Raw genomic sequence first — 144,179 nt, forward strand, 5'->3', positions numbered from 1 at the left:
TAAAAATATTTTTCATTTTTAACCATTTGCTTTGGGCTACAAATTTGTAGCAGAGTAAAGAGCTACGCGTTCCAATGTTCTTTAAAGTATGTTAGCGGGAGTAATTACAACTCCAAGTACTCCAATTACTCCAAGTAGGAGCACCCACACTAGATAAATCGATGAGCACAAGCATCGCAAAACGCAGGCCACGCCTGTCACGTAAAAATCCCTACTGCAGGAATTATGCCAATCCAATAAAAATCTCCTTCCTGAAAACATGGAGCAGAATGAGTTCCGGAAACTAAGTAACCGATTTTTATATTGCAAATTCTATTTTAGGCAGCAAGGACGAAAAGACCATCTATTTCTAAATCATAAAAAACTCTTGCAGATAATTATCACCATTATCTAAAAGAAAATATGACCAAGAAGATGAGGAATAAGGTAACAACGGATGATAGCGTATGGAATATTGGGACAATAATGAGGGCAGGTAAGCCAGAAAAAACCGAAGAAGAAATGGAAAGTGAGAGAATAGATATGTTGATGACAGCTAGGTTAGATAGAAATAGAGAAAACTTAAGTTTCTCTTTGCCTAGTCTTTTTATGGCTGATAAAATTTGATATAAACCACCCATAACTCCTAAATATTGGGAAGATATTTGGAATCATATAAAAATAATCCATGAACTTAACGGATACATTATTTGTCGCATTGCATTCAAATTCTAACCTATGCTAATTTACTTCACTTTCTATACGGTACGGGTCTATAGAATAATGAAAAAACATCCAAATTATGAAACTGTTTTCTATATTTTAGCATAGCATCGTTTGTGTTTATTTTAGCCCCTATTATAGTAAACCCACGCAATTAAAATCTGTAGGATATCAATTTTTATTGAATAAACCAATATTTCAAAAATATAAAAATAATGTTTGACGGGTCTAAAGTAGCCGAATTTAATTCATTGCGACGATAATTAAGCCTTTGCATAAAAAATGACAAAGAAAATGTACGAACTTGCTGTACATATTAACACTGGGAATGACACCGAAAGCCTAGTAAAAGTGTAGATAGAGGAAAAAATGCTGAATGATTCTGGTTGATAATGCTCTGGAGTTGAAAATGACCAAAGTCAGCGCTCCAAGAAGTCATTCATCAAAATTGACGAGGTGCTTGCGGTGAAAAGGTCGACCCAAGTCTGCTCTTGATACTGGGTCGCCGACGGGCATGGCTCTGATGTTTGCACGAAATCATGACAGCATGAAAATTATATGGACTATTGGAAAGCGCTTCAAACGTGATCCAAAATACTCCACCTTTCGTATCTTCGTCTGGTACACTTTGAACTCAGCGCCGCTCTCCAAAGTAAGAAAGAACCATTTCTGTAAACTCATTTATTGAAAGCTCGTAACATTTATTGTTCTATTTGCTAATTGCGCAGAAAATTCAAAGAATCGAAGGCATTATCTGTTTTTTAGTGCAACATTGAAAGTCAGAATTGAAAGACTCATTGGAGGCCGTCAATGGAATATATTTTATCGGTACAGAGAGGGTGCGTTTTGTACTTGTTATGAATTTCTGGGGGGTTCATGGTTGGAGTTTATAGTTTAATGTTGGGGGGAGGGCAGCAATCCAGTAAAGGGTTTAGGGAATAAGAAATGCCCCTTAGTGGAATGGGGGCCTCCCCGGGGCCCTGGAAAATTTGTTCAAATTCGCTTGTTAAAACTGCATTTTAAGTACTTTGTATGACTAACTTAAATGCGTTGGCATTTTTACGGGTTTCGTACTATTTTTCGGACAAATTAACATGTTGGAGGGTCCAGACTCACCCTGATTCCCCCAAAATTTCGTCCATGGCGTGGTTCACTCGGAGGGTTTTCATCTAAGATAGTATCTCCTAAACATTTAGAATTGGTTTGTACTCCTTGATTTCCTCCCCCTCTCGCTCCGGTCTCACAGTTGGCAATAAATAGAAAATTTAATTTAAATTCTCAAATGTACCTACTGAAAGATTTATGCACGATTTATTTGCAAAAAATTCATAGTTATTTCATGCACGTTATAAAAAAGGTGAGTGAGTACGCGTTATGAATAAGAATTACTTTGTGGGTATTTTATGAAAAATATCTTAAGCGTTCATCTATCAAATAAGTTAAATGGTATGTTGCTTGCGAATCTCAATGGCTCGAAGGTATTAATTTCGTTAGTCAATGTTCTATGGGTATCCAGTGTGAAATATATAAGTGAGTGGCATACTTGAAATTTTGGAGACATTTAGTTAACAGCCTAAGGTTGACCTGCGATTGTTATGCATGGATGCGCGTCATACTTAGGAGTCTAGGCTTGTCAGTTTTCAGCATTTGCGATATTCATATCGTTTCTCTAACGAAGGCAACAACTGCTTGATTTGATGGTAAAACTAATTTTGATTACATAATATGTAATCCGATCTCCGAATTCTCTCCGATCTTTATTAGCATTATTTTACTCTGAAGAGTCAAATAAACGCAGGAACGATATTCATAGAATTGCTATCGCTTCATTGCACAGGAGTTGTTCAAGTTCACTTGCCTTTATCTCAGAGTAATATATCCTAGAACTCTCATTTTGGCTGAACAGTGGCCAAAAGCTGAACCCTTCATAGAAAGCCGAAATTTAATCTTATGATAGAAAATGGAAAAATGATCGCAATATTTCCCGGCGTAGAGAATTGTGGAAGATTACTCGGGAATTCCTCCGGGTCAGATTCGCCAACTCCATTTCGGCAGACGTGACTCGTACATTAACACGTCGGCCGAGATGGAGTTGGAAAACCTGACCCGGTGGAATTCCCGAGACAATTAGCTGATGAAATAGTCAGAAAAAATATTAAAATCCCAATAACCCTTCTATTTCAGTATTAAAGTCAATGGGAATATAGTTAATTACCGAAATAAACTACATAATTGACGGAATCAGGTATAATCAAAAAATGTTTTCACTTACCCACAGTTTCAATTGCATACTCACGCGACGGGTTACAATACTGATAGATCTTAATCTGGTACGGGAGAAAAACATTCAGTAGAAATGAAATTTCCCATGTGATTCCACCCGTACTTGATGCATTGGCATTGAAACGCAGTAAGCATAATACAACTGCGGTAAAATACAAAATGCTTTTCTTACAGAGACGACCTTACTGAGAACATCTAAGAGGGTGTTGGCCAACCCTTGGGTAAGATAGGCCATCTAAATGATGCCGAAACTTAAGCCGTCACCATTAATTTGCAACTAGAGGCCGCCAACAATTATGCCTCACATCACCGGCGGAGAGGGCAGGAGATATTCCTCATGTGAGTGAAGGTGGAAACCATATTGGTCGGCACAGCTGCACACATTCCATTACGGGCTTGGTGACATTTACTTTTACGGATGTGGTATTGCGATGTCGAAGACCACCACATTATTATCCTAATGAGTCAAAATTACTCCTCTAATTTTTATGTCAAAACATAATGAATTCTCCCGAGGAAAATATCCCGCAGGTAAAATAGTCCCCCATTCGAATCTCTGGGCGGGGACTACTCAAGAGGATACGTCGGTCAGTTGTGATAGAATTATAAGGATAGGGATACCGAACGTTAGATTTCTTCGTATTTGCGATAGGCTAGGTGACTGGAGGGTGAAAATGCGAAGAATGAACCTTGTAGTATTAGAATCATCGAAATATAGTGGCCTGCAGAAGAACACTTTTGGAGTGGAAGCTTCAGAATGATACACGGATGATCGCTGAATGGTAATTCTGAGGTGGGAATGACGATTAGAAAGAGCACTGCAATGCGTGTGTAAAGCTACCTACAGCTTTATCAGAGGATTCTTATGGCGAAGATAGAAACCAAACCCTTAGCTTAGTGGTGTTGGTATACGAGTCTACATCACATTATAAAGATAAAGGAGTAGAGGTTGTCTAACAATATATCACGGTTGTAATCAAGCAGGTAAAAGGAGAGGAAAATCATATTATCTCGGTTAAATGGAATGCCGTCATCGGCGAAGGTCAATGCGGAAGAATAACTGGTAAATATGGATTAGGAGACCGGAGCGTGAGACTAGAAAGGTTACTTGAATTCTGCACAGAACACAGGCTAGTGGTTGCCAGAACATTATTCAAAAATCCTACGCAAATAAGATAAGCGTGTAAAATGCCTGGGGATGTAAGAAGATTCCAAATTTATTACATTCTAGTCAAAATGAATTTCAGGAACCAGGTGAAGATTTGCAAAAGCTACCCCGGGACGGATATTATTTATTTATTTCCATTTCCCCGTAAACAGTAAACTTACGAACTGTACAATAAGGATTTAACGATTAGCAATAAAGGGCATTCACACACGCTCATGCCCTGGGTAAGGGTAACTTACCCAGGCGGGACTCGAATCCGCGAACTTCGGTTTGGCAGGCGAGGACTTTACCCCGCCGCCACCGAGGCCGGCAAAGATATTGACAGTAAACATAATCTATTTACGACAAAATGCTATGCTACCTAAATTAAAAAAAGTAAATCAGTGAAAATATCTATTGAAATTTCAAGAAGCCTTGCAGGAAATATAGTGTACAACGAAACCAATGTGGAAGAGAGTCGGATAAATATTAGAAATACATTATAGGCAGCATCTGAAAAAGTTTGTGATAGAAGTGTCCTCGAGAATAAACCATAGATCACCCAGGAAAACTTAGATATCATTGAGCAAACTGAGTAAGGGCACAGCACTTACCAGAAAATAAGAAAAGGGATTTGTCGTAAAGCGAGGAATAATAGAGAAATGTGGGTGAAGAAGTACGAAAAGAAAATGAACAAAATCTTGTTCATGGAAAAGTAGAAGCCACCAATTAGATAGTTGGGAGTCATCAAGGAAAAAGCCTGAGATGTATTATCCCAAGGGGTGAAAATGGAGTACTGATGGTTGAAAACGAAAACAAAGCAAAGACATGAAAAAAATATATCTAGAAAACTTTAACAGCGGAAACGGTATAGGAGCAAAATCTATCGAAAACGAAGGTGAACTTGATACAAATGACATATGAGACCTAACGTTATGCTTTCGCAAAGATTACGATGGTAGATGATAGGCGGTAGATTATGACGTACTGGAACTTTGGCGAAATATTTTCCACTAAAATGGATTAACGCGGAAGGACACACGGAAGAATCGCTGTCCAAATAATAAATATAATAATTGTTCTGCTGCCCAAATAATAAATAAAATAAATCGCTGCAAAATAGATAAACCAAAGGCACAAGAAAAGCAGCATTATCCCTTAGGTTGCTCAAAGAGAAGAGAATGGAAAAGAGAAAGCTTATTTTCGTAGCCTTTGTGAATTTATTGAAGGCGTTCATAATGTGAATTTCAACCCAGGGCTTAGAAATCTAAAATGAGACCTAATTTTGAGATCAGAATTTGATGTGCCAGTAAGAGACCTGCAAACGAATAAATAATATGGTATAGACAATTTGCCAGAAGAGCTAATAAAAATGCAGAAGAAAAGACCTCAAAGCAGCTGTATAAAATTATATGTGAGCTGTATGCAACTGATGCAATACCTAGGGAATTAGTGAAGGACACCAAAATCCTTATTCCCAAGAGAAAGAGAGCGGAGAAATGTGAAACGCTTAGCACCATATGCCTGAAAATACATGCGTTGGATATACTGACAAGGATTATCAACAGAAAAATAGAACAAAGAGCAGAAGAGTACCTGGATTAGGACCAATTAGGATTTAGATAAACCAAAAGCACAAGAGAAGCAGCACTATCCCTTAGGTTACTCAAAGAGAAGAGAATGGTAAAGAGCAAGCCTATGTTCGTAGCCTTTGTAATTCATTGAAGGCGTTTATAATGATAATTTCAACTCAATGCTTAGAAATTTAAAATAAATTGGAATTCTTTACAAGGATAAGATATTAGTCCACAGTTTATACAAAAGGAACATCGCAGCGATAAAATCGAGGCCCAGCTGTGAGGAATCAAGAAAGAAGTGAGACAAAGCTGTGTTTTGTCAATGGTAATTTTCTACGTTTGCATCGAGAGAAGAACTAATGAAATCCAAGGAAAGGTGTCAGAGTACAATGGAGAAAAAATTAGCATGCCACGATTTGCTGATGGCATAACTGTCGTTGGAAAGTCATAAAAGGATTTTAAGAAAATCTTAGTAAATATGAGTAGAGTACTGGGTAGGTATAAGCTGAAAATAAGCGCAAAGAAAACTAAGATATATAAGCTATAAGAAGTGAATAAGACAAAAGTTTAGCAAACAATAGGGAGACATTAGCTGGAATATGTGAATGTATTCTGTTATTTTGGAAGCGGGATAGTAAGCGATAGGAGAATCCATAAGGTAATTATCAGCAGAAAAGCCCAGCAGTAGGAAGCATTCCACCAAAAGAAAGGTCTTCTTACAGCGTGAAATGTAAGAAGAGAAGTAAGGAAAAAATTCCTTACAGCTAAATTTGGAATATGCTTCTCTACGGAAATGAGGGATGGACAACGACAGCAGCGGATCAATAGGATTTCGATATGTGGTGCTGCAGAAGAGTAATGAGGATCAAATGCATTGGCGGAGTAAGTACTGAGGAAGCCCAGAGATGAGAAGGAGGGAATGGAAAAAAAACCTTCATTTGCGAACGAAACTGGCCATATATTAATATCATCAAGTCTCATGATATGGGCAGATATGATCTTGAGACATGCTGGCCTGATGAAGAAAATCGTTGAGGGTGAAGTAGATCGCAAAAAAATGTAAATGGATGCGAACACTATGAAAGCGAAGAGTTGGATAGGAAAAGGTGGATGTGAAAGAGAAGAATTACTTAGGTGTGAAAGGATAAACTGACGGAAACCAATTTTAGGATTATTGACCGGTAATGATGGTGATTTATCAATTAAAAAAAAAATTATTCACGCTTTTCCTCGTGAAGAAATAGCGAGAAATAACTGAAATTAAATTGATTGCCCTTTACTCATCCCTGTACTGTATAGATTTTTGAAAAGCAATTAACATGCTTCTTAACACATTGTGGTCCGTTCACGTAAAATTACGTGTTTCCTCATCCAGCGGTAGTGGTCCGGTTACGCATTTTTGCGTGTTTTTGTCTTATGATTTGTCACTTCCCTCAACGGAATTATTTTGGACCCAGTAATTCTTCTTGCGAAGAATAAATAAAAACATAAGCATTAAAAATATATGTTCATCATAAAAACGCGTACATGCTCATACAACAAACATGCATTAGTTCTCGAGTTGTGTGAGTTTAATGGTATACTTGTAGCTTCTGTATACAAATTTAAAAAATGGCCGGCCTCCGCGGCTAGTCAAATGCAAAGTGCATCGGACCAAGAAGTGTTAAGTGGCAACATGAACCAAGGTTCTGTGGGACAGATTAGGGCTTCTCCGATGTAGTTCCATTGTCCATGTCCGCGATCCACGATCGCAGTCTACGGCATCAGCGGTTTAAACGCTAACGGCACGCCGCTCACTCGGCCACGGTCGCAGCAAGGGGTCTATTTTTCGGCCGTGGAATCGCGACGGTTGAATAGGATTCCTCGGACATCACCTTCGGCGCCGCGCGAGGTTCCCACTGATTTGGCTCAGCTATCGGGCTGAGTCAGGTGGACTGATTTTGGCTCGAGCCATGGCCGTGAGGCAGCAAAAAGTGTCATGCCGAATTAGTCAGTGCGAAATAAAATTACGAAATGATATAAGATACTATAGACATGGATAGGATATCATCTCTCGCGTTTCATAATTTTTGTTCCAGGTTTGAAAATTTTCTGGAGCAGTAATCTTTAACCACATCTTTAATAATTTATGAATTGATTTTAAAATACATGAGATTATCCCATTAAGCAGGAAAAGTAAAGGATGAAATTGCTGACGATAAGAACAGGTAATTCTTCAAATGAAGGCTTATTAAAGTAGTTTAAGGTAGGAAAAATATCCTAGTATATAGTAAAATAAATTAATTCCAGATTTCATCACTTGCTATATGATTCTACGGTTGATACATAAATCTATCACTTATGTTTATTCATCAAATTATTCTTTGGAATTAGGTGCCTCTATGGGACGAACTCCCGCTGTGAGGTCACCCAATCAAACATTTACAATGGTATACTTACTGAGAAATAAATTAGCACAAAAGAAATCCTGCTATTACGACACAAAATGAGATTGCAATGAGGCCCGATGGATGAAATGCACAGGGCTAAAAACGAAATATATAATGCATACTATATTAGACAACACCAGACATTCATTGCAGCAAGCTGAAAAATTTTAGTTACTCAATGTTAGAAACTAACTCCAACATATTATATAACACAGCTCCAAACATTCTTTACGTAACACCAGGAAATTAATTAAATTTTATTGTTTTTCTCGTCAGATATTGTATATTCGTCACAGAAAACAGCCACCTTTTCAAACAATCAAATCTGTTCTGTTCATCTCAAACATTTTGAATGGACTGCTACGTTTTCAGAGAACTGCATTGAGAAATAACCCGATTTTAGACGGATAATTTTAGACGGGAGACAGTTCGGTTAAATAATACATTTTACGCTGGAATGTATACATTTGGAATCATGCTTATATAAATAAGGAATTTGGAAGGCTAGGAAGGAATTAGTATCACCTTTACGCCTGACATACAATTAAACTTGCTTTTGATCAATAATGAAACTATATAATGAAATAAGCATGATTAAGCAAAATGGTATGGGGTTGGGATGGTGTGATCTAATGTATGAGGTAGCACCACTGATTATTAGGAAAAATATCGATAATGATGGAAAATATATAACATTGCTCAATTATTCCACGAATGTTGAACTAATTTACTAACATGATGAGTAGGAGGTTGAAGTAATGCAAAACCCACGTAACCATGTGTATTAATAGCCATCAAAGCTGGAATTGCTCTCTTGAGGTGATATCTGAACGCTGTCTAAAACATTGTTGTGAGAATATAAAAGAACTTTATAACTGTCATCCCTACTTTCATCAAGAAAGAAGTTCCAATCTTACTTACACCAAAAACTGATGGATACTTGATGGTTAAATGTCTTTTATATTAATTTTAAATGATTGCTAAATGGATGACAGGTGGAAAGAAAAGCGCCACTTTGTCACTGTTCTTCATTTTATGAAATCCCATACAGACTGAGCAAAACGACCAAACGCACTAGTGAAAGGGAGGCCAGCTGCAATACGAGTAATCCCAATGCCTTGTTCGCAGTCAGTACAGAAGCACGGATTGTGGTCAGTCTGCCTCTTATCGTCTGCATCAGCCTTTAATGCATGAAGGTGCTTCCAAGAATGTAATTCTTTTGATACCTCTGAAACGAAATCAAAAGACACTTGAGTGGCAGTTTGGAACCAGTTAAGTGACGGGAAAGCAAACGGAGTACCTCCAATGATAAACGTCCGATAATGATTAAATGCCATCGCTGCGCACACGGAAAGTGCACGATGACATTTCAATAATCTTCGCGCGAATACGAGAATACCACGGAGAGATATGAGGGAAAGGGTAGGCTACTGGGGCCTTTGGAGGCCAACAGGCAGCGGAAAATTAAAATAATAATAAAGACAGAGCCGAGCTCAGATATTCGCGGTGGGTGAACTTGTGGTCGAAGGTGGAAAAAAAACAGTTGAAAGTTGCCACCTCGCATGAGACAGGCAGGTTTTACTTCCCCAGTCCTGCATCTCTGGCTTCTTAATGGAAAAACATAGACTTGATGGAGAGCGCAACCGTCTCGTGTGGTGGGTTCAAGTGAAGGTGCATCTTTCCCACGCTGGTGACCACACCAGAAGTGACCCCCGAAGCCTCACAATGCTGCTGACGTTGGGCTGGATGGACAACTCATCCTCTAAAGCGAAACTACATTTACCAGAGGGTCATCGGTAAATGACATGAACTGAAAACTGTTCAGAAGACGCATCAATCTTGCTCTACCAACCTAGTTTCATGACTAATTGTATTTTCTATTACGCTGAAATATTCAGCGTACATAGAGTAAAACCCTTGTCAGTATTTTTCTGTCTCTAATATGAACATTTTATCTCGAAATATTTTCAGTTGTAAAATTTTCATTTTTGAGATTTAGGTGTATGTTGATAAAGATATACCCAATATCCTTGAAAATCCAATATCATTGATTAAGTTTTAAACGAGCACTTCGGAAATGATGAAGTATGACTGGTTTAGCGGCAATGATGCATTGTTATAAGTGATTACCGACTGGAAAGTCATTGCCGTCTAAACGAATGCGCTTCACAGTCTACGGTGAGGGCCTACTGACGCCTGATTTTGAAGATAATATGTTGCTTGTAAGAATACAATTTTGAAAAAAAATTAGGAAAAGGTCAATAGTGATCATTCACTTCAATTTGTAGAACTGAAAAGTTGAATACTACGTATAACGCCTAGTAAGTGGGGAAGATAGTTCAAAGCCAATGAGAAGTGATGGATAAAACAAAATAGAAAACCGAAAATAATGCGGCGTTAAAGGAGTGGAATGCTTAAAGAGTAATAGATTTCTAAGTAAAGATTTCAAAGATATGTTTTAGCTTCTATCAGCTCAGAGGTATAATTTAGGTGTCTGAGATTTATCCTCTGTGACTCTCCTATTGCGTTCCCATTATATGCTTTAAAATAAATTTTATCAATGTTTTATTTTTTTATTGAATTTTATGTACTATTAGACGATAGAAAGCTCCCTCGTACTCATTTGAGTTTCCCAACGTACATCAGTATCCTTGCCCTATTTGTTGAAGGTGTTTCATTGTGATGCTTAAAGAATTTGAAGTTCATGGGAGTATGTAGCATGGGTAGCAAAGTGCCTGAAGGAAGTGTTGAGAGAACGGAAAAACGATTGAAAATATATTAGAGGCAAAATATGCACAAAAGGGAGGTAAAAGTGGTTTCTCATTATAATTGGTATACTGAGTTATTAAAAAAATTAAGTGTGCATATGAGATTACATCTTAAACGGAAAGGACGTGAATGCATAAAGCAGTGATACAACATCGAATAATATACAACTAGATGCATTTCAATTGGTGTAAAATCCATCATCTTCATCTTCAATTAGATTGATTTTAAGGAATATCATAAGAAATTGAATTACATTTTATCTGGAAATTATCAGAAGGATATGATAAAATGATGTCCTTTTTTCTCGGCGAATAAGTGCGGTGATTTTGGTACGGAATAGTCTCTTGGCATGACCGTTATCTCTTCTGCGCCGATGTTACCATTTACGAATGATTAAACGTCCTTAGTGCTACATGATTTATATTTGCAAACACGGATAGCTCTCCCATTGAAACATCGATCGTGGTCGAGACCCTAATCCGGTCGAAGGTCTCATAAAAATTTTAATTGATATTCAAACTTGTATGAAAAACGAGTGGTATGCCTCCGCAGATGTTTCCATGAAATAGATATACAACTTCTCCTTGCTGCCTGGGGATGTGTGCTTGACACTGATTGGGATTTTCCATTCGCCTTTCATGACGAGCTCTTCATTCCGAATGGTTAGCAATACGATCGGAATATGTTTTGTTCGCAATTTTTCATTCCGACGATGATTCCCTCTGATTTAGTTGGAATGAAAATTTTCAAGGAATAAGCACTTTCGACCTCGAAGAAATTCCTCAGAATTAACTTCTCGTAATGGAACTTAAAACGGGTAACTCATCAATCAAACAGCCGCCGATTACGAGGCCGTAACTAAGTGACGAGCCCAAAGAAAACTTATTGTAAACGTTGAAACCCCATAAAAGTGGTAGTCTCAGGCGTTAACACATGAGCATGGTGACCATTGTGATTGAAAGGAAATGACTTCGTAATTACTCATAATTTACTAAATCAATCATGGTTTCAACTTGGAATGTCATCATTTGGGACGAGTACAGCGCCAGGAACACATACGTAGGTACACAATATTAATGTTGAATAAAAAATTCTCGCTTTTTATTCACGATTGGGCCATCCAAAATAGTCATTAGTTAAAAGATATTGGTAGATACGTTACGATGGAAAATAACACTTTCAATTCAACCATTAGAAATCGCGAATATTGCTGCACCATATTCAGGAGTTGTGACATCATTGAAGTTTTGGCTTAATCACTCCATTGGGGTAAAGGTTTCCCTGAGGGGAGGAATTGCACACACGAGGGTAAACAACAACGAACCACGTGAGGCCCATGCGTAAGGCCTATGAGCAACTGAGAACCGGTGAGCCGATCGGCATGAGTTTTTTACGTCATCAACTAATCTGCGTACGGGTTAAGGTCGTCAATTTGACACAAAACGCAAGATAAGAAAACGTCTAGCGTCTCGAAAACAAGCGTTGATGCGAAAAGCACGAGAAATTGACGAAAGATCAAGGAACGGAAAAAATGTCTACGAGTAAATATTTATTTTTAAAACTCCATTACAATCGAAATTTAAAAAATAATTCGTCCAGATACGATACTCCATGCTGAACTTATTTCAGCATTTGTCAGCTCAGCACTCCTGGTCTCTTCAGATATCGATTCGCTTCGGATGCTCTTCGACGAGGGACTTATTCCTTTTAGCGCCTCTGATCTTGAGGCCGCTGATCCTTCTTTGGAACCACTGTTTTCTTCTGTCTCGAAGGAATATTTTTCCTTTCCGGTCTCGTCGCATGGGAATCGGTATATGCCCCATGGCCGCACTTGGGAGTCGGCAATCCTTCGTAGTTTTAGATGTTGTGACTCTGTAAATTTTTCCAAAATATCTCCGTCGAATGGTGTGCCCATTAAAACTCCATGAATAAGCCGGATATTGTACCATGAAGCACACCACTAGGCAGACTACGGTATGCGGGCATAGTATATTCTCGGCGTAGGATATGCAGGAATAGTTCTCGAGTTACCCACCGGGAATTGTTTTCGGTACATGGTGCCAACGTTTCAACGGTTAAGTCTGCCATTGTCTTCAGGGGTAGAGTCCCAGGGGCAGACATGAAATACTAAGTTCAGCACGAAGTATCTCGTCTGACCCGTTTTTTAATTTTAAAATGTGATGGAGTTTTAAAAATAAATTTTACAGACAGGAGTGGAATATTTCCCGGTTTCCCTCTGGATATTTTTTTGGGTTCATGGTAAAAACTTTTCAACGGCTAAGTCTGCTATCGTCTTTAGTGGCAGAATCACAGGGATAGATTATCCCTGAAGACGATGGCAGACTTAGACTTTGAAACGTTGACATGTGCCCAAAACAATGGAAGTGGGTTACCCGATAACTATCTCTCTAAACCACTGGGATAAATCTACAAACAGGCGTTCTAGAGTGAGGACAACGAGAAAGACGTTCACAAAGGAAGAGAGAAGTTGACGAACATAGTCGTATCTCGAGGTGATTCGCCGATTCCCTAGACAGCAGGCCTTCATTGGCACTCTCGGAAACGTGCCATTAGGAGAGGGTATAACCATGACTCCTTGGTCCTGGAGCCCTAGGCTCCCCCGTCCTCGGTCTCCGCGGAACTGGTTTCGCCAGATGCGTCCATTCAGGCCCGCCCCCTCCATCGCTCGACACAGCCGCGCACACCTCGGACATTCGGTCCGATAAATCCCCACTCCAGTTCGCTCATCCGCGACCCAATCGCCCCCGTAGGGTTGGACACGGACCTCGCGTGGGCTGACCCGCGGGAGATACGCCAGACGCCTGCCTGGCGTGGTTTTCTACCGCGGGTAATTTACGCGGCAATTGTCTGTTATCATCTCCTCCGGACGGACCATTAATCTAAGCCGTGCCAGCCGAGGTATTGGGGTTCTTCGGAGACCTGGTTGGGGCGTGCCACGAGCTGTAGCCGCGAAAGACCCGCGCTCGGATCGGCGGCTTGGGAGCCGGCATGGTGATGATCTATTAATTCCGTGCCTTCCACGCGATTTGCAGGCGCGTCGTCTTGAACGACTCCATTGAACCCGGGGCTATCTTGTGCTCGGTTCCTTGCCATCGGTGGGGGACTACAAAAGCATCCTCTCCCTACATATTTATTCGAAAACTCACTATCATTCCGGGGAGATTACAGACCGGTCTTCGAATGTCTTGGACGTTAGCCATCACGGGGATAGCTTGTCTCCATGTTCACGCTATTTTATGCTAACTTCAGGGATGTAAGGTCGCGTGCCAGATTTAAACTTCGAGCAAGGCTGGCTCCTTCCTTTTAAGATGCTTGAGGGGCACACCTATTATTTCGCTGCCGTCGCTTCGGTGTAGTCAAGTTTGGTGCTAAACTGTCCATTGGAAATGCGATGGAATTCAGGTTATTGCAGAGTAAGGGTATGTATTTCCTTGCCCAGATCTTTGGTTCATATCAGGGCAGTAGGGATGCATACTGAGAATCATGCGTCCATCACATTCCTCTCAGAGTGAGCTTGATAGCTACGGAAGCCTGGTATTGAAGTGTACGTGCAAGATTTGGTCCCTTATGAAATTAATATTTCAGCGAAAAAAGTCACAAAATATGAATCGCATGCATTTTGAACTACAAATAGAGAATTTATACCCGAAAGGATTCTCAGATCTTACATTGTAGATTTACATCAATGCTTATTTATTATACAGCAACAGGGCTAGAACATATATATAATTACCATAGATTTACCTCAATTATTTCTCTGTATGAAGTGTAGTAAATTCTGTAATACGATTGCCGAAGATTGGTAACTGCCGCTTGGGTTAGCATTTAACTTTGAAAACTAACTTTCCATTCTCTTTCTAGCATTTTAATACGTCATATTTATAGGGATTTGTGTGAAAGAGATGTTTTTACATTAAATTCGATAATTAAAAAAATTATTAGGCAAATATTTAATTTAGTTTCATGATGAGTATGGTTAGTTTCATTATATTGCTTAATTCTTTTAAAAGCCATTTGCTTGACACAAGGAAGGAAATTAGTATCACTTACTCAATCAGTGACTCAAGCATCAGGTCAGTATGGATAGGAGAGGGTAGAGTTCACCTTCATTAAGCGGAAGGTATATCAGCAGATCGAGAGCAGCTGCAAACAGATCAACAGATTGCGAGGCTAATGCAAACTCTGAAGACAGTGATGTTTGGTAAAGACATGCTGCAATGATAAAACGCGCACTAACCAGAGGTAAACCTTAACGGAGTCACCGTAAGTGCAAATCAAATGGGAAATTAAAAAATGTGAGAAATCATTTGACTACCCTTGAAATGGAAAAGGGGTCCCCCAAATTAATGCCAAGTATTAATTTTTTAAGTATTGTAATAGTTCAATAAATATTATGTATCGTTAATTCAATAAATATGCATTTTTTTGTCATTCCAAGTTAGTTTAACGTAAATGTTATCTTTGGTGAAATCTTGATGGCTGCGAACCTTTTTTAAAAAAATAATATTTTTAGTCTACATATGGCGGAAGTAATACAAATATATGGATGACGGGCTGGATAATTTCTTCGCAAAATTAAAAAAAATAGTAGAAAATGATGCAGTTCTTAACAGCCGTTATGATGGGGATATACAACGACCCAAACCGGTGAAAATTCCGAGAGGACTTCACGCAAATTAAGCAAGACTGTTATTGTAAAAGTGCGTGTTCACAGTGCTAATGAACTCTGTGTGAAGAATCGCCAGTATTTTTATTAGCCATCAGTTCGCTTTTTAGAAGAGAAGTAGTTTCTGAACAGCAATTCTATCTCAACTTTTTCAATCGCTCTTTGCTAAGTTTAACTCGGGTTTCATATTTTTTGCCACAGTCTATCCGTTGCTCATAACCTTTCTGTTGCGCCTTTAATTAAAGAATTAAAACAGTAAATCACTTGATTGTCAGGTGAGTGCAAATTGATTTCTCGGTGCAGTGGTTATCGAGAGGTATCGAAAGGATCACTCAGATAATAGTTAACGTTAATTATTCTATTTTAGCTCACCAGGGATTCCATCACTTAATCAATCTCAGTAATCACTGTAACGAGAACGTATCAAAACCAGCTGGCATTTCTTCAATTTATTATTTCTCCACCCGCATTCCTGGAGTAAAGGAGCACTACTTAACCGCCAGCATTCTTTTGGAATGCTCGAACATTATTCGCGGACTTGCGAGTACTTTTTCTATTCAACCAGGAATTAAGGAAATAGTTAAGATATTTAAGACGAGGTGAGTGACTTCTAGTGGGAAGGATATTGATTATAGTCGCAGATGGTCTCGCTAGCTCTGCTTCCTGCGTAGCCTTGTCGTTATGAGCTACGCAATATCCCGGGCACTCCTTCGCAAGACGCATAAAGTTACTTCTCAAGCACGGCTCCTCTTACCTATAAGTTCTCACGAGGACGTGCATTTCAGCGCTGGCTTGCGTGCCCCTTCCTCGCTATCTCCCGAGCTCAATCTAGCAGTCCCGCCGGGAAAACATTAACCCCTTTGAAAATGGGATGAGAGCACCTAGTTATTCTGTCTCCCTCCATCTTTTCCCCCGGAAACTGCGACGAAATGTGTGAAGTCCTAGAGGAGATGGCAATGGAAAGGCCTCCCAGATAATTCCATCCTTGACGGAGCCGTACCCATCCCGTCACGTCCATTTCATTTCAGTTTTTTTACACGCTCCAATTCCTCCGAATGCAAATTAGCTTATTTACTCCCGCGAACACTCTCCTGGACACCTGTGTCGCCTACTCCCCTTGGGAATGCATTGCCGACGTAGAAGAGGAAACGGACTATCACGTTTGACGATCAAATGAAATACTTTAGAGGAATGAAATATACTTTTTCTCGCTTAACATGATTTTGTTGATTCTTTGATTTTGACGGGTAAAACATCTTTCACCCCATCACTGCATTGGTGGTTGGGTAAGAAATTATATTTATTATATTATGGCGATATATTAAAGTTGTTTGTATCTTAAATTGGACTGACATACTCTTTGGAGGTGTAGATCTTGCGGACTATTCCATAAACGCGAGACTTCATCAACCTCCCTATTTGATCTCCATGCCTACATGTGTGATACACATAAGGTAAATGGACTACTTAGAGAGTGGCTTTCAACTTCATGCGTTCCAGTTCAAATTCAAGAGTTTTTAGAGAAAAATTCTTCGATTCTTGCTTGAGTGTTTTGTGGAGAGCAATTAAAGTAGTCATACCACTCAATCAATGATGGAAAATGCCAGTCTGAATAGATTTTTCAAGCAATCGATTTGTAATCGAACTGGAAAGGCCGACTTTTCAACCAAAATTGAAATTTAAACCAAAGGATCGATAGGTCGAAAAAATCGACCCAATCTAAAAATGTTGTTCGCACAAACATGATTAAATATTTATTCGAAAAAAATTGAAATACACATTTGAGTGGTGGAAAAAAATTCCTAAAAATCTACTCAGAAAACAAGATTGAAATATAATCATTTAAAATTACTAATGCACGCATATTAAGATTTTGGGATCACCGCTTGGAACCAATCCGCTCCACTAAAATTTTTAAGATAGATTAATTGATTTATTTTTATTGCTTTCCTCATGATCGAGAGCGTGCCTTTCCAATTTTTCCAGCCTTGAATTGAAAGTCATTTAGATGGGACGGATGATGTTATAATAGGCCTGTAGTGACGCTGCTGAGATGAAACCAAATTGTCAAGGTCGAATTTGAAAAATCGAGTCTGGATTAAAAGTCGAAGATCATGGTTCGATCTCGATTTCCTCAATCTTAAGCTATTAAAACTCGATTTCCGCTTTAATCCGTACCTATTGTTTCCATCATTACAATCGGGAGGTTAGGGCCTTGAACACATGCAGCATTTCGGTTCAAGAAGACTAATTCCTACCATTCCCTATGGCGCAGACGAACTAGGCTGTCAGTCGTCGCCTCCAAATATCTACCCGCCATTGATGGAGTAACGGTGCAATGTTGTTCACCACAATATTGATAAGTACGCAGTAAAAAAATTGTGGAAAAGTGCTACGAATTTTTATTTATTTAAATATGTCTAACTAAAATCTGTTGAACTTAGACTTGTCACTGTGCGCAATTTTGATATCAGGGCAAATTTGCTCACAACAATATTTTCAACTTCAAAATTATCAGTTCATATAAAATAAAAATAAAAGTTTTCACTGCTGGGCGTGATTAGTTTATGTTTCAGCATGGCGGAATGAATTTTCCTTCACTTGGCTCCCGCGATACTGTGTCAACCCCCGTCGATTGACTTCTTAGAAATACACTTCTCGTGTAATGAATTGCCGCGCTTAGCTGAGTGCATGTTGAGGCAAGCGGAAATGATATGAACCGATGCAATTCATACGGAGAACCCGAAAGAAAGATCGAAAGTGGGTTAATATTTTCCGAGAGTTCGAGGCTTATCGGTTGCGAACACATTCAACACTGTCCAAAAAAGTTAGAAGAAAAGCCTCCGAGGTAATTAATGAATCCGTTGCTCTGTCCTGAAATTTTTTTTAAATTCAACTGTTTCGTACTTTAAAGTCATAATTAACACAGCCACATTTTGAGTTTGACGTGGTAATGATGCCAAATTGTTAAACCCTAACAAATTATAAGAAATAAGAACAATTCAGCGGTTTTATTTCATAAAAATCTTTCTTAATGGCTGATATTTATGAATTTATGATATCAGGTAATCCATCACATCAAAAATATCCTGGATGTGGTAGCTAAATGAAAGAATTTGATGGATAAAGTCCACCGCCATTAATCTAACCGAGCAAAAATCATATCATTAGCGGTATTCTTAAACAACACCTACCTATTATAAGTGATGCGATGTGAGCTTAGATTTTAGTTCTGAAATTCTTCTATTGGGGAGTATTTAGCTATTTTAAGGCATTAGGAAATATTTCTCGCTTGGGATTTTCTCGCAAACGGAAATTATAAGCATGAATGACATGATAATCAAAATTAATACGACGTGGTTGGTAGCCACCGCCTGAGGGCGTTAAAGTCATCTTTAAGTTTATTTAAGTAATGAATAACTTTTAATGGGATTTCATGCCACGAATTAGCAATTTTAAATTTATTATGGCCACAAAAAGGATCACTATACTTATTTCTCTCGACGCAGCTTCCGTAAGACCAATCGAGCTTGAAATCTGATGCAGAATACGGGATAACCAAAATAACAGTATATGAACTGCGTTTTTCATTTGGCGTGATTAAGCCTTCCGAATGAGGCTATTATATTGCTTCCGGATGAATCAGAGCCTGTCCGAAAATCGAAACCGTTACCCAAAGCATCTAGTGTGGAGCAGTGTAGTTTAAGCACACAGTACTGCTGTTATATTGTAGCAGATATCAGAGCTGAAATATTACTTGAGCGCTTGGATTGGGCAACACTTCGGATTATGTTCTATAAACAAGGTTAATATGGATCATGAATATGATCTAATTAATTCATATTCTGGCATTGAAGTAATTTTACAAATGTGAGATAGCATAACCATATGTGACTCTATGTGAATACTTGACCTCATGAAATATCAAATGCATTAGACCCAAATTAATAAAACGTTTAGACGGAAATCACTCAACTGCTGGAAAAAATTGGTTTCAAAACACTCCTGCAGTCCAATAAATTCTTCGCAAACCCTGTATATTACTGAGAATGGCAAAATATACAATTATAAAGCAAATAGCTATTTACTTTTCTGTGTAGATGAGGTATTGAAATGAAGGCGTCTGAATATTCTTTCAATGAAGCTGCCCAAGTACTTTTCAAGAATGCTCCCAGCTACGCCATAATTATGTCCCACCCAAGGATGCCAGCGACCACCATACTTATCATAAACGTATCCGAATGACTCGGGCATGGCTATAGTTTCAAGAAATAATTTACTATCATCCTGTAGTAACACCTGCGTAATCCTCCATCACTCCCTTTGATTAGAAAAGAAATAAGACAATTAATCCATTGATCCTGGCAAGACATGGGTCCCATGGTTGAACAACTCAGGCTATAGCAATCTCAGTTCTCAACCAAGATTCATGCAATATAAAGTTTATGACAGAAACAAAAACTGCTCTCTTTTTCTACCTGTAGTTTTACGTTCACAGTGGATTGCATTGGATTTGTGTGATTATCTCAAAATAATATCAGTAATTATTTATTAAAACTATCACGGTCAGTTGTCATGGTGATTTTTAATCAAAAATTTAAAAATCAAAGTAGCGTGTTTCTTTAAATAGTTTTAAAATTTTAAAAACCTTTTGGGCTGTTTCGCCGTGCCAATCCTTGGGTAGGGAACGTTGGGTTCACCTAAAAGTTGACACTGCGAAATAGCCCAAATCGCTTTTAATCACAAAAGATATAGGTACATAATTGGATAAATTGATGTACGTGCTGCGAATTTTCAACTTCATAAAAGATAATATGAATCGTCATCATTTATACGTATGGAAGTAAAATACACTAAAACATTGAAAGTATCAATTGCTAAATAAAAAACAAAGCATATTTGCTCATACAATACTACTTCTATTGCTAAGTAAGTATTTGCATTCTAGAAATTTGATTCGTCAATTTCCATATTATCATAACTCTTGAACCAAGTAGGCGGAAGATTCTGTTTATCGTGTGCGGAACAAAAAATAATAAAAACGCTGTTTTATGATCATGTTACCTTAAAAAATCTTGATTCAACGCGACTATGAGGGGAAATACATGCAAAGTCGTGATAGTCTATCAATAGCCGAGATAGGTTGAAGTGGTACCACCACAGAATGAAATGCTGGACTCGAAGAGGACGTAGTGCAGCCTTAAATTAGCATGTGACCGAGGCTGTTGGAGGCAAAGAGAAGCGTGTTCCTCAGGCGGTGACATATGGGCCGGGCAACGTGGAAGAGGAAAGCTTCAACCCTCGCCTCGACAAGATAAGGCTCGTGGGCGGAGCGGCCGCGATCTCTGCTGACGGCGTCGCCGATCACCCGTCTCCTGTGCGAACTTAATGCGCCGAAGAGGCTCTTCTTTCCAGCCCTTCAACCTATCCCGTTCCCCTTCCTCCCTTTACCATCGCAAGTGAGCCTCACGCTCTGCCTTCTCTTCTCAGACTTCTAATTGCCATCTTTAGGGCGCCAACGATCGCCAAATGAAGGGAATAGAGGATTTTTATTTATTTATTTATTTATTCCGATAAAACCGAAAAAAACTCCATTGTCTTTTGCTCTTTCCCGGCGTCTGGTACTTGTGTAATTTTATTGGTTTTTTAAATTTATTTATAAATAGTTATTTAAATCGGTAACACCGAAAACAGCAGCGTTGGCTTTTGTTCTTTTCCAGCGTCTGGTACTCGTGAAAGTTTCTTGGGTTTACCATCGGGTGACTTGCTTGGGGGGTGTCGAGTCGATGGTAAAGGGAGTGATGATGACGGAGGCAGCCATTAAAACGTCAACCTACAACTCGTCGTCAACTCGAGGCAGCCATTGAAACGTCGGCAACTCACCCGCTGGAAAACCCGAGGAGATTTCACCAGCTAAATTGGCCTTTTAGGTTAGAGTTTTTAATTTAACAATCAAAGGTACACGAACATCCATGCTCTGGGCTACCTATCCTGGCAGGACTCGTACCCGGAAGGACTCGTAGCGGGCAGGAGTGAATAAAGATGAATTATTACTCAAATCAAAATTGTTGGTTTTCTTCGTCAATTTTGTCGAGTAAAACATCTTCCACCCAATCACTGTATCTGTGGTCGAGTAAAAACTTTTGCTAATTGTTATAGTAATAAATTGCAGTTATTTAAACCTTAATTTCATTTTTGAAAGGAGTTAAAATACTTTTTGGAGGCATAGACCTGGCGGAATATTCCTTCAGTGGCACAATAGTACTACGCAATGTTGAATTACAACATGGTGCTAGTTATTAGCTCTATTTAAATTTTCTATAATTTCAAGAAATGAAGCCTTTTGTATAAATAATGTGATTTAATAAGTTTTGTGGAAAATTTCCATCTCTCTTTTTCATTAAACCGGTATGTAATTTTCACTAAATCTTGCCTGACTCAGTAACTGTTAAAAAGAAGCTAAAAGGTTTTATGGGGCTCTAGAAATAAATAAAAAATTGCTGATTTAATTTTATTTGAAGTGAATTCATGGAGCGAAATCAGCTAGTTTTGAACCCCAACGCCATGGAAAAATTTCATACCGAAAATTTTCCGTAGATAGAATCACTCCAGACATGCTTCAGACAGCACAAGAACTCCTAAGTAATAGAGTCACCCCTGATTTTAGTTAAAATATAACTATGGCCAGGACATCGAACGAAATTCGCGTTCAAATATTCATTTCGTCAACTCAATATTAACGTGTAGAATGTAGGTGACCGACGACCAGCAGATAACCCTCACATTTATATCTAATTTCAATCTTTTGTCCTATCGCATATCCCTTTATTTTATGCTCTTTTTTTCGAAATTTATCAATATCCTCAATTCCAAACTTCCGAACGCAAACTTGAATGTTTGGCAATTGTTGGGCATAATGAATGTTGATTTCCAAGATTTTAGTTACAATTCAAAGATATTTTAAGGCTTAAATTGCCTGTTTACATTTGGAAAGGAACTTAGGAAGCAAGGAATACTGCGCGATGAGTGAGGAGATGGATTTCACCGCAGTTCCACGAATATGAAATGCAGGGATCAAAGGAAATGGAGTGAGAACCTACAAATCAAAAATACGAAAGATGGTGCCAATAGATTAGCGCCGATTACTGAACTTAAGTAAAAATATGTAATCTAATTGAACATTTTCAAGATAAATTTATTTTAATCTTTACATTCATTTCAATTTTGCAAATAAAACAATTCCATTGTGGCACGTATTGAGGCTTCCAATTTGTGAGCGAAATGCCAAAATGTGAATGGTTTCTAAGAACGATCATCGGTACTTTTGTTTAATCCTGTGAGTTTACTCTCCATATGCGTAAGAATATCATGGCATTGGTGATGAATATTTAATATAACTTTATTTGATGTAAATAAATGGAATTCAGATGTGAATTTAGCATATATGATGTACAGATTCAGTAAATGAATTAGGCGCAGTGATCAAATAGTTCCAATTTGAGGGTCAGTGGTATTATTATCCGAGAATGCCCAGAGATTTGGCAAAGAAAATCCTTGGCACTGCCATTTTGATCTAGAGACTTTAATGAGCACATTTTTCAACCATATCGACATTACTGATTAAAATCTCATGGGAAATTATTTTATACTCTCTATATTATAAAAGGCTGCCCTCGTTTGTAGTTAAAAACTAAATGAATGAACCAGTCATTTAATATAGAATTTTTCATTCTTGCTGGGAAGATATGACCATTTATCTCCCTGACAACTTCATCTTGTATGAGCAACTACTCCCATTAAACTACGAGGTTTGCTCATCCAGTGCCGGGTTACCTGAGACTTATATAATATTTTAAACTAACATATGGGTAGTTTGGCTAGTTTATTTTTCACGGAAGGCGGCATCCTGATGATTAATGCGTAAAATATAATTCAATTTTTTTTTGTTATTAACTCAGAGACATAAATGCTTTTATTATGCATCGTATATTAATTGATTTTAATAAGAATATATCAAAACTGCTGGAAAAAAGAGGCCCTACTCTAACTCGAAACTGGTTCACCGTGGAGCAGCTTCCAATAGTTGGTCACAAAAAATGTTGAGCGTGAAATAGTAGCCAAATTAATCTCATTAGTCCATCGCCATATTTTTTGCTGGTCAATTACATCTTCAACTGTCTCAGCCTCTTCTTAAAGTTTCGTTAACCTCATTTTTTATACACACGGCCATCCGTAAATTTTCATCGCATATACCTTACCCACTCTCTTTTGCAGTTAAGGCAACGACCAGTTGACCGTAATGGGTAGCTGTGTATTTCGCAATGAGGTTTTTTGAAATGATAGATGTAGGCATGATAAAATGGTTTTGAAGCAACAGATGATTCTCTCACATTTTGATTGCTGATTTAGAAATAATATAGTGGAGAAAAATCCATGACTAACTTATGATTCTACAATAATTACATTTCTTAATGTGTGAGTGAAGGAAATAGGAGTTTTCGTGTTGCTGTGAGCCACGCTGTCATCCATTTGTTATTATTTGGATTACTTATGTTTTTTTCTGTTTATTTGGGGAATAAATCTCAAAATAGTTCTTCCATTGATCAGACCGTTCCCAATGTAGGACGATGGACGACTGACTCAGCATGAAAACTGAATTAAGCACTGAATTAGGCATGAAAAGTAATTATATATCGGTAGTTTACATTTAAAAATCGAGTTTCATACTTAGATATCATATTTATGGATACGTTTTGTAGCAAAAAACTGGTTTTCTTTTTCACATCTCGATTTATAAATGTATATCTCAGTCTCTTGTTGGGTATATAATTACGAACGATTTGTTTCAGTGCATTTTTTTCCAGACATAGGTCATTTAATACCTGAAAATCATCTTCTTCAAGCCAAGCGTTCAATTTTCTGATACGGCGAAGAGAATAACGCTGCATCAAATGCCTAAAATTTTTTTTGGAGATACGTGAATGAAAATCTAGAAAGTAATACAACACCTCAAATAAAAAGTCATCGTTTAATTAAAACGTGCTAAGGCATTTTTTGCACAGTAATAATCCCAGAAACGCAGTGAATAGCGAGTTGATATGGGTTCAAAGTCAACAAGACTATGAAAACATCAGAATTGTTCAAAATTTGCAAAATTCAGGAATTATATCACTTTAATGTACACATATATTAAAGCAAAGCATTAGCCTATGAAATTCTTAAGTCCGGAATAAATTTCAGATATTGATAGATATTTCTGTAGAAAAACATCATCCTACCTTGTTATTCATATATTTTGTCATTTAAATCATTCTGGAATAGAGTTCAACGGGCTATTCCTCACTTTTTGCACGAAATACATGTGCTTTTACGGCCATTTTATTCTGCAGCTAATAATTCATCATGCTAAAATGCTAAAAAAACTTATTTTATTAATGAAAACTTTGCTAATAGTAGTGGAAGTTTCGACAATAATTATGGCGTATTTCAGGAAACGTAATCTGGCCTCACGAGAGACCACGGTTTTCACCAAAGTGAAATTACTTAGCTCATTCAATATGTCTCTCTTGAGATCTGGTATGTTGGCGCATCGCCAGTAAAGAAAACTAATAAAATACGAATTTTAATTAACAAAATGAACCTTTACTGAAGCATTTAATCCCGGAGAAAAAAGGTTCAGCAAATTGGTCCATTTGCTGTGACTTGTACCTCGTTATTTACTCCATTGCTTAAATTTTCACACGTAAGTTTCGCCATTTATAGTGTCTACTGGTCTGCAAACAAGTAGTCACCGGATCACAACGCTGATTAAACTATCGTGTATAATATGAAGCGATGCGGGCGGAATATCGAGAAATGAGGTATCCATCCTTGTAATAGAACTTCAGAACGAATGCCTGAGTTGTATGCATCAATGTACACCGATGAAGTAAAATTGATTAAACGTGTGAGTAATGCTTAAATTGTAAGAAAAGTAGGGAAAAAGAGAAGTATTCTGACAGAGTTAGGAACAAGTTGGAGCAACTTCGCCTGATCATGAGACATGACAATATGATGAAGGCAAGTAGAAATGACCAAAGGTATAGTTGCGCCTATTATGAAATATATATCAGGTAAAGGAATCAGATGAAAAATTATGTAAAGGAGAAGATTTGTGCATGCATGTGTTAAAAGGTAAGCTGAATGCGGAATCGTGGGGTTGTCTTCAAGTTTTTCCTATCTACTCGGATATGGAAAAGCACGGTGATATTTTCTGAGCCAAGCTTCGATCACCTTCCGGGTGTCCCATCGCGTCGGTTGACTCTGAGGGATATTCATTTCGTACCACATTGGAGAGTTCATAAGGACTAGTGCAAGAGAGTCATCACCATAGGGCAAGGAAATGATTAACGTTATATTCATTATAGGGGAATTTTTATGATAAACTATGATCTCCTAGAACCAATGTTCTACCAGTTGCACGTACAAACTTAATGTAGAAGTAATGCGAAGTCTTTTTTTAAATGACATAGCAAAAACAATAAGATTAAATATATTATATACTATTAGATGTCAAATAATAAAGATTTATTGTTGTTATGATTATTTTACCTATATTAGGCTTAACTATTTATATTAATACAAATAGGTTGTTTACATATGATAATTAGCCTAAATTGAAATATGATTTAAAAGAGTAATTAATAGCTAATTATTATGAATACATATAAGTACATACCACTAAATAATTGACTTTAACCAGATAACGTTAAGTAAAACTAGTTTTCCGCTGATCTAGGATTTCTCTTAATGTATAATTTTGCTACTGAGCTTATAAGCTCTCGAACACGAGTCACTTTAATTTGAAACGGGCAGTATATTCGTGGGCGTCTGCCTCCGAGGGCAGCCCCTCCCCTCCGCCCCCGCCAGGGATGCTCCTCCTCCCCTACCCGCTCCCTCCGCCCCCCCGCCCCCAAACGCCCCCGACTCACCCACACACGCGGCATTCCTTTCCCGGTGCTCTTAAGAGTATTTGAAAGGTACAAGACCATTGAGGTGATTTATGTCCCCGGCGCATGCAATACTCCAATAATGCTACGCAGAATTCCATTCGACCGGGGGAGAGTGGGTGGGGGGAAGCAGGTTTCCTCGACGGAGCCCGGCCGCGCCGCGCGAAACACAACGGTGAAAGTTAGAACTTTAATAGGAGAGTTTCCATTATCGATTCCGGTTGCTCGGCCGTGTTTCGGCGCGGCGAAAAAAAGCGCGCGCCTCCGCTTTTCTTTGGCGGGACGTCGATGCCATGGCATGGGTTGATCGGTGCCGGCGGCTGCAAGTGAATTAGTTCGTAAGGGGGGGTTAAGCGCAGCGGACGAGGAAATCGGCGATTTGTCATGGCGTGACGCGGGTTGTGATTTCAGCGAGAAACAATGAAAAGCAATGCGTGGGACATGCGGGGCCCTTCCCGGCGGATGTCTCTGTCAATAACGATAGGAATGAATCATAAGAGATTTCCAAAATCAATCTTCCTTAGAATCTATCTCCCCCTCATTGGTCAAAGGGGAATTTGAAATGCATGTAATTATGCATTATAAATCAACGTATGCCCAAACTGAAATTACCTATTCAATTATCTCTTAGTAAAGATTAAGTGAACTATTAATTAATTACACTCAATTAATAAATTTCGATTCTTAGCAATGAAATAATTTCAATATTTTATCCACGGAAGCGTAGTTGATAATAATGCCGAACTAGGTGTTTGCCTTAGAATTATGGAAGCATAGCTATCGTCGCTATCTCTGCTTAGGTAAGACTTATGATTCCCAGACTTATAAATAATGATAATAGTATTTTCAAACTGTACTTAGTGACTCGTGCGGTGAGTAAATGCGAAAAAGACATGGCTCAAGAAATCAGAGCTACCTTTAGCATTAATATATGTGACAAAATGAACATAAGTGATGGGGATGATAATAAAACGGCCACTCATCCTTTCACTATTATCATTCATTGACATGCGTGAGCAAATATATCATACATTGACCTTTACTACTTGAATATTTCCAAATTCTTGATTCCAATGTGAGGCTCGCTGATAAGTATCTACGAGATAAGTATCTACCAGTCCGTAAAGTAAGTCTACGGCTTCAACACAACAGCTTGAATCCATCTAGCCCAATACCTTCAGATAAGAATAATTCCATTGGACTGCTTACTTATTGTAACTGAAATGTTACTATCGAGGATGATCGCGAGGATTCAACCAAAAACATGAATGCAGGACAGAATATCTGAAATAGCCATGTAAGTGACGACATGAGTACAGTTATTGGTGTGTAGTATGTATGATTCTCTATATAACTTATATTTGGTTATAAAAGTAGAATCGTTTGTACCAGGTATTTTGAGAAAATTGCGTATAGGAAATCCTTTAACACTTTGCGTGACATGGACGTAATATTACGTTTATCTATTTTATTGAATTTGTTTGCGTGAAGCTGTTATGTTTCGCCCGTGGTACTTTTCAAGTTTACTGCTAAGTGGTTCTGTTAATTCAAAAATCAACTGATTGATGGAAAAAGAGTTCTTTTGATGTCTTGAGGACGATAAGTCCTCTGCATCTACCGGTACCTTTATCTCAGCCTATTTTGTGTGAAAATTCTTTGAAGTAAAGAACCGTTCGTTGATGGCTTATTGCGATCATTTGTTGATAATTTGTTGCAAATTTTTTATTTTTCAAAAACAGCAGGTTTTCATTATTAAAAAATATAATTAAAGGTTAGCTCTAAATGTTACTCAACTCATTCAATAAAAAGAAAAAAGTCCATTTTTATTGAAATACACGTCCATGTAAATATATTTTTGATGCTAATGTTTTAAAAAAATTTGCGAATTTAGTAAAAATGGCTGGATTTTTCAGTAGGGCTTTAAAGTTAGCGGCCGGCACTCAAAGTGTTAAGGAGGATATCGAGAAAGGGAAATGTCACTCCAAGAAAACGGAGCAATGCAATATTTATCGCCATTAGCTATGTTATTAATCGCTTTATCATATAAATAAGCTCGCAACATACACCAGAATTTTACAAATTGAAAGGCGAATAAAGAAAAGTTAGAATTGATAAAATGAATGTCATGGGAAATATTGCTTTAAAAATTTACATTCAATCAACAAGTCTGAAAAAAAAACCATTTTCGCGTCTATGACGATCATAACTTAACTGTGAATCTTTACACCGCATTTTACTATTCTATTATAAAGAGAAAGGTGTCAGCGCGGGAATAATTGGATTTTTAAATCAGAACAGCAATTATATGATCACTTCGCCGTTTTATATCTTAATACCATCAGTAAAACGGATAGCCTCCTGGTAGAAACAAGTATTTTTATGAAAAACTTCAAAAATGTTTTGCAAAATTCAAAAGAGTAATTAATTTAAATGTGTTAGAGACCAATATGATATCATGGTTAATAAATAGAATATCAAATGGTAGAAAAAATTTTAACGCCGTAATATTAATATTGGGGTGAGATGGAAGATAGGACTTTCTAGTCCCAATCTCGCCCAATAAGGACGTTTTATTATTATTATTATATCGTTTACCGTAATAAAAAGATAGAAACAGTCGTAGTAATTTTCTACTCTTATTTATTATATCAACCGATTTAAACTTTTATTCGACATTTTCAAAAGCTGTCTGTATTGGAGATAAAATCAGAGAATGAGAAATGCTTACTGCATTTAAACGTGATCAATGACAGCTCTTGGAAAGAACGTGTATGCGTTGAAACCAGAGGAGATAATAAATAAGTGTGAAAAAAATTACTACGACTCTTTCTATATTGTAACTATAAATTTCCACGAGGTAAACTCGTCGGCAATTGATCTGAATCTTGTGCTCTTATTAATTAAAAAAAATATTCAAATAATCAAAAAGAGCTAAAACACATCCATTCAAACGCTAGAAATGATAGTATTCTCAAGAGAAAAATTGTTAAAGATAATGGGCCTGAATGAAACGTAAAACAAATCAAACTCTACTGTGAATAAAAAATGAAGGTGAGGAACTATAAAATATATAAAAATGTAGGAGAAATTGAGAGAATGATCACGGAATAAGTTTGGATGCATGGCTTTTTAAAGTTACTAGCATTTAAGATAATTTTTCTGAATGTGGCGCTACATAACACTTTGAAATAGCTAGGTAGAACGTAAAAATTGATTTGAAGACAACTTAAAAATTACAATTAGCAGTCACTTTCGTTCCAGATTTTCCATTTGGGCAACCAAGCTCCCTTGTTTTTGCGGTGCAATAATTCATTCATAGTTTTGCTGCTGACTAGCAATTAATTAACATTAACTTTTAATGGAATTTTTGCTCAAAACTCAATATTATTTTACTTACGCTTTGTTTTACCATAAAAAAATGAATTTCATATTTCTTGGCATAATGGGGATCTATTAATAAAATTCTTTGAACAATTATGAGTCTAAGAGAAAAACACAAGTGTACCCAAAATTTACCAGTGGATGACGATGTTAGTAAAAAGAGGATGCGAAGGCACCGATTTGAATAATTGTAAATTTTCGGGTAAATATAAAACAACTTAGGTAGTTTTACTTAGCATCCACCATGAAAATCCTCCATTATATGTTGCTAAAGTTTATTTACTTGGCCATTATAAATATTGTCAGGGATTCGGACTAGTAATTTGAGAAAATATTCGAAGCAGTTTTTTTATTTTTTTATAAAATGATATCACTCGGCATAAATGTAAATAATGAAGCTATTGAGAGGAAAAATGAAATGTGTGTATTAATGATATTAAGAAAATATAATTCTGGAAAGCAATTGTAATATTTCTAAACCTGCCGCGTGATTCGGCTGTATGAAGTTAATGGAAATCTTTGCCAATCCAATATTCAGGCGGACGGCTATACAACCGATGAGATATCACCTAGATGGTTTCTCACTCATTTGAGCTGAATCTTGCAAATTTTTCACGAGAAAACGTACGTATTATTATGAACTAACAGCATGGACACACTAGTTGTCGCCAAAAGGTATGGGAATTTTAGGTAACCTAAAGGCCAAAAAGGTCCTTTCCACGTTCACGATGGGTGATATGGTTGCATCAACTTCCCTTTTGACAGTAAAAAGATTAGGACTTCAGTTATGACAATTCTCATGTGTGTTCATCTAAAAATTACACCATTATTAAATAGAGTGATACTTTGTCACCATGGATGACAAAGTTTCACTCCATTAAATGTCACTGCTTACCGAAGGAGATATGACTCTACACTGTAAAACTAAATACTTATTGAAAGTATAATTTTAAGGAAACGTTTTTACCTACATGAATTGAAAATGAGCAGATAATGCCATAATTATGAGCAAAAACAGCAACAATGGGTATAAATTTAAATAATTTGACACGAAAAACTTAATTTTTCCGAATGGATTTCTGTATATTTCAATAAGTCAGCCAATGTAACTCATTCTGGTTACATTTTCCTAGATAAAATGTATCGTAAAAACATTTAAATTGCTTATCAAGATTGTTTGTTAATCCACTGGTTTCTTAGAAACAACCACATATGGCTTTTTTCTAAAATTTTATATTCCAAAGAGAAAAATAATTCTGAATTCAGCGATATTGGAAGATTGTTCTCATTAAATGCTGGCTCGTTTCTTGACTGTCAGTCTCCTACCTTATCTCAATTAGCTGCAAAATGCCCTCAATTGAGTTAATTTGACGCGTGGTATTCAACATGTGTTGCAAGTCGACTAGGAATATGTCGATGTAGGTTCTTATGCCTCAGTACGGTTCTTCCGGAAAGTTCTCAGGCCACTCACTAATTACTTTTAATACGGCTATTCATATTCATCAAAGTATGAGAACTATTATTCTTATCTCTATCCAGTTTGCAACCTAACGCGACTAAATTACTCTACTAAAGTTTTTGCTAACCTGCCTAGGAACCCTTTGGCACCTTCAGCAAAATTACCACAGTGGGAACCAGTGGATTATATCTTTGACAATAGATTGAGATAATTTCTCATACAGTGTGTATTTTGAGTTTGACCTATATGCTGCCGAAAGTATTTTCCTATTCCAAGCAAAAATATTCTTCGTTGTGGTTTTAAAAGCACTGTGGACATGTTGTTACCACTCAAGGCATTTAATTAAAATTCTTTACATAATGTTACGTTATAAATAATTTTTAGCCATAACATCGATTATTCGCAAATTTTTGCAAAGTAATGTGCAAAATCCATCAAATTAAATCATCTTTAGACATCCATGGCTTCAATTTTTCCATGATTTTATCCTTTCCAAAATCAATTGAGTTGCGTTCACCTAGGATACAATACATAAACCAGAACCAGGATACAATACGTAAACTCTACTGGAATAAACTCATGAGTCACAATTGGAGTATAGTTGAGATTGAGAAAGCTACAAATATAGCTTCTTGTGAGTAGGTGAAGATTTTTTTAAAGAGTAGCGGTTAAATTGAACGCATTATGGAGATGTGAAGAGTTAGCTTAGTCCTGTTTTAAATCTTGTCAGAGGACATTCATTTCAACTCGGGTGTTACTCCTGACCTACTGCCTCAACTCTCTTTCACCTGTAATCGGGGCTAGATACGTAAACGTTATAAACCCATAGATACACTCTTGGGTATTAATTACGGCTAAAATGGGACTGAAAAACTAAAAATGTAGCCCTCTGTAAGTATGTGAAGATTTTTTAAAGATTGGCGGTCAAATTAAATGTATTTTGAGGATGTGAAGAGTTAGTGAACGCATTATAGGACATACAATTATAAGTTTAAATGCATATCTTGTGATGCGTTCCACCCATGAAGGAATTATAGGACATACAATTATAAGTTTAAATGCACATCCTGTGATACTTTCCGCCCATGAAGACCTTTAACGGCTATATTCCGTAGCTCTAATATCTTGTATATGCTTTGGCAATTTTTCCTGATCTTTTGCCTCAACTTACTGGTTCAATTTAGCTGAAAATTTTCCCGTATTAATTTCATTGTAAAAAATCTGAAGGCATCTAGATATATTTTTATGGTGGCCAAAAAGAATCCGGGGACGTATATTGTTAAATATAATGACACTTCTTTGACCACCAAGGAAACGGGCACGGAAAAACAACGCAGTCGAGCGCCAATTTATGGTATGGAATTTATCTTGTCTCAAGGTTACCGTTCTGATAAATTTACTAATATTTTATAAAAGCATTTAACTTTTTCATACTTAATATTAAGTTTTCATGTAAAAAGATACCATAAAATCGGCCGAAACAAGTCTAATAACCGAAAATGGCCTGTAAATAGGTACATCCAGCTATCGTAAACGTACCTCAGACGTAATTAAATAAGCCTTCAATCATTTTCACTTTATATAGCTGATGTATGAGTACGTGTTGTTTTACCAGGCCTCAGGTAATTTTACCGTTTCACCCACGTTTACCAGATCTAGGTGCGGGCATTCAGCCAGCGTTATTATTCCAAATGAAAAACGTTGAAACAAAAAAAACTGAATCGGATTTATCTGGTCATGAATCAAATATCACAAAACAATCACACAAAACGTCTGCATTGGGGATACACGCATTCCTAAACCTGTTGATATCTGCTTTCACAAAATGGGGCATAAAAAAGGAAATGATGGAAGTTTTGATGGATTCGCGGGGGTGGCTGAAATGATATCGCTTCGCAGGTGGAGAAGGGAAAGGACAAGGGGAGGGGTCGCTGGGATATAAGGGGGGAATCCAAGGAAGTTGGAATATGAGGAGGTGGTGTATACCAGTTTTAAGCGTTGAAATTCAGCCATCGCTCTTAATGGAATTGAGAAAATAAAAAAAAACAGATAAAAGTTACATTAAGAAAAACTAGAAAATTTGAAAACGACAAAAATATAAATCAGTTAAAAACTAAAAATTAAAACCTGAAAAATGTAAGATAATGGGAAAATATTACAAAATTCAACATAAAAATAATTCCTCCTGAGTGCTGGTGCCCATCGCCGAACAAGGGCCTTCAATTTCCCAAGAAAATTTCATCCATGACGACTGTATATGTTTTCATGATTTTATCCTTTCCAAAGTCAACTGGTCGCTTTCACATATAATCAGGCTACAATACGTAAACGTTACTGGAATACACCCATAGGTACACTCTTGGGTCATCATAACACCTAAGATGGGACTGAAAAAACTTCAATGTAGCCTTTGGTAAGTAGGTGAAGATTTTTACTTGGAAGACTGGCGGATATCAAATGTATTTTGAAGATATTAAGAGTTAGTGAACGCATTACAGGACATGCAAAGTTTAACTGTATATCCTGTAATGCGTTTCGCCCATGAGAAACATTAAAGGCTCCATTCCGCAGCGCAGTTCTAAAATCTTCCTAAATGTATTGTGCATTCTGCGCCATCACTAGCTGCCAGTCTCCAATTTCTTCTTCCCTTACACTGAGAAAGTAACACTGGTCTATCACACTTCAATCGCAATGTCCCCTTTGGTGTTCATTATCATTTCACTATCACATGAATGGTAGATTATTCTCACAGTAACAGCGAACAGATACGGCTATAATATCCGAAGAAAGGATTGTGAACATGAATATTCGATTACCTTTGGCTGCCAATCGAATTAAATACTTGAAGAGATTCAGGGAAACCGTAAATTTTGGCTGGTAAAAGTTACATAAATCTTGCAATCTGTTCTTTTTTGAGTTAATCGAATTACGTAGTGAACTTTTGCCGTCACTTTGTAGGAGTCCATTGCTTTTGAAAAACTAGATATTTTACTGTTTCACAATTAATTTGCTGCCCAACCGGTTTCAGTCCAAATTCGGTGGCGGTGGGGTAACGTCCACGTCATCCAAACAAGAGGTCTCTGATTCGAGTCCCGCTTGGGAAGGATGCCTCTATTCAAGGAATGGTTGTTTTTGCACGTTTAATTATTAACCTGATAAAATAAACTCTGGCGTAAAAGGCCAATATTTGCTGTTTTCGTTGGTATGGTGAAAATGGTATTTTGCGGTGCAAAATAACTATGGAATGGTAAAAAATATTTTTCAATTTTTTTTGAAAAAAAAAATGACGCGAAAAATGAAAAGATTATTATGTACAACAATAGAAAAAATAATACTATTTTCTATATTCCAATGCATAGCAATCCCTGAGCTTTTTAATTATTTTCCCAAGGAGAATATGCATGTGATACTATTTCGCTAAGCCAACTGTAATTCAATAAAAATAATTAAATTCGTGAACGCAATAATCAGTGTGGGTTAGCAAAAGTATTATAATTTATTTGCCGTCTTAAGGCCAAATATTTCTCTGAAACTTACTTATTGACCTTAGGCAAATTGGCAGTATTATGGTAAAAGTAGGCATAGCATATACTACTCAAGGTCTCCAGTACCTGCCAAATTTTAAAACATACTCCTGACGAATGGGTACACCTAAAGTGTATAACAACCTCCTTGGTGGATTTGGACGTCGGGGCCAGGAGCTTTCCGAAAAATGGAAGACGAAAGAGAAGTCTTTTGAAAACCTTAAGGAGAAGGCAGGACAACTTAGTTGGGCACACTGTGAAGCACGATGGCCTGGAGAAAACAATCGCAGAAGGACAGGTGGAAGGGAGAGAGGGCAAGGGACGGCACTGAATGAGTTACACATAACAGGTTATAAAGGAAGCAAAATAGAAGAAATATGTCACTATTTAAAGGCTAGCGATTACAAGATAGGAATGGAGGGCTGCGTAAAAAAATCCTGGGATTGTTGTGTTGCGATGATGATGATGGAGGAAAATTTAGCAGGATATGCTCGGAAGTAGGAAATAATGTTTGGGTTAGCAAAGGTGGCGTTTATGAATTGGAAGAGCTAATGAGATGGTAGTTTTGCTAGAGTGTTAACAATAGTTTCTGATCTGGGGTGTTATTGCGCACATGAAAAGGCCCCGTTCGAGGAGCTATTGGGTCTTCAAATGAATCATTCAATGAGTTATTCATTCCTCTAAGCAAAAAGGATAATATGGTCGAAATGAATCGTTCTTCCGCAAAGTGACCCGGCCCTCTAAGTGACCCGTCACTGAAGCGCCGTATTTGGTCACTAACGAACTTCAAAAAAATCGCCCATATTTTCCTGAAATTTAGAGGTCTTCTGAATGTTAGCCGAAATTCGGAAATATAGAAGGTGGTTGATAGAATTTGAGCATGATGATGGTTTTTTGAGGGAGATCACCTCATCATCCTCATTAGTCAACAATTCTAAGATTGGTTTGACGCAGCTCTCAATTTCTCTCTCTTATCTGTTAGCCTTTTCATAGCGACGTATTTCTTCTCTTTTATATCCCTTATAGCCTGTTCTATGTAATTTATTTAGGGCTGTCCCTTACCCTTTTTCCCTTCTACCTGCACTTCTACAATTGTTTTCATTTGGCCATAATTTCTCATAATGTGGCCAACTATGTTATACCATCTTCTGCTTAAGGTTTTTAGAAGACTACTCTATCCTCTCTTTCTTCTTAGCACTTCCTAGTAGCTTGCACAGTCGATCCATTTCATCTCCATCATTCTTCGGTGGCACCGCATTTCCAATGATTCCGCCTATAGAGATTACCTATAAAAAAACAAAGGGGATGAAAAAGTTATTGAAGATTCTGATGTGGGGTGAAGTGTTTTACGGTGGACGTGAACGTTTAGGGAAGAGAACGAGAAAATATTGTTCGAAAGGCGTTCGAGATGTGGGTGTGGAGGAGAATGGAGCGGCAAAAATTGACGGAGGGTGGAATAGACGGGGTAGTGCTAAACTTGGTGAGCGAGAAGAGTGTTAGAGTGGAGGACAGTGTTTTATTAGTTTTCGGTACCAATCGAAGAATGCCATGAGGAATTTGTCCTTAAGATCACTACCAATTTTAGAAATTAACAATATTAGTAATTTAATACTAAATAGTCAACAAAGAAATGTGGCTCCACTTTTGATTTCCCTAGCTTTCTCGTGAGTATCGTTAGACGATCACGCACAAAAATACTCATTAAAGTGAAGCAATTTATTTAAAGGCAAAATGTTATCTTGATTGCTATTCCATAAAAAAATTAGCTTACGGTACTTTTCATCCGTCGTTCAAGCGTAGAAAAAAATTAGTATATTTTTTCTAAAAAATCTATTTGTTTTACCTCAACTGAAAATTGCTTGTTGGATCGAATTCTTAGCTGTCTTTATTTTTCTAGATAAATATTATAATGATGAAGAGGAGATGCAAAGGAGACAGGGGGTTTGGAAGTAGCGAATACTAAGTGGGAAAGGGATGCTAAAAGCAGCGTGAAAGAGGTGACTACTAATCAAGCGGGGAAGTTAAAGGAAGAGGAGAAGATTTATAGATATCACGAAAGAGAATGGGCCTCATTGTGATTACCGCAAAGGCTTCCGTCGTGTGGCGACGATGTATTCCACTTCTTCAGGGTATTCACCGCGTTGATATTTCTGGCGACTTCCGTTTCACCTGCATTCCCGTAGGCGATTTCAGGTCGGAGCGTTTTTCGGTGGGACTGTATGGTCTTGCATCGATGAAAGATGTTCCCTGAACGCCCCGTTCAAATCCAATCCCTTTAGGCACTGTTCCCGAATTGGTTCGTTATTTACCGAAGGTGAAACTTCCAGAGGAGGTACGTAGGAGACAGAAGGTAAGGGAGGAGCGAGTTCCAGGCGGGAAGGGGATTTTCATAGCATGTGCAAGGGGTGACTGTTAAGTAAGCGGTGGAGGGAAAGGAAGAGAAGAAGATTTATGGGGAGGCTGAAAGGGAATTGGCCTTATTGTGATTGTAGCGAAAGCTTCCACGGTGTGGTTACGTCAACAGCAACATCAACGCGGTGAATACCCGAAAGAAAGGAGCAGAATTCAGTTCATGATGGGAATTGAAGATTGAAGTTCATTTTCCGGGGGTACAAGGGTTTCTTCGCAAAGTACCCTATGCTAACCTAGTTTCAACTGCCGAATACTTGATGGAGTTTAAAGCGTTACGTTCGGATGGAGATGATTATCGCCATTTTGGTGAGTCAACTTAAGCAATTTTAAAGTATACTATAAGTATATTTGGTAATACGTTTTCAGTTGTTGTTAATTACTTATTATGACGGACGTATCGTTATTTTTGATTAGGTGGTAATATTTCAAACATGATCTTTTCAATCATGTTTAAATGAAATGCAGTTCGCCTAAATTGGCACATATTTTCAACGTCAACACTTATACACGGGTGCGTCGTTCCTTTACCCTTAAATACCACGGTACGCAATGTGTAAAGATATGGGTGTGGAGAATATTTTCTTTGTTTTTCGGTATCATTATTCAAGAACACCATAACGGTTTCGTCCTTAATAACACTAATTATTCGCATAAAAATAAAAATCGCAATTCACTGTAAAAAAATGGCTTATGAGGTATGAGGAAGTAGAGTTTCTACTAAGAAAGGAGATGTAAAAAGTTTACAATTAAAGGTAAATTGTATATTCTATGTATGTAATCATGCGTTTATATAAGAAAGATAGTTATCCTTGTGTAAATAATTGAAATATCATATTATAATAATGAATGCAATCGGTAAGATAACAAATAACTGAATGCTAAGAAATAAATTTACTTCTCATGTGTGTTAGCACCAGACCTGTGCAAAAAGTGTAAGATGGTAGCCCCATAACTATTCAATAAAGGGTACCTATATATTCCATAATTATTTAAGTTTTTTCTAATGTAATATATTTGAAAATAAATGGAATAAAGTTATATTATTATATTATTATTACTTACAAATCATCAACGAAAAGTTTGGACTTCAGTTTTCATCAGCCTAGCTTTAATGTGAGCATCGTGAAATAGACTGCGAATTAACACCACCGTGTCAAATTGTGGACTCGGTCTCGTAGCATTCATTTACTCGACCAAAAAGTACCCACCGTCCGACTAACAGCTCCGTCTTCCGCTGCGAAATGAACACACTCCCAGAAAACATCAATTGCTCGCGCTCGGAGCATCGACCCCTTTACGGCTCCTAGTCGCGATTAATTGCACTGCACTAGCGGCCTCCTCATTTTTCACGTTAGAAGAACCGTTCCTTTTCATCCAATCGACTACCCTCCCGAAAAAAATATCGTCGCCCACCCACTTTCGTACGGACGACTAGCGCGTAGATGGAAAGAGAAATACTGCGTGAGAGGGTTGAACCCACGCCCCGGCGCTTTCTCTCTCATGTCTCTCAATGGAGCCGACCCCACTCTTCAGGGTTCCCGCCACCTCGTGTTCGCTCCGTGGACCCAACTCCTCCCAAGCGAATCAATCCAACACTTTCACTTACGGCCATGTCATCCCTCATTCTTCACCACACCTGTCTTCCTCCTCACATATTCTATCGGACATTTATTTTAAAGGAGAGAGGTGGCCCATAGCGGTGAAGGAGGATTTTTGTGCGAGATTTGCCGACAGAGCGTACAATGTCCTGGGAAGCTGCACTCAAAGGCGGGCGATGGTCGTTTGTTCTGGTAGGTCGTTTCATCACTTTCCATAGCAACTCGGTGGTAAGCAACACATCGCCGGGTTAATGAGTCTGAGGTCTGATATTTGTAGACTTTTAGATACTCAAGAATTATTTTGAAACATTGCTTGTAAAGTTGCTGAAATAAAAACATTCATGGGAGAGCCACCTTAATTGTCATCAAAAGATAGTATCCTTATAAATTTTCCAGAAATTTCGGGAGAAGACGACCCCCGTAAGCCACCACTGGCTGCCACTATCTATCAAAAATACATGTGCCATTCACAACAACAGGTTAGCATTCTTTCTAATACATTCAAGTACTGCAAGAATCATGCTAGAGTTTATACATCGTTATTTACAGAATTTTGGAAAATGGGCATTTTTTGACGAGTTCAGCACTCTTTATCACTCTTACCATGCCGTGTGTTGCACTTTTGTAAGGTAAATACTGAAGGTTGAGGTATCATTTGAATCTCATTTCCAGCTTCTGTCTGTAGGCAAGTACCCTTAGGGAGTTAAATGTTTTTGAATACTCATATTGGAGGTAAATTGATTGGCCAGTTTACAACAATTTTACAATTTTTATTCAAATTTCATATTTTTAACTTCATCTACGTCAAATTGTTGATTTGATAATATTTTAATGCCTTTTCCATTATTATGTATTTATAGCTGGATAGCAACGGAGGGATACGATGTTAAGCAATAAGATTCACTAGAGCACAGATCTTTAAAAGAATTATAACGTGATTCGTGTAATGTAAAGTGATAATGGAAGTCAAAAGGAAGGACTATAGTTAATTTTATTTTCCCTTTTTACTGATGATAGGGAAAGCAGGAATCAGCGCCTATCCATCAAAAAGACATGACCCGCTCATAAATCCTACGAAAGAATACTCTTTCTGTTATTTTCAAAGTACTGCGAGAACCATGCAAAATTGTTTGCATAGTTATTGACAAACTTTCGGAAAGTGGGCATTATGGTAATGGCTATTTTTTTAGCGCAGAAGTCTGAGAAATAGTCCGGGCAGGAGACTTGATCAAATTGTCTATTTTTTCTCCCAAAGTGCGTCTACATATCATGCTATACTCCCAACATCATCATTGGTCGAAAATCCTAAGATTGGTTAGATGCAGCTCTCCATCCCTCCCTATTTTCCCCTAGCCTTTTTGCAAAATGCGAAACTGGGGGTTGAGCTTCTACGGCCACAAAACTGTAAAAAAGGAAGATACTCAAATCTCCCACGGCTCGTCCTCCTTGTAAGAAAAAATTGTCACTGTGTCGGTGTGCGGGAAGGGGGAGAAATTCACCGCAGAGACCAAACCCCAGCTTCTCCACCGGAATAGCCCAAAATCACACACACATTCACTCACAGCAAACAAACAAAACAAGATCCTTTGTGAGGGCTGTAGGGACCTCCTCTAAGGATTCTTGTTCCACGAAAAATCGGGAATTTTCACAGGATAGGCCTGCTAAGGATAACCAGTGATTTTTACGCTAGGCTTTTCATAGCGACGTACAGCATGCCCCCTCTTCACATTCTCCTCTATCCCTATCACGCTCATCCCGTCACAGCTCGAATCGTCCATAATCTTTACAATTTTTAATTGTAGTTTCAATTTTCTTCAAAGTTTTTAACCCTTCCCAGAGTCCTTTGCAATTGTGTACTCATCGCCGAAGTTGCTTTCCTTGACTCGGAACGAAGCTTCATAGGAATGGAAACATCATCTCTTAGCCAATAAAAATGATCTTGAAAACTCAAGGGATTCTATGTCCGTTAGTTATCATGCGCACTATACATAAAAAAGTCCTAAACATTCCACTACTTCAGTGCAACTCCTTCTTACAGTTGGCATCGGGGGAATTTTCTTTCTTTTATATTAATATTCACAACATTAGACAACAATCATAAGATAGGTTTGACACAGCTCTCCATTCCTCTCTCCTAGCCGCTAGCCTTTTAAGAGCTAATTATTACTTCTCTTTTACATCCTTTATAACCTGTCCTATGTAACTCATTCGGTGTCGTCCTTTGCCCTTCTTCCCTTCCACTTGCCCTCCTACGATTTTTTTCATCCGGTCATTATGCTTCATAATGTGGCCGGCTTACTCGTCCCGTCTTCTCCTTGAGGTTTTTAATTTTTCTCCCATTCTTCTTAGTACTTCCTCATTACTTACTCGGTCGATGCATTTCCCTTCATCATTCTATGCTCCCACAAAATAAGAAATAATTGCCTTTGATAAGTCTCCGAGATGCTTGCAAGTGGGAGCATGTAAAGGGACGCCGTGGAGTGACAAAAGGCAGCACATGCCCTCGTTAGCTGCGCAGAGGTTAACCGCCCACGCGATCGCTCATTCGTCTGCTTGAGGACTTTTAGAAAGTGACTATCGCACTGCGGGATCAAAGAGAGCCGGTCTGCTGCTCCACTTGAATATACTCTCGGATTTACCTTTTTATACGCCGGATCATGCTGGAAATAATTGTTTTGCCCGCTATTTCAATCTATACTGTACGAAACCGAGAGAACGTGAGTCGTTTTCGCTGTAGGCTTTGGATTTTCAATTTTTTAATGATGCGGAAGTTTGTGAAACAAAAAATCATTTTTATGAACGCTGCATGCATTTTTTTTGCTTGTGCTGAAATCCGTTCGATATTGAGTAGTCGTCGTAACACGCAAGCGATCAGGTTTCGCAAGACGCGGCTGCCATGGGAGAAAGAACAACGTGTTCAGCTTAGTGATACCAACAAACGGATTGAATCCCTTCTGAATAGGGCATACGTGTCTTTGATATTTCAGCTTCACCTCTAGGAAAGTGATGATAGCGGACGATACTTTGTGGATCTCCATTATGGCAGGATCTAAGATAACTTCGCAAAGTCAACTTGAAAAAATAAAACTTTGTTTTAGTATACATGCTTCTCTACGCTGAAGCATCCTAATCTTGATGTCTACTAGTCATGCAGCATACTGATGATGCTAGAGTGCTGTGAAAAACGTCGATTACTATAAAATTTTATCATTTCAAGTGGAATTTACGAAGTTTTCTTTCTTCTTGTTTTCATCTTTGGACCATATAAACTGTTATTGTCATTCTGCTATCCGGTGCTACCTTCAGAGCATTCAACTACGTCGTTATAACTAGTTAATTTTTAAGCTAAATAATGAAGTGAACCTGGTATTACCGACCTTTGAGGAACAGTCAGCATAAAAGATCAGGAAGTTGCTTTGGTGGAGTTGCATTTGAGAGTTATGAATATTGACGCGGTGCATCTTCTTCAATGATTAAAAATTTCCTTGCCCTGGAATAACACCGACAGTATAAATTCATTTTGCTTTAACTGCCTGAAAAGAGCTGTATTTTAAAGGGATGTTTGATGCTTCGATATGATGTAACCAAAAAAATATTTCTGGAATGTTCATAAAGGACACCGGCACGGCTAAAATTTTAAAAGTTAGATGGCCTTAAATCAATTTTTCTGATTATTGAAATGCGCCCTTGAATAAAATGGTTTACCTAACAAGCAAGGCAAAAGTGTTTTAATGATGGAACGAGGGTAAAAATGGAGAAGGAGAGCATTTATTCACCTTAAATAAACTAATTTCTTTCGCCCATGTAATCCACGTTTGGCCGATTCACAGTGTCACTTCTACGTAAAGAAGCAAGGTGAAGTGCTTTGTGAAAGGTACTTTCATTTGTAGGCCATCATATATATTTTTACAGATAAATCTTTTTCTGTCATTCTGTATGCGCTCCATTAATACTGCATCCCCAGTGATACAGGAGGTATCATTTTAAAAGCTGAATCACCGACCTCTGACGCAAAATACAATGTTAATCTCAAATTTTACTATTAACTGATTGAATATTCTTTCCAACGTTTTATTTCCGTGGACAGTTATATGTATCTTTTTATAGAGTTCACACTTTCCGTGATATTTGTGTTCTTTAATCGTAATTACATCGTAATAAACATCGTAATTAAGTTACATCGTTGCTTCTAATATTTTCCTTTAAGAAGTTTTGTCAATGCGTGCCATTATTCAGTAACAGAAGTCGTGATCGTACCTTATGGTGCCAAACTCTCTTGCCTGTATTGTGTTCATAAGTTTTGTATATTTTTTACAAGAAAACACGCATGAAAAAAGTACTTTATGATACATACACCTTCTTTTTTATTTGTAACCCAATTAGTACACCGTTTCCTTTACACACTTATTTCGTGATAGCGTGAAAATGCGAAATTTTCGCACGGGTTACCTAGTCATACACTAATTTCAAGTCCTCTCTGTGGATGCTTACGTACCTTAATATTCAACTCACTGTCGCAAAGCCCTGACGAACGAAGGGAGGGAATTCAATGCCTCCCAAAATATTTGGAAGATGCGTTCTTAAGCGTACAACAATCTACATGAAGCCCCTAAAATAAACCCTTCCGACAAAATTTCCCGGAATTTCTGCTGACCATAATCGTTCTTTGCCATCGTTACAATAGATGATGTAGAGACAACGTTGTTTTTATATTAGTCCGATAGTTAGGATTAAATTATACTCCTTAACTGAACAGCCTTTGCCTGCTAGATTGCAATTATTTATGCCACGAAATCACGGATGTTTCGAGACTGACTGGTATCGTGCTTTAAGAAATACTTTTGATGCAGTATGTACGTCATTTGCATAGCAACCCTTTGAAAGTGAGCTATTGTATGAGAGGAATTCATTGGTTTAGTTTGAAGAAAGAGAGAAAAAGCTCTTAAAAACGCCTATAAAGCTAATGGAATTTCCCATGGAATGAGATAACCGCAATGAATGTAGTACCATCACCTTGAATATTAATGAATAAGATCTCCATGCAAGATGTTTCTTCTACTAGTGCTTAGAAGTATAAAAAGTACGCTCCGTTGAAACAGCATTAGAGTATAAACCGTAGCTAAGTAAAAAAACCATGAAAATTACACCGATTCAGAGGATGGATGACAAAAACGTTTTTCGAGATATTATAATTGAAATCAGCCGGCAAGAACCAGTATCATCTTTATAGTTTTCAAGAATCTTAGACTCTAAGTAACATTTAGCTCATTGTCGCAGTGAAAATCTAACGATAAATCTGATAGATGGGAAACTTCAATTGTGACGATTTTACATTTATAATATACATATATTGACCTGGAAGATATGATGGTTTTGGACCGGGATTTAAAAAATAGATCATGATTAGTGGAAATGTAGCAGAATGAGAGAGGTGGGGTAAACGAAGTCTCTCATGGTTTAATTTTAGTTACATAAAAGACTCACTATGCCTTATTGGAAATTCGTATGCGTTTCTTAGCCAATTTATAAAGAAAAGGGAAAAGTTACATCGCATCATACAAGAGATACAAAACTTCGTAGGAATGACTAATATTCAACTGTTTAGATCCTCAGTGGGGAAATATTCAAAAGACGTCCGCACTTAAGATATGTTCACAAATATTAATATTACTAGTAACTCTAAACATACAGGCATGACCAGGCAAATGCTGGTATCTAATAGAGACCAGAGTTGAGACAGTTGAAATATAGAGACATTTGAAAATCTATCCGCGTCACAAAGACATGGAGACGTGCTCTCAAAAATGTTCTCATATCTGTTGAGATATGTGAAAAAAAACCATCCTCATTTCATAACTTTTGAAAAGTTTTGCTCCATTTCCACAAAAATATATGCAAAAAAGACGGAAAATAGAGGGTTAAAACTGGTAAATGTGAGCTGCATACCATCAGATGGTAGAACTGACATGCCTTGACAAGATCTCAAAGATGGAAATGATAGAGATAAAAGTTGACTTCGTAAAGGTGGGGTTGATTTTGACGAAGCATAAATTTCGGGTCAGATGTGATGCGGTGATAAGAGTGCAAACTTGATATAAGGTAAAAGAAAAGAGAAAGAGCTCATATTTTGCAAGGAGAAAGACCCTAAGGCCATCCGGTTCATAGTTTGATTCGACATGATTTTGGAGTGAACGCCAAAGCATGTCTGACTTCCTTAATGCCTACTCTATTTTACATTAATTCATATGATTTTTTTCCTTAATGCATCTATGCATAAGAAAAGGTATGTAACACTTTTTACCTATTATAACCTAATGTTGCTTTTAAGTAACATCAAAAACGTGTACATTTTCAGCTCCATTCAGGATAGATTTCCTCTACGTCTTCTTTTATGCTGTTAAATTTAATGGCGAAATATGTAGCTGCCACTATAATTATGATAAATACATATTTTTAACATTTAAAAAATTAGAAGTCTTATATGGACAAGCACTCGTGAAAATTTTAAGACAACTTTAGGTAATCTTCGAATTACCTTCAAATAAAAGCGTCTTTCTTTGGAGGTATAAAATACCTAAAATACTTAAGCATGTTATTTAAAATTAGCGTGAGCTTCAAGGAATAGGTCTATAATCTCAGATGCCTCAAACCGGTAGAGTTTGAGCGTGTGTTGATAAAAATTAAATATTATTGTAGTATACATAAGCATCATATTATAAAAAAATACACACAAAGCCTTGGGTAGTTCTTGCCGACCATTAACATTCAAGGTTGTTGGTACTAGATCCGTAGCTATTTATCTCAACGTTCCATATATTTATAAAATGGGAAAGAAGATGTCATTAATTGATATAAAAGGAGATCTAGAGGAGCTGGATGATTTCCGCAGGTAGCAAACTGGATATACCTACGTCAAACTAACCCTAGCGAGAATATGTTGCACAAATTTGGTAATTGAACAATGCAGTGATACTAGTCCTGCAGGAAATTCCTGGTGAAAAATTAGAGGCTATGCATACAATAGCTTGATAAACAATAACGATCTCATACTTAAATAAAAAATATATTATTATAAGCAATGAGGCCAGAAAATCACGTTGATAATTAATATGAGAAATATTGTAAGATAATTAAACCTAGCGCTAACTGGTTGATCGAATATTATAGTCCCCTTTAAAATTCTACATCTACATAATACCCCGCAAGCCGTCTTAAAGGCGTGTGGCCAGGTGATAGCTATCTTACACGTTATTCTGCATTCATGAAGCCATCTCTGGCCTTATAGTTGTCAATAGATGAACATATGTATGAGTTGTCGAATTTTTATAAATATACCTCAATGAATATGCGAATTCTGGATTTCTTGGGACAGAGCGTTGGTGGTGCCTTCTCTTGCTTGAAAGGTGAGGTCCTCGGTTTTTGGGATTATGTCTGCGAAATTAACTTTAGCAGCTGGGTATTGGTATTAATTGGTCTCCGTCGGTTTCTTTTAAAAAAATCTGTTTTAATTTGTTTAAGTTTGTTGGTTCGAACCCCCACAATCAGAAATAGAGGAGCTACAATCCTAGTGCAAGGGTTAAAATACGAAAAATCGGCGATATATCGCAAGTTCATTAATTTTATATTTCTCTCCATTGCGTAAATATTCAATTCAAAACGTTCCATCAACGCTTATATCATCGTGGTAACTAAGACGACCTTAAGTATTGTTGAGGGCGAATGAGCGTGTTGTTCGTCCATTCCGCCCGTTTCAACGACATTTTGAGTGTTTTTTTTTTCGCTTTTTAAGCAACTTCTGGATCCAATACTTGAACACACGTGACAAAAATATGTTCCCACTCCCCTCCAAAACCCGCTTGATGAATTCAAGCGCCCATCGACTCGTCTACATAATACCCCGCAAGCCGTCTTAAAGGCGTGTGGCAGGGGGTGTTAGGACACCAGCAGTTTACAGATAAAAAAAGAAGTGCTCTAACGAAGTTGGGACTAGCGTTACTTAAGTCCTTTATTGATCGGGGAAAAATGATTTCCTATATCTATCCGTTCGGCAAAACATCTCTCTTAATTTATCGCTTCTATCGGACCTGGAAATATAGTGTTTCTCCAATATTATGTTCTCTGTGTCGCTCCTAAACATATCCATTCTCAATTGTTCAAGCAATCTAAGCCTACCGCGCCGACCCCGAGTCTCTAGCGGCTCCCAGCGTAATTCGCTTAACATCCGGGTAACGCTGTCTACACGCCCGTAGCAGTTTTTGACGAAACGCGCAGCCTTCCTTTGTATTTAATTCAGTTCGCGGATTAAGTATTTTTGCACCGGATCCTATGCGATAAAGGAAGTTCAGATAAAAATTGAGGAATAGAATGTAATTTTAAGATTACAACTATCCTCTTCCAATTAGTTTACTCAACTCCTAGAATTTTGTGTAGTTGATCAAGCAATATTAATGTAGTATTCTGCTCGGATTGAAAAACTGAATTCTTGTATAAGACGTCTCGTCCCAAACGTTGTAATGATCGTAAAATACGAACGAAAATTGCAAGTAATTCATTTTACTGTCTACATTTATGGACCTGGTATTAGAAAACATGCCAAACATTGGATATGTGTGCCAAATTTCAGCTTTCCAGCCCTTCTGGAAGTGGTCGGGAATTTATATACGTGTGTGTATCATACACCCCGTTATTAGGAGGGACGAGGATGATATGCATTGAACAGCAAGTATGGAAAAGGAAATATTATTTTCTCGCGATTCGATTCTTCACGACGTTTTGACCATATCCCTAGGATTTCAGGATCACAATCACGTCATGGGCCAGTTCATATAGAGTGATTTGATTTTCGAGTGCGCAGTTGCACAGAATGTGCAGTTTAAATTATCGCAAATACTTTTTTAAAGGTAATATGCCTATAAGATAAGTATCAGGAAAACTCAACTCCAACTCAATGTTTTCAAGTTTATATTCTCTAGTTAATAGCAAAACAACCTATAAATCTAATTGATATTATTGACAAAAAATTATTGACAGTGATAATTAATCAGTCAGAAAATATATTTCTTAATAAAAACTTTGGAAAAACTCAGGAATGTGAAAATTTAAGGGTTTTTATTTTTCCGTTAAATATGTTCTCAAATTTATATTCTCTAGTTAATAGCAAAAGAAAATTTACATGACATTATTAGATTAGAATGGTGGAGAATTAGGGTTACAGAATGCTATGGATATGTAAAATAATGGATTATATTTCCAAAGAGGGAGCCTTCGGTAGGTTCTGATTATTAGTTACGTATAATACGAGTCAGTGGCGTAGCGAAGGGGGTTTTGGGGGATAAATACCCCCCCCCACAGCTCAGAAATATTTTTGAGTTTAATCCATTTTACTTAACTTGATTTATGTTGCTTATAAAAGAGCGTAAGGATTAATAAAATACTCCTCAGAAAGCCGTGAAACTCACCATTTTGAAGCAGTTATCTGAAACATTTTCTGCGGTTGGGCCCACGCACGTCTCGCTTACCCTGGAGGGTGTACCACATCCCCCAGCATTAGTTGCGCCTAAAACCCCCCTTAAGCCTTAATTCGTAGCTGCGCCCCTGATACGTGTTGTTGATGATAGGATATAATTCATTGAAAAATGATATCTAGCATTAATTATGATAGAAATCCATTGTTTCGGCAAAATAACAAAAAAAAGAAAGTGTGTTCTTTATTTTTGATTCCTAATTCTTTAAAATGAAACTTCATACCGCAGTAAAGTATCTGTTCGGATACAGAGGGTATTTTTAGATGGGGAAGATAATGGCTTTCAAATACAGTGTGTCCTCTATCAAAGAAAGTGGATCAGTGTAATGTATGGTTAATATTTATATTTCTGAACCAAGCCATTGCGAGAGATTCGATATTCAAATAATGAGGTAATTTTCAGAAACTATTGAGGATACATAAAATAAGCGTCGCGGCTCAACTCACGGCCCAGGTTCGAGAAAAAAGCGTAATTAAATATTCGACGGTCCAACATATTTTTAAATATTCGACGGTCCAACATATTTTTGTGCCTTCTTCCAAAAGTCAATTTATGTCAACCATGATATCGTATTTGGTGGGATTTTAAAATTACGAAATTTTGGTTAATTTTTACCTTAAATCCCAAATGTTATGTTTAAACTCTGAATAAAAAGAATATTGATAGAAAAACATTAATTTATTCCTTTTATATGCCTACTTCTCATGAAAATGCCGCATTTGGTTTTTGATCATACATTGGAAACTTTTTTGGGTTTGCATATTGCAAATTGCAAACACTAATGGTGAAAAAGTAGTTATTTTATAAGTGCGAATTTATATAACCAACAGATTCCTGATTATTCGACGAGTGAAAGATCAGAGCTCTCTAGAAAATCACGGTGAGGACCTTTAATTATCACCATATGAACATTTTCATCAGGCAGGTTCATCGCGCTTGTTGACTATCCATGGAACGGCTGGCTTATCATCTTTCCCCTCAACGGCTGAGTAGTTGTAATGCACCCCCTACGCTTATCTTCTTTTCCGTGAGCACTATGCCATCCAATGGCAAACAAAGCATTGGGAAGCAGGTTGAGAAGTCGTCCACGAACAGCAACTGCTCTAGTCAACTTGGGCAATGTACAAGAATACCTTCTTATATGCCATCCTCGCCGTGTTTTAAATTTAACAATAATTTCACAGAAATTCATATGGTACATATGAGAGGAAAAATAAATTTCCGAGAACCATAAGTAACCAACTTATTTTCACAAGTTCATACGCCAAGAATTTAGGTAATAAATATATCCTTATATAGCTAATATAATAATAGCTCTGTGATTAATTTTGAGTTCAAAATTACAAAATTCAAAATTATTCCGCAGATAAACTTCACATCTAGAATGACATTCTAACAATAGGGTGGTTTCCTATTATTTTTTATTGCCTAAATCAAAAGATTATTATTCCTGGAGTACGTATTTCACGCATTTAGATTTTTAAATGACAATATCTATTTTTCGCGATTAAATGAAAAGTAAAAATTTTCAAGCGCGCGAAAACGCGACGGGTAGGTATGAATGCCGGGAAATCTCTCCGTGTGACGCATTTCTCGTTCCCGCTGCCGCCCTGTGAGGTGACCTTGAGGGAGGCTTGAGCGCTGATACGACGCAGGCTGCTAGCGGGTAGGTGAGTACCCTGCTAGCTGGTAGCGCTTGGCTTAAATAAGGATTATTAATACCTTATCAAACGAAGAAAACTTTCCAACCTTAGCCAGTTTTAATAAGTGATTATTAAGACATGTTTCCCTGAGCTCTGCGCCTCATGCATGCATTGGTAATCTCAGACGATGCAAAACTCACATCTACTCGTATAGAAACTAGGTCCCTGTGACGTCACGTGGAGTGGCATCGCGTGGGCGCCAATCTGGCCGTTTTCAAATGAGGATAAAAATGGACCATTGCCATTCGTCTAAACCGGTATTTCTAAAACGAAATAATTTGTACGTTATGAATACACTAATGGTGGGTAACGAATCGCAATCAATGCCTTTCGTTTTCTTTGATGAAGGAAACTACCCTATTTTATGCTTACTGCATATCGTCCTTTATATCGTCACTTTATATAGTCTAATTATAACACGTTTCAGGTTTCTAACACCGAAAGTGATTACTATGTATTGAAATTTGGGTTATGTTATTATAAAAAGTCATGAAGTAAATTTCGCAAGAATTATACATCTACACCATAAATAATATCACACAATAACCCTTAAAATTGTTCGATTTATTCTATAACTAGCTGGGCACCCGGCGTTGCTCGTGAAGAATAGTACCCAGAGAAGAGGAAACTTTGAATTTGGGATTCATGGTCATATTGACCTCTCAATGGGAAAACATGAAAGAACGTAAGAAAAAAACACGATTTTTCGGAATGCACTGCTAAAAGGACAGCAAGGTCATTCTTGGACCAGTTATCTGTGAACGGTAAAGTTGCGAGTGAAGGCAGTGATGGAACTCGATATCGTCAAATCGGTCTTCGCCTTGCACACAGTGCGCACAGATATACAAGCATGGCAGACTGAATGGGGGTGCTATCAGACGGTGGGAGAGTAAGCAGAGGGTAGGGAATGGGTGCTAGGTGGCGCTGAGTGCACTTGCAGGGTTCGGTAACGAGAAAACGATGCAAAAGACACATCGGACGCAACCGAAAGTAACACGACTGGTTTTGGGAGAATGAGTTGTGCCTATTTACTAATTTTGGCCGCAATTTGTGCTGTCGCATGAAAACGTATAGCAGATAGACAGTGGATTCGGGGGTCCCAGGGCCGAGACTTATACGCCCGTGCCACCTCGAGAGGGGGAAGACATAGGAAGGATAAGGATGGGAGGCATCGCCGCGATGAGAGCCCGACGACACCTCCAGTAGAAGGATAGGAAAGGAAGGGAGGGAACGAGGAATCCCGTACCGTCACAAAGGCGGGCGGGTCCTACTACTAACGAAACCAAGCTTAAGCAATTAATGTGCCCGCGATTTTAGTGGGTTTTCCTATGAGGAAGAAAAATCCATCGAACAAATCGCTATATATATACCCTCCCTTTCCCCCCCTCTCCCCTTCCCCTTCTTCCACCCCCACTACCTCACCAAGGAGGGCGACTGGAGGAACTTACCCGGCCTGCAGCTGTTCACCTTCAGCACTGAGGATAGCGGATCAATCCGCTGAAACGTCTGAACGTTTATTTGTGAGTGTCCCTTTTTTACGTGTGTCTATGTTTTTAGTAGTACAATTTTTGTTCGTTCGCCTCGATCGGTCACATTTATATATATATATATATATATATATAAATAATGTAAAGGAACTTCTTCTTGCCCTAGGGTGGGCACACAAAAAAACTTAGAAATTGACAGAAAAACGAAAAATAAAATAAAAGTGAGGAACTTACGGGGAAAGGTTGTTTTTACAAATTTTCGATGGGACGCAGCCCATCTTTCTCAAGTGAGAAGAGGAGGGAAAGTGAGGAAAGGGCATAAGGAAGGGTGCAAGGGAGAGGGCTAAGATGGAGGGAGGAAAAACGGTGGACGGGGATTGGTTGTTCTTTCTAATGGGCGCGGTTGATTCCTGGACCAGAAAACGCACGGAAAGCCCATATGCATGCCTGTTCCAAGTCCTTCAGCTCTAGGGGGGTGGTAGATGGGGGGAGGGAGGCTAATATTCCCACTTTATAGCATTGGTCAAACATAGCTTTGTGGGAGGAAGCATGAACGGCGACTGGAAGGGAAGCAGAAACAGAAGAAACGCTATTGCATGAAGAGCGATGCCCGTTCATTCGGATGCAAAGGGGAGTGGTGGATAAGCCGATATAAAAAGCGGGGCATTTCTGGCACAACAGTATATACACAATGTTTTTTGTTGTGCAAGAAATGTCCGACACAGAGGGGAGAGGGAAGGCAAGGAATTGATCGGGAAGGGGTTCGGTGATGAGGATGTGACAAGTTTTGCATCTTGCACGGTTGCAGGGCGAGGGCTGTGGTTTAATATAGGTACTTTGTTTGGGCAGTGGTTTGGTTGTTTTTAAGATGCTGGCCAGATTTGGTGGTCTTTTAAAAACGAGTGAAGGGCATCGCGGGAAAAATCTGGAAGTGGTTGTGTTGTCTGAGAGGATGGGGAAAAGGTCTTTTAGGGTCCTACGCAATACGTCCACGCCCGGAAAAAAGGTCGTACAGAGAGAAAGAAACTGCGACGAATTGTCCCCGCCTAGTTTTTTCGGGACATATGATTTTTTTTCGGATCTTATTCCGGAGGAGGGGTTCCGGGTAACCCCTTCTCCTGAGAGCATGGTGTAAATTTGAAAGGAATCTATTAAGGGAGTCTGGATTGTTACATATTCTGTGACCACGGATGGAAAGAGAAAAAGGGAGGGAGCGTTTTGTATGTGTCGGATGACAGCTATTGTAGTGTAGATATTGCTGTTTGTTTGTGTTTTTAATGTGTACAGATGTGTGAAATTTATTTTTTGTGAGAAAGATGTCTACATCAAGGATGTAGATGTAGACATCTGTAGACATCTTTCTCACAAAAAATAAATTTCACACATCTGTACACATTAAAAACACAAACAAACAGCAATATCTACACTACAATAGCTGTCATCCGACACATACAAAACGCTCCCTCCCTTTTTCTCTTTCCATCCGTGGTCACAGAATATGTAACAATCCAGACTCCCTTAATAGATTCCTTTCAAATTTACACCATGCTCTCAGGAGAAGGGGTTACCCGGAACCCCTCCTCCGGAATAAGATCCGAAAAAAATCATATGTCCCGAAAAAACTAGGCGGGGACAATTCGTCGCAGTTTCTTTCTCTCTGTACGACCTTTTTTCCGGGCGTGGACGTATTGCGTAGGACCCTAAAAGACCTTTTCCCCATCCTCTCAGACAACACAACCACTTCCAGATTTTTCCCGCGATGCCCTTCACTCGTTTTTAAAAGACCACCAAATCTGGCCAGCATCTTAAAAACAACCAAACCACTGCCCAAACAAAGTACCTATATTAAACCACAGCCCTCGCCCTGCAACCGTGCAAGATGCAAAACTTGTCACATCCTCATCACCGAACCCCTTCCCGATCAATTCCTTGCCTTCCCTCTCCCCTCTGTGTCGGACATTTCTTGCACAACAAAAAACATTGTGTATATACTGTTGTGCCCCGCTTTTTATATCGGCTTATCCACCACTCCCCTTTGCATCCGAATGAACGGGCATCGCTCTTCATGCAATAGCGTTTCTTCTGTTTCTGCTTCCCTTCCAGTCGCCGTTCATGCTTCCTCCCACAAAGCTATGTTTGACCAATGCTATAAAGTGGGAATATTAGCCTCCCTCCCCCCATCTACCACCCCCCTAGAGCTGAAGGACTTGGAACAGGCATGCATATGGGCTTTCCGTGCGTTTTCTGGTCCAGGAATCAACCGCGCCCATTAGAAAGAACAACCAATCCCCGTCCACCGTTTTTCCTCCCTCCATCTTAGCCCTCTCCCTTGCACCCTTCCTTATGCCCTTTCCTCACTTTCCCTCCTCTTCTCACTTGAGAAAGATGGGCTGCGTCCCATCGAAAATTTGTAAAAACAACCTTTCCCCGTAAGTTCCTCACTTTTATTTTATTTTTCGTTTTTCTGTCAATTTCTAAGTTTTTTTGTGTGCCCACCCTAGGGCAAGAAGAAGTTCCTTTACATTATTTATAATGCTCGTGTGAGTTTATTTCAAACGTGTGTATATATATATATATATATATATATACACACAATGTATTGGAAAATCCGAAATGCACGTGGCACGTAATATAAATAATTTAAGTTAATGTCAATACACACAGACTCACAAAAAAGAAACACTCACATTGGATAAATAAACTTGAAGCTATCGAAGCACTTCCGGCTTCTTCGTCAGCTGAAGAATGAATGGTGAGGAAAGGAGAGGGTTGGAAAAAGGAAAAAGAGGGGTAAGGGGAGAGGTGTATGGGGAGGGGGGAGTTAGGAATAGGGGTTAGGATGCAACGTTCAAACCCGGGAAACTATTGGCTTGAAAGTGCCAAATGCACGCCAATTCGAGGGTGTGGAGGTTGAGGGCGGAGTCGGTGGGAGGGAGGGAGGCAATAATGGATACTTTGTAGCATTGATTGAAAATGGAATCATGGCTTTCGTTGATTTCTATCTCCAACCCTTCGTTCAGTCCCTTCCATCATACATCAAAGATTCCCATGACTTCCTTTCTAGACTCAATTCCATTTCCCTCCCCCCAAATCAGCCCATTATCATGGCCACTATTGATGTAACCTCACTTTACACTTCAATCCCTCATTCTGAGGGACTCGCTGCTCTCCGCCACTATCTTTCATTACGACCCACTCCTCAAAACCCTAGCACTGAATTTCTTCTTGATCTTTCCCATTTCATTCTCACCCACAATGCCTTCTCTTTTAATAACAACCACTATCTGCAAATCTCCGGCTGTGCTATGGGAAGTAGGTTTAGCCCTTCCTATGCAAATCTCTTCCTCGGCCTGTTCGAAGAAAATTTCCTATCAAATTACCCTCTAAAACCCCTCCTTTGGCTCAGATACATTGACGACATATTTATTCTCTGGCCGCATGACATCAATTCCCTTAACACCTTTGTCTCTTCGCTTAACTCTTCCGCCTCAGTTTCTTTCACTTCTTCCATCTCTAACACTAACATCACTTTCCTAGATGTGGACATTCTTCTTTCCGAAAATAACAAATTCAAGACATCTGTCCACATCAAAGCCACCAACAGACAGCAATACCTCCACTATGACAGTTGCCACCCACCACATACCAAACGTTCAATCCCTTTTTCTCTCTCCGTCCGTGGTCACAAAATCTGCAACAACCCCGAAGACCTCGAGAAGTTCCTTTCCAATCTACACACTTCTCTTCTACGCCGCGGGTATCCCGATAAACTGTTAATCAACAAAATTAGAAAAAAACCCTACAGGTCCGATAAACCCCGTGCGGAAAAGAATTGCTCTCCATCTCTTCTCACCACTTACTTCCCCGGTGCTCATGCCTTACAGGACATCCTGAAGGACTTGTACCCCATTCTCTCCAACCACAAATCCACCTCACAAATTTTCCCCTCTCTTCCACGGATCACGTATAAGAGACCACCTAACCTCAGCACCATCTTCAAAGCCACCCGCCCCCTTCAAAAATTTAATTCAGCCCCCACTACCCCACCCTCACCGTGCAACCGTCCTAGATGTAAAACCTGTAAAATTCTCTCTCCACCCCCAGCCTCTTTCCTCTCCAAACTAAAATTCCTCCCGATATCTCCTTCCACCACCTGTACCTCCACCAACATCATATACCTCCTTCAATGCAACTTCTGCCCCGCTTTTTATATAGGCCTATGCACTACCCCTCTCAATCTCAGAATTAACAATCATCGCGCCTCCTGTTGTCCATCTTCCCCCCACTCCTCTCTACCAGTTCCCACACATTGTCTTTCACATGATTCCATTTTCAATCAATGCTACAAAGTATCCATTATTGCCTCCCTCCCTCCCACCGACTCCGCCCTCAACCTCCACACCCTCGAATTGGCGTGCATTTGGCACTTTCAAGCCAATAGTTTCCCGGGTTTGAACGTTGCATCCTAACCCCTATTCCTAACTCCCCCCTCCCCATACACCTCTCCCCTTACCCCTCTTTTTCCTTTTTCCAACCCTCTCCTTTCCTCACCATTCATTCTTCAGCTGACGAAGAAGCCGGAAGTGCTTCGATAGCTTCAAGTTTATTTATCCAATGTGAGTGTTTCTTTTTTGTGTCTCTGTGTGTATTGACATTAACTTAAATTATTTATATATATATATATATATATATATATATATATATATATATATAGACCAAGGGGACTGCATAGAGGACCCCCAATCTCATCCCTTAGGAGGCTGATTTGCGCTGCCACTTCGGTCGCATTTTAATCGGTTTTCAAAAATGCACCCGGTTCGGTGATGAGTGCAATACGATCCATTTTTCCAATATTTTGAGTATCATGTTGGTCATTGCGAGGAATAGCATTGAAAAGTCATAAATTTGTTAGGTTAAGTCATCATGAGTACACATTTTGGTTAATACGCCTTATTATACCTTATTTCCCTGTGAAACTTGGATCAATTTGTCCGTCAGCGACACGAGCGTCGACTTTTGTAAACCCATTTAAAAGCACGATGGGTGACACCACATTTAAAGGCCGACTTGAGGATCCTCTATTGTAATATTCATAATGATTTTGGTGAGTGCAAAGTTTCGCGTTGAATTCCCTTGCTTTACGTCTTGCGCAATGCCAATAGCAATGCTATGGGATTGTGCCAGGTTTATTTGAGTAAACTAAAGCATGTGTCCATGCAAGCTGAAAAAAACCTTAACTAAATATTACAATGTTGTGGAACCTGGTGCCAGTATCAAGGTAATATGGCAGGAATTTGAATGTAACTAGGTGCTAATAGGTCGGTAATGGAATTATAATATGTGCGTATGAAAGTAACAAATTATTTTATTTGCATATGCACCGCATATCTGCTCAAGTTAAAAACTAACACGCTTTTATAAGCGCGATATATTTATGTTTGTAGACAGCCTTTCGTCGTAAATTTGTCTGTTCAGGCAATGTTACCTAATAACATAGACAATGCCAGCATAATTATGAGGTCACGTGATTTCGGCGCTGGCCTCCGCTTCCAGCTACTGCGCTCTGTTTGTGCTTCCTCCGAGGTCGCATCTCCTTGCTTGATCGGTTCGCCAGCCGTCCACCCCCGCCCCCTCCCCCGCCCGCATCGGGAGAAAAGGCGACTTGCGGAGTGACGGATTGCGTCCTAACGGTCTTCGCCGTCGGTGAGGAGCGCTTTCTCCCAGCGGGACAGCGCCCTGGACCGGATTCCACCAGAGCGCTCCGTGGGTGTCAAATCCCCCCCCACCGCCCCCCCCCAAAACAGCGTCCTCTCATCAACGCTAGAGCCTCTTCGCGGCCTCTTAAATTGCACGCTCAATCAGACATGCCATCGGTTAAATTACTCTCCTCCTATTATCTGTTGGTATTGGTGTGGTTGGACAGGGTAAGAGCAATCCTGATATTTAAAGCAATATTTCAAAAGCCATCCTGCTTTGATCTTCAGGTATATGGTGAGAACTCTTGATTTTTCACCGCGTTATGTAGTGCCAGCCGTCCTTCTCCTGAGCGCTGATTGGTCTCCATTATCTTAATTTAATAAAATTACATTAGTTAACATTGATTAAGTATTAACAGAGATAATGGCTAATCAATCAGTAACGTATAGGAGAGAGTACTGACCAATCGGCGTTCAGGGGAAGGATGGTCATTACTATATAACGCTGCGAAAAATCAAGACTTCTCACCTTCGACATGAAGACGAAAGCAGGATGGCTTTTGAAACTGTAGTCAATCAAAAAAGATGAACGCGGCTGGAGAACCCAGAATTTGGCAGTCATCGTGAACATTGCCGCGGGAACTTATGCACAAATTGCGAAACTAAATGTTAACCAACTATAGTTAGAAAATACTCGAAGTAATACAATTGAAGTTGAAATTAAGAGCATTGCTCACCTTTCAAGTTATCTTTAATGCTGAGAGTATTATACTATGAGGGTATGAAATGTATGGAGGCGGTAAGGGATATCTCTCCAATGCTTTGGGAGCAAGCACTCAAGCAATAACTCAAAAACAATTACTCACTTTGGTCAGAGTAATTATTGATAACAGCGCTAAAGAAATTGAGCTCTAATAATATCGTATGGATAAACCAAAAACTGTGTCCAACATCCAAATCCCCAGCTTTAATTTATCGTGGGAGGTGGAAAAACGTTTCGGGAATTATTTAGGTACACAGGAGTGGTTTAAGGTCGTTATATTCGGAAGGGGGGTTAGTACATAATTTTCCGCGACCCCTTGGGGGTATACAATGCCTATTTGCAATAATAGTCTGATATGCGTAGATAAGTGGCTTTTAGATATTCAGCAACTATTTTTTAAGGAAGATTTGATAAGTGGTGAAATTCAACAAAAAATCATTGGAAACTTCAAAACTAAACATTACCATCTTCTCAATCTCCCTAAATTACGTGGATATCATGCGGGGTGATCCTGTCCCCCTCAATCCACTACCACAGGTACATATATTTTATTGAAATTATGACATTACTCCCTCTTCGTGAGCATAAATTGTAATGTAAACATGAAACTTACCTGGTAACTTTGGTTGTGAATCCGTCGAGTTAAAATCAGTATCTTTGGAAATTTGTTTATAGTTACAATATCGTGGAAGAAAAATATGAAATTATTAATTTTTTGTTCAATGAAATAATCGAATTGGGTGATAGAAATTTGGAAAAATAAATAAAAGAAAATTATTCCTAACATTTATATCAGCTCTAAAACACGTTCCAAAATAGAAAATGGGTATTCATAACCTTGTGGCGTACCGAATACGTAGTTCTAGATCGATTCCATTTTAAGTATCTTACAGAGACAGAGAGCGAAATGATAAAGCAAAAAATTATTTTATTTATTTAAATTAAATTAATTCCTCTGCCAGATAATTTTTTTAAAAATATACTCCTCTCTCAAAGGAAACTTTAACGGGAGCTTACATCCCTGGAGACTTCAATGCACGACAATATTCCATTGAGATACAAAGCTTATTTCATGTAAAGGGCTGATCATGCTCTGAAGAAGATACATGAATTAAAGCCATGGAAATCGATATCAGTCCAGCATGTGTTATGATAGTACAAAAGTTCATGTGTACAGTGGAATTTAGGCTAATAAAACTGAATTAAAACACAACCAGATCATATTGTTATTACTAGGTATTAGTCAACATTAACGAATTATAGTTCAACTATAGTAGTAGGTTGATGAATACCAACTACGTAATCCGAATTCATTAAAACCTGAATCATGGAGTGTAATAGTCTTGTCTGCAAATTTTTCTTACATTATATATCTACGATATTATGGTCGTTGAAACCTGATTTAAATTTATTCCTCGAGAACTACTAAATAAATACTAAAACGATTTGATACATGGAATACAGTCAGTATAGCAAGGTAAAATTATCCGTGTTTTAAAATTCTCCTGAGTAAATAATCAACTTAACGTCGCTACTAGTAGCAATTCCATTGTTTTTAAAAGAGGACAAGAGCTTATATTTTAAAAGCCATAGCTACACGTGGATGAGCCTTGCTACTTTCTACGTGACAACATTACTAAAATGTTTTCCCACAATGATAAAAAAGTACTTAAGATAGTACAGTTTTAGGTGAAATTAAGGTTATTGCTCACCTTTTAATTTCTATGTAATGGTAAGCATATAACCAAAAAAGTCAAAAATCACTTCACTCGGAAATAACAATGAGAATAAGTTAAAATCAGCACACTCATACATGAGTAAAAATCGATTGATGGCTGTACGTATTATATCCAATAATTAAATTACATTAAGCTAATTCACTTGGCAGTCGTTTTTATTCATTCACGGTACATAAATCTACTTAAATACCTGTTGAATTTACAAATATTGATTCAGCACAGAATACAATTTTTAAAATAATATTCACCGCTTGGTGCATTACTGAGGTGGGTTGTAAATGCTACTACGCGCACATTTACTTCACGTATCTTCTCTGGGCTATCCTTATAATCGAACACCTTGTTTCAACGATCAATGGTAGCTCAATTTCCTTCAAACTCCTTCGCTTGGTGCCCTTACTAAGTGTTTATCTCAAAGCATCGACTTACGTTTGGCAATATGTATGTATTGACATGATAGTGGTAAATATTTTCATATACATTTGAAATTTAATCTCTTCATAAGAATTGGAAAAAAATACACTAGTAACGGTATTTTGTTCCAATCTACGCAGTTTTCTCAATTGACATATAGGCATCTTAAGTCTTTATTGTTATTCATTGGCTCAATTTATTTCCATGCAACTCAATTTTTGTTGTACTGCCTACTGGAGGTTGGCTAAAATTTATTCTAACAATCCTCGGCTCAACTAAATGACAGAATTGATTGATTTCAGTCGTATGAGTGAGTGCAACTCATATAAGGTGCAGTTGTTAAGCAATCATTTGGCCGATTAGAATGCTCGACATTCCTGATGATTATTAGGTTAATTTTTCCACGGAGGCAATTCAAATTGAGTTCAGAGAACCACTATGATATATCTTGAAGAAGTAGTTTCCCTGGAAACGAACAAAGGATGCAGTATTTGAACATTTGCAGAAAATATTTTAAACATGACCGGGCGCTATGCACCATTAAAAAAAGAACAAGTTAGACTCTACATATTTCCATATAGTAGGTTTGTAAATATAAATAGCCAATGCCACATATGAATGTCGCTAGATAAGATTTTATGGACTTAAAACTAAGCACAAAAAGGCTATATTTAAGAATATAACTCCGTTACCTCCGCCATTGCTACAAATATCACCTTTACAATTTTAGAATTAATAAGAAAAAAGCAAAAAGAGTAAGGTCATAGTAATTCCTGGTGTCTTATCGCATATAAAACTAAGTTATACCTCAAAAAGAGCTGTGAAAAGTAAATGTTTTTAAACATGTATGAAAATCGAAATGGAACAATGAATGTTTAACCCCCTCGAATTTAAGGCTTCACAACCTAATAAAGAGATAACTGAAGAGAACCGGGTGTGATCGCGTTATTAATGGCGAACATAAACAGCAATAAAAAATGTTCGTGACCGGCTAATAAGCGCATAGCCGACAGCATTAATATGGTCTTAATTTTAATTAGCTGCAGAAAATTGCGGACAACTAAGATTTGTCATGTTTTGATCTATATTTTTTCCAAACAAAGAGCCATTAAGATGTTTCAAGGGCTTTGGGCTGAAAATATGGTGATTCATTGCTGTAAAAGAGGTGAACTTGCGGATAATAGTCATTGAATATTTAAAAACAAGTATCAAGGACGTAACCCGAGTTCATAAAAATCGGAATCCTGGAGTTACATAGCCGTATCTGCACACTGTTGATTTATAAATCTAAAATCTTAAGATCGTTGATAACCGAGTTAAATTTTTCACTCATGAACTAATATCCATAATAATATCACAGTTGTAAACGACAATATTACAGTTTGTAGTCTATAAGGGTATAGATATAATTTTATTTTATTATAATCTTGTTTAATAATAACTTCCCATTATTGTGTTTTATAGTATTCGCAATGATTTTTTTCACATACATTCATTTCAATTTATTCAATATATATTTAGACGCATGTTACCAAGATGAGTCATAGAGGATCTACTGTTGTTTAGTACTTATTTGTAAAAGTACCGCCGAGCATTGCCTTAATTTCATTGAAAGGCTACCCCTACATAAGATTGCATCTTCTTTCACTGATCGTAAATGCAACGATGCGTAATTTTCGGATAGTGAAATAAATATATTTATTATTATCATATCGCTTAAATATAAATCTGCCTACGTGGGTTATTGCATTTGCGAAATATGAGCGAATAGATGGAAAAAAATTTCATTCCTGAGCGGGCAGTAACAGTGCTCCATATTCGCAGTGGAATAAATATCTTTATTACTATTATCATCCTTATTTTCCCTAACTATCTTGCAAGGTTCCTCCACAGTGAACTGATCAAGTCAAGTTTAACTGCGTTTTGTACATTTTTTCTGCAGATAGGAACCGTCGGACAATATGACAGGTGACCAGGGTGACTGATTTTTGCATTTTTTCTACTATGACTTTCAGGGTTAGTTTTAAAGTTGATGAAGCACTTCACATGGTGCGATTCCAGTTGTTGTAACGACAATTGGGCATATATTCACCGATTCCATTCCACATGAATTTAATATATGCTTCAAATAAGGCACATTCATTAATTTTGGAGGAGTGTGCTTCCTGTAGATTGTTGTTTTATGGGATTGCTCCATATATGAGTGCTGTGTGCTGCTTTATTTTGTCTTTTACAACTTTATCCGGCATATTGCTTTGGAATTTTTGTACAGTCCTGATTTCAGCATTCTAGTATTATTATTACTATATGGCTGTAATCTGAGTGTGTTCCTGCGTGACATTGCATGTGAGCAATATGCGTGAATAGATGGATAACAATTTCATCCCTGGACGGATCATAACAGTGCTCCACATTCGCTTGTGGTCTTCGAAGTCGTTGCCACTGGGATGACTGCACCACGCGGAGGGACGGCTTGGCCTTGAGCCGCCCACTGCACCCCCCACCCTCCAGGCCACACCCTCGCCGGGTGCCACCGGCCGCAGCCGCATCCACTGGGATTCCCGCTCCCCGCCGCATCCGCATGCCACGCCCTTGGACGCCCACTCGGAAGCGGAGATCGTCCTTGGCCTTCGGCTGGCCCGGATCCCCCGCAGCCGTTGTTGTTTACCGCGAAGAATCGGATATCCATAGCACATCTGAGGCGGATGTGCTCGCAACGGGCTTCCGTGCCGTCGCTCGGACCTTGGGCATCACTTACGAAGGCCTCGACGTATCCGATCCCCAGACAGAGATGAATTGAGTGCGTCACAGGCCAAAAATCGCTTCAGAGATTTCTTGAATATTTTGAATGTCTCCGCCCTCTGGAATGTCCATCCTTGTCATCGCTGAAATGGAATCAAAGCTTCTAGATCCTGCTTTAGTGTTTTTCGTTGATGATTGGGTAGCAATCCCTCTCTAAAGCAATGGACTGTACTGATGTAAGGATATCATCTGCAGTTCTCGATACGAATAATGACTCTGCTTATTTTTAGTCATCTCTATCTTCTGGTAAGGACATGCATCCACGGCTATATACATAATGGCAATTTTTTATTTTTTACCATCTCTATCTTTTGGAAAAAGTACGATAAAAGACTGAAGGCGATCGAATTGTGTGTATGGAGGAGAATAAAAAGGTTAAGTAGCCAAAAAGGAGGAAGATCGATGAAGTGCTGCACATGGTGGCTGTAGAGATTAGGCTTCCAGATGGGATACGGTGGGGACAGAAGTTTTGGATTGAGCGAATTCTGAGCAGGGAAGAGGTGTTAAAAAAATTTTTAGAGGGAGGGTAGGCGAGGTAGATTCCTGCTTAGCGAGGGAGGGGAAGGAAAAGGAGCGGATGAAAGAAAGTAAGCCTTATCGTGGATTAAAAAGGGATTCTAAGTTGCGAAGGGAGACAGACTCGGGTTATCTGTATTTGATCCATGTAAACATGTTTTAAACGGTAGAATACTTAAACCATTTGCATAATATTCTTTAAATATTATGCTTAATCCTTACGTGATTAAGAAGTTTTCATCCTTTAATGATGATTTATGCATACTGATAAAAAATATGGCCATGTAAAAAATTCTATTACTTTTAAATACCCTTTGCTATTACATTGCTACTGATATGAGCTCAATATATCGATATGGTAGGCCAAATATGTGGAAATATTAAAATGAGGTTTCGATGAATGAATTTATTATTGGAAGGATGTTATGCCACTGTAAGTGCATTACAAATTTGTAATACCTGCGATGGAAATAATAACTCTCCTGAAATATCTAAATTAATGGTTCGCTAGTAGGAGCAAGGGTAAAACATGGCATGAAGTAAAAAAATGTTCTGGTTAGACGCAAAGAATTTCGCGGAGAGGGGGTTTAACGATGCACTTCACTTCCTCAGGGAACCTCCCCCTCCCCTTCCCACGCCCCAGGCATTATATTTCCTTGCTCCCCCGCGAATCCACCCACCCCCGGCTCGTTCTCGACTGCCGTAGCTGCTGACCCGCTTTCTAAGTTGGCCAACACTCCCCATCTCCAAAATGTCCGACAACAACATCAGCGTTCTTCATTTAAGCCTTATCCCACCTAACGCCTCTCTTGCATTGGTAGGGTATTTGTACAAGGTGACCGACATATTTTGTGTCACTACGAAAGGGTAGGGGGGAGAGAAACCCGGCGTCGGTATTAGCCTACTCTTAACGAAAGACCCCATGTGGACCACTGCCACGCGTCCAATCCGATCTACGGAGTGCTGTACTAAAAGCGCCCTCTTAAAAGCACACAATCAGGGATCACGGAATCTCTAAATATCTCTGCCACCGCTGGGATTTGAACTTGAACCCACAGGGTGGGAAGCCAACACTCTAGTCACCACGTCAACCAAATCCCCATTCTTTGTCTTCCTTTGATTATTCACTTCTTATTCCGCTCATCAAGGCCACTATTACGGTAACCCTACTCTACGATACTTATCGTTTGATATTTTTACCGAAGATAAATCAGTATAAGGAGCATCAGCGAATCCAAATGCTGCAATGCTTAGGGTGGTTTCCTATAACAGGTAAGGCATAATAGTTCATACTTAATTGATGGTCAAAAATGAAAAGGAGACTTCGTTGATTTCCACTTTTTTCATTCATATTCTTCATTGAAACTCTTTGAAGCATGTATGTTTGCTTACCATTCCGATTTTTTTGTACTTGATAATGACCTCTATGGTTCGAAACATGTGGTACGGACGAAATAAATCAGTGGAAATCAACGAAGTCTCCTTTTCATTTTCGAGTACGAACTTCCACATATTTGAGCCTAATACAGTTGAACGACTTAATGGGATTTTTAACGGAAATGGACGAATTCGGAGAAATTGAGCTTTTAGTCAGCGCACACAAAGTCATTTCAGATCGTATTCTGAATGCATTGTGAGTCAAGCCCATCGTTAATGGGGCCTACTGTATAAATAATTTTCTTCAACTCTCCGCCCTGATAAAATCTTAAATTCTCCATCATGGCGACCATTCCCGTGGCCACCATTTTGTTTAAGAAGACTGGCTCTCTCCAATTTCCTCCCCCACTTTTCCACCTCCCACTCCCCTCTGCTCCTCCTCACCCCCTTCTCGCTTTCCCCTTTTCGTAATCCCCTCTCACTCTCCCTCGGAGGTTAAATAACTCATTCCGAATCAGAAATAAGATATGGGATTATAAGGAACAGAACAATAGTGATTGCCCTGAACCCCGAGGTAGTGACTGCTATATAGGAATGTCAATCCCATCTTTAATTTCCTTTGGTGTCTTTTGAACTGTCATATTTCTCACGCTCAAGTCCTCGTCTTCTTCCGGCCCAAAATTAGTGACATTTTTAAGAGCTTCCTTTTTGTTATGTACTAACGAATTGTACTCCTAAAATTAAACAATATTTTTTGCAAAACGTTTTCAAATTAATTAATCATATGTTCAGAGAGAAGATAGAAAATAACACTGGAGGGTAATACTTAGGTAAGCTTACAGGGATGGATTCAACACCAAATTTCTGTCGGTTATCCAAATCCGGCGACCGTTGCGCCGGGATAAAGTCCCCGACTGCTAACCTAGAGGTCGCGGGTTTGAATCCCGCCTGGGTGACTTGACCACCATCCAGGGCATGGATGTTTGTGAATGTCAATCAAGTTAATTGTAAGAGAGGACAATGCCGTCCTTAATTCGCTTGAATAATATAGACAAAATTATTATTATTATTATTATTATTAAATCCATGCTTGCTAATGACTAACGAGTGGCGACACAGCTTATTTTATTTTTGAGCTTGATTTTTACAGTAATGAGTGCTACGCTGTACGATAAATATGGCTTAAACCTCTGTAACGTTTGGGACTTATAGCCATACATTTGCATATTCACTCCCTTTACTCCTTAACAAGGATACAAAAACTAATAATCGAATTAAATAAAGATCAAGACCCCTGTGGCCCCCCCAAATGCTCCACTGACTGAGGGTTAGCGCATCTAAGACTGGCCTTCGTGGCTGTATCTACGTCTTAATGACCGTTTGCTCCAATTAGCTGTATTCCCAGCGTCAAAGCTCTAATAAGGAATAGGTAACCTTCAAAATACTTTTCACTGGGGCGTTCTGGGGTACCGACCCCGCTTAACTAATACAAATTAAAAATGTTTGATAAAATATGTGGGTCATGACCCCTGTGACGATCCTAAAATCACCAATGCTTTTAAATTGAATAATTTGAATTGAGGGGAAAGGTAAAAGGTTTCAATTTTAAATAATTCATATGCGATTGATGAATTCTTCTCGGGTTCTCAGCCAGGTTAATTCTTTCATACAGGCTGTGGTAGAACGGGCTCCCTGATTTCAGAATTTTGAGAATGAGCTCCCCAATTTTGAATCCGCTCATCTATTACTATTAGTGCTACTAGAAGAGCGGATTGATTCAGTGGGCGATTTTTGAGCGTTTGTGCTGCGGATGTATAGATTTTTCGTATGCATAGACACGAATATTTTTTTAGCCATGAGTCCGTAGGGGGTCCATTCTGCCCCACTCTGTATAAGCCGACGTTACGAGAGACGACTTGTCTCCCATCCTCAAGGCCGTGTTACACTACGGAAGTCCAATTTCACACACTCACACACTACAGTGAACTTCAGTTATTCAGATAATGAATAGTGTAACTATAATAGTGTAATAGTGTATGTAATGAATAGTGTAATAGTGTAGGACTTCCATAGAGTAACACGACCTTGAAGATAGGGGACAAGTCTTCTCTCGAAACATCGGCTTAAATGAAATTATTAACCTGGCTGTGAACCCGAGTAGAATTCATCAATAATATTCACCATGAGAAATTAAAGTCGTTTATTAATGTATATATGCGAATTTTAACGGTTTTTCTATGTTGCCCCAAAATCTAAACGCAAGACAAACTCGAGGAATAATTTTAAACAACGCCGCGAATATCAAAAATCGTGCACACAATGCAAGACCGTTAAACGTCAACCATTTTTATTCGCAAAAACTCAAGAATATCTACTCATAATGCACCAATCTAGCCGCTCAAAAAGATTCGCCAACCCCACGTCACTCAAGTGATCCAAACTCGACCGTCACGGAGCCACGTGGGAGACAGACGAAAGCATCCCCTCTTGATCCGGGTCCCCTTGAATACACATGCAGCTCTCGGCTGATAGATCGCTCCTAGCGTCGGAGGTGGAGAGTTATTACGCCATTTGTTTCGGCATGTCACTTCGCTCGAGGTGGTCCTATGGCCGCCGATACAATGGGGCATTATGGGGCCCCCGTGTAATAGGCCGACCTCGCCCACCCGCTGTCAAGAGGGCCTCATCTACATGCCCGGCGCACGAGTTTTGTCCATTGTTAAGCGAGCTCTGAAATGCATGCTATCTCCGAGCATCTATTAATATGCGTGGGTTTTCCTTTGGAACGGGAAAGCTTCTCTCGAGAGCGGCGAGACGTAATATAATTCGAGAGACGGTAGAAGGGAAGTCTCCCTGGGCCGGCTCACACTAATCTGGCCATGTCATACTTTCCTCTTGGATGTATCTTTCCATCTTTCGTTCAAGTCCTTTCATATTTACTTATTTTTTTTACAGAGACGGCGGGGGCAAGAGGCTGGTGTGCAATGCTGAGATCAACTCCAAAGATGAATCCGTATTCAATTTTACTCGAAGTTTTCTTTTTTTTCTGCCTGCGAAGATTAAGTTGGTTTATGGTAATACCTAAGAGCTCTGACATTCTAGTTTGGAGCTAACACGTTTGGATTCAGCAGCAGGATTTAAATTCCATGCATCCACCTCGTGATTGAGTTGCTTGAGGTTTGCAGTAAAAGCTAAAAATGTTTACCTCCACAAAATAGAGGAATTGTTGGAATCTACGATATCTGACTCTATTTTGTCTTAAGAGCTCTTAATTAGGTTCATCTGAATATTTGAGCTAAATTATGATGTGGTTACTCAATGAGTAAAATTGAGTATTGTTTTGCTATCAATTAAATATGACTAAAAAAAGGAAACCCACTTGTCCCTAAAAACAATTGTTAGAAAACGGAAAGTACAGTCATCATGCATAATGATCCTACCTCAGAGCACATAGATGCATGACCGCTCCAGATGGCTGCGAATTAACCTAATAACCTGCAGTTGAGGTCAAGCCAGCCATCCTCAATAAAGCTCCAGAAAATTAATAACGTTATAAAGTTGTAAAATTTTTATTAAAATGTTGGTACCTTTTCCTTATGATTACTAAATTAAGTGGAAGCAATATAAAAAAAAACGGAATAAGAGAAATGAAAACATAGGCTACTAAGGGAGTCAGCTAACCAGTGAACTTTCCGGTGGCAAGAGGCTGGTGTCCAATGGTGAGATCAACTCCAAAGATGAATCTGAATTCAATTTTACTATGAGTTTTTTTCTCTCTGCGAAGATTAGGTTGGGTTGTGGTAATACATAAAGGTCTAGTCTGAAGCTAACACGTTTGGATTCCAGCAGCAGAATTTAAATTCCATGCAGTCACATCGTAATTGAGTTGCTGGAGAACCGCAAAATAGAGGAAGAGTTGGAAACTGCGATTCATGAGTCTGATTTGTCTTAGAGATCCCAATTAGGTTATCTGATTATTAATGAATTTGACCTATATGATATTGGAGTTGCTCAATGAGTAAAATTAACTATTTATTGATACCAATGAAACATGATTTTGACCAAGAAATGCAAACGATTCACTTCTGAGCGAAAAAACTTTTTTTAATGACGGAATATAATATCACCATGCATGCTGAGGCAACTTCAAGTAAATAAATGGCTTCAGATGGCTGCGAATTAACCTAATAACAGACAGTTGAGGCTAATATTGAACCATCCATCTTCGACAATGCTGTGTGAAATAAAAATTTATGAATAAATTTTATTAAAATATTGACATATTTTCTTTCTGATTGTCACATTTAATGGAAATAATATTTTTGAAACCGGAATGAGAAAAATAAATGCATAGGTAGCAGACAGAATCATGCAAACAGTGAGCTTCCCTGACACGGAAACTTCGGACGGAAAGTGATGAGGGTGGAACGATTTCAAATGTCTCCATTCCAATCTTGATCCCATTCGTAGAAGCCGGAAATAGATTTCGTACCATTTTACTTTCCGGAGAAAAAAATAGCCAAAAGCATATTCAAATGCAAAACTTGCACTTCTCAAAAGGTGGCAGAAATAAATGATCATAAATGGCTTTCCTGCTAATGTGTCCTTAGCTATATATATTGAGCTTTCAAAATGTGCTGAATTTTGAATTGATACCCTTTTCAATTAAAAAACAATTGGTAAGTTGAAATTGAAAAGTTTTGTCAAATACATCACATTTTACAATCACCCGCTTCTTTTATAATTGGAATTCTAATCGCCGATGCTCAATGTATATTTCAATGAAATAAGTATTTTAATTACATCCTGAGGAAAAGCTGGAAACTTTAACTCGATACACCCCAGCCAATGGCGGTTCAATGTCACTTAAATATTAGCTTTCAAGAGTAAGCATTCTCAGATTGAACTCCTTTATTTCCAAATTCATTGTCAATCAACTGCGCCTCCCTTCTTTTTCGACCTCTTCTCGTACCACAATGAGAAAAGTGGAAGATTAAGTATTTTATTTAGATGAGTATTAGGGTGAGTAATGACAATTGCTCGCAAACCAGAGATAAAATGAACTCCCGATACTTTCTTAAGGCCAAATATATATGGTAGGCACTCGGATATTACTGACAGAGGGCAAAAACAGAACTGAAAAACATTTCCGACCGGTTCTTACAGGCAAAGTAATGGCAAATTTAGATCAGATCCGAATTTTATTTTTTCCCAAATGTGGTATGATGTGCTTTTACGGTAGGGTTACTTTAGTGATAAAAATAATTGAAAAAAGTAATGGAAGCACAAACGGACGATTGCCACACACTATTTCAACGTCTGCGGTAGTCATTCCCCTTTTCAAGCCTTCTTTTATGCATAAATGAACTCGGCGATAATAATGAGGATTTAAAATGCAGGGGCAATAAAAACACAAAAGAATCATCTTTAGGCATAAATCATTTTCCATTCAAATTTTATAAGCTCATTCCGGAGTTGCCACCCGATGCCTTTATTTCTCTTCATCAGCGTGCAATAAAAATATTAGTTTGGTTAATAATCTTCGCTGACCACCGACGGTTATAATCCCGATCTTGAAGATTCGGAATCTTAATAATGCTCCATAAAATAGTATTCCTTATAATGATGATTCCTTATACTTGATGTAATTAGCTCCTGAACTAAAATCCTTCAAATTTATTTTAGAAGATTTTCAATCCTTAAATATATAAAGCTCGGATAATTTGGCTACTTCGAGTATTTCAATCACTAACGAAATTTTTGGCGAGTGGCTCGTAATATATTCTCAGTGAAAGCATTCGCATTGACTTCAGAATAAGCTTCAATTTTTTTAATTGTCACACCCATGTCATCTGAATACCAACCAGACGGTAGAACGAGAAAACAAGGGATTTTTAGAACACAATTCTCTGATGCCCTCGAAAAATTGATTTGCTCTTTATGCATACAGCGTCAACTCTTTAACCCCCTTAGCGCTACCGAAATTTGGTGGTACTAGCAAAAAGTGCCGACCTAAATTGAAGAGATTTTTAGCTCTTAATGAAAAAACACAGTGTGAAGTTGATATTTGAGATATAAATGTAATGTTTTTTTATTCTACTAAAAATGAATTATTTGTTCATTATAATGTTCTATTACACTGGATAAAGGATAAATATAATTATTACAACAATATTAGTTTGAAAATCCGGTCTACGCTCGAGCCGATATATCGGCTCGTGGCACTTTTCGCCAGTGGAGCAAAAGCCGATATATCGGCCCATGGCTCTAAGAGGGTTTTAAATAAGAATTTCATGGATCTTATTTGACACAGTCATAGTTCTGCATGGAATTATTTTCTTTGGTAACTTAGAAAAGCTTTAACATGCGGAAATTTTGGCAATTCAAAGAGGTATTTTGAGAGTATTAGTTAAATGAATTACACAAGAGAACCGTCAAATATTGGTGCATGCAATCAAAACGTAACACTGCGGCTGATTCAGGGTGAACCATATATTTTTTTAGGTAAAGCGAATGTATTGGAGATAGAAATGAATATTCAGTCATATACAACAAATCAGGATGTCACATGGTAAACCTTTTTTCTAAGTCACGGGAACTACTTTCCTTACTTAAGGTTTCTCCAATAGGTATGCATAAAGCGTAAATATTATACACTGGCGTAAGAAATAGATTTTATAAACATTTATTTTGCGGATCTAAGGAGGAAATAAATTTTGATATCGATGTTCAATGTACATATATATGAATTATTAATATTTTAATATTGTTTAATTGATAGTACTTTAACTATCCCGTAATGAATAGCTCTTTAATTCATCTTCAATGGCATCTTTAATTTGATATTCCTCAGCAAATGGCGGTTGAATATCACTTAAATATTAGCTATCAATGGTTTGACTTCTTTTTAAAAAATTTATTGTAATTTTACAACTACTTCCATCATTTCCGGCCTGCTCTGTTCATTTTACTACGTTTTTGTTTCACTATCCGCTCAGTAATGAACGGTTTCTTTGGTCTAATAGAGATGCTTCATTATTAATATTTATCTACTCTAGGTTAAAACCACCTCTCTTCAAACAAAAGTGCAAGGATAACGGTCAAATATGAATAAAAAGTTTATTTAATCAGATCTCCCTCACCTTTACTCGAACGTTTCAGATCCAGAAAATACGGGGCATGAATGATGGCCTCGTGCATGCCAGAAAACGGGGATTATGCGCTACAAGCTGATTAGCATACAATGGTGGACAAACAAGCGGCAAAAAGTCAAAGAAGAGAATATGTGATCCTTGAGCATCGAAAGTTTGATTTATCGGCATGAGCTGCAGAGTCTTTAGAATTTGAGCTGCAGCATTTACGGTGCATCTTTTTTTGCACCACCGTGAATGCTTTAATACCTACTCACGCATACAAGACGCAAACTTAATTTGACAGTTCGTTATCACTCTCTACACTATCATTACCCTTCGAAAACCTTTTTCTTCTCCCTATATTTTCTTTTTTCATCATTGCAGCTCCGTTTTTTAGATATGTGAAGTGTAGATAACTGCTCGTGCACCATTATTACATTAGGTGAAAGAGATATAATTGTGACGCATTTACTGAATTTCCGTACGGCTCGTAAAGGGGCTACTCCGAGTTTGCCTAACGCGCCTTTAATGTTAACGCATAAAAATAACAGTGATTATCTTTCGAGCAGTCGCATAATGTAATAAGAAATATCAAATTCTACCTAGCACCTCTCTTTCACCAGGGATTATCCTTATCATCACAATATTAATCAATTACATCATTTTATGTATCTTAATTAAAAATGGAAAAAAATCGGATCGTTACAAAAATTAATCTCGTTTGTTTCATACCGCATAAAAATCGGGCATAAAAGATTCAAATTTCTTCATAGGACCTGTCACATAAATGCTCTCAGCTTAATCAGGGTAAATTTCATATATTGCATTAACTCCTATGGAAAATTAGAATGGAAATGGAATCTTCCGGAAAGGGTTGAAAATTCGTTTAAAACACTACACTGACAACATTCGTTTAAAACAGTAAAACAGTACACTCTCACTTGACACCGTGTCAGAGATGAATAGGCGTAATTTATATCGCAGGGGAGTTAGCGAGATCCACCATTCTCGCTGGCTCGTCACACGAAGTTTTATATAAAATGTTTTTACTTCTGATCCAGTATTCTATTGCCTTTTCTTCATTTAGCATATGAAATGAATAACCCATTGCCAACTTAGAGCTTCCAATATTTGAGAAGTAATGCTACGAAAAGCATTTATCCGTTTTCTTTGTCATTGGAGGAAAGCAACATAGATATAAAATGCATTGTTCAGGGCTCCGAATTCTATTTTGAAAAGCTTAATTAGATGATTTTAGGCAGCAGTTTAGAATTTTCACTCGCAGTATTTTTTAAGCTGGGAGGCTGGTCGTCTGAAATCTCATATATCATTCATCCAAGGAGCTGGTAACATCAATTGTAAGCTTACTGTGGGAAATATCGGTCACAAATGAAGCTCGATTGTCAACCGCCTTTGAAAACGTTCATGATACGTCCCCTGCTTCACGTAAACAGCGTACACATTTATTTGCACCCATACCTCAACCTGAGTTTAAATGATAGAATTTGTATTCATTCGCTTTGCTTCATTTGCTGAAAGTAGCGTTTTGAGTTGGACTTCCTCTATTACTGTTCTCACGACCTGAAATGTTCAGGGGTATAGTCCTTTTGCTCAGCGTATCGAGACTCATCCACACGAATCAACTTTGTGTTGTACACGGGAGAAGATATTGCAGTTCAATTTGAGCATTAACAAAACATAGTTTTGAAAAAACGGGATAAAGTATGCTTGTGCAAGAAACAATTCAATAATTCAACTTTCTGTAATTCAGTTAAAATGCTGGAAATATTCTTTTTCCTTGATGCAATTTGATCAACTGTTATAGAAATTATTTCCGGCGATTGGTTTGACCTAAAGCTCATGGAAACATCATAAAACATTTATTATCACTTATGGGCGCCATCAATTTGTGTATTCGAAAAACGACTAAAAATATGGAATCACCAATGTGTCATCAGCTGTTCAGTAGAAACATTGACCCCCAGAGAGAAGTAAATACGGGAGATTAAACCAAAAAGAAGGGTTGGCCTGATTACATAGCCAGGTTGTCGTGGTGAAAAGTAATTTATACGATGGGAAGATCATAAAAACACGTTATAGCCCAATCAGGAATACCACACCCACGCAGCCGTCTGTGGTCAAATAGTGGCACAGGCAGAGCGCGATGACAAATGGGCTGTTTTAACTCTCATGCAGTAAACTCGTTAAATATACGACATTATTCCCATCGTATTTTATCCATCTTGATGCACACATGGATTCGCGGAACATTTTCGGTTCTTTCTCTGTTCGAAGCGAGAAGAGATCATTACTGCGCGCCTCTTGAATACGCATCAAATGATAACTCATCTCTAACCATTACTCACTCTCCTCATTACTCTAAGCTGACATTTATCTCATGTTCCGTTTATTCGAATACACCGGTTGCACATGTAAGCCAATCTATTACCATTCTGGTACCTTTGCTTAAGAGATTGCCGGTTTCCATACAAAATTGGCGTATTGCGGATAAACTTCGTCTTTCCTAAATCTCGAAATATACATATAGTTATTTTCAATGTATTCAAATTTAAATCTTTTAAAATTTCCTCCCAACTCACAAAAATGTAAAACTGATTTCTATTTTCCCTACTCAGAACGACTAAATTGTCTTCCATTCGCTTCTTAATTAGGATTTTTTTTGTAGAAATCATTTAGCGAAGGAATTTCAAAGCAAACTTAAGTCCAAAAATCTCGTTAGTCAAGCCGGACAACAACTGTAAAGAAGAAAAGAAATTGTGAATATAATATATCTAATTAACAAACACGATTAAGTTTTCCGTAAAATACCAAAATTCGAATATTGCTACTCTTTCAAATGATCCTCATAAGAATTTTCCCTAATTAGAGCACCTCCCATAGTTTCCTTTAGTATGTTTAACGAACACATTTGCCCCAAATGTAGCCTGTCTCATCACGTAATACTTATTGTAGTCGGTCGTGTTCATCACAATCAAACATTATAGAATTTTTGCGAAAGGTTTTTTTTTTTTAATAGATTAAGTGCTAATTTAACATTCCTTGAATGAATCGCTCGACAAAATATGTGTGCAAATATATTCGTAATTTTTGTGATACTTTTAAAATAATGACGCTAATGAAAGAAATTGAGAAAATCCTTTTTTCTGACTGGACCAACTTTGATTTACAAGACTCTTTTGCCTTTAAAATAATGATTCTCAAAAAATACAACATTTTTGGCCATAAGTTCTTCTTTTAAGCCTCAGCAAGATAATTATAAAATAAATGAAATGACTTGCTCAGCGCCTGGCTTTCTATACAAATATCTAAGGCAAGTATGAGATAGAAAAAGAAATGCATTCGAATATATATATGATTTATAGTCGCGATTGGCAAAGTTATACTTGTTAACGGAGAGCAAAATTCGTTATTTATTTACTTTCCCCGTATATTTTAGGCAAAAATATTGAAATGTGATTTTAATGCAGTGAAAATATTTAAAAAATGTTAATTAGAGCTGTTTAATGACAAATTAGTATTTTTTCATTTGTTATTAAATATTAGTACTTACTGGGAATTTATTTCTGAAATAAGACATTTCGATAACCTTAGAATAAGGGCTATGATCATGAAATTATATTGAAATTTGAAGCATTTATTATGTTTCCCCTGAAGGTAAGCTACATACATTTACGCAATCAAGATTGCAATGGGACGAATGGTATCAAGGTGATCAATAAACATCATAACAAATTGATGCAAACTTTAATAATTTCTCCACGGATATTTTCCGTCTTTTCAGCATGAGATCCACTGACCGCATGAGAAGGTACGGTTAGATACTGCAGCAGTTTCCCCTGTAGCTGACATATTTGATAAAAATTTAGTTATTTAGTTACGAAAACAAGTGAAAGAGACGCAAAACTACAATGCCATCAATTGTTAGTGAATTCATAGCACTATGAATGTAATTCGTAGCAATAACTGCCTTGGTCTTGGAAACATATTATGATTTTGCGATTTCATTTGTAATTTTTCCTTCAGACATTCCGCTCTCAATTGTCATTCATAGAGTTATTATTATTTATTTTATCTCAATTACCTCCTATCTCAATGAGGTTTTTACATCGGGAATTTAGACAATCAACAACAGACGATCACACACATCCATGTCCTGGAACGGCCAACCTATCCAGGCGGGGCTCGAACACGCGACCTTCGGTATGGTAGGCGAGGACTAGGCCGAGGACGGGTAAGAGAGGTCGTATTATTTTGTATTATTCCTTCGAAATTCCATTTTTAACATTCACACCATCCCCATCTACCTCTCTGTTAAATTGCGTACCCCTGACATATTACACCTGGTTAAATTTGTTTCTTGTAGTGAACGCCTGATTTCCATTTAAACAACCGGAGCGCAATTTAACCACGAAAAATGTAACATGCCTAAGCTCAAAATCGAAACGCAATGATTCCAGCCTAAAATATGTAGCTTTGAACATAAAACCTTTTTCCAACGATCGAGAGGCCATATGGAGTTTACCACAATGAAACAAAGATAAGGGACGTACATTTTCAAAGGAGATAACAGCGAAAGGAATTATTTTATTTTATATTGCATTAGTTACAATACGAAAACGTGTTTTTAAAGGCTGGTTTCTTCTGGAGTAAAAATATTTTGCTCTTATTTTTATTTTCCTACTGCTTTTGCTTTTCTCTCTCATGATTCATGCATTTAAATGTACCCTCTGTGAAACAATAATAATACTTTATTCAAGGCTGGCATTATGCTTACCATAGAAGATTTTATAAAGTAACGCTAAATTGAAATGATCAAGTTTTAATTTTGCTGGCGCCGTAAATTATATCTCTTTTGAGGTGACACAGAAACAATCCCATTAATGGTGACTATTTTACATTACCGCATATAAGGATGTAAGGAAATAATTTCCTTTAAGCAGAAAATCCAAGCATCATAAGCCACTTTCTGAAGGCTCATTGAACGAAGCATAGAGTGTTATTTAATCTCATCTCATCCATAAATTTGCACACGTATCTCATCCCACACAACACTTTGCGCGCATAGTTATCTATATGTATAAAAGAAGACATCTGTTTGTCTGTCCGCTTTGGATTTCCATACGGCTGCATGGAATCCAACCACAGTTATTACGTAGAAGCATCTCATGCCCCCTAAGTCCGTAGTGATACCTCTGGTTCAAAGGCGTACCTAGGATCAAAACTAGGGGGGGAAGGGGCAAGCCATGGTTGTTCAAGTTGTAGGTAAGATTTGAGTATGGAATGGGGGAATGAAATCAACATTTTAAGGAAAGTCTAACAGCTCTTTATTGGTTTTTTAAAATTATTCGCTTGAAAAATATTATTTTCCATAAAGACATTTGCGATTTTTGCTTTTAGGGGGGTGGCAGCTGCCCCTTCCTACCCTTCGCTGGGTACTCTCATGTTCTGGTTGCTTCAGATCCGTCATTTGCATCGTTCTCTCATTACCATTACTTTACGTCACCTCATACAAATTCAATTGTTGGACATCCTGGCGGGTAGGCAACCTAGTAGGCAAAATATCCAAGGCAAGGACTCTACATTTAACTAATAACCCTCTTCGTGCAAACCTTTTAGCTGGGTCATGCTTTCACACGAAGTGTTAGTTAAAGCACGTACGGGAGCAGTGGCGTAGCCAGGAATTTCGTCCGGGTGGGTCCAAAATCAGGGGGGAACATTTTTGAAAAACCGGGCACTAAGTAATGGGTTGTAAACTAATACATTTCGTAATCGAATAAACTTAGTTTTTTAAAGAAATATTTTGTAAATTCCTAATTTTTCAACACTTTGTTTTCTTTTATGAAGGACAATAATTGTGTTTTTATGTTTCGGGGGGGTCCGAACCCCCCGCACCCCTCCGAAATGGCACTGTACGGGAGCACATAACGATCAATGCTGTGGAGTGGGGTATTAGCTGACTCCGTGCGCGATACACGGAAATTGTTTATTTCACTGTTTGCTGCTATTTGTATATATCATCGTCGTGTTTTTTTCGTTCCTTTACCTTAAAATCGTGCCATGTGACAATGAATTCGAAGTTCCAAGTTCACCATTACCCAAGGTACTTTCTTTCCCGAGCGACGCCGGGAGGCCTGCTGGTTTTATATAAATGCTGAAAGTGAGGACTATTACAGTTTCAAGCTAAACCAGTATCATCATTATTTTAGTAACCTTTAATTTCCAATATGAATTCTGGCCTTTCTAAGAAAATAATACTGGCATGGTGCTTGCGTCAGTGCAATACTTTAATCTGCCACAGATAACACGCGCATCATTATTTAAAACGTAATCCTTTTTCCTGAATGAAACTAGAGGGATGACTCTAGTGGTTCTTAGAATATGGCAGGTCAAAGTTTTTGCTGTATTCGTGCGTGTGTAAGAGGGCATTTGCGTGCGACTGATGGGAGAACATGCCTTGGGAACTCTTGGCCTTGGTTGTATTAAAACCTCAAGATTCTTGCGCACGGAGAATAAAGCATTCCACTCGGCTACTCGAGGTCATCATTTGGCTTCCGGGTTGAACAAAAAGGGAAAACTTTTTGCTCTCTCCTCAATTCCAAATAGAATGACCGCGAATTTTTGACAGTGAAATGCAGTCATCCTACCGGTTCAGTTATTGAGCGAAAAATTTCCTTGACTTGAGTAGATACGAACATAAGAGGAAAAGGCTTAAGCCTAGGAATGTAGTGACTACAAGATAGTATTCGATATATGAGATAAATATTCTACGGTAAACTAACGATGTCACTATTTTTTATTTTTTATTATCATAACGCTTTTTACGAAATTTGTGCACGAGCTAAACTGAAGATGTGGATTTGGATCTGAAAATTGACTGTTGGCGCTTGATTTAGTGCTGAGGTACGCAAATGGCTTCTTTCTTCACTCTTTATTGCATCAAATATTTTCGAAGCATGAATCATAAAAGTATTCCATGTTAACTATAGAGACGTTCATCAGGGTACTAGTTAAATCGGTCAAGTAAAACTGTAAAGTATAAAATAATTCAAAGAAAACTTACGGGTCTTAGTGGCTATTGGGCCCTATAGACCAAATATTTGTGAGCAATGGAATGGCTGTATCTTAGAAGAGGAAGGAGCCTCTAAAGCAAAAAAGGTACCAAAGAGTTTCCCTCTAACGGCTGCTATATTTTAGAGCTGTTATTTATATGTGATATTGATGCACATGAGTTATTCCACCACTTTAATGAGCCATTGTCCCTTGGTGTACCATTTGATCCAAATTTTCGTAAGCCTATAGCCTCAAACCTAACATAAAGCCAATGCGTTTTGCTATAAATGAGAATTATCATCATCATCGTCACTGGTCAGCATCTGGATTGATTGGTTGGTTCTCCACTCAATTCTTCTGCAAGCAAATATTTTCACGCTACGTATTCATTCTATTTCAAATGCTTCTTTTCCTGTTCCATATATTTCAATCAGGATCTTTGTGGTCCGTGTTTGCCATGTACTTGTCCCTCGGCGATTGTCTTCATAAAGCCATCAAGTCTCAAGATATAGCTGATTAGGTTGTTTCGCACTCTTATCAAGGCTTTCACGAGACTTCTCGCCTACCTTTCTTAGGACTTCCACATCGCTTTTTCGATCGATCCATCTGATCCTCATCATTCTCCTGTAGCCCCACATTACGAAAGCCTCCATACTTGATTCATCCACTGCTATCATTGTCTTTGACTCACTTCCGAAGAGACGCATACTCCAAATGTAAGTTATGATAAAATGATAGACTCGTCTTCTCGTCTTATTCTGCATTTAACCAATAATAGTCTCATCTTTATCGTTTTTCCCCAACCATGAAAGACATCAATAAATTTTAATAGTAATTTCGCGTTTCCTTTTTATGTGTAAACGGATTATGTCCTCACCCCCCCCCTGCCACACCCCTTTTAGACGGCTTTCAAGCTTGTATGTAGATATAGATGCACTCACTAGAATATTAATGATATAAATGTTAAATATAAATGATATTAAGTTCTGCATTTAACTAATAATAGTCTTCTTAATATCATTTATATATTTATTATATAACTTAAAATTAATGATAAACGCCTTAAAATTATATTTTGCAAAAATATGAATTAAAAATTATTTTATTAATATAATAAAAAATAATAAACCTAGATTTCTTTGTGGTTGTTTTCAGCGGATATCTATCCAAAACCGACTCACACTACAGACGATACTGAATTTAATTAAGACATCCCATGTGCTGAGGAATCGATGGAGGAAAAATGTTAATATAACGTGATGGGATAACCAAATAACTACAATCGATAAATAAGAGTATATTTACGGGTCCGGAGGGAATACCCGCGTGTGTCCTCAAGGAGTTAGCTCCCCGGATTGCATCTTAGTTAGAGATAATACTCAAAAAGTCACAATCTGAAGGAAAGTAACCGCTACACTGAAAAATTGCAGGCGTTACGCCGATATTCAAAAAGGGAAACAGACATGGCCCAGGCAACTACCGTGCAATGTCATTAAGATCGATTAAAGGCTAGACGATTGAGCATATCACCGTTAGAATTATCATGACTTTCTTGGACAGTCGTAACTTCCTCCATGGCTGTCAGCACAGATTCCGAAAAGGTAGATCATGCGGAACACAGCTCAATATTTTATATTATATTATGTATACGGTCTTTCTTTATGACGTTCTCAAATCTGCAGAATTGAAAAGACAAGTTGGCGCATTATTTCAAGATTTTAAGAAAACTTTTGAGAACTGTACCTCACAACAAGCCTTACACAGATTACAGAGTTGTGGAAAAAACGCAAAGGTGGTAAATGGATACGCGACTTTCTTAATGATCGTAAACAAAAATTAGTTCTTTATACATTATATAAATTATATACATTATTGTCCTCTGCTCCCGAATTAGCAGCAAAATATTTGCTGACGACCCTGTCATCTATCGCGAATTTAGTGATCACTCTGACAATGAAATTCTATAATCGGATTTAAAAAACGTTCATTTAAGGAGCGAAGAATGGGAAATCGTACTCAATCCGATCAAATGCATGTCGGTACATTTTTTAAGAATTTGTCCAACTATAACAATGCTTATGCTTGGATGGATTTAACATAAAGGCAACAGATAAAGTGAAGTTCCTGGGAGTTACGATGACCTCGAACCTGTCGTGGGGAGCACATATAAGGAATATTTGCGGCATATCCCTGAATAAATTAGGATTCGTCAACCACATTGAGGGAAGATTTGCGGATGAGAAAGAAAATGTGCTATACCGCACTCGTGCGACCGCATCTTGAATATGTAGCGAGTGTATAGAATCCGGAGCAGAAAGACTTAGTCCGCGAACTGAATTAAATACAAAGGAAGGCTGCGCGTTTCGTCATAAACTGCTACGGGCGTACAGTCAACGTTACCCAGATCTTAAGCAAATTAGCCTGGGAGCCACTGGAGACTCGGAGGCTGCGCGCTAGGCATAGATTGCTTGAATAATTGGGAATATATATCTTTGAGAGCGACACGGAGAAAATAATATTTGAGCCTCACTACATTTCCAGGTCCGACGGAAGCTATAAATAAAGAGGTATATTTTTCCGAACGAACAGATATGAGAATTCGTTTTTTCCCCAACCTTGAAGGACTTTAATAATTTTTTATCGTAATTTCCTTTTTATGTGTATACTGATAATGTCCTAACAACTTCTGCCACACCCCTTTTAGACGGCTTGCAAGCTAGTATGCAAATGTAGACGTACTCACCTGAATATTAATGAAATCATTCTCTGAATTTGCAATGGCAGCTTTATTAATATAATCTCAAATTTTCTACTCATATTTAATGTAATGTATGTCATCCCTGTTAAATCAGCTACAAGTTTATGCTAGCACATTAATTTGCACAATTTGTTGAAACATATAACAAAATTTATGGGTAGACTTTGACCATGACGTGGATTTTAGTGATCTATAATTGATAAATTCATAATTTAGTAATGAAAGATGATTAGCAATTTTCCACACATTTTTGTGGAAAATTGCAAATTATCTTTCATTATGAATCAATTCCACTCCATCTCACTCGATTCCTCGAATTTTATTCATAATTAAGTCCTTATTTGGTATTATCTGCACAAAGACATGCAAAGAAATCACCTCAAACGACGCTGCACTAATTCAAAGCTATTGCGGTAGCATCGTTCACACTAACATACGCATAGATTGATTAACCGCGTCAACATTCGCGGGGAATAGGCGTCTGTTACTGCATTAATGACTCAGCTGAATGTACATACGATAGTCATGTCGCTCTGAGCAGTTTTCGGAAGTCCTTGGGGAATGTTTCTTCCAAGATAGCATATGAGGATTATCCACGGAATCCGGTCACTGAAGCCCATGCACTAACCAGCTTGCTGCCTAATCGAAGACGATAGACTTGTATCCTGCTTTGGGGTTATTCTGATTGGTTGATATTTCATCACCGTAATATAGTTGAACTTGTTGAAGTCATCAAGACACAATGCACACCATCGCTTCCATTTAATTACATACAACTCGTGTTAGCAGCTGTATGACGCAAAACAAGTTAAGCCAATCTTTAGAAAGTGCCTCGTAGAGCAACGCGATCTCAAGGGAAAAAGAAAGGTGTGATCGCTATTAAAGTCATTTCCGAGCAAGGAGCGCGTGTCCATTATCAATTATGACGTGTAACGAATTAATTATGAGTTGGCAGTCATAGGAAATTTCTCAAGAAAATGGAGACGTTATAAAAATAATGTCATTCATGGTAAATTAACACCAAAAACCTTACGATTTCTACATCATCAGATTTATTGCGGTGACTTTACTATCAGTTAGATATTATTTAGGCAATACTATTTTTGGGATTCCCTTTGCTATTTTAAATAATAAAATCCGTAGCAAGAAAATGCTCTTCGATAACAATATACTTAAAACATTTGCTAAAAATATGAAAAAATGTCTTAAGTTAATAATTTCAGCAATGAAAGGCGATGTTCCTAAAATAAGAAAATAGCCAATAAACTGTAATGAACCTTTAAGCAGTGATATGCATAGGTACCTATAAAATATATTAGAACATGTCGAGAGACACAAGGGATTATTCCATTAAGAAGTATGCAGATAAACTGCCAAAGAAAAAATCAAAGTGAGTCAGTACTTCAGGTCCTTCGTTTAAATAAAAATTCACGCTCAGAAATTCAGCTTACCAAGCCTAGTATTATTTTTCATCCCGGGGCTCGTAGGATCTCGAGGGACAGATGTAAAAAAATATTAGCAATCGAAGAAGTTTCCACACATAATAACTTTGCAAACGTTATATTCAGCATTTAGGGCTGATGTCTGTACTCAAGCAGAAACCCAGTTTATAATGGGTAGAAACCCAGTGCTCATGTTCGTTTTGAAACGATAACACCTAGATTCCTCAGTTTTTTTCAGTTTTTCTAAACAATGGCAGATTTCCATCATTAGATAATATCTTTCCAGCAGCATGTTGAAATATGTACAACAAAAAGGTATAACACTGGCGACGAGCAAGAATTCGTTTCAGAGATTGGCCAATTACCGCATTTATCAAGGAATACTGCTTTGTGATGCAACCTACAGCGTAGCTCTAAAGGAAGTGTATTTAATGCATAGATCCATTGATTTTGGTATACGTTGCTCATATAAATGTAGTAACCCAAACAATAAACTATTTTCCTTTCATTACCCACTGCATGGAGATATATTTACAGCATAAATGCTTAGACTCCATTCGGAAAGGAAGGAATATCTTTGAGGAGAGGGTCTGAGACCGTCGTGTTTTTGAGATTTTTTGACGTAAAAAAATTGAGTGTTTAACTGTTTATTCTCTGTGTTTTTATTCTGTACATGTTTACTCGGCGATGACGTGCCACGTCGAAACCTAGGTCATAGATGAAATATTTATTTGACATTAAAAAGTTTTCTTTACTTTTTATCGTGTCGTGTAGATTCCATAAAGTCACGCCTGAAACAACTTATAATAAAATGAATAATCTAAAGATAAAATTTGAATGAATTGATAAAAATTAGTGCTTTAAAATACTAAGTGGTAAATATCGTGAGCCCCTTCTCTCTTTTCTTCTGTATTTGTGTTGAATTATTCTTCGTGCATGTATGTACTATCTACCTATGAGTGCACTGAAACAATATATAATATTTGCAGTCAACACAAGAGAGGCTAAATTAACAATTTGGAATTTGAGTAAGTAGCCAGAATCTGTTTTTTTTTAACGATAGGTGGTGTTAAATTTGCTACTATGAACTCAAAGAGGCACCCACTGGTATATTTCATAAATTGAAAACACTTCTGTTTGCTAAATCGTCTATGTAACTGCTATGTGTTGTAGAATTTATAACCATGAATTTATTTTCTTTGTGAACTTATGAATAAATTATTTCCAATTAAATGTAACAAGATTTGAAAGAATTTGTTCAATTAAAAACGTATCCCTTTCCGTTCCTTTATAGTATTTATAAGACTGTGGATGTATCATCTCGTTGGAGAAAGACATTAATTTCCAAATCATCTTTCCCGATTTCGCAACTGGAAGCTAAATAATAAAAACTGGTTTTCTCCTCCACTTCTTGTCTTAGAAACCGGTTGTCACTCGAAGATATGTCAGACACTCCTTCCAATCCATCGTGCGCGAACCAAAGGATTAACTTTCTCTTCATTTCATCTCTTCCAAACCAAAATATAGCATCTTTATTTAACAATAGCCATGCAAACATGAGAGGTTGTTTATTAATGGTATAATAAATAATCTAACCATTTAATCTACGCACAACTTTAGCTGCCCTGGCCATTTTATTTCAAGGCAATAGTTCTAAATCTTGACCATAGCTCATTCATTTGCCAAATAGGTCTTGTGTAAGATTCCTTGCAAAACTTGAAAATTGATGATTGTGTAATGCCTTTATTAGAAAGTGCAAAACTATAGACTCAATTAGAATCATAGCCATGGATACAAACTATATCACACGAAAGAAGTTAACTGCCTCTAGATTGCAAAATAGACAATATATTTTTCTAATAAATCTGTAGCCGTACACTTTGTCTCATTAGCATTTGACTGTCATTGCTTTACTTTAAAAGGTCCGATAACATTATGTAGGTGATTTCTATGACGCCAAAGGCCAGTATTTCGTAATTATTTTAATTTAAATATTATTTTGATGCAGTTTTGGTCACGTTTTCCTCTCCAAATCATAATTGAACGCAATAAGTATTCATAATATTTGGAAAAGTTCATTAATGGAAAATTTACTGAAGAAGTGCTGATTTTACTCATTATATTTTTACATCAAATAAAGTGTAAAAATGCGATCCCATTATGATATATGAAGTATTTTGTTCTTCAATATCACGAGAAAATATTAAAATACTATCAATCAGCGTCTTTTTATTTCCTATCTGATACGCACTTTCTCTTTTGTTAGATATTCAGCCAAATATTTCACAATCTAGACCAGTAATGAAAACAACAATGCCAGATTTGTATGTGAATTACTCCTAAAATAAGCATAAAATACCCTGTCACAAGAACCAGTGTCTATCATTGTAGAAAACCAGTAGAAATTGTTAGCAAAACATAAAACTGCATTAATAGATTAATTAAAGTTATTAAGATACTACTCTGTGTATTATAAAAAGATAATGCTATTGTGGCCCAGACTTTGATGACTGCGAAGAAAGAGGTGCTATTGAGTTTGATACTAATTGCGGTGCTTTTGTAACTAAATATATTTTTCAGTGAAATAAATTTAATTGTGGAATTTTAATACCCTCTCCCTATGATTTAACCATATGAATTTGCCGTGATTCTTGGGCTTCAACCGTAATATATCATAGTCATTATATCATCAATGTATGCGTTCACTGTCCCGTAAAATGATTCCAGCCGTTTGCCACTATCAATTGGGAATGCTAACATAATCCGCAGCAAAACTGCTCGGAATAAATACCGAGGCAATTATGTGAACTAAGTAAAAACTTGAAATAGGAGCATGCATGGATTTGGGTCGCTGTTAGGCAATGTAATAATAACGTTCCTTTCCACCAATTATATTCGAATCGAAAATCACTCCGTGCGGAGTAAAAATGACCTGCGGGAGAATAAAATGATAAACGTAATAGATTTGGACCTTAAATCAATGCGATAAAGAAAAATGAAACCAAGGAGCAAATTCCTTAGTCACGACGAGCGGCTCTCCAGCCGATAGGAAAATCATGTGGAGAGGTTGTCCGCTCAGGCTCAAGATACGGCAATTACTCCGCTGATCAGTAACAAAACGTGTTCCATGGCATCAACTTCATCAAACCGCCACCCCGAGGAGATAATCATTTTTTTCCAGTCACGTCGCCTTTGATGGGCTGCGCTTCGTGCATATTTAGCTCCACTCTCGCTTTTATTTGGATTCCACTGTGACCCTGTGCCTTTAATTCACATCAAAGTCGACCTTGCGGTTTAAAAAAGTATAAAAAATACCGGTCACTATCTCAGCTCAGTGCTCCTTCAAAAGATCTATCTCTAAATCAAGCATTTGGCTCACATCAACCTGCAGCAATCGGTTCTCTCTCGTGGTCAATGTCTGTGGCAATTTTCGGTATCTCAGAACACGAAAGCACATTTTTGGCTACGAGCATAAGGACTTAGCAAGCTGCGAGGGACTAATTAATACGATGTTCCGAGATTACATTGGAACGTTTAAATAGCCACCAAGACGTTATTTTTAAAATTATGAGTGCTATCAAGGATTCCACTTGCAAATGAGCAGATTGAATGATAGTTAGCAATTTACTCAAGTGTTAAGCTACGCTCTTGAAAATGCATCTTAATTTTCGGATTATTGCCAATATAGAATCAAGAAACAAATGACATCCAGTGATGATGTCTTGGTTGTCCGAACGTGGCTGACCTGGTTTTGCAATATGCAAATATTCATATTATCATTTTTGTAGTATTCCTTAGGTTGCCCTAAAACTTAAAATTGGAAACAATAAAAATCAGAAAAAATATAACTAAGCACGTAATTTGAGACTTAAAATGACTTAAAGTAACTGATAACTGAACTTGAACATTAGGTAAATATCAAACTAAAAATATATACTAATCCCGGATTTACCTTTGAGAGCATCGTCAGGCTTACAATTGGAAGTTGAATATTTTTCAATTGCAGTTTAAATATGAAACTGAAGTATTACAGGAGTTACAACTTTTAAAAAGGTACTTTGAATGCAACATCAGCCCCAGTGACGGAGGCAGTGATATTCATCGTCACGTTGAGACCAACTTCATCATTGATATTATGGTTATACCTATGCGGGCATTTAATGACATAGTAAGTGAGAGTAAAACCCAATTCCCAACACAGATAAATGACCGAATGCGAAATAGTGGCTGAAGAAGAATAAAGGAAAGAATAGGATTTTGAAGGCCATCACAAGAGAGAGGAAGTTATGAGACAGAACGTGCACTCATGTTTTCTTGGACAAATGTGAACAGGAGGCCAATTATAAAATCATTAAATAGATCATAGCTGTAGCAGCCGTATTACTGCGCTATAAATTTAAAATCCGATCCACAATGATTGTTAAGCCGTTGAAGCTAAGTATCCATTAATAAACTGAAGTATCACCATCGATTCTTTGTGCCTGTAATAAAGGATGACGTTTTTTTTACTAGTTTTTATCTTTCACCGTAATACAGGCAGCAAAAAAAACGCGTCCAACTAGATTAGGAGGAAGGCATTATTACCACGATTTTGATGTGGCACAGAAAGATAGAAGATAAAATGACATGAATTTTCCTAGGAAATGATTGGTGAAAAAAAATTTGAGAAATGCTAAAGCAACGATAACAAGGCAGGATAACATTATTAGGAGAAAGTTATCCGAGGATAGAAATAGAGTATGGAGAACTACTATAGGAGAACTATATGGTTATAGAGAGAGTATAGGGTGATTCAGAAATATCAGTTATTCTAGATCCGTGCATCGGCGGCTATAGTTTACAAAAGCACTTAGTTATACGCTGGATTTCTCTGAAAAAAATCCCTCTCTTTTGTCAATGATGAAAGATAACTATAGCAGCAGTGATTTTCACTAAATGTTATTTTAATAATAACAAGGATAAAGTAATACGATTTAATTATATCTCCGGGATAGTTAATTCGAAAATTTCTTTTCTAAAAACTCCTTGTAAGAAGACTTAAACTTCTCGGAAAGGAATTTTTTATTACAAAAATGTTATCCAGTCAATAAGGTAAATGGAGAGCATACAAAATATAAAACAACCAAAAAAACGTTATCTATCTAAAACTTTTCGATAATATAACTTCATTTCCTCAGCAAACACCGGGAAATGAGAGCCTGTTATATAATGAAATGATATATGACCCTGGTATATTTCTATATTACGAGTACTTTTTTCACCGACACTGTGGCTGAAGTAAACTTTGTCTAGGAATTGATAAACTTTTGGCGTCCATGTAAGACATGAAATGAAGATCCCTGTCTAGGTATGCTATAATATTGAAATTATGAGGTTCGAATCGAACCGGAAACAAAAAAATCACTAGCCTGATTAAATTCTTTCTCGCTTGATTATTTTGTAGATACGTTATATAGATCCACCCGCGTTACAAAGTCAGGTCTTTAGGAAGCTACGGAGATATTCTGACCTTTGATCTCACCTCTTGGACATGTAAAGTGCCCCCTAATAGACCGGATAGATGACTAGAAATGGTGGCTTAAATGCCCTTTTCAACGTAATGGGGAGGGGATAGTCATATTATTCCTCGTAAAATATTTCTATTGAAACATATTAGGGGACGCAGAATCCTGCTTTCAGGAGTAGATGATTTTTTTGTATACGCATTGCTGTAATCGCCTTCTCTTATAAACCACAATTGGAAACATCTGTTTCAATCATAGATTTGCTGTAAGAAATAATAAGAAAATTTGAATCGTGGCATTAAAATTGATCGTGAGAGCATGCCATCGATTCTTCCACATTAATGGTGGCTTTCTTTCTCCGATCATGGCGTTTAAATTTGATAGGAGTTTTATGATTTAGCCCTCGTGATGGATTTAATATGTAGTACTAATTTGGGGATCACAAAAAGTAAGGGGAGATTTCATCTTTTGGATTCTCTCACGCATTGTTTTGTCGGAGCAGGAGACTTTTACAATATGTTTGATTTTTTTAAGGCCCTGTTTACAGTCACATATCCAACACATGTATAAATCCTAGAATACTTCATAGATATTAAATATATTTGAAAGAAAAACAAAGTAGAAAATTCGAAAGTTTATCTTCTTGCAAGCTTTTCTTTGGGAGATTTTTTTCTTGTAAAAATACTTGTTCAACCCTTTCTGTAAGACATTTTTTCTCGCAATTGGTATAAATTTTAATTGATAGTTAGTCTTAATAAAGAATTATGTGAAAACGTTTGCCTGTCTTTTATGCCGTTACCTTTGTTATCTATGTTCGTTATTATGGGAAGATGTACTGATGAGGGAGTGAGAATCCCCTAGAGGTCATTTCTATTTTTATGGACATGGTGACCGAAAGGGTTGAAATAGGATATTAAAACGAAAATGGTAAAATATAATGCACTTAATGATAGCATTGTCATCATTCAAAGAAATGGCAAATGAAAAAAATGTTTGATGACGTCAATTTCATATTTAGATAAGTTTAAAATACTTATTTCAAACCACACGGAATGATATTCATCCAATCGAACAATGTATTGAAATAATTAAATTTTTTTCAGCAAAGAGCACTGCCTCCCGGAACTGTAGTGACATTAAATTCCACCTGCCGTATATACCTGTCGAAGTTTCAAAGAATTACACTCACTAACGTGTCTCTGTGACTATTCCGTTAAGTGGACTAAGGTGCAAGAAATCGATGACTTGCTATCTCTATTTCCGAACATCGAAGTCATCGCTTTCGGAGAACGTGATTGTCGCTTTTAGCGCGACACAGCAGCCAGAATGCGGAATCTGGATCGATTTTCGAAATATGCTTCTTGCCTTGGAATAACGGAATTATTTCGCGGGGGAGGGAACAGGTGTGTTGAGTGCATTATACAGATCATAGGAAATTCCACTCGGTAGGGGATCCTAGCAGCTGAGACTATCGGCCTTGGGTGACGCGCTCGGCGGGGAAGGTCGAGCGATCTACACGATCACAATCGCATTCCAAGTGGACAGCGCGGAGAGACGGGAACAAAATTGCTCCAGAACGTGCCTTTGCTTTTTATGACACAATTATCGCGTCGACCAGCGAAGGAGTTAAGGGAAATCATCACTCCAGCTCTACCGGTCGTATTCTTTCCATTTTCATGGCATTTTACTTGCTATGCATATTGTCATACTGATGAGTTTTGGACATACAAGCGAAAGTTATCAAAATTCCTCTGCGCACACTCATAAATTTCAAAGTGATAGCTAGAGTAAGCTGATATGTCATTATGCATGGCAAGTAAAATGTCATGAAAAAAGGAGGAATACAACCTATTGCAACTCATTTATTATTATTATTATACTCACAATATTTCACTATTTTGTATTTTATTATATATAATATTATTGTTTTATAATTATGATATATTATTATTGCAACAAAAATTAATACTTTGAAATTTTCTGAATGTGTTTAGTTGATTTTTGTTAAATTTTGCTTGAATTTCAAAAACATTGCTTTTTATTACATGATGATCGCCTCGACCAGTGTAGGAGTTAAGGTAACACATCACTCCCTCTCAAAATATTGTATTCTTTCCTTTTTTATGGCATATTACTTGATATGCCTATCGTCATAATGCTTACTCTAGCTATCAGTTTGAACTTTTCTGAATGTGGTCCGCCGATTTTTTAAAAACTTTTGCTTGCATTTCAAAAAAAAGAATTTTATAACAAAACTATCCCTTTACGAGCGAATGATTTAATTTCGTACTCTGTTGTATTTATATAACTTTAACAAAGCTTTAGACATCACTTTGAAATTTTCTGAGCGCGTAGAATAGATTTTTGTTACCTTTTACTGCATAGTTGCTAAAATCGTTTTGGGCTATATAGCCTTGTCAAATTTTTGGCGGCCACAACGTTTCCCGACCGATGGTGGTCACCGTATCAAGTAGTGATGGCAAAAACGACTCTTTTTTTTAGAACTGCCTCACCGCTCACAGCACACTTCTGAGAGCCGCTCGCACAGTGCGACTCAGCAAAGCGCTTCTGTGTTGAGAGGAAAGGGAAGGCGGGAGTGGAAGAAAGGGGAAGAGGGGGGGATTTCTGAGCGAACATTTAAAATGCAACATTTCCTAGATCACATTTTGAAAAAATGTATTTCAAATCAATCACGTATTGCATAGTCACAATGTTTAACGGGTGATATGACTGAGGAACCATTTCTGCCGATGCGCTATATCTTTCATGGAAAACGGAAAATGTATTTCGTCTTCTGTGCTTAGGGACGACGACAATGTAAAAATTCTATTGTAACAGACTAATTTCACCGAAACTACATGACCATGTTAAAAATTCAGAGTTAATTTTCTCGATTAATCTTAGTCGTTTGTGTTAGAACAAATTTTCATTTTTATTCTCATAAATTTGCCGTTGCCGAAAACTTTTACAAGAGCATCATTCACCATTTTTCATTCACGATACATGGAACATGCAGGAGAGAGTAAATAAACTCACCAAATAGACTCTCTCGCGCCACAGATCTGTTGTGTCGCACATTTGAACTGATTCACTCGCACAGTGCCCATCACTAGTATCAAGGGAATCTGGTGAGGCTGGAAATTTTCATCCATATTAATAGGATATCTGTACCAGAAGGTATAGAGACCTTATATAATTTTAGCCACACCCCCTGGAAGAGATATTCTATAAATATGAATAAAATTTTTCTCTCTCACCAAATACCCTCGATGCAGCGAGCAGAATCGGTCGGAAAACGTTGACTCGATGACATAGCACAAAAAATGTTTCACTACCATGTTCTAGCACTGGCAAAGGTTTAAACGATGAATTGATTGCATATCAAAAACCTTCTAATACACGAAACATTGAGATGTTATTGATGTATTTGAAATGTACGAAAATGTAACCAAAGGCCTACTTTCCGTGGTACCAACAAAATGAGACATTGAAATCGAATGAAACTAAACTATATTTTTCCACATAAAATATTTATTAGATCACTACCATGGTTTTGACGCTCCATGTCATCCTCAGGCGATGAGTATATTGATTAATCATCTTCAATACCGGCACATATAAACCAGGAGTTGGGAGAAGCTGTAAGGGTAGGGTGAGGTTGGGAGAGTGAAAGGGGAGGGGTTGGGTCCTCCCCTGGTTGTGAAAGCCAAGGGGACATTGAAAGAGACATTGAAAAATATTTTCGCAAAATTTGTTGCCACACAACGCGTTTTGAGGTAACCGAATTCTCAAGTGCATTGTGTAAATGCCGTTTTACACGGGGCACGGAATTGCGCAGGTTAAAGCTGCATTAATTTATAAAATGGCGTTGAATTGCGCGAATGCACGAATGAAAGTAGAACAGGGGCTATTTTGTCGTCTCGTATCCACGCTTTCTTGCATGTGTTCTAGCAATTCACCGCTTTACATGACGAAATTTCGATTGCGCCTTCGCACGTACGTCAGATTGCGCAATTGCGTATACCGTGTAAAACGGCCTCAATACTAAGCTCGTCCTTAAGCATGTATTTTGGTAATGGGGGAGATGGATAAGGTTGGGGGTTTATTGTCAGAAAGTAGGAATGCTGAGTGTTGTGGGAGAGAGGGTCATTTCTTAAGGACTAATAATGGGAGGGGAAGGGTTGACTCCAAGGAGAGGGTACCACGTGATTTTTGCGTCTTCACTGTTGTCTATAGATCGTCAGAATGGAGTCCTCGTTCCGCATTCATGAATGGTTAATGGTTCAATTAGCTTTTAGTCCAAAAGGCTCGGAGTTCAACAAATTTCGCGATAAAAAACCATCTCCCCTATGCCGTATTTTAGATTCAATAATCCCTACATTAAAAAATAAAATCTTCCATACAGTCCCATCTTGGAAAAAAAATCATAAAACGAGAGGTAAAAAAATCTTTTTTATATTAGGTGTTCAGATTTACCCATCGGTCGGTAGCAGTAACTTACATACCCCTTTACCTACCTATATTGTACCCGCCACCACCTCGGGTATTTCCTTGCCAACACACTCCCACAAACAATTTTTCTACACCTACACAAATTTTCCACACCCACCTATTTTCTACACCCTTTCACAATTACAAACTTATACAAAAAGTAACTGCGGAAGTAGTGATAAAAAATAGTTGTGCATGAATGTACCTAAGATATTCTTCAATGAACGGGTGGTTGGTTATCCGAGGCGAAAAATTCATGCATTCTTCATACTTGAAATCCTAGGGATGCTCCCGTTAAGAGTTAAAGATTTGGCAGGTGTGGAAAATTCAAGAAAACCATGGATCCGGAGGAATTTTTAGGTGTCAGCGGGGGTGGTTGGAGAGAGTGCGTCCAACCCTACTTGTGGGAGAGATGGGGGTGGACTGAGGATACTGCCTCAGCTATCAATGGATACAGATGTTGGTTTTTGAGGGCTTTTAATACTCTTCATAGCGGAATAAATATATTCAAACTTTGTAAATTCAACACAGCTACTTATAATTTGGCAAACCTGGACTAGTTTTAAAACTTGTAGCCACAGGTATTTGTGAATGACTCAAGACTGTTGAAAACGGACGGAGTTTACCAAATCAGAGTTTACCAAATCAAAGAATTTGTGGAATGTGAGAAGGAAAAATTAATTTATATAGCCATAAATTCACGGTTCCAATACGATAGCTCGCCAAAATTGAAGACATAACACTCTACGTAGGTTGGGAATTTCAAGATAATGACTTAAGATTAGAACAACTAATATGCTCCATCAGCGTCAATAAAGTGAGAATTATACGTTCGTGGGGAAGTGTTTTGCAAAAGCCAATCACATTCAATTTTAAGAGTATGTCTTATGTAACTGTCCAGACAGGTGTGGGGGAAGTTACTCTCAAGAAATATTGAAAAAAATGCAGGAGAGCAAAGGGTATGCCCGCTAATCCTAGAAGAAAAGAAATTAGAGCGAACGTAAGTGCTTTATGAGGACGACTTTTGAATTATAGGCATATATAGCAGACACGCATACGGTAAATGAAGGCCTCGGGATTTAATGATGGAATATTGGAAATCGTAGCGTGAGAGAAATACTAAGTGGGGATTTGCAGCTGTATGACATGAAGCTGATCACGAAGCGAGTTCAATACGATATTTCTTTGAGAAACGAAGGGGATTTAATTTTCCTGAAGAGTACAAATTATGGTCATTTAAATGTGTGTATTTCACCGACCTACAACAAAAATTTTAGACAAAAAATTTAGGTAAAAGGCAGGATAAAAAATATTCATTGAACTCGCATTTTGTATCCCATTATTTTTATTTTGAACACCAATGGATCGCATCGACGAAAGAAATATTTTTGTAACAATAGATGAAAAAAAATATTTATTTTGAGTTTTTTAGTCGCAATGGATCTCCTAAGCAAAAGCAAACTATTATTGAGGAAAGGAACACCACGGGTTGGATAAAAATTCCAGGCGCATAAAGCATATAAGTGTCTTCGTAACAATATAAATGCGCATAGAAATGTTTTTGTTCAATTTGGAATTTCAAACTGTTTTCTTTCCTGTAATATTTTTTGTAGTTTTGTGGGTTTCGATGAATTCCAAGTAATTTTAATGCACTATTATTTAAGAAGAATTGTAACAATTAGACCATTAGTTGATGAAAATAAAAGATTACCCTTAATCAGCTAATGGGACATTTATGCACCATTTCGGAAAAACAACATTAATATTGGACGCTAGAGCTGACCATTCCTCATCGTAAATTAGATTTCATCTTCAATTAATTTCAACGATTTAGACAAATAAGGCTCTTCACTCAACAGTTTGTAACATTACATGAACTATCTTCACACTTTGTAACATTACATGCTACAAAATTTGAAGATTGGAATTACGCTTCCTCCATTTTATTGCGGGATATTCAATTATGAGCTAGCATTTTAGTTGTAAATGTTTTCGCAAATATTGGGAATTCATGAGTGAAATCAATTCATCAAGGTGAATGGCATCAATAAGTTGGTTAAAATTGGTATTCATCAAAGTATAATTGAAAGTAGGATTCGAGTCAACTATGAATTCTCAGGATTGCCCGAATTCAGGTCACTTATGATATTTTGCCATGAGGAAGAGAAAATAATGCTTTTATCTGGATCTCCAAATTTCACGGAAAATCAGTCTAGAAACGTAAGGAAAAAGAATTTTCGCTATTGTTGAATGTCCTTTAGCCCCGGAATTTCATAAAATATTTAGTAAGTTTTGGCTGCGCAACCCGAAGTTCAACCAGCGTATCAGTCTAATGCCTTCAAAGATCTCAAGATATTATCATGACTCTTATGGGATCGAAATACAAAGGAGTACCCCCTTGAAAATCGTTATTTCACAGTCCATATTTTTCTAGAATCAGTGCAGCTACACACGCGACCGTTTATAGACGAAGGCCTACAAAGGATACAATCAATATCTTCAACGACCATTGGAAGTGTTTTCGTGCACCCCGGTAGTATGGAAATGTTATATATTTATTGAAAATGTATCATTATGGTAAGAGTAATGCATGTTAATATGAATTATAAATGAATAGCCTACGTACATTCCATTATAAGTTTCTTCCATCGTCACCGTTAATCATCAATCATTTTGCCTTAAAAATTTCGCTGAATTCTCCCTTCCTTCACAATTAGAATTCGCATAAGAACTATTGGTTTATATTTACCACTATGTAAAAATTCCTCCATTAAGATATTAGCCCAAATTTAGGGCCACAAAAAATGATGTACATGCAATTTGCAAGAAAAAAGAATTTCTCATTTAAATTTTAGAAGGAAAGATGTAAATATATAATATTTTACGGCTATTAATAAAGTTAAAATCGGCGATACTATTTTAAATATTTGGTCCTTATAGATAAATAAAATTCCTAATTCCTAAAACTGCTAGGGTAATGCAAGGAACGACTGAAATTACCAATGGAACATTTTTGTCCCACTAAAGTTACAGTTACCTATATAGATTGTGGGTATATTATGCATCCGCGGTCCTAGTATTGAACACTTCGGGCATCCGCATCCGCACATTTGAATAAACTCGTTGAAAAATTAGAGAGCGCAAACGAGAAGAGGGAGTTTTAAAGGTAACAACGTCTTTTGAGACAAATTAAAATTATAACTTCTATATGGGATTGGTAATTTGGAAGAATGATTTTTTTCTATCTTGGAAAAAGTCTTTGGACTTCAAAATACACTTGCTTATGCGGTGTGACCTAAATGCTAATGCATTTTCCAAGTGCTAAAAAAACAAAAGCCAAAATGAATTTACACCATGGTGCATTACAATAACTTCATCGGAATCTGGAGAAAAAAACATGAGCTCTTTCACGGAGTAAAATCATACGTCTCAAGGCCCTAATCATCATCAGTATCTCAAGAAATTGCTGCAGGACTGAACTGGGGCCATCAAAAAAATGTTTTCACCTTCTTAGTGACACTGGCATTTCTATTCTCTCTCGTTAGCAATCAACGGAAGAGAGCAAAAAGTATTCGCAAAAGCTGGAGAACTTTTTATTCGACCTTAATTCGTTCCCAGGTAATTTTATTTTTCATGTGATTACACTTTAATTGAAAATTTTTAGGGAACGCAATCTTCACGTTTGAGGTCATGGTAATAGTCAATTCACTTGATGAATATGCGGCAATCGTTTGCTGATGAGAAAATTAGCTGAATAACTTCAATGTGCAACGGAATGAAGAATTGACTGAAATGGAAAAACTAATCTCTATTGCTAATGGAGTGATATAATCGTCGACATACTTGTTAATCTCGTGAGCATCAGATATCGAACATAATCACAAGAAGGGACGCATATGATTAGAAATTTCACTCAGCGCCTTTCATGCCTTCTAACATCTTCATGCCAAAATTGCCGCCCATTCGTCTTCTATTAGTCAACTGTAACATCGCAGGAACAAAGTTATTACCAGAAATTAAAAATATACTAGTGGAAATACCGCAAACAGTGCTATCTCATTTGTTATGCTTTTTGTGAAAATGTGAGATAGAGTCTTTCTGATTTGGAGATGTTTGGATAGATTAAGATACAGAATTTTTAGCTCTCTGTGGAATCTTGTTACTGAATAATCGATATACTCGTGGTTAAGAGCATATTTGAACTTTGTTTTATTTTCAGCGCGTAGAAAAGTTTTTATAAATTATTTGAGTATAACCACTCCTTAAGGTGCATAGCAGGGTTTTTTTTAAAAAGATTTGATTACTGATAGTGTATGAAATGAAAGTTCACTTTTCTTTCCATTGGCATGGATATGCGTTGTGATTCATCATACTGAAAATATCTATATAAATTCATTATCAAAATATTTTAAAATTTCCGCCTATATTATTAAATCAACCAGAATCCCAGAAAATGTATTTAAATATTCAATCAATAGGTCAGAAGTAGGTTTTGCATGAATATTAACTTAACTTTGGTAGCGTAAGAGACAAAAGCTGGCTTAACCTTTATATTTAATAACATTAAAAAAACTGACACTTGGTAATGACTAAATCTCATTTCACAGTCAAAATCATTTAGCGATTAAAAATGCACCCTAAGATAAACGCATATTCATACTATTAGTGGGGATGGCAATAGAATCTAAATAAAGCCAGTCAAGGCCAGTCAAAACAAGTCAAAGCCAGTACAATTTCATGAGTTTCGTTCCCAGGAGCGAAGTGTAGTAGAAACGAAATGGATTTAAACCCCGGGAACTAAAAACAGGGTCGAAACGGAATCGGAGTCAAAAATAATTCGGGTTGAAACTAAAGTAAATTATTTATATATTATCCCATATATTTCCACCATATCAGGGAAAATTTCTAGAATCCTGAAGAGGTTTCTTATCCACACCATTCACTTGCCTCCACCAAAATTACGAGATCAACTTGTGAAGGCAAAGGACCCAACCGGGCTAAAAATTGCTGGAGTGTACGCTATACCATGTGAATGCGGAAAAACCTACATTGGTGAGACGGGCCGCACTAATGAGACCAGATTGAAAGAGCATCGGAGACACTTAAGATTAGGACAAACGGAAAAATCGGCAGTGGCTGAGCACAGCATCCTCGAGAATCACATGATTCACTGGGAAGAAGCGAAGCCTCTCTGCCGATCTCATGGATACTGGGACCGCGTAGTAAAAGAATGCATTCAGATTCGAATAAACAGCAATAACATCAACAGAGACTGCGGCTATAATTTAAGCCATACATGGGACCACCTCCTAAAAATACGAGGGGACTGGCAGCCAATCAGGCGACGCTGAACCGCCCTCACCCACATAATTCTGTATATATACCCCGAGATTTTGAGGATTGGTGTTGGATTCCTGAATCCCTGAAGACGATGGGCAAGTTGTCCATCGAAGCGTTGGAAGGAGAAATGGAGGACATGACCCGGTGCGAAACCCGGGAAAACTTTACTGCAACTGTTCGTCGGAAAAAAAAACAAAAATTATATAAACTAAAGTAAAATCTGGCACGAAACGGAAGGCAGATTCGTACCAGAGGGACCACGTGCTTCACCTTTGAACGGTTTAGTTTCGACCCACACACCGAGTACGAAATATGGTTGAATGAAGTAGAGGCTCGGCCTGCCGCCATTATATGCATGGGGTACTCATATTTTTACCACTAACAGGAGAACGGTGAACGCATACTGGCCGTTCGATTGTTAAGCTTAATGTTTTAACCTCTACACAAGAATTTCAAACGTAATGGTTCGAAACTATTCCCTCTTATCTCCCTCCACTCAACTTCTGGGATCGCAGCTTAACTATGAGCGATGGAGTTTCGATCAATTTAGTTTCGCTCCTGGGAGTAAATTTTCGTCCCTGATCGAAACTAAACTCCTTGGTGATTTTAATTTTGTACGGGAACGAAACTAAACCTAGGCCTCGTATTTTCGTTCTCCTCCGGGTGGAAACGAAATATTTTCGTTTTGTTTCACCAGCCATCCCTGACTTTTAGTGGACATATATTTTCTTACCATTTTATACGAAATTACTTGATTAGTAATGATAGGCAATAGAAAAGTATGCTTACAATGCCTTATGGCTTCTTGATAAATTTGTAGGAATGGGATAATCGAACCAGGAATGCTTGGAACAGACAAAAAAAATCCAAATGATGGCTCTCATCTTCCGTCGTAGTTGTATCCTGTTCTCATATACGAGTAATATATAAGTTGATTTAGTGTCTATCCTATGTTCGAGGTAGCGGAGCAATGATGAATAAGCTAGCCCTGTTTTCAAATTTTAGATGATCCTGATCTCAGGTCTTCATACTGATCTCATCAAGCTTGGTATTTCTCTACGGACTTGAAAGGAAAAACTCTTTAGTGGCTAAAACTATATTATCTACGAGGTTATATCAATTATAATCCGCATTGTAGTTATTAAATTTTATATGAATAATACAGCAATACTGCCAGCGAATTTTATATAAAATATGTAGGCAGAATCGTGACTAACTTGCAGACCATGTGCCACTTTTTCAATTATTACTCGTCTGTGCATGCCTCTTTTCCATGCATTGTGACCCTTAAAACGCCTTTAGACCAAAAAAACGGATCGCTGAACGATGATCTTCATTGATGAAAATGGGAAGTGGAGCAACCATGACTTACAACACGACATCGATTACTAAACTAACCTAGCAGTTCAAAACTTGCAAAGACATAACAACAAATAAACAAAGCATGCGTCATCAACGTAAAATGAAATTACTATAAAAATAAATAGAGATATAGTAACTAAATTGCTGATAAATATTGACTTTCCCTCTATTATTCCGTTCCTCTTGTATTAATATTTTCTATAAAATACAAATATTGTACATTAAATACTCTTCATGTATTCAGCAATCCAGAGCGTGTTAAAATGCTAATCAGGATTTACTTTCTCAATGATATTCATCGCCCCAATTGCCAGGGTTTCCATTACATGCCACAGAAAAAGTTAGTAAGTGTCATCAAATTTACCCTAACCAGAACACATGCTTGGATACTACAACTTATTCCACAACAAATGCATTAATGAGTTCATTAATTTTTTCTTAGATGAAATAAGACCATCTACTTAGCACCAGTGTCGTACAATTCCTTACGGAAAAAGGCTGAGGCTTATGCTATTGAATTTAGCTTTGAATTTTATGGATATCATTAATGTCGTCAGCTTAATTATATGTAACAAAAGTACACGTTAAAATTATCAATCTTCATCATGTTAATTTTCAATTGTAACTGGATTAATGGCTAGTTAAAAGGATTATCATGAGCTAGGAGTGGATGGAAAGCCGTCTAAGTTCCCATCCGGTGGAAATACTCGCAGTCTATGCAAAATATTTTTCGCTCTCCCCTCCCCGATACAAATTGATCCCTCTTCCTCGAACACCAACCCATCGGAACATGGACCGCCGATTTCACCTCGCAAAAAAATAATCCCGCGGAAGAACTTCCCCGAAATCCTCCGGAGGTGCTCGGTCCAATTTGATGCGACTGAGTGGGCGTTGTATCGTTCCATTACCTCATAACCCGGATCCGGATTCTTCGCGCGGGGAACCGGCTCTGCTCCGTCTGAGAGGAGCGGGGGTCATGGGGGGACCGGGCGGAAAGGGTTTCAATCAAAGCAGCTCTTGGTCGAGACAAGTGGGGAATGATGCGGCGGTTGGAGGGAGCGGTGATAAGTCTCGTGTCAGCGCTTAATACGATACAAGATTTACTTTTTGAAGCGGGATTACGGAGGGCCAATTGCCCAGCCACAAACGTATTGTCTCGAGCCAAAGCCAAATTTGCGAATCATTGCCAATCATATCAATGGCGGATTCCCCGGCGGTGTTTCCAATTATATCCCTGACAGCGGGATGTCCCGCGCTCTGTATGAAAGTAATTGTGAATATGGTGAAGTTTTCAGGTTGCTATGGATAAATTTGTTTAACATTTTAGCCATCCGGTTAGTAACTAGTGAATATCTATTCTAGTTCTAGCATTCTAGTTCTGTATTCTCTATAGTATCTAGTTCACTGTATCTAGAGGTCATATTAATATTTTGCAACATCCTTAGTGCTACTTTCATGCGGATGGAGAGAATATTTCTTTCTAACAGTCAAAATCCTTCTTCAAATTTCCCCAGCTTCTCAAATTCCCACGTCTCTAATTCCCAATTCAGTTTATTTCCATATTTACAACGTTTTTCGCCAAGTATTTCTTCCTAATTACTTTTCTACCCTATTTTGGATAATTTAGCCAAATTGATCTAGCTACAGAAAAGATATTTCCCACTAACGTGTGGGTTTCGGAAATAAAAAAAAATTTTTGCTCTACAGATTTTCAGCATGACAAAAATATGGCGTTGGCTAAATTAATCGTACCAACCAAAGCACTCACAATATTTGGTGCCCCCAATGGAAAACGGAAAGACTCGCATTCGCGATTAATACAATACGCTTCCTATTGTGAGGAGCGCATACAAACTTATTGTCTGGAGTCAAAACCAAATTTGCGAATCATTGCCAGTCATAGATGGTGGATTTCCCCGACGGTGCTTCCAATTATATCCTTGACTGCGGGAAGTCCCGTTCACTGCATGTAATTGTGAATATAGAGATGTTTTCTGGTTGTTTAAGATGATTTATTTTTAACATTTTAACTATCCGGTTAGTAATTGGTGAAAATCTTTTCTAGTTATAGTATTCTATTTCTGTACTATCTATCCATATCTATTCAAATAACTAGTTCGCGATATCTCGTGAATCTTATTACTATTGTTGCAAAATTTTTAGTCTCGTTTCATGCAGATGGTTAGAATAAATCTTTCTAACTCAGTAAAAATCCTTCTCCTAATTTCTCTAGCTTCAGCATTTAACTTATCACTCCTCAAGTATACCCCGTAACGTATTGTGCCGACTCAACTTTGCTTAGAACTACGTTTCTGGACTATTAATGAAAAAATTAGCCTAGCCTCTAATTGATATTTCCCATCAATTTGTGGAATTTGGGAACATACATAGATATTTCGCACTAAAAACTTTCTACGGTCTTCCAATTATGTCCTTGAGAGTGGATGGTACAAAGTTCTATACGAGCGTAATTGTGAATATGGTGAAGTTTTCTGCTTGGTATGAATAAATTTTATATCATTTTAACCATCTGTTTTTCATACTTCGTTGTCCAGTGGATCCCGTTTTTATTTTGCAAATGCACTTAGTAGTCCTTTCATGCAGCTGGATAGAATGCTTCCATCTTACCCAGCCAATAATACTCTTATAAATTTTCCAGTTCCTGGAAATAACTAATAACTCCTCACTTTATTCTCATAATGACTTAAGCCAAGTATTAGCCTCTAATTACGTTTCCGGCCAGCCAGAAAAATTAGCTATATTTCTCTAGCCACAGATTTGATATTTTCCACTAACGTGTAGAATTTTGGAGTACACCAAGATATTAATACCCTAAATATTTCAACGTGCTTCCAATTATGTCCTTGACCGCGGGAAGTCCCAAGTTCATTACGGACGTAATTGTGAATATATTGAGGTTTTGTAGTTGATATCGATAAATGTTTATAAAAATGTAGCCCTCAGTTCTTTTTAATTCGTTACATAGTGAATACTGTTAATATTTTGCAAAATCTTTAGTGCTCCTCTCATTCGGATGGATAATGCTTATATTACAATGCTTATATCAAAGTCCTTCTTTTAATTTCTCTAGTTTCTGTAATTAACAAATATATATTAAAAATTTCCCATAACGTTTTTCGCCGAATATTTGCCTCTAATTACATTTCTGGTCCATTTTTTGATAAATTAGCCACATTTATCTATCCACAAAATTGATATTTCCCACTTACACGTGGGATTCGTGAACAGGCCTTGGTATTTTGCACTAAAAAGTTGAACATGTCAAAAAAGTATCTTAGTTGAATTGTTTGTACCAGCCAAATAAATCACAATATTTGATAGTGCACTCATTGGAAATTAAACGGAAATCACTCTCGTATCCGTGCTAAATACGCTACGCGGCGTACTTTGAAATGGGCCTATTGTCGGCTTGTTGCCCACCCACAAATTAATTGCTCCAGACTGAAGCCAAATCCGCATGCCCTTTCATTTCAATTGAACCCGTGGAGATCACATTTTTTCATGAAATTATTCATTAATTTATCGACAAATTGAGAACATATTCTGGTAGTCAGCTTTTACCTCTTTTGTACAGCTTCAGTGCATCTTAATATCATAGTCTTGAATTCCTCTCCTCCAATCATTATACTTTCCAACATCAAGTACCATATTTTTGGTACCAATGGCACATCTCATTATTTTCCCCTGAATTCTTTCTCATTATATAGAACATATTTTTCCAGACACTAATTGGCATTTCCTTCTAGGGAATAAGCCTCATGAACACGGTGAAGTACTGAAAAATTTCCCTCTGAAGCAGCTTCATTACAAAACTCTTCACGTAAAGGCATATGCAAGCAATAAAAATATAGGAAAATGGCATATATCTCCACAAATCAGCATGAATATCCGTGATATTTGAAAGAACAAGCACTTTGATTGAAACATTTTGTTACTAATTTACATTTTCCATCATCATGTCATTGAAAACATAGTAGTAGGAATTTAGGCAATTTAGCGAATGGATGGGGTACAGATTCCATGAAGTATTTACGGATATATGTAAAAGGTGATTAGACATTGGAGCACTGCATTGGAGAACGGTTGTACATAATAAATATATCTATAATTCAAATAAATTTTTTCACTGATGATGCTTGAATATTTCAAAAGAATGCCTAGGAAGCGATATATCTTTTTTGTGAAGATATATATTCCCACGCATAAAATCTGACAAACATAATAGCTCTCTTTTTTAGCCTAAATATTTGATTTGTTCAAATATAAATAGCACTTCCTCGGAATTTTTCGAGGCCATTTGGAGCGTTTTCATATTCACCATTCAATATAGTTATATATTAAATATTCAGAGAATGAGATTCTCCGTAAAGAAATAAAATTTCGGTGACTTATTGAAAAATCAAAGGCTTCGGTAGGATCAAAATTACTGAAAATTCTAGGAGCACCTCTACCAACGGTTACAACTCGAACAGTGATGACGAAAGGCTGAAATTGATCAGCATGACCCATGATAGTGCTAGTTAACGTGAATTTGGTTAAATGACTGGTGGTTCACTGATTCCGTTTCAATTGACAAAAATGCCTCTGCATTGATTTTTTTAATTTAGATTTTTCAAGACAATAACCCCTTTAACAATGCTACAGTTGCATGCTCTGCAATCCGCATGAATAAAGGATATAAAAATATTAAAGACACCTGCATTAGTCATAAATGAATCGCTAATGAGGGAGTAGCTGGTAGGAAGAACGTATTTGGTGGAAAAATCTCATGATTTCACATCCAGAATAAGAAATGTGAGCCCTAGCAGGGAAAATGCTTTAGAGTACCAGCTATGAAAAATATATATTCGAGAAAATTTGAACTATAAAGGAAAGAAAAAATTTAATCTGATGAGAATGAATCATCAGTGGGATCCAGAGTTACCTCACTTGTGGATCACATTTTCTTACTTTTCACATATCACAAGGTTCTAAGGGCACTTTCTCTCTTTTTCTAAATTTACAGTTCATTCTACCATCATCTGTATACTTCAACATTCCGGATAAATTACCCAGTGAGAGTATTACTTTGTATTGTATCATTAATTCTTCTATTTACCTTTAATTATAATTCAATCCTTTTGAAAAGTCTTCTCTTTCCATTCTTGCATTACATGTTACACAAATTTTTGGCCTTTATAGCTTCAACAGATTACACTGATCCTAAGGTGGTGAAAATCGAGAAGGCAATAGTAATAACGCATGCGTCAAACCGGGATCAAAGAATTTCCAAACAAGTAAATTATAGAAAAGGTGTAATCTCCTTTCCTCTTGGTAATTTCAAGGGGAACAAATGGGCTAAATTATTTTGAACAACATTGTATTCCATTCAATAACTGTTCACGTCGCTGCATTCAAAAGTGACAACAAATAAGAGATCAGTGAAAAACCATGGCAGTTGTATCTTGCGGAAACGCAAATTCATTTCGCAATAATTCTTGGAATTGAAATGGTGAAGTGTGAACCAATCCAGCATTTTCATTTACAAAAACACATAAAGCAGGTATTCAAATATGAATAATTTATTTTATTCAGTGGACAGATTATGAAAAAGATCTTTGTTTACGCATTTTATGTTTGATTATGACCTCCGAACACAATTGGGGAATCAGAAGTTCAAAATCAGGAAATGGAATGATTTAAGCGGGCTTGGCATGTGCCGTAAAAATTCGTTTTCCTTGTAAAATAAAACATAAAATAAACATAAACATAAAATAAAAAAAATATAGCAACTCACCATGTTTCAAACATAAAAAAATTCCAATTCCTTCTTTGGTCTAAAAATTTCGGCCTGCGATGAAAATTGACTGACCTATTGAGTAGGGTGGTGCGAAAAAACTCAAGTTCCATATTTCGTGTCGTAATAGTGCGGAAAAGTTGCGATACGTTAGTACAAGAAAAACAAAAGAAGAATTATTAAAATCGGACGTCATCTTCCGATCCCGCAAAGCACCTGAAAAAATGAAAAAAATTGTTTTTTTTTCGTTGTAAAAAAATTAAATTAAATCAATATCTTTTAACGCTGTAGCAAAAAATGATTGCAAATTACATAGGTTATTATTTATATATGCATATTTATGGCTTTTAACTGTTATTACCGATCGCACAAGATCATTAAAAATGTATAAATTTTGCAATTTAGCCGGTTTTTCAGAGTTGTGTCATAATAACATAAGGTAATATTTTAGTCTAAAATACATGTTTGATTATGCAGCTCTTCCTTTGTTTATATATGATCTAATAATATTTAAACAACCCAGAACTCACCGCGGAGAGGTGGCTGCACTTTGAGTTCTACCAACACCCTCCATTCATCCAATGAGGGATACTGCTTCTACGATATTTAAATTTTTTGTCCTTCTTTTAAATTTTAACTTTTGAAAACTACTTTGTACTGCGATTTAGTGGTAAGGTCTGGCATAATGGACCTTGATTTGAATTAGCCCTAATAAATCCATCTCTGGATCGATAGCCACAAAGCTTAAGGGATGCCTCTGTTACCAATTTCACACACGGCTCCATTACTTGCGTTTGATATGGGAAGTTATAATGTCCCAATCTTGTTTATCGCCAGATTCAATGAAAGAAGCTATTTCTTCATTAGTAATTATTCTCATAGGAAGAGGTGGAGTAGATAGTTTGACTACATTCCAGTCAATCAATTCTATATGGTCAGTTATTTCGAAGTTCGTGGTAGGAGTAATGAAGTTTACGATAGGTTTGCCTTTTGGTTAAGTCTGTCTGGCTTTAAATACTCTTTTTAGCCCTAGCTCTCTAATGTGCCTTCTGTAATCAAAAACCATCGCCATTAATACATTCTCTTCGTGATCAAAGTTAGAGTTCCGTTCAATAACAGGGAAAACTACTTTCTTTTAATATCCAGGTATGTATCGAGAGGTTTCCTTTGCTCTGTTCACACGAGCCATCTAGCATGTGAAAATGGTCCAGTATCCCGGTTTGCTAAGTCATTTGGAAAGTCGCCACTTGTGATTGCTTGACTAATGTCAATAAGGTATCTTAGGTCCTTGCTCAAAATTTATCTATCAACTTGTAGAATTTCACATTCAATTGTTTGGAAATGCAGTTTGGAAGCTTTCCATAACCATTCATATTAGTCCAATTGGCCCAATAAATGATTTTTGGCCACTTGTTTCACCATCTAAATACTGAAAAATATGACAAAAGTTATTCAATGAAATGAAGTAACCCAACTGCCCACTGCATTGGGTGTCATTGGTGTTTTACGAGCTTTCTAATAGTGCAACCTTTCCATCTAATGTTGATGCTGGTGCCATCACAGCAAACTAACTCTAAGAACTCTAATGATACTCCTTGATCAGAGAGATAAAATAGTATGGAGACCACTATATCTTTAGCAGACCCGGAGCTTGGAGAAACATAACTCAAATACACAAAATCCGGTTCTTTTATTAGAGAATGGTGTTCCGCTATAACTGTCCGACAGTACTCCTTCGATTCAATCATTTCTATGACTATGGTATTGTCTACCCTTCCGTCAAAGTATAACCGTGTAGCTCACCTAAATCAAGATGGATTTGCTTAAATCGCTTATAATATTTTTCTTTTCCCTTTTAATTCTACATCGGTCAATGAACTTAGAAGTATATTCTTCAGTTATAACTCCAATGTCTACAAGTGCACTTGATGCTATAGCAGCAGCTGTACGGTGAGACACCCCGTATTGATCACAATAAAAAGTTGTACTTTGGAATTTTACCCTCATTTGCCATTATGATTTTTATATTTTTGGATGTACTAGGCATGTAATCTTCCTAGTCAACAAATTTCTCTTTGATTGTTGAACTTTGCGTTGCGTCATTTAAAACATCAACATCTTCACTTTCGGTTTCAATAGGGTTAACATGCTGACTTTTTAAAAGTGTAATTTTGCCTTTCAATTCTAGTGGTCAGTTTTATTGTCATTTTTGATCTAAAGAGCTAATTAAAACTTCTCAAAAATTATCCTCAAGTAATTATTACAAAACTCTGAAAAATAGGCGAAATTGCAAAATTTATACATTTTTAATGATCTTGTGTGATCGGTAATAACAGTTAAAAGCCATAAATATGCATATATAAATAATAACCTATGCTATTTGTAATCATTTTTTTGCTACAGCGTTAAAAGATATTAATTTAATTTAATTTTTTTACAACGAAAAAAAACATTTTTTTTTCATTTTTGTCATTTTTCCAGGTGCTTTGCGGGATCGGAAGATGACGTCCGATTTTAATAATTCTTTTTTTGTTTTTCTTGTACTAACGTATCGCAACTTTTCCGCACTATTACGACACGAAATATGGAACTTGAGTTTTTTCGCACCACCCTACTATTGAGTCACCTGCTACGAGAAATTTCTTTTGGAAAAGAATGTCTTCATTATCTGCTACCCTGTTTATGCACTAATAACTTAATTTACTGGTATTTCTCACAATAATAATGCGTGACTATACGGAATTAAAATGATTATTTGCCAAAGGATATAATTAATTTCCAATGGATGAGTGAAAGCCAAACTACAATTTTCATTTACAAAAACACATAAGGCAGACATTCAATTAAAAAAAATATTTTATACAGTGGACAAATTATAAAAAAGTGCTTTGTATACGCAATTTATTTTCGATCATGATCTTCGAGTACAATCTGTGTGTTATCAGAAATTTAAAATTAGGGCCATGATGCAGGTGGGCTAAACACGAGCCGCAAAAAATTCGTTTCTCTTTTACGGAAAAGAAAAAAAATATAGCAGCGTCACCATGTCTCATATATATAGAAATTCCAATTCCTCCTTCGGCCTGAAAATTTCGGCCTGCGATGAAAATCGGCTGACCTACTGAGTCTCCTGCTTCTACAAATTTCTTTAGGGAAGAATGTCTTCATAATCTACCTCCCTGTTTATGCACTAATAACTTAATTCAGCCGCTATTTCTCGCAATAATAATACATGAATATACGGAATTAAAATGATTATTTGCCAAAGGATATAATTAATATCCCAAATGAATTTCCACTCATTAAATAAACGTCTCTGGAAGTATCTCATTTCCTTGGAGAAATATGAAACGCGGCGAGCTAGCGTGGCGGTCTTGGGTGAAATCATTTGTGTCCTCACAGTGTGTCTACGGGTTGGAAATTCTGCCCGCGGCAAAGTGTTACGGAGAGGGGTTCTCATTTCTTCCGTCTCTCTTTTATTAAAATACGACGATTTATCTCCACTTGTATTATGTATGCTCGCCGCTGCCGCACACGAAGGCGATATCCGTCATCCGGCTTGCTCTCTCACGGAATATGCCCGACGACCGTTTTCACCCACAAATGGCCCTGCGCAGAATTGATTCAATGACTTGGCTCTCCTTAGCATATCGCAGCCGTGCCATCAGTTATCCCGTTCCTTGAGGCTGGTTTCCATTTAAATTAACGCCAAATTTACGTTATCACCGGCTTTGATATTTTAGCCTTTTGCCGGGGATTATAGCTGGAATCAAAGAAAACATCTTGCACGCGTCACTAATTGGAACGGATATTAGTAAGGACTTCTAATTAAGATAAATGTGCAGTTGATTTTTTAGAACGTGGAGTAAAAATAAAGCGCAATTAGCATATAAACACTCAATGTAAAAAACTGTCTCTTAACTAATTCAAAAGTACTCTGAAAATTAACAGTGAATATTTAAGGCGGGAAATTGAGCAACATCAAATGAAAAGAGAATTTTAATGAATAAGGCGAGATTGCAAAAAAAACAAACTTAATTTTTCCCCTTTGAACGGAAAATAAAAAGCGACTAGTCAGAGAAAATAAGTGGTCGAAGATAGAAAGAAATTATGACAACTTGTAATAATATACGGAAGCTACGGAAGGTCCTCCTCGTGTTTATTAACTCTTAGATGTGTATGCTATAGTTGATACTGCAATTCCATTGAACTCTATCTAAAAATTTCAATATACTGCCAAAAATGACAGAAAGTATAGATCAATTTTCCATAACATTTATTCCCAAGTTCACAGTGAATTTTATCGTTTTAATGCCTAAATCGGATTATCTATCTTCGATTGTATCCTAAATAATTTTGGGGAATTTGATCACGGTTAATTTAATGAGCTGATTATTTTGTATATTCCAAACAGCTTATTTGGTACTCCTAGGTATATTTTAATAATTCCGTGCCATTTTATAGAGGATATACCGTTGTAGTTTTTCTATGGTGTCTCTGGAAAATGACACGCATTGCTAAAAGTGGTCAAGGTGTACCGAATAACGTGTGTAGAGTACATAAAGCTACCAAGAGACTAATTTTATATCGATGTTCTCTCATATTATTGAGAACCAGGGGAGGGATGATCTGTGATGTACGTGAGGAATAGCGTGGGGGGTCTATTTCGGTAATATTAGAGTATGGGTAAGAGCCCAAGTGATAGAATACCGTCATAAAAAACAAAAACATTAAAAAGTTATGAATTTGGGGCGGATGCGTAACAAATAGCAAGAGCAAGCACAACTGTGAAAATGGGATGTAGAAATAAAAACTCAAGAAAACGATAAAATGCACTGTGGACTTGGGAATAAATTTCACGGAAAATTTCTCTTTACATTCATTCGTTCTTGGCGGCCATCCAGAGAGACACATTTAGAAAAATCAAACTCAAAATTTTGTCGTTCAGAGGACGCTTGAGTCCCGCTCGGCTGGTATTTTTTTCGCTACGGAAATATTGGTCTTTTTTTCCTCTCGTCCTGACATTTTCAGAGTTTGTGGTGCAGAACATAGTCAAAATTCACCTTAAATCTCATATTCGAGAAATAAGTTATATTGAAAGTTTAAATTTTAATGTTGGATTTTACCCTGTTGATGTTTACCCTGAAATGTTTATGGCTGTGGTAGATGCAAATGTTGACCAATATCTATTTATATGTCCTTAAAATGCCATGGTGACAGACTGGGAGTAGCTGTAGGGAAATTACCGCTTAGATGCCTATGGTAGAGTTGGTATTGGAATTCTAACGAGATTTATCTAAATGTATACTTAGATAAATCTCGTTAGAATTGCAATACCAACTAGAAAGACAGAACGTTAAGAGCAATTTTCCATAAAAGTTATTCCCAAGTCCACTGTGCATTTTATCGTTTACAGGCCTTAATCGGGTGTAGACTGATTTCATATAGCCAATTGTATTCTATGGTTATGCCTTAGAAGTGCCTAGACCAAATTTTACTACCTACGAAACAAATTTTCACTTCCGGTTAAAAAAACCATTTATCATGCACTTGTATATTCTAAATTTTCTTATGGTATAATCTGCTGGGGCAATGCACACATGAGCACATTTAAGTGTGCACTCGTTTTGTAAAAAAAATAATTAGGGTAATATTGTCTACAACTTATTATTATGAGCACTCATTTCCGTTGTTTGTGGCCCTAAAGTTGTTGCCACTTAGGCATTTGTATTTATTGAAAGTGTTTAAATTGTTTTTTTGCCAGAAATGGAAATATGCCGAGTGGATTTGATAAGTATAAATATAATTTAAGGAGTGAGCCATTTTTAGTAGCGAACAGACCTAAGTAAGCATTATATAAACGCTTTTTTCTTTACATTGGGCCAAAGTTATTTCATTTAATGTCCGCTAGAATTAACAAAATAAATCCCCAAATGTAATGTTAAGACTTGATGAAGACTGGCTTTTCTCATAAGAAATAATGGAAAATTCATTTTGATGTTATTTATTTAAAACACTTATGCATCATTTACTGCATTAAAAATGTTTTATTGGCATATATTTTTTTTTATTAGATGGCTGCCGAAATCTTATCCTATGATCTTGGAGACCACCTAAAGCTCCTTCTCTTTGTTATCTGGTATTCAGATGTAAAGACAAAATGTAGTAGTAAATAAATTATTATTTTATATTATATTATCATTGGCTATATTGGCGAGATGTACGTCCCGGTAGAACACTAAGGCGACTGTTGGGGGAGATGAGTCCTTATGAATGAAAAAATGTAAATGGAATTGGAAATGGGCATGGAGCAGCCAGAACGGAGGACGTTTCTGTCTTGGAAAATGGATCGTAAATATTACGGAGACAGGAATTGAGAGGGCATTTTTTTTATTCCTACCACTCCTCACAAATGTACCTAGCATGGCTAAAGTACTTATCACGTTGATAAATCTCAAATCTCTTGCGCAAAATTAATCCCACTCTTTTTTTTCTTGCTGAGAGCCTCTTGGACCAATTCCAATCATTTCCCTTCTTTTAAAAAGTGTTCCTCGGCCAGAAATGACTAATCACATTAAATGAGGCACTTAATGAGTTTCTAGGCCCTGATATGAGAACTTCTAACCGTGTGTGAGTTGCACAGGTCCTCTTAACGGATACAATTTTGTACACTCCTGATTCTGAGGCAGCTTTAATTGGCATTAAAGATGACACAGCACTTTCACCAAACTGGCCAAGTGCAAAAGAAGTACCCAGTCTTAATTTTTTCGGAGAAACAATTGGATATTTTTTTCACCTCACCATCCCTTCAAACGGGAGTTCACTTCCCATTCGATCCTCGGCTTATTCTCGGAGTTGAGGCTATATTGACTGCACCACTTTTTTCGTGCTTTTTTTCAATAAGGCTCTTATATTATGCATTGGATTTGGCTATCTGATGGCCTACGGCCAATTTTTTAATTATATGAGATGATTTAGATATATGAGAATTATATGAGAGTTCCTGATGTAAGTTATCTCGACGTTCAGGTTCGCAGTAGGGTAGATATCCGGGTTCCGTCCACGTTCTCATTTGAATGGCGACGTTTCCCCTGCAGTGGTGTAAGCTTCCTCAGGCCAGGCTAAAGATCTTGCAGGTATATGTATACAGGACAGCCTAGAATCAAATATGGCAAGTGAAACGAAACGAAAATATTTCAATTCGACCCGAAGGGAAACGGATATACGAGGCCTAGGTTTAGTTTCGTTCCCGCAAGAAATTAAAACCACAAAGGAGTTTAGTTTCGACCCGGGATGAAACTTTACTCCCGGGAATGGAACTAAAGTAAACTTAACTCCGCTGCTCATACTTAAGTATCGATACTAAAAGCTGAGTAGAGGGGTATAAGAGAGAATAGTTTCGACCCATTACGTTTGACATTCTTGTGTAGAGGTTAAAACATTGACTTTAAAAATCGAATGGCCAGTTTTCGTTCACCGTTCTCGTGCTATTTGTAAAAATATGAGTACCCCATGCATATAAGGGCGGAAGGCCCAGCCTCTACTTCATTCAACCATATCTCCTACTAGGTGTGTGGATCAAAACTAAATCTAAATGAAGCCGTTCAAAGGTGATGCACGTGGTCTCTCCGGTGCGAAACATTATCTGCGTTTCGTTTCGTCCCAGAGTTTTATTTTCGAACTGAAGTAGTTTTGACTCCGATTTCGTTTCTACCCTGGGTTTAGCTCCTCGGGTTTAAATCCATTTAGTTTCGTTTCTACATTTTGCTCCCGGGAACGAAACCATTGAAATTTTACTGATTTTGAATCACGTTTAGTTTCCGTTGCCATCCCTGCCTAGAAGTGCTCGTCTTGCGTTACCGTACTTATAAATATCGGACACCCTAGAAGCACTCTCTGCTCCAGCTTGGCCTGAGAACGCCTAAAGCACAGTGGGTGAAACGTCACAATCAAATTGAAAACACGGGCAGAACCCGGAAATCTACCCTTCTGGATAATGAAAGTGCTTAATTTTTAAAAATCTAGGTACCAGAACGTATAACAACACGTTTTATTCACCCATGGTTTTCAAATATAAGACCCTCCCGTAAAATGGCCACATTTTCAAACGTGTAATGAATGTTACAGTGAGGAATCCTGTTTTACCAAATGTAAAGAAATTGATGACTTTTTTGACTTAACCCAATTTTCCGGAGATGTGCCAGAACGCCGTTTCGGCGAGTTCCGGCTGAAATTAAGCACTGGATGAGATGGGTTAGCAGATAAGCATATGAAGCTGTCTAAAGCCTCAAGTTAGTCCAAAGCCGTGCGTGTTCCAATAGTTGCCGAGACTAAACCGACGAAGGTAGTGTTTTGGTAATGTGAAAATGAGTATCTCATACCTCGAAAGAAACAATGTCCATCATTTAGACTTGTATTGATATCAATCACTCCTCTATCACATTGCATTGTTCGGAGGAAGTTGAAAGGATATCCTTTTCATTCAGTATGACTCGCAGACTATGTCCTGAGAGCAACTCGTGACAATTATCACGCGAGGTTAGACTGACTAAGATTACGTTAAGACAATTGGAAGAGTTACAAAGAAACACATGGCTATAACTACCTCGCTGTTAAAGATGAAGATCTATATCCCCGCTGTGATACGTGAGCGAACAAGATGTTCACCCATTCAAACCCCAAGGTAAAATCCATCCTGAAGTTTGCTCTAAGAAAATGGCTTGGTGGTGTAAATGACTAATACACTTGGCCGGCAATAGGGAGATCCGGGTTTGAATACCGGCTAAGTTAAACATTTTTCATGGCGAATTTCATCCTTGGTATATTTAAGTTTGTGCCCATGCGCGTGACTGCGTACAAAGTCACTTGTTTCATGCAGTGCTTTAAAAATAGCTTGTTGAAGTAAAATAGTTTTTATGTTCTATTTAAATCTTTGATAAACACTAATTAAGACATTTTGGAATTCTCATGCCTTTTGGAGATTGAAAAGTTTTAAGTATCCTCATGGCTCTATTGCATTCCCTTTTTGAATGTAATGATGATGGGGGATTTCCCAAAAGTTACATTTTCGGAACTGCACATAATTAATATGTAAATAAATAAGACGTGGGTGGTCTAACACCGCAGGCGGCTCAGCTTTCACCATGCATGTTTCGATAAAATCAAATTCCAATTTCTGAAATTTCGAATACATGGATTTTTTTTATATTTCACGATTGTAATAAACACGTAAATGCTTCTGCTTTTCCCCAACATGAACTGGTTTTGGACCTCCTTATTTTTAGCGGGCCGGGGGAAAAACCAGAAAAACTAGCGACTCATGCCACACACGAAGTAGTAATGGCTTCTTAATTTGACGGCCGTTCCCCATCACGGCGATTAAACGGAAACAAGCGATTCACAGCGAACACCCAAAGCGCTGTGTCATTCGCGAACTTTATGACTGGACAATCTGATTGGAGAAGAGATGAACCGCACAGGAAATTAAACAGCACTAATGGCGTGATTTTCCCGTGTGGTGCCGATAAAAACAGAGCGCTGAAGTGAAGATTTCTTTTTTAGTCTGTTTATCCCGACTTGAGACGAAGCGCTTTTTTTATTATCAAATAGAATGAGGTCCTTGGAGGACAGCTTCCTGATTCATCAAAACTCATTTCGGTGGCTGGCTCTGGTATCTTTTTATCATATTTTCATTTTTTTAATAAAATTTTTTCTTCCTTTCTATCCAAGATTTATTAGGGAGGTAAGGTCTTTGTTAGTCTATATTACTGTGAAATAAATTCGGTGTTTTTGTTGGTGTGATTACAATGTTCCATAAAACTTGGTCCATTCGATTATAATTACACCCAAGTGTTAAAAAATGGCCATGTTAGTTTATAAAAAAACTCATAGGAAGTTCAGAAACACCATACCACGCCAAGTACAAATGCAATTTTGTACTTGAATATACATATTTATAATGTACATTTGTGAAAAATACAAGCTACTGATACTAATATCATTCATTGCTTTGCTATAAACCAGTGAATATTTAGGAAAATAATTTTCTGACTTCTCACTTATTCCGTAAGATTGAAGTGACAGCGTCTATATTAGTGGATACTATTGTTTTGAGACTAAATTTAATTTTAGCTACTATCCCGGTATGCAATTATACTTCCTCACAAGCTCTTGGGGTAACACACAAATATATCGGAAAACTTGCGCTTAAACTTTTTCGACACAAGGTCCTTATCATGTTCGGAGCTTAAATTGCAAAATTGCCATTAAGAACAGTGAATATAACTATACATTCAATGGGAGAAGTTACATTTCTGCTGTTTCTTGCTCTTGTTTCTTTAATTTCATCACTAATTTACATTATCAACACATATTGACGTTAGCGGGATTTTTTTGCCTAATTCAAAATAAATCAAATAAATTTCCTCTAAATACTTTAAAGGGGAAAAGAATATACGTAATTCAAACGTGTTCCCAGGGAATCGCAGACATGAGGTTATCCCAATTTGGGAAAAATAATAAGCAGTAGATCAAAAGAAAATGTTCACTTCCACGAAGGGATAAGAAAAAGTAGCTGATTTTTGCAACTTAGTTGGTCTAATAAAATTTTTTTAGCCCAATTGTTAGTCAACTCTGCCACCATTTTTTGGATGCTTGCTTTATTACATGGAATCGTAAGATCATGGATTGCGAATTTTTTCCTATGTTCGACTCTCACTTGAGGTAAATGTTTAACATGTGATGGTCGAGTAGAAGTCGTCTATCAAGCAAAAAGGTCACAAGTTAAAGGTGCACTATTAAGTAAATGTGGAATTATCGTCCGTAAGGGTAAGTAAAAGCTTACTAGTTGCACATAAGCAGGTTTCATGTGCTTGTTCAATCATTTGTACCTGTGTCTCTGGTATGAAGTTTCCCTCCTAATATGGCTAGGAAGTTAAAAGCTTGCAAGGCTTGTAATACCTCTGTACTAGTTCCATGAGTTGTTTCTGCGGGTGTACTTATTATCATGCGAATCTCTTATTTGCCCTTTGAAATGCCGTATTTATATTTGGAATTTAATCATAAGAATAGAAAATGGAAGACAAAAGAAAACCTAAGGAAATTGAAACGTGAGATTCATAATTAGTGTAAGAGTTTTTGTGTAGCGTCCACAATTGTCATAATAGTGGTTTTCTTCCATCGCAATACGCACTAAATCCACCATTACTGTTCAAATTCAAAGAATTAATTTCTCGCCATTTCTCCTCCTTAAATATCTCAGGTTATTATTATAAAAATTCTATCGATTAAGGTAGGTTTCCATTGAGTACATTAGAAACATTCTGGGAGCTTGACATGCCTTCAAGCACTTACCTCTTCAATTCACAAAAATGCCATATTCCCTTTCATTTTATCTAAAAATCCAACTATTTTCCCTCCTCTCTCTTGTTTACCTATCATTCTATCCTCCGACTCCTTTTTCAACATCCCCTCCCAGCTAAGAACTCGCTCCATCCATACCCTCTGTCTCCTTCGTATCTCACCTAAAAGCTGCCTCTCCTCACCCACCATGTACAGCACTTCTTCTGAGGTTACGCAATTGAAAATTCTACTTGGGACTTATATCACACAATTAAGTGGCTCCATCTTTGAAAGACGCTCTTAACTCACAATTTTGTGAATCCATCTGGTGAAATGAGGATTTGAAAATTTTAAGGTTGAAATCACGAGAAACAGGTCAGCCATGTTTTCCACGCAGGGTAAATTGGCATAAAAATGATTAGGATACAAACTACAAACGTAAATCATAGCTGGCGATATTCCTAACTGACCTAGAGTATTTTACTGACTAAAGGGAGACGCGGGCGAAAAGTGTCAGAGAGGAAACGCTCAGACTGTCTCTCATCTTGGTCCCGGGAAACCATGTTCACCTCAATCAGTCAGTTTACAATACAATAATAATAGGCGCATTTTCTTGTTTGGCGGGAATAGTGAGTTTTTTGTGTTAGCTAGAACTCAAAAATTAACAATAGCAACATTAATCACAAAAATTTTATGAAAATTTAAGATGGCGGTAATTGTGAAGTGGTTATTTTAACTTTTGCGATGCATATACACTTTTCCATTATTTTTCTTACTTTTTATTGCAAATAGCATTTTTTTAACCTTATTTTTTATTATTTTTTCGTATTTGCTCCTAAAACATCAATAATAAACATTTTCATTAATTGATCATTTAAAACTAGAGGAAGGAGTGACTTAAGACAAACCCGTAGAAGAGTAACTTATATAGTCTGAGGTTTCAGGTGAGATGGAGTGGAAACGGAACATAATGAAGAAGCAGGAACAATTTCCACCATTTTAAATTTATTGGTACTTCCGGTTTCACTTACAGTAGTACCTGATGATGCTCTAAGCGAAACCGTTAGTACCAATAAATTTAAAATTGTGGAATATGCTCCTGCTTCTTCATTATGAAGAGTAACTTGATGAAGCAGTGTTGATGAAATTGTTAGCTCTTAATTCAAGATGCCTGCAATTAAAATGTTATCGTCAATTCTGAACATGCACATAGGAGAAAAGGGGTTTATAAGTGAAACCCTGACGCCTACCATAAAAGAGCAAGCCGACTTTAGCGATAGTAGCTTCCCCTTTTTCATCCATGCCCTCTCTATTTCGTTACCAAACAATCCACCTGTCAACAGCAACAGAAATTGCCTCAGCTGTCGGTGGTCAACCCAATTAACTGCTTAACTTACAAATTTAGCTGCCGATACACCTACCAATCAATCGGCTGGACACGAAGTGAAATTATGATAAGTCATCTAAGGTGGAGATACAGGGGGATCGGAGCCAGTCCAAAGTTGTGTCACAGTAGCGAGAAGGAAACGACCAAGCCAACAGAAGCCATTTGAACTCACTGGATGGACTTCTTCCTGCTGATGAAACTATAACTCTGCTCTGATTTATGTGGGCCGATGATTTCTTTTTTTACATCATCGAAGACACACATAAATTAACGACCGGCCGATTCAAACATTCTCAAAAATCTCACCGAGAGAAAGCTCCACATTGCTGCCTCTCCCACCTTCAAGATTACAGACTTCAGCGACGTTGTCGTTTTGACTGCCGGGCATGGAGCAGTCATTTCCACCGGTTGTCTTTGTGCCGCGGGGCGGAGACAAGTGATTGGAGCAGAGAACCAGTTTCCCGTCCGTTGTGCAAGCGGATGAACGCTCAAGAGATCAAGGACGACTCATGCCGGGGATGCAAACTTCGTCTCCGCTCGCAATTACGCTAGTCTCCACGACAGTCTGCCCAGGCGTATAGCCCTTTTAGAAACTTGTCTAGTGGCACTACTTTTTTCCCCCTTCAATCAAGACCGCGCTGGTACAGTGGTGGTGTTAATAAAACGATCATGCGCGACTCGTAAATATTCATCTCCACAAGAGTACGATATCGTCGACTGCGATGCAATCAAGTGCGATGGATTAAAAAAAAATGTCACATAAATTCTCCCGCTCCTGTCAATTATCGCGACTCGGATGACGAAGGAATAGAGGCATTTTCGTGGCGGTAGTGATCATAAAATGGACGCGCGCAACTCGTTAAACAGTCGACTACCCACCCCTAAGTGCGGTCTCATAAAATTTGATTGAGTTAACTGCAAGCGTTGAGAGACCCAAGGTATGGGAGATGTTGCTATGACAATGGTCCTGGGAACAATTTTTGAAGCCAATAGTTTTTTTACTGTCTTGTCCTATACTTGTCTATTGAAATCAATGATAAAATACTGTCAATATTTTGCAACCAGTGGGTGATAAAATGCGAAAAATTTTACGAATTCATTCACTTCAATAATTAAAAAATTTAATCGTCCAACTATCAATTTCAAAAGATGATAGATTAATATATGTAAAATTTATTGAATTATTTAACGTAAAAACAAAACAATTGAAAAATTCGCACGACTATACAAGAGTCAGGATATTTCATCTTCAGAAAATCGCAGCTTTTAAAATGACAGCAATATGAACTGGAACTGAGGCTAACGTGGAAAATATTGGACCCGGTAGTAAACCCAGGATAATACACTATTGCTGTCAGCCGGGAAATTCAGTCATCGTTTCATCAATTTGCAATTCCCTTTCAAAACCCACGAAAAAATGAAAACTGACTTTTCAGAGTTGGCCTGACTGCAGGAGTTCGTTTTCTACGAGGTGGGATCATGGTCTCCTTGTTCATGTGCAGTTGGGTCTCCCATAGACACGACCCTCAGCGCATGCTAATAGTCCAGCGATCGTTTTCAGTCGCCAGTGCTTGAGGTAATTCCATCAGGCTGCTCACTTAACTAGAAGGGAATAAATCTTCGGATGAGGAAGTGGAGCGCTGGAAAATGGCTTCTTTTATGAATCATAAGTAGGCAACACAATAGAATCTTTCAGCGAGGTCAATTACCGATACTTACGGAATGGCAGTATTTCTGGACGTGTGCGTTAGTCACAGAGGTAAGGGAAGCATGATGACGAATACACGTGGATACGAATCAATTTAGTCCTCAAGGGAAAAGTAAAAGTGCATTTTTCATGCACATGGAACCTTCATTTGGAAAGGAAAACTTGGTTTGTATTATATATTAGGCAGTACTGTGGTGAAAAGTTCAGATCGAACATCGATGGAAATAGTATTTCTGTTGTTGTTGGGGTTATGGTATATTTGGAATGATCAATGAAAATGCGAATGAACTTGAAGAAAATTAAAATAAGTCTCAATAATTGGGAAAAGGTTTTCATATTTATCTAAGAATATAATAAGCTTATTGACTGGGAGTAAACTTCCATGGAGAAAAGGATTTCTTTGTGTTTGGATAACACATAGTCAGTAATAGCAAATGATGAAACTATGGAAAGGTGAAGAATAATTTAGATCAGGTATGTAAGAAACCGAATCCCACATGACTTGGTGGAGGTAACGTATAACCAAGGCTTAAAATAAATTTCAATGCACGCCTTTACTACACAAAATTGTACGGAATTAAAAAGGTTAATAATAAATAATAACTTGAGTAAAAAAAAGAGAATAAGATCAAAAAGTAACAAAAAACATTTTAGTTTAACTTTGGTGAGCCTTCTTCAATTAAGTAATGAAAAAGAAAACCTCAGAGTGGCGGTTCATTGACAACCAGGCTAATTTCCGTGATTGACCTTCTATTGACGATAACTTTATTGGTTGAACTTTAAATTATACATATTACATTGAAGCAAAACATTTTATAAACAAAATATGTGAAGGAATTTGCTATAGGTAATGTCCCGACGAATTATTCAGAAAAGCATGTATCACACGCGCAGAACAGCTCATATTTCGGGAAGTTTTACTTGCTTAAAGCCTACGATGTCGTTAGTTTGAAACAATTTAAATTCAAGGAAACAGTTAAATTTTTAGGTAATAAAAATCGATCATTGTTAACATCTGCGCATGAAAAAAACTCGGAATTTTTTTTTTCGGAGGTGATATTATTACCGTAACACGTTCCTGTCATTTTTTCACGAGTGTTCCAGATGGATGCCGAATTCTCGTCAATCAGACGCGTCTCCTTAACCAATTTTAAAGATTAAATTAAAAAGAAGAACTTTGTGCTTTCACATTAATATTTATTCACGACCATGGTTTCAGCGTTAGACGTCATCATCAGGTGAACTCAACAGAGAGAGGGGACCAATCCGTTCAACCTAGTTACCTTCCTCCCCACCCCGCCTAGCCTGGTATAAAAGGATGCGATGGACCTCTGTAGAGTTCACCTGATGATGACGTCTAACGTTGAAACCATGGTCGTAAATGTGTGAATAAATATTAATATGAAAGCACAAAGTTCTTCTTTTTAACACTAGAAGGACGGCAGGGGTCATTTGACCCATTTTCAGAATTCAAATTTATTTTTCTCTTATTAAAATATTTTTTTAAATTTTGAAACTCTTTGACTTTGTTCATTTTGGTCTATATTTTGATAAATTAGTGAAAATTCAACAATAATGTTATGTTTTAAATTTTTATGACGTGTTATACCTAGAAGGACGGCTAGGGGTCATTTGACCCACAACTGGTTTTCGCGCTATTTTCTTGCCCGTGGGCACTTTAGTGTCATGTATATCATATAATCAGCAAGAGGCTAGTGTGGTAGATGATTTGCTTTATTTTGAACCTGGAAGTACCCGGTTCAATGCCAGTTTGGTCCCAAGGGCTCATATCTATATTCGAAAACCTAGGCATAGCGACTTGTTGTGCTCAATCTTTCGATATGTTTCGGGCAGCAAAGGGAAATAAAACCTTTTCAATCCTTGATTTGCGTAAATTCATGTCATTATTATATTTTAATGTTGTTTTATTTATTGTTCAATGATTATTGTATTACCCACACCGGAAAATCGTCACGTATCCCAAGAATTGTTTTCCGTCGTCCAAGATTCAGAGCTCTTAGAGACATTATTTTCAATATCGACTCATCAGGTTTATGAATAACTTCCATTTTTCTGGCCTGACGGCACTGTCACTTGACCTAACCCCTTTGCCGTGTGTCCAGCATTAGTGCCGCCTGACCCCATCGGGGTTTGGGGCGGGTTGGCTGCACGCTGCGTCCTGGGGAAAAATCCTGTCTATTTTTGAGAGAGCGGAGGAATTGGGTGGACTGTAAAATTCTACTGTAAATCCTACCCTTGGAATCCGCACGTAGGTCGGAGAAGAAGCATTACTGCAAGTTCCTGGAAGATACGAATCAGGATACGGTTGGCAGTTGAGTCCCTGCCTTTCGAACGGCCATTAGCGTTACTTCTGAAAATGTTGTCCTTTTGTATGAATTTCTAAAGCTCTCCAGCTCTCTATACCTCCAATGCAACTAGAGAAGATTCTACCATAATGCGCTTTCGTTTGTAGATTTTTTTGCATGCATATCAGTAGCGAGTTGGGGAAGAAAGAAAGAACTCAAGAAATATATCAAGAGAAGAGAATCGTCGCGATTCAAATAGCTGAAGGGAATATTGAAGATCAGTCAGGAATTAAGTCGTAAACATCAGTTCAAGGACATTTTGACCAATCCATCAACATCTGCGTGTGATGGAAGCGACGAAGTCCAAGATAGTGAATCCGATGTGGACTTTGGCGTGATAGCAAATGCACAGCTCTATCCAACAAAATGCAGCTGTCCTTTTATGAGGTAAATTCCAAATAAACCAGACAAATTTGGAATCGAGTACTGGGTTTTGACAGATGTGAAATGAAAATACAGCCTAAATGAATTTCCATATTGTGGCAAAGATGATGATTGGTCATCAAATCAAGCGTTGGGGAAATAAATAGTTAATAAAGTGACCGTAACATACAAGAATTCAGGAATAAATGCAACTTGTAACAATTATTTTCCATCCATCCAGCTGGCAGGAAGTCATAAAAAATGGAAAACTTCTCTTGCATGGACGATCTGAAAAAAACAGGCGTGACGCACAAATATCCATGACCCCAAAAATAGCCATGTAATCCATTCAACGCGAGTGTTCAAAAATACCTTAGGCCATACTCTTACGTAGAATCAGGCAAACTAGAACAATAATGTACTTTCACTCAGCAGCTTGATCTCAGACGACACTATTTCCGAAACGAATAAAAGAATACCAGAGTCCATCCTATTTCATAATAAAAACAAAGCCGAAGTAGATATGATGGATAGCATGTATCAATTTATTTACACGTCTCCAAATCCAACAGCCATATCTCCACGGGCACAAAAAAGAAAAGGTGCCAAACACCTTCAAATTGAATCATTGCACCAATTTCCTTTCCATTTTCCAAATTCCTTTTCATGTGAAAGTTCCTAACACCCCCTTCCACACGCTTTTAAGCGGCTTGCGGGTTAGTGTGTAGATTTAGATGTAGATGAATAAATCGTCCAAAGAACGCAATAAGTGCCAAAAAAATATTTTGTGGAAACAGCGCTGAAAAAATGCTGTCTGTCTGAGATTTACAACAAAGTAATAAGTTTTAAAAATTTTAATGCAAATTTTGTAAACCCAGTACCCCTATTGTTTAAACATGTAACACAACTTTTGTATTGAGTGTATGTATTTTCATTATTATATTTGCTATCGACTACTATACACGGTTTAATTCATGATTCTTTAAAATAATTGTTATTAACTTTTGACGATGGAAATAATATTTAATAATGTTAAATAGTGTTTTTAATGAACTGATTCAACAATTAATACGATTAAACTGAATATTGGTTGAAAATTAGGCGTTTAATTTCAAAATACATTTTAGGGGTCAAATGACCCCTAGCCGTCCTTCTAGGTAGCGCGAAACTCCCGTCCTCCTAGTGTTAATTTAATTATGAATCGCTTTCACCAAGTTACGCCTCAAACAATCAATTTTAAAGAATTTTATAAGTATTTTGTTGCAAGTTTTCAGTTTTTGTTCGTTACTTACGGACATGTCGTCAAGTTGCATTTAAAACATCATATTTTTAACCACGCTTGAACTAAAGGCAGTCCACACATATTGGCACATATTTTCAATCTCAACACTTCCACAAAGATAAGTCGTTCCTCTACATTTGCCCTTCTACATTTGTCACTTCTAAAAAATGAACGTATTTAATAAAAGTAAGCGTAAATAAGGTTTTACTCCGTATACTCCGAAAGTTTCAAGGTGTGAGATAAAAAAATGACTCAAAATAAGGGATGAAATTACAGCAAAGATATCAGCAAAGATTCAAAGTCATCTTCCATTCATCCATTATCTTGGATACTTGCTGAAGCCCTAAAGTGTGAAAGTGTGAATTTTTTATGTGATCTTATATTTTTTGAAGTGCGTGATATTTTATAACCCTCCTGAAGATCCTATTTTTTTTAAATACATGGAACATTGTTGTGTTAGTTTTTGCAGAACATTTCAACGGAGAAGACTATAAATAAAGCAAACTAGCCTGATATTTATGTTACCAATATTTTGAACAAGAGCAAGTTATAAGTAATTAACTATTAGTCAGGAAATTAAAGTAAAAAAGGACTGGTTGAGGGGAAGCAATGCGTTCACGTAAGTGTCCAGTCTTTTTAATTACGTTTTTCTTGTTAATTACTTATAATTACGTAAACCTACGGGTAGTGCGATTAGGGATGAAGAGGGAGGAGAGAATAGCATTGGTGGACATGTTGCGTAAATGCGGTAATCTATTTTTTACTATTCTGGCATTATGGTGCGATTTCATTAATTCATAGGAAGAGAAAAGGGATACATAGACACTATAGGTACAAAGATATGGGAATTCGTTTTTACTCCGAACTATAGGGACTTTAATAAATGCTAGTCGTAATACTTTTGAGCACTTGCTTTGATATGTTGATGCCTGGTGTTCTAACACCCCCTGCCACATGCCTTTTCAGGTGGCTTGCGGGGTAGTATGTAGATGTATTCTTTCATCATGAAATTTTCGGTGTACACAGATTACACCTTGTCCACAGTGACCAGTATCTTGAGCGTGAAAATTTTACCTTTTTTTGGGGGGTTAATCTTTTCGAAGATAAGATACAGCGAATGCTGACAAGGATACACTCTCAAAATATGGCCAAAATACACTCTCCAAATATGATCAAGTGGGAGTAGTGCGTCGTCTTAAGACCACCTCAGCCAACTTATGAGTGAGACGATCGCACGTGCAAGAAGACGTAAGCGGTGAGTGAAAGGCTTGGTGTTCACTCCTGGGACTTTCCACCCGGGTCTCATTTTTCAAAGAGCAGAGCTCAAGACGCGGGCCAAGACGTCGGCGAGCCCTAATCAGCGACGGAATCAACGCGAGGGTTTTGGGAAGTCATGCTGGCGTCATTGCTTCAACCGGCTCCTATTTTACCAACAGTGATTGCGAGACATTCTTCATTTGGGACCACATTGTGAAACTGCACAGAGTAATAAGTGCACGCGCTCCACAGCTTGAAAATTTAATTTCCGAGTGGATGCTGACGCCAAATTGATTAACATTTGCAATTTTTGATGCTTTTATTATTTTTTTATTTTATTTAACACCGAATGACTCGAAAATAATCCATAAAATTCAAGCAAATGCCGTAATAATCCATGCTCACGGAACATTAATCAAGCCTGAACTTTGATCAAGTATGATCCAAGTATTTTTTCATTTGATTTTATAATGTTTGAAATGGTGAGATAGTTCATGACCGTCACGAAGTTACTATTTCTGAAATTTCATGGACATTAGTTTGGGTTAGTTGTAACAGAATTATTCAATGAAGGAGAATAGAAGAGAGATTAAATAAATTTGATTTTTTACTATCAATGTATTGAGCAAAAACAAAAATAATCATTTGAAGAAAGGGATTACTTTGAATGAACTATTAAGACATTATTATTTGGAAGATAAACTGCAGAAAATAATTCTATTTAACGGTAAAAATACCCATCAAAGTAGCAGTAAGCATGTTTATAAAAGTATTTCTCCTTTAAAAATGATGATTTTTAAAACTTTTGCGTTATTTCTTTCGTGGTGGAAAAATAGTTTGACCCTTGAAGCACCGTAATTTTGTTTTGGCTTATTGAAACCTTTGTATGATACCACAGTGAATGTTTTCAGCTGGAACGGTGCCATAATTTCATAAGGATTTGTAAATGAGAGGCTTAAAAACGCCTCTGAAAATAAATTTTTTAAAGATGCTATACAACTTCAGTTTTCCACGATGTTGGAAGTAAAATTACTGTAGTATTGAATAGTCTGATTTCAGTCTGTTTCTCTTTATCATCAACACATTTTTGCCGTAAAAATAACTTGGATTCATAAAAGTAAGGATAGTCTATGAATATTGATTGTGTCTTAAAAATGGGGCCACCTTCACACATAAATGAATTTAAAATTCAAATAGCAATTCTGCCCATTTTAACGTTAAAACATGCTGGTTCAGATTTCTTTAAATTATTTCACATCTACACTATCAAATTGTATCTTTTAAAACTGAATATTGAACTTTTTTATTGATTATTCCTGAATGAAAAAGGGAAGCAGAAATGTTTCATGGCTTACCTAGCAGTGTTGAAATAATTTTCAAAAATTGAATTGAATATAATGTTAGAGTAATGTAGAATGGTAGTCATTCCCACTCACCTTCATATTATATATAATAAAAAGTATAAACTTAATGAGTAAAAAAATTGGAAAAATATGTGTAATGAAAGATTAAATCTATCCCGATACGAATATGTCGAGAAAAATCACCCTTGTTTCCAGTTATCCTAACTTTCTCCATATAATTATGATGGACCTTCCTATTTTCAGACTCTCTGGCCAATTTCCGAGCATATTTTCCAGATTCGGTAATAATGGACTACGCTTCGGCTCGTAGTTAATGAACTTGCTTTCAATGAATTTATTGCTCTTATTTCAAAATCCGGAGAATGTTGACAGAGAAAGCATATAGAACATCAATTATGTTATACGAATGTTCCTAGTATTCTCGTTGCCAAAAAGCTATATCCTTTTTCTAGTGATCAATGTGATCAGAAGCCAAATTGATAGCCGATTTGCCTCGTCAGAAAGGATTTCCTAGATCTCCAAGTGAGATAGGGAGGATATATTTGAATTTATATAACTTGGTCACTTAATTTCACAATCGAACCTTAAAATAATTAATCAGCTCATTTACGAAATGAATTAATAACTCAACAAATATCCTCAGATATATCCAGAACTCTTTCATAGGAAGAGAAGAGAGAGCTGCGCAAATTCAGGTGACCAGTTTTTCTTCGCGTCTCCGTCTGCTTCATTTCTTGGTCACAACGGGAGGCACTCCTCGGGTAAGCTCACTTTGAGAGCCGATGATCGACCTCCCGATGTCCAATTTACGACTAATGCCAAACTAATTTCACTCGCAGCGGGAAAGCGGAGGACTTAGAAACCAAGGTTCTTATACTTCATGGGTGGTTGACGGGGTAGGGGTTGAAGAAAGGCATAACGAAGTGACCTTCCCACTCATTTGATTTCGTAAAAATAATAATGAAAAGGGAAATAACACTATAAATACAGAATCGAAGATCATTGCAAAGATTTGATGCCAGGGATCGGGTTGGTGTGGTGGCGAGAGTGTTGGCTTCCCACCCGGCGGGCTCGGGTTCAAATCCCGGCAGTGGCAGATAATTTTCAGACTGCCCGATCCCTGCTTGAATGTTGTGTGGAGGACATTTCAAGCGCAATACTCCGTCCGTCGGATGGGACGTTAAGCCGCGGTCCCCTTGGCGCCTTTCGTTAAGAGCAGGCTAACGCCGACGCCGACGCCGAGTTTCTCTCCACCCTTCCTTTCACACCCTTCCCTCATGGCGCAAATGACCTCAGCTGTCGGTCGCCTCCTCCAAATACCATACCAATTTGATGCCCCAGGATGCAATATGGTAAAGCATTACGGATAAAATGAAATTTATGAATCTGAAGATAAGAGTGCTGCTCGTTACGCTCCACAGAATCGGAAAAACCAAGGCATCACTAGGCTTTGCCACCGTTCATGAAAACTACACAAATTCGTAGTAATTAAATAAATGCAGTACCTAGAGGGAATTTAAATAAATTCAAGCCATATGAAACTGGGGGTCGAGTGCAAGTTTTTATTAAATAGCTCATGATCATATTCGGTTATAAATGACATTCTGGCCAAACGAAATACTTGAATTTACTTCTAAGCCAAAAGTTTAACCGGCTAACATTTTATTAAGGATTCAACAATGTTATTTTCTAATTTCAAAGTATAACTTCGTCCGTCCATATCAAATGATTCTTGAAGTTCTATTATCTTATATTCATTATTGTCTATTTTTTATATTACGAACACAACAATATTATTAATTTAGTTTATCTCTCATTGGCACACTGACAGAAATAAAATTCAGAAACTCCGGGTATTTCCACCATACTGTGCTTTTTTTCATTCTTGTGCACTTATTTCCTTATTTCGCAGAACATGAACGTCGATTACTCTAATCATTACAGTTTTGCATCCGAGAGCGTAACTTACGAGACACTTAGACCTCAGGAGCTGCATTTTCTTACTTAGACTAAGGCAAGAGAATTTAACGACATCCCATTTTGAAAAATTTGCATCTGAGATCGTTAAGTCAGCCCACAGCTTATCCGCATTGCAAAATGATATCCTAAGGCTCTTATCGGTTCTACATAAGTAAGTCGTCAATACCCAATTAGAGTGCTTCGAAAATGAGATGGGACGACATTGGTGAAATCACTTGTTGTCACCAATCGGGTAACCCTACGCCGGATTTCTCCTCCCTACTTTCTTTCCTATGAAACACAAATGGGCCAGACACATCGAATTGCACCAAGCTTTGAAATTACCAATAATGTAACACTAGGGATCCCGAACTTAATATCCCTCCTAGAACTACCTAATGTAGTCATTTTGATTCCTCGCGATTTTAATTTCTCTGCCCGGGCTAAAATTTTCCGAAATCCGGCTTGTAATTCCATGACTCCTATTCATTTTTTCACAAAAGAAGACTGCGTTAAAATAGTATTTGGAAAAAATAGTACATATTTATAGTAATTTACATTTGACTAACAAATACAGTAATTTTTACTCTTTCATGTGTTTCGCTAGTATTCTCGCCAAACAGTAATATTTGTTCAAGTGTTTACTTATTCATTTGTATATAATAATTTAAAACTGATTGAAGACTTACATCTACAATTATTACGCTTTTTGGAAAATATTTTCGATAATTTGAGAGCATTTCTAATTTTACGGGACCGTGTATGGATAAACAAACCATGTGAATGCCCTAATATTATTTTACCTTATATTGAGCTTTTGACCAGGTTCACGAGGTGATCTTTCTTTCTATCTGCTATATGAATGCGCTCCTCTTCTTTTTAACCCTTTTAACAAATCATACATTTGAGATTGCATTTACAAAGGCATTCAAAATGTGGAATGAACTTTTTGATGAAGTAAACTATGAGACAATCATCTTCAGCTTCAGTAGAATGTCTTCCAAAGGATTTTTCTTCGCGTAATTTTCGATAACATACACGTTATGGAGGCTCGTGCCAATTCTATATCAGCTCCTTGACCTGAGTCCTTACTTGCTGGGCTTCGAAATTTGGCATCGTACCGAGAAACTGGTATTGGTGTCTGTTAATCAATTTTTATTGGGTCTGCCAGGGCAAGGTCGTGAATCACATGACCACGGCTAATTAACTATAATGCCAGTTTTTCAGGGTGGTCATCATATTTCGAATCAGCAAGGGCTTTTCGAGCTTTCAAAAATAAAATTTACATGATTCTGTTTTAATCTAACTGTCCAAGCAAAGACGTAAGCTGGAAACCGTAATTAAAAGACTGCTGAGAGTGTGCACAGTGTAGGGGCTTATGAAAGCAATTTATCTTCACTGTTGATGTCAATACTTTACTTTCTTTACTGTAATGTCTTTACTTTCTTTACTGTAGATTAGACTAAACTTTCGCTCAACGAAAAATAAAAAGGCCCCTGCGGCTAACACATGGAATTATCACTTCATCAAGAGAGTTATGAATAGGGATATAAAGAGGCAAGGCTATTATTATTTTACAACAGAGTGAAAAACAATAACATAAGAATAAGGAAACCATAGCATCAAGTTACAAGAATGATTACTTTAATTTGATAGACATTTTACTGCTTTAATGTAAGTATTATGAATTTAAAAAAATTATCCGCCGTCTATTTTTGGCCCAGATAATTATTTTAAATTGCACGAATGAAACATTAGTCATTATATTTTATTGTCTCTTAATAATGTTCCAACACAATATTGGCAGTCATCACGGAATAGCTTCATACATGGAATCATACGAAATTTCACAACGAAAAAAATCATCTAAAATCGTGAGGTGCGTCAAGTTTTTACATTGGGCCGAAAACCAATTCTAATGAGACTGAATCATTTGCCAAAAACAATAACTACATATCATTTTTATCAACAGCATTCTGCGGACTTAAGTTGACATTATTTAAATCAGTCGAATCGTTTTGTGTAGGACTCACCGATATAGAGGTCTGTGTAGAACGGCGACATAGACTCGGACTCCTTTACCTAGACCTTCTGACTATGAATGTAGACCAAAATAGCGACCACCGTCTATCGAGAACAAAATCATATCGCTATCATCAAAAGATATGCTCTTATCTTGTATGCCAAAGCTCATCATGCGTATTAATCTAGATTATTCCCTCAAATTTTCCACAAAAATACTTTTTTTTCGCTTCTATCACTAGTAATTAATATATAATTATCATAGTATTCTACCGATTAAGGTAGGTTTCCATGGAATGCTAAAGAAGTGATTTAGGAGCCTCCCTTTCCTTCCAGCGCTGTCTTCTTCAATTCACTGTAAGGCCTACTCCCATTCAATCTATCTAAAAATCCTATTCTTTTACTTCCCCTCCCTCGTTTCCCTAACATTCTACCCTCTAACACAATTTTCAACATCCCCTCCCCGCTAAGTATTCCCTCCATCCATACATTCTCTCTCCTTCGTACCTCATCTAAAAGCTGCCTCTCCTCACCAACCATATCCAGCATTTCGTCGTTCCTTTTCCTATCCGTCCATTTCACCCTCTCCATTCTTCTCCATACCCACATCTCGAATGCCTCCTCAGTGTCCACGTTTCCGCATCGTGAAGAGCTGCACTCCAGTTCAAACTCTTCACTAACCTTTCCTTTAAACTCTTACATAACGATCCTCTTAGAAGCTCCTTCCTGTTCATGAACGCCTCCTTTGCTAATGCTATTCTCTTCCTATTATCCTTACTACTGTATCCATTTTCCTTTAACGTACTGCCTAAATAGTTGAACTGCTCAACCTGCTCAAGTTTACCACGAAAAATTTGTCAACTTATTTCTCAGAACCGGCTCAGTTCTTATTTACGTTTAAAGACATTTAATATTAAAATAAGTTCGTAATCATGATAATAATGTACTAGATACACGGATCCTCACCGCAAGAGATGCCAAGAAAATACGCACTAGGCCATTTTGGAAGGTCCTCCAAGCATTACGCGCCATTTAAATGCATGAGAAATGAAAGCTACTTCCAATTTCTACGCAAGTCATTTTCCTTGGATGGGACTGCGATTTGAAGAAATTATTTATGGGATCTAGAAGATAGGAATGTTCGCCAATGGTTCAGGGGAGGTAGACACTTAGACAGAGAGACGGTCATTGGGGTTTAAGAACCCCCTGACATCATAGAACTCGCTCTTTTCAGAATAATGCGAAAAATTGACATCTATTCTACTCACCCTCTCCTCCCGAAAATAAATTTCAGCCTATGTTTCAGGCGAAAATAAATGGAATTTTTATTATTGGTGAGTATTAAGTAGAATGAACGAAAAGGGCGGCAGCGGCAGTGAATTTTAATCTTATTTAAAGTAAATTTCCAATTAATTTATTTAATTACATGATTTAAATCTATAATGTGTTGAATACTGGTTTTTGGTGTTAAAAACTGAATTTGGAGCACTGTAAGCTGACGGCTACAGGATCCTAGCCAAAATAGTTTTGAAATTACACCCATAATACCTTCATGTGTTCTTCAGAGTAATTTTCGATAAAAACATATGTGGCTGGTAATACATAACGTGATTAGATCTCTGTACCGGCACATGGATAACGCGAATTAAAATTTTATAATCAACCAAAAATTTACGCCTTTTTTTACTTTTTCTGTGTATGGATAAGGCACACAACTCCATTCAGGATAAATTTCATTTTTTCTTTTTCATGGGTTGATTTTCCTTTTCTCGAGGAGCAGTAAATCTAGCTTGGTTAGAGATAGCTCGCGTCACCTGTCGGAGCTAAATTTTTTCAAATAATCAATCTATGTACATACCAACCGATGGCTGGACCTCGGGAAATGTGCTAGATCTAAAATAGACAAAATTATCATATAAATAAAATATATCCATCTGTATTCTTTATTATATTGAATGGAGACAGATTGAAATTTTAACTGCGATAAATTTGTTTTTAGAGGGGAAATTTTGCGGGTGAAATTCGTGGTACAATAGGTGGTTGTCGGGAATTGTAATTTCAAATGAAAAATTATGATTATATTTTGATACTTGAGAATTTGGAAAGATATTAATGGGTAAGTGATTCCCATTTTGAAGTAGCAAAATAGTTAATTAACGTTATAAAACCAAGGCGTTGGAGCTACAGAGAAGCTTTGTGCGATATTAAGCTAATATTGGCAATCTGCCTACTCTTTTTGTAACAATAATTGCGTATTCCGGCTCTTCCTTAAGCCACATGAGTCCGTATCCCCTTGAAGTTACATAATCTGACTAGCATTAATCATATCTTGAACCTACCTAGAGACCACGTTGCGGTCATATTGACCGTAGTTTAGATTTCAAATCCCCACCAATACTTCTTCTTTGGTGCAAATTGGTAATTTAGAGTGGGTTTGAATTATTTTTTATTTCTTCAAAATTGGAGGAATATGCATAGAGGGTGAATGAAACGATATGACTGATTTGTTTGGTAATTTATTTGAGAAATTTTGCTAGTTTTTATTTTTTTAACCTAAGATTTAAAAAAAGGAAAATAAAATGTAACCAGTTAAAATAATTCTATCAAATAAGGTTCTTCCAAATCATCGGAATATAATTGCTATTGCGAGAAAGATTTAAGAAAGATTCATGCGAAAATGAGGAAAAATAAAAATAAACAAAAAAATCAAAAATACATTGTCATCAAAATACTCATGTTACTTTTTTGGGACGGTGAAACATCTTCTCACCACTAATATCATCTGGTCAAAATGCGATATCTTAAAACTCATTTATTTGCATTGATATGAAATGACCTGTATATAATTTTAATGCCATAAATATTTCTCTAACGAGAGGAAATATTCAAAATATGCAAAAAAAATGAACTCTGCGACTATGAAGCGTCCCTGAGAATATTCAAGATCTAAATAGTTATATGAGATGAAATATACCCGTTTTCGAAAGATATATTGACTGTGGTAAATATAGAACCCACCAGGTTTTCCTAGGTATAGGTCTTCCAAGCCTTCTAGTGGTAAACCAACCATTAGCTCATCTCACTTCGCTCCGCTGGTGCTGGCTTCATTCTTTATCAAATGGAGAGATACCATCTGAGGAAGCATTTTTATTTTTGCGTTTCGGCACTATCTACCATGACAATCTATCCATTAGCTTCACATCCGATGGCGTATTGAGCCCCCAATGAGGCCCAGAGGCATGGATTAGGGTAAACCACTAACTGTGCAATCAAATGATGGTTAGCAGGCAGAACCGATTTTACAAGAAGATAGGATATCGTGAATACGAAGACCTCACGGCCAACTAACTTGACGGCCAACTGGCTTTTAAAACATAAGTCTTCAACCCTCTTCCCGTGGCTGCGCACTGCGACACTAGTTGGAACGATGCCAAAGGTTAGAAAGGGTATAAGACTTACAGATCTGATGATAGCACCAAATGGGGGAGGGGGAAATGTTGCAGCTGCAAATATTTGGAAAATAACCACCATATCGCTATAGCAAGGGGACTGCATGGATGGGACCCAATCCCATCTCATAGAAGACTGATTTCAGTTGCCACTTCGGTTGCATTTTAATCGGTTTTCAAAAATACGAAGCGGTGATGAGTGCAATTCAATCCACTTTGTTCCAATAGTTTAAAGTATAATGTTTGTAATTTCCAGGATAAGAATTGAAAAGGTGCATGAATTTGGTAGATCACATCATTATGTAAATACATTTCGGTTAACACCCCTAATTAACCCGAAGGAAAAAGGAAAGAGGCGCCGCCGCGATAGGAGACCGTCGACGCCCCTGGGAAAGGAAAGGAGCGGAAGGAACGGGACGAGAGAAAAACACCCCAACGCTATAGAAGCGAAGAGGGCCCTACGATAAGCGAAACCAATCATAAGCAATTAATGTTTCAGCAATTCTAGTGTCGATCAAATAGCTAGATATCCCCCGTGACAGAGGGTATGAGGGCTCTAGGTGAACCCTTCGAAGGATACAACGCACCGGGGCCGGGAACCAAGCCCGTGGCTTATACGCCTAGACACCCGGGGAGCGGAAGGAAGGGAAGGAAAAAGGATAGAGGCGCCGCCGCGATGGGAGCCCGCCGACGCCTCTGGGAAGGGATAGGTACGGAAGGGACGGGACGAGGGAAAAAACACCCCAATGCTATAGAAGCGAAGGGGGCCCTACTATTAGTGAAACCAAGCATAAGCAATTAATGTTCTAGCGATCCTAGTGGATTTTCCTATGATTCCCCGTGACACTCAGATCACTTTGTCCGTCAGTGACGCGAGTGGCAACTTTTGTAAACCCATTTAAATGTACGTCCAATGACAACACAACAATGGCCAAATTGAGAATCCTCTTTTGTAATTTTCGTGTGCCTTAGCCTTAGACTAGGAATGGCGATCAAAAATACGAATATGAACGATATTCATTTACCTGACTTACTATCCATCTTTTACTGACGCAAATATTTTTATTTTTGAGGAACTGACTGAGCGGTCCAAAGAAAATATATGTTACCAACTCTGTCTATACATTACGTAAGCGTAATTCCATTAGACATTATCCTCAAACAATGTGTATTGAGTAGTAGGTTCACGTTGATGGATGTTTCAAATAAAAAGTAAGCTCTATAGCAGGGTCCGGGTCTTTCCGACCCGGAGTGAAATGAGAATAAATTGTGTAACATTGAATTCGAAAAAGCGAAAATGGTGGCAAAAGAGAGTCGCTACTACCCAAGGCAAATCAGGGAAGCAATTGAAATTCACAAAACACAAAATATTAACAGGGACAACGGCTACCCAATCAGCAACGTTTGGAAGAGAGTTCTGACCAATCAGCACACAGGAGGAGATCGGCCAGTGCTATATAAGACGGCAAAAAATTCACCTTCGACCTGAAGACGGAAGTAGGATGGCTTCCGAAACTCTTGTCAACCATAAACGACAGACGAGGCTGGAGAACCCGAAAATTAGCAGTCATCGTGAACAACGCCGCGGAAACCTACGCACGAATAAATTGTGTAAGTCATCCACCGTAGCACGATGATCACAAGCCAGTTTAGTTTTGATAAGAGGAAGACGGGAAACAGACTGATTCTCCGTAGTGTGTTAGTGAGCAATTACTAATGAGAATAAAGTGAATACAGTTATAGGGAGAATTAAGCAATAGCTTCGAGTCACTTGTATTGTATATGTATTTAGCTTTGGTGAGGAAAATGAGGTTGTAACTTGTTAACAGTTAACTTGTTATTTCCTTCCATTATTCGTTCAACCAGCAAACCAGACAATTTTCCCTTCCCAATTTCTGTATTCCCAATTTTAATGTGGAATGCAGAGGATTTTATTCCCGATTCCTTTTTCCAAAGCATGTATTCCATAATTATTCCTCTTTAAAATAATTTTCAATCGTGATTCGTGATCCTTTACCGTCGCTACATACCAAAAATCTTCGAGCTTAGCTATAGCTATTTCATGTCATATGATAATACGATTTAAATATTTTTCACATTATTATTCAGCGTATTTCCCACCATACCAAGCACTTTATTTTAGTGATTAAACTGTTAGAATATGCTTCAGTGCTTTCATTAGCTAATGAAAAAGAAAAAGGCCGATTGGAAATGCAATAAAATCTGTTTGCTACAAAATATTGATACGTTAGCATGCTATAGAGCCTACTTTTTATTTGAAACATCCATCAACGTGAAAATAGTGCTCAATACACATTTTTTGAGCATAATATGTAGTAGAATTACGTTTACGTAATATATACAGACAGAGTTGGTGACAAATATTTTCTTTGGACCGCTCAGTCAGTTCGTCTTAAATAAAAATATTTACGTCAGTAAAAGATTGACAGTAAATCAGGCAAATGAAGAAAAATTATAGCTGCAAGCTGATTTTGATCCATTTTTATCAAAGGAAATGATTTAAAAATAATAAAAGGAGACGGATAGAGAGAATGTTTTTAAGAGTATTTTTAAAAGTTTAATAAAGAAAAACTACTGCATACAAATATCGCGTCCTGACTTTGTCTAAGCTACGTACGGGCAATTAATACAATTGAATTAAATAACTTGGTCTCAAGAGTTAAAGAGAGCTTTCACACAAAAAATGGCGAACACTTTCGACTATATTCAAAACGTGACACTGCCCGTGCACAGTACCTTGAGGAAAACGCTGCCTCAGCACTAGAAATATATGTTGATGTAGTTAGATTTTTCCTCGTCAAATACGGCAACACCCATATCAAACTCATCAGTGTCATGATTTAAGCTTCTTCATTACGCTACAAATCGCCCTGAAATGCCACGACCGTGGTTTGCACAGCTTTCCTAGCACTACAATAATAAATCCATGAGAGTTCATGAGAAGCACTTAGCGGATGCTTGCGTTGACCATAAGAGATTTTTATTCGCTGGTTAAGAAATATTACCATCATTTGACGTACACTTACTCCTTAAGCGTGCACTGAGTGTAATGGCTGTCATTTTAACGTCAAATTTTTCCATCATGAAACCATTTATAATGAAATTAAGGGAAAAAGGTAATCAACAAAGTGTCATCTTTAGCGATTCACCTATTAATCTCGCTCTTTCTAGCATGATATCCCCTAGCTTGTCCACAATCCTGAAGAGTCATGCACTTTGGACAACGCGTTGAGATCATCAAGTGCGCTAATGAACTCCATACGCTCGCAAATACGATGTCATTTCAGAGCACTGACTTTAAAAGCCATTTATTGCGCTGATGGTAACGCTTAGCTGATAAATGGTCGCATACTACTTATTATTCCTTCGACTCAGAACTCAAGCACTGACATACTGCTCCAGAGAGACGGAAGTTTAGTACGATTAATTAGTGAGACGACATCTAAACGTGAGAAAGTGTATTATATTTAAAGAGAATTTGAGGTGACCTTTCTCTGCAGTGAGTAAAGTTTTTAAGATGTCATTACACTACGCGTTGCGATACTCTTGCATCATTTTCAAAGCAATGAAACGCGACGATTAGTGTAGTGAAATTTTTTTTACCATCATAGTGCCGCATACTTAGGGTGGCACTGGCGAGAAACGCCAATGGTATTAAAATTAAATGTAACATCTTCGGGAAAAAAATCTATCAAGTTATTTTTTGGTATATGCGCATGTTGTTTTTTTTTAATGAAACGCCATGACCGTGGTTAGCACAGCTTTCCTACCACTAAAATAATAAATCCATGAGAGTTCATGAGAAGTACTTAGCGGATGCTAGCGCTGACCATAAGAGATTTTTATTCGCTGGTTAAGAAATATTACCATCATTTGACGTACACTTACTCCTTACAGTATCTTGAAGAAAACGCTGCCTAAGCACTAGAAATATATGTTGATGTAGTTAGATTTTTCCTCGTCAAATACGGCAACACCCATATCAAACTCATTTAGTCTAGTAAAAAAATAGTCTTTCCTAATTATATGAATTGTGAAAACTGCATACTTAATCCTGATTTTCTATTTCAAGATTTTAGCTGCTGCATGATAATTAATTTGAACAATTAACAACCTCAAAACCGATATTTCGGCCTTTCTCGGCTGAGGAGCAAAACCGATAAATAACCCCGCGGCACTAAGAAGGTTAATATTGGAACCTTCAAAATGTCTTTCATTAATGGTGGAACGATTTCGAAACTTCTCTCCTGCAAAAAAAATATTTTAAGTAATTCATAGTATGTTATGATCACTTTCAAAGTCAGTGAACTGAAAGATTAAGCATGCAAAATGGGATAATAAAAGATCTTCCCTTCCGTAAAAATACGGCACTTGAAAGCACTTCATGCGATAGATAGTTATGCGATTTTTACGGACTAACGATGATTCCTTTGATGAGCTGGAGACTGCAAAGGACTCCAAGATCGTTCAAGAATAGATGCCATGGAAATTTTAGTGCATCTCACATGGATGCGTATGTGATATGCATTTGTACATATTCTCAATGAGAATTCCTACTAAACCTTCCGTGACTATGCCTAGAAAATTCACGCGGAAGACTGTGTGGAGTATCTCAGGTACCCCATTTATAATTCGTGAATTATGTGTTGTATTTTAGTCTTTCCTTTCATTCAACCCCACTGCTATTTTATCAGCGATTTAATATCTTGTTTTTTTATTATTTATACATATTTACAAGCTATATTTAGGTTTTTACATTGATTTTGTGTGAAATGGCAGGAATCTTTCATATTTTACTATTATAACTGTACATTGACTAATATGCTATGAAAAGCAAGTATAAAAGGTGTCATTATGTAGAATATTTTCGTTATTAAAGTTATAATGTAATAAAATTTATCCAATTAAACTTTCATCCCTGCACTCATATAACAAACGATTTTTTTACTATCGCAAAAAGCTGTGTGGGGTTAATCGGTTGCCTCACCAGTAAAAATTGAAGTTTTCAAAAATAATTTTAATAAAAAATAATTTTTCGTCGGCTAAATAATGACCAGGTTGTGGAGCTCAAATAAAAAAAAATACCGAAGTGACAAAATAAAAAAGTATACAAATTCAGATAACATAATTTGGGGTGACTTAGTTACCCCGCACAGTCACGGAAGGTTTAATAACTCTTTTCATGATCCATTTTACTATCATAATTCGTTGAATTGTATTTTTGTAATTCCTCTAAAATTCCTTTTAAAATTCCTCCTCCCATTTAGGAAAATTAGGAGCAAAATGAATAGTAAAAACTTTCCGTTAATATTTGCATTTGCATAAATTTTAATGTATTCCGTTAGTCAGGCTCATAATCCTAAAGTATCATTACAATGAGTTGCCCCAATAAAAGTTACATTCGACGTTGTCTCTTAGGTTAAATCTAAATAATGTGAAGAAAAAGAAAATGCATAGCCCATAATTATATACTCACCATGAGCGTTTACCTTTAATATGAAAGGGATAACAAAGGAATTGAACTTAAGAATTCACTTGAATTCCTGGAAATTGCAAAAACGACGACAACGAATTAGAAGAGACGATTTAACTCCCATAGAGTATTTCATATATATAATCGTATTATAAATTAAGTGACTTTTTTTCAGAAAGAATGAAAAAATTCTAACGCAAGATGGCGACTGGCTACTAATTTCAAATTCCAAAATTGCCACTACAGGCTAAAAAATCTTCCGTCAATTCATAATATTTATAATAACAAATCGATTCAGACTGAATCGGTAATCTAAGTACGCAGCAAATATAACCTGTTTATTTAACATAGTAACCGACAATCTCAGGCCCAACAATGTGAAACCTTTCCATTATGGAAACAATAGAATAAAACATTGTTAGGTTCGCTTGCTTGCAGCTATGTTATGAAACCGAAGCTGTGCCTATTCAAATATTCAAATTAACTAAACAAAGTTTTTATCATTTATTTTCCTCTTAATATAAGTCTACATTTCACATGTTGAAACTACAAATGAGCATGACCACCCCTAGTTCACCAAAACACTATCCCATAGTCGTATCACGGAGCAATGGAAAAATGGGGAACAAAATATACGAGGTGAAACGGATGATAATTTCAGTCGAGGCATGCAAAAATTATTACGAATTTTCAAAACTAGTCTCTTCATGCATCGGCTTGTCATGCAGAACTGATTACAAAATGACCCCACCATCTTTATGGCCACACTTTAGCCGAAGAGAGAGCATTTGGTAACCTGGAGTTGAACAGAACGCAGCGTATACACCTGGAGAAAATTGGGCCGTAACAAGGAGCCATAAGATTGATAGGCGAAAGGCCTTCAGAGCGAGCGGCAGAGATTAAATGCAGTGAAAGTGGAGAAGTCGAGAGACGAAGAGGTGGTAATTCTTACAACCTACTCCCAAACTTACTCTTTTAGAATGGGAATATTGCAAGCCGAAATAAGGAAGTAGGTTCTATAAAAGCTGTTTAAAATGTGATTATGAAGAAAGAATTACACCGTCAACCAAGTGTTCACACATATAAAAAACGACATAACTTGCGCTTCTCTTGGTTGAACAAAAAATACCACTTCGGTGAATATATTGAATTAATCTACAAAGCTTTGCACATGCAGAGTTTGAAATAGCCAATCGTGTAACATAGATACTAAAAGTGTTTGATTTACGGAGTCTGATCACAGCCCAATAAGCATGCAAGTGTCATTTTTTCACGAATCACTTACCCTTTCAATCACCCTCTTGCTACTGAAGAGAGAGCATTGGTTAGCTAACCAAATTTAGGGTTTAAATGGAATAAGGGACTTTATCGTCGCAATCTTGCAAAATAATGACGTACTATTCTTGTTAAATTCAAACCTTCATATCTGTTCATTTAGTCTCACGGTGTCTACCAAAAAGGCAGTCAAGGCAAATTCGAAAAAAAATACATTCACTCCAAAATGCCTTTAGTGTTCAAATAACAAACCTCTTTAAATCTCAATTCTCCAAAGGAACCCCAAATTCCAAACAACCATACATTTTTCTTGATAAGGCATAGATCTAAGTGTCAGTAAGTTTACCGGTAAGTAAGTCTACCGGTTACGGAGGTTTACATGAAGACTTTTTTGAATCACCCCAACGATTTCCCATCCCAAAATTTAACTTCCCTCGAAGACCTATTCCCTTTCATTATATCTATGAACCCTTTTCTCTTCCTCCCGCTCTTCTGCTTAATTCGCTTTTTCCCTCGAAAATGGTCCAAGCATCCCGCTTAGTACAAGCTCCATCCAACCTTCTATCAACTCCGCATCCCCTGCAGCAGTTTCCTCTACACACTCAACATGCGTGGCAGTTTGTCGTTCCCTCTGTCTCTTCTTCACCATTCTCATCCGTAATCTTGTCTCAAACGTTTCCTGTCTTTTCGCCTCCTCTTCTTACACTACTAAAATCTATTTTAAATAGCAATACCGCAACTTTGAAGTACTCGGTGAACTACTCGAGGAAAATCATAAATCTTTTTGGTCATATGCGAGAGAGCGTAAAGGAAAGTCTTAAACCGTATTGCCATCGTCATCAACCAAACATTTGTTATTTGATAAAGATGATAAACCTGTCACCGAAAATATTGAAAAAAGCTAACACGTTAAATTCCCATTTCGAAAGTGTATGCACTTTTCACGATACTGAATTTCATTTAGACATCCCATGTACTAAAGAACCGATGGAAGAAATCTCTATATAGGCGATGGGATAAATAAAAAAAACTTCAATTGATAAAGAAAAGTGAATCTGCGGGTCGTGAGGGAATACCTGCGCATGTCCTCAAGGAGTTAGCTCCACAGATCGCAACTTACTTAGAGATAACATTGAAGAAGTCACAATCTGAAGGAAAGTTACTTTTAGACCGATATTGAAAAAGAGAAACAGGCATGACCCAGGCAACTATCGTTCAATCTCATTAAAATCGATTACAGACAAGATAATTGAGCATATTGCCGTTTGTGATATCATGACTTTCTTGGATAGTCGTAACTTCCTCCATGGCTTTCAACACACAGATTTCAAAAAAGTAGATCGTGTTAAACATAACTCGCGCTCTTTCTTTACGACGTTCTCAAATCCGGGGAATCGAAAAGACAAGTTGATGCATTATTTCTGGATTTTAAGGAAGTTTTCGACACAGTACCTCACAATGAATTTTTCAATAAATTACAGCCTTGCGGATTAAAGGAAACAGTGATAAACTGGATATGTGACTATCTGAATGATCGTGATGTAAAGGAGATCTTGACGGAAGGAGATCTTGCTCTGATGTAGTTAAAGTGACATCAGGTGTTCCACAAGAAAGCGTAATCGACCCACTTTTGTTCATTATACACAATAATGATCTCTGCTCCGGAATAAGCAGTAAAATGCGTTTATTTGCTGACGAAGCTGTCATCTATCGCAAAATTAGTGATCACTCTGACTATGAAATTCTATCATCGGCTTTAAACAAAGTTTATTTGTGGAGCCAAAGTGGGGACTCAAACTTAATCTGAGCAAATGCATTTTGGTACATTTTTGCGGAGTTGGTCCAACTATAACCCTGTTTATGCTGTGGATGGTATTAACATAAAGGCAACAGACGAAGTGAAGTACCTAGGAGTTACGATAACCTCGAACTTATTGTGGGGAACACATATAAGAAATATTTGCGGCATAGCCCTGAAGACATTAGGATTCGTCAAGCGTATTGCGTAAGATTTACGGATGAGAAAGTCAAAGAAAGGTGCTATTTCGCAATCGTCCGACCGCATCTTGAATATGCAGCGAGCGTATGGGATCCTGTGAAGAAAGTATTAATCCGTGAATTGAACAAAATACAAAGGAAGGATGCGCGGTTCGTAAAAAACCGCTACGGGCGTACAGACAGCGCACAGTGGGCTGAAATCGAAAGAAGCTGGTCAAAAATCAGAATATCGACTTTTTCATTTGGAACCGGGAATACTATATTATCATTCTAGAAGGACCAGGGCATGTAAAACTGAAGTAAATTTTCTATCAAAATATTTGTTTAATTTTTATACCTCGCCAAAAGTCAATAAAAATCTATGAAATCGTGGGTGCACGATTTATACGTAAAAGTTCAACGTTTGTTCCCCATGCAATGGAATACGGTTAATAATTCGGATATTTATTGATAGTACCACTCTTTTAGTTAATTAAGAGCGAACTTTTGTTTTAGTCAATTATTATTTATTAACTTTATGAATTGTTAAAAATATCACTGTTTTTCGTTAATTGTTTAGGTAATGCTAGGATAAAAGTAGTTACCGCCACTTGCCGCTCCTAAGATATTTACACCAGGAGTTAAACTGAAGTCTATATTATTAGACGGAAAAGAAAAATCTTGCTCCAACTTGCACCCCTCCGATATTTTCGTGGTAAAGCAAAATGATGTCGGGCGGCTGTCGCGCCCCATGACCCGCAATACACGGCGTAGGCACTCGGGAACTTAGGATGACATGCGTCGTAGTCCGTTTGAGAGACTGGATTTCCCCCTAATTGTGCGTGCATTGTACTCAACTACTAGTTATTTGCTGTTGCTTATGGTCTCTACCCTCTTCTGACGATTATACCCCTGGGTCTTTCCGCGAGAGCTGCTAGAGAGAAAGGAAACTTACGAAAACCAACTTTTGAGCAAGAGTGAATACTTAATATTTACATAGTTATGACTTATAGCCATTTTAGAACGGAAATTTAGCATATTTACTGCGTCTTATTCATATA

This window comes from Ischnura elegans, chromosome X (assembly GCF_921293095.1).
Source record: "Ischnura elegans chromosome X, ioIscEleg1.1, whole genome shotgun sequence".
Classification (NCBI taxonomy): domain Eukaryota; kingdom Metazoa; phylum Arthropoda; class Insecta; order Odonata; family Coenagrionidae; genus Ischnura; species Ischnura elegans.